Source organism: Chroicocephalus ridibundus, chromosome 2 (genome assembly GCF_963924245.1).
Source record: "Chroicocephalus ridibundus chromosome 2, bChrRid1.1, whole genome shotgun sequence".
Lineage (NCBI taxonomy): Eukaryota > Metazoa > Chordata > Aves > Charadriiformes > Laridae > Chroicocephalus > Chroicocephalus ridibundus.
The window spans coordinates 13522528-13666706 of NC_086285.1; the positions used below are offsets into that span (position 1 = coordinate 13522528).

The 144179-nt window shown below is 38.4% G+C and overlaps 2 protein-coding genes across 4 annotated transcripts; one reads left to right on the forward strand and one right to left on the reverse strand.

Annotated features, from left to right (window-relative positions):
- Positions 1 to 21194: 21194 nt before the first annotated feature.
- Positions 21195 to 69235, forward strand: PFKP (phosphofructokinase, platelet). 3 transcript variants are annotated; one of them, XM_063324455.1, is made up of 23 exons: positions 21195 to 21754; positions 30529 to 30602; positions 37437 to 37514; positions 39696 to 39885; positions 42407 to 42572; positions 43277 to 43321; positions 43423 to 43531; positions 43969 to 44064; positions 45518 to 45610; positions 45983 to 46108; positions 46705 to 46769; positions 47472 to 47541; positions 50948 to 51094; positions 51940 to 52010; positions 52448 to 52535; positions 53487 to 53639; positions 59359 to 59511; positions 63289 to 63453; positions 64575 to 64636; positions 65660 to 65771; positions 67235 to 67334; positions 67998 to 68103; positions 68694 to 69235. In XM_063324455.1, the coding sequence occupies exons 1-23, from the start codon at positions 21670 to 21672 to the stop codon at positions 68845 to 68847; spliced, it is 2508 nt and encodes an 835-aa protein (XP_063180525.1). In that variant the 5' UTR covers positions 21195 to 21669; the 3' UTR covers positions 68848 to 69235. The 3 variants fall into 3 exon arrangements, with proteins under 3 accessions (XP_063180525.1, XP_063180524.1, XP_063180523.1); XM_063324454.1 differs by lacking the exon at positions 53487 to 53639; XM_063324453.1 differs by lacking the exon at positions 59359 to 59511 and having other exon boundaries at positions 21200 to 21754.
- Positions 69236 to 69753: 518 nt separating this feature from the next.
- PITRM1 (pitrilysin metallopeptidase 1) lies at positions 69754 to 99804 on the reverse strand. The gene is made up of 27 exons (XM_063324452.1): positions 99666 to 99804; positions 99203 to 99305; positions 98264 to 98370; positions 97151 to 97302; positions 96601 to 96715; positions 96385 to 96481; positions 95815 to 95975; positions 94410 to 94536; positions 93587 to 93675; positions 92880 to 93008; positions 91019 to 91132; positions 90483 to 90579; positions 85452 to 85586; positions 83364 to 83502; positions 82114 to 82230; positions 80840 to 80972; positions 79856 to 79976; positions 78964 to 79040; positions 78495 to 78660; positions 78270 to 78370; positions 77203 to 77323; positions 76330 to 76401; positions 74926 to 75038; positions 74116 to 74241; positions 72651 to 72796; positions 70940 to 71042; positions 69754 to 70340 (listed from the first exon to the last, which is right to left on the reverse strand). Exons 1-27 carry the CDS (start codon positions 99710 to 99712, stop codon positions 70247 to 70249), a joined length of 3102 nt encoding a protein of 1033 aa, XP_063180522.1. The 5' UTR covers positions 99713 to 99804; the 3' UTR covers positions 69754 to 70246.
- Positions 99805 to 144179: the final 44375 nt, after the last annotated feature.

A 144179-nucleotide genomic window follows, 5' to 3' on the forward strand; every position in this document is an offset into this window, starting at 1 on the left:
CACAGAAGTCACATATTTTAGAGTACAGAGTCATCTGCGATTCCTGCTAATTGGCATCAACTGAAACTACAACACCACAAATTACTTTATCATGACATAATCCCACTCAAAGAGAAGGGCAACCACAGTCACAAAGTTTTTGGTACAAATACTCTCTGAAGGTGTTTTTGGAAATCAGCTATATGGAAAGCATGCTTCCTTTCACAATGTGGCTTCTTTTGTGGCCTGCCCTCTTTCCTCAACACCATACAGACTGAGCTCCCTGGAACATTTGAGAAAAGGTGAAATAGGTAACAAGCAGCTATTTCTAACTTTTTAAATAGGCTTGGGAATATATAATCAAATGAATCTTCTTCACACAACCTCATGAGATATATAGTGTCCTCTATTGCCGTAGTCATTCATGGACTTCATTGTTATGAGACCAACTGATTAGTGAACTCTTCTATGAATTGTTTCCATAATAAACCTGGTTTTGCACATGCTTAAAATTTCTACGCTTATATTTTCTTTAAGAATGAAAGAGGCTTTTCTTTGGAGTGTGAAGAAGTGAGCAGCGATGATCTGTGTTTCCCTAAGCAGATGCTAAAAGCAGTAAGTAGAAAAAGATATGTACTTGACATTATCTCATTGTAACAGCTCTACCTCACACAATCTATGCACCTTGTCATGAGACTTTTACATTAGAATTATGGTATACTAAATTACAGGTTTTTAATCTGACTGTTGACTTTTCAGTCCAAATTTTTCTCCCTAAGAGGTTACTTATGGAAATTGCCATTTTTTTTGCTTTTCTATTATTTAAGTTACAAGAAACAGGTTAGATGCTTTTCTGTTAGTCCTGCTGTTTAAAGTGGAAAATTAATTGGAATCAGTCTGGTAGCCTGGAAACTACCAGAACCACATGCCAACTTCAGTTTCAGTCAGAAGCAGACCCCATGAAAGCAGTGCAGGGGTAATTTTATGTACTACTCAGCACATCCATGCACTTCATGCGCATAGTTCGCTTTCAGTCCAGGTCTGCAATGCCACAAAACAGGAAGGTACCAGTCTGAGAGTGTGCTACCACACCAAAGCAATTAATTCAGCCCACTTTCAGCTCATCTTTTCGATGGAGCTTCCAAATTGCAACCAGGGAACAAAAGTGACAGACAGCATTATCAGCCTTTCTTGCATTTCCATCTTCTCTGAGACAGAGGGAGCTCCCCTTCATCAGTTATGTACTGTGCTTGTAAGGAAAGAGCTGCACATTCTTAGGCTATTGTCTTGGGTCTGAATTCAAAAGACCTGCTTTTGACTCCTGTCCTCTTATTGACTCTTACGTTGTAATACATCCAAGAGTATCAAAGCAGGCCAAAAAAGCAAGATATATTTACATTACAAAATAGGAGTCCACCTTATGAAAGCAAAAATTGCAACTGGAAATTGCACATACAATTCCCAATTTTAAAATAAAACTTTGCAATGTATGTTACTTTCTATATTTTTTGTACCAGAAATTTAGAAGAGCACAAGAAAGCGGTGAAAATTTTTTAAGAACTTATAACTGGACACAGGCAGTTGAAAAATGTACCATTAACTGAAACTTAAGTTCAGACACCAAATTTGTCTGTATTTGGTTTTTGTCATCACAGGTTAATTATGATAATGCAGCCATTGTCCACATAGTGCATGAAATTGCTGAGTTTTTCAAGAGAGGAGACACTCCTTTTCAAAATAAGAACATGTTTCTAAGAAGAATGTATGAAGCTCATGCTCAGCTCATGACTTGCGTAAGTACAATTTTTTTTTCTACACTGCATGATATTCAAGTCAGATATTCATGGCGAATAAAACTGGTAATATGTATGCTGAAAATGTGATAGAAAAATTTTAAGAGTACGTTTTCAAATAATGGCACCTAAAACATCTGTATGCAAGTAATGACCGGCATCTTTCAGCACTTTTACTGACTCGTATGATACAGGCAGTTTTAAACTCCCACATGTATATCTGTGAGCTTATTTTGAGATGTGATGCCTAAAAATGTGGCTAAAGCGAGTATTTAACTTGCTTCTCCTTAAAGACTGCACTAGTTCTATGAAGAAGTACTTAACTATTCTCCCTAAATATCAATTTCATGTGCTTTTCTTAAACTACTTATGAGATCTGTCAAGACAAGCTAACGTAAAGAATTAAATGCAAATTGTATGCAAAACACTTCAGGAAAATATTTAGATCTGCATTCAGCCTATTTCAGCTGAGTAAACTACTTAAATATATGCACAAACAGTTCATTCAGTTGGGGTAAGTTTAAGAACTATTCACAGAGGATGAAGCCTCTTTGATATATTCATTTCCTGATCTCTTTGTAGACATAGCAAGCGTGTGCTACGCTACCTCTAACATTAACACATCCAGCAGGCTTGCATATGACAGAAGCATTACAATGCTCTCAGTCATGACCAGGCCTGGCAGAGAGTACTGTTTTACTGAGTCATGTTGAACTTCTATTTACTTCTCACTGTTCAAACTAAGTTTCTTTCCCATTAAAATAACAGCTGAAGCCCAGACTTAACATTATCCATGAATCTACAGTGAGAGACTGCTTCAAGAAAATGGATACATTTGTGGCCAGGGTAAGTAGACTGTTGCTTTACTTCCAGCTCGCTTTAATGAACTTTAAAGATACAGAAGAGCTTCTTATACAAGGAGTCCCACTGCTGATCAAAGCTGTACAAATCTGTGGGACTGTGCCACATAACCGAGAACTAAGGATTTTTTCACTCACACAAAATCTTTTGGCCCACAACCATTTCAAGGGCAATGTCTCATCACAGGCTTTTAAAAAACTTTTAATTTTAATTCAGCACCAAAACCCATAGCAGTCTGTGCCTTTTTAGAAACACTTTACATCACATGGGTCAGGACTAGCCATGCACCTGATGATATCTATTTCATCTGGAAAAGCAATGCTTTTATCTTAACTATTGAATCTTAACTAGACTTCCTAAAATTATTCTTTATTTTTTCTTAAACTTCTTTTGAATAAATTATTATATGCTTGTTCTCAATTCACATTTTGCTAACACTTCTTAATAAACTTTTCTTCACAGTCCAATGATAGCTGCACTTGGCAAGAGATCCATGCACAATCCAGAGAGATACTACAAAGAATCGAAAACTACTCCTTCAAGAGAAGAGCAACACATTAGCAAAGTCCGTTTCCATCAAATACTTTGAGGATCTACTAACATGACAAGATAAATTATCCTATTTTTCTAAAAATTAAAGGATGTAGTATGCATATAGTTCCTATTTAAAACTATAAATTGCTTAACTTATTTTTGTCAAGATATTTTTTCTAAACTACTATAATAACTGTAGCCTTAATAAAAAGGATGCAAAAGAGCACGTAAATATATTTGTGTTTATTTCTTTTACAAAAAAAAGGGGACATTTTTCATAAAATAAGTATCATAGGTACGGCCCTCCAAATCTTGCGTTCAGGCTAAAAAGTGAGCATATCAATTACGCTACTTGATTTCACAGCACATTCATGAAGTTATGGGAATATGAACTTATGACAGCCTAATGCTTTTCCAATGCACATCTCAGAGCACACATTTTCACTGCTGCCCTTTTACCACCGCAGTTAGAACGCCACCTAGCCATTCATGTGTGAAAAGATATGCCTGTTTCCACAATGCCATGCTGCCAGGCTTCCAGAATCATTCATGAAGAATTCTGAAATTTTGGTTTGATCATCCAGATGTAAATTTTATATATATATATAGATATATATATATACAGATATATATATAGATATGAGAAAAGCAACAACAAACCAACCAAGCAAAATCCTTTGCATTCCATGATATAGACAAGACCCTAAATAGCAAAACACCTTTAAATGCTCACATAGTATCTAATAGGCACTGGCAGAGCTGCATACTGCACATTTTTCCAAACAGCTCACTGATAATTTGAAAGCCTGTAAAAGAAGATAACATCTATGAAACTGACAGTTTTGAAAAAGAGAAAGGAAGGGCTACTGTGAATGAACAGTGTTTCATAACATCTTTTGGCAGTAAGATAAGCTTTATTCCAGTGGTTCCAGATTTCTAGGCACTGGTTTTCAACCTGCCTCTTCAGAGAAACACAGATGTTAAATCAGTAGACTTTGCTAAAGATTCTAATATTTATACTTACTTTAGATTGCACAAGGATGAATACAGTAAAAATATTTGTAATACCATATCTGTCTCATTTCCTTACCATTCTTGAACCTTTTTTGTCTTTTTAAAGCTGGTTCAAGTTTTCACCAGCAGCCTAGCACCTAACTTCAGTATGAATTTCCCAAATCCCCAAGATCCCATCAGCTCTCCTTTCAAAAATGGCTTGGGAGAAAGACCTTACTTTTTACAAAATCCCATGAGAGTAACCAGGTAATCAATACTAACCCTTAACAAACACAGTTTTGATGTTTTGATCGCCTTTCGTGGCATATTCATTACACTGCCCGTTCATGCATCACCTGAATTGGAAGCTGTTCACTCAGCTGAAACCTGTGTCACACAGATCATTGTGCAAACAGAATGTGGTGTTCCAGCAGAAAAAATAACCCCTTGAAGTCACACACTAATCAATACAAGAATCAAATTTCTTCAATGAATAAATTCAACTAAGACAAATAATAAATGAAAATAATGAACAAAATGCCCACATCTTTGAACTGAGGAGGTGCTTTTGCATCTACTGCATTCTAAAGCAGATGCTGATGTATGTCACAGAAGTTTGGATGTGGATCCCACCTTTCCATCATAAAAGGTATATTGCTTACAGCATGTTATGTATACTGATGGCATTAAATATCTAAAAACAAGTACACAAATTCTAAACATTGTCTTACCTTTACCTTTCCAATGTGCTCCCTTGAATATAGTTTAAAAAAAAATAAAAAATATATATAGTTTTATTCTTTAACATGTAGACATTTGTAAACTGAGTTAGGGTAGGATTATTATGCTAATACATCTGTCTGAGTATTTATTTTAACAACAGTCATAACCTATTTTAATCAGATTATAAAGGACACCAATTATTTAAAATATTCAATGCAGAAAATATAAGCACACAAAAACAACTTTGCAAAAATAACAGAGCAAAGAGATGCACTGGGCTTTAAAGTCTCAGCCAATGAATCATTTCATGAAGGCACTATTTTTACAATATCTATCCCTATATCCTACCATAGAGGAAGATACATTAGGATTAGGAAATCTTTAAGCATCTAGCAGTAATACTGTGCATTTCAAGTAGGAGCCAAAGACAGACGCTTTAATTCCTGCTGGAAAAGTTGGCAACTTCTAACCTTCTTACATGTCCACTGAATAAAACAACCTGTGTTCTCTTCATAGGAACATATTTTTCTGTGTATTCACAGATATGTGGGCAAGTTAAAGCAATATATGAAACTAAGAAGCCTCTATCTTCTATCTGGGGGAAAACAATCACACGCCATGGCCACAATACACTGTGTATGCCACATAGAGACAAGAAGTTTGGACTACAATGTATAGGGTCCCCATTAAGGACCATTCTGAGGACATCTCTCTACAGCACAGGGTAGTAAAAAAAATATCTGAGCTAGCTTGAAAACATTTGGCCATAGCATGATAAAAACTCAGGCTAGAGATAACAGCATCAGTTCTTTACTTTGTCAGTGAAGTGCAGATTGACAGCAATCCTGATTTTATACAGTAAAAACGCAACATGAATCAAAAAAATGCCAATGCATAACTCACTATCATGAGTGGTTTATTTTATTTTTTTTCCTGAAAAACAGCATTAGAATTGCTAAAGGATTTTATGCTTTGGAAGAAAACAAAAGTTATTCAGCACCTTCTAAAACACTGATTGTGTACTGAGAAAAAAAGGGGGAGGTAGGAGAAGAAAGATTTTTAAAAGGGAAAGAAATAAAAATATGAAAGAATGATCATATTAAACAGTCTATACTTTGTCTCAGAAAGCTGTACATACAGGATTATATATACATTGTCTTATTTAGCATGTCTTTACAAAGTATTTCAACATGAAAATATTCCAGAATATAAATAAAACAAGCAGACGGTATACACTATGAAACAGCACTTTTGGAATAGACTAGATTTATTTTTTCCTCCATTTGAAGTCACTAGTATGCACAAGCTTAGAAGTACTGTTTTCTATCACAGCCAGCAAACGTGATTTTATCTGCCACGAGGAATTCATAATAGCAACATTTAAGAATAGTTTCTTGCACCAGTTGAGTATTCACACTCTAAATTTCACCTTAAAAGCATCTATGTAAAATCTCATTCTTATGAAGTAGCCATGATAAATATAAGAAGCGTGTACATTCTCAGATGTAGTAAACACAATCTTTTAGACAAAGAACGTATTTCAAGGGACAATATTGAGTCACAAGTTATATTAAATAACATTTTTACTGAGACTAAATTTATTAATGAGTCTTCAATTCCAACCTGTGGAAGAGACAAGAGAGCTGTCACTCCAATATGCATGTAGGTCCACAATGACTTTGAAGATTTGTATGCCTGTGTTCTTATTATTGTTCTCCATTCTAAATCAGATAACCAACACAACATTAAAAGTCTAGTGATACCCTCCTTATAGCCTGAACTAATTAATTTAATGAAGCACATTACATCATTGGGTTTGTCACTCAGATTCAGCGTGTATATTTTAGTGGATCCAATATACTAAGAGCTCGTAGCTGTCCTTGACCTAGCTATTACTCAGGAGAAAAGGACCTGGTGGCATACAGGAATAGCAACAATAGCAGGCACAAGTGAAAATGGAGACATTTATGTTATTATTATGACAAACAAAAGATACACTAGTTATTTGAAGTTTTCAAACATTCCATTTGCACAGTGGCATTCCAAGAGAGATGTGGAAGAACAGTATGAGACAAAGTCATGAATGGGAGGCTTTTTCCTACTGGTGATTTTACCCAGCTACAGCAACTGAGCTGTTTACGCAATATTAGGAAAACAGTAGTATATCAGCTTTTTAACATAAACATACATCTGAAAACAAGGAGAAATGAGCACTGTACACCAGTTTCTATAACATAATGAGAATGCATGGCTTTCAGTTTAAAGACCTATGTGGTGCTATAAGCATCCTGAGCTAATCACAGCATCAGAAGAAAGAAGCCCTGCACTGCCATTTTATGTGATCTTTACTCTGAGACACACACACAAGAGGAAAAAAACCTGGTATAGCAAGGACTCTCACAAACTAGGGAAGCTATTTGTAGCTAACAAGAAAAAAATAGCTGCTCTGAATTATACTTCAGGGAACCCTCCTTCTCTGCTGATCATAATAGAGAGCTTGCCATTTAGCTTAAGGAGCTTAAGCTTGTATGAGTCAGAATCCCCGTTGTGTATCAAAACTCTATGGTGCTTTGATGAAGGGATAATTTCGTATTGTTTTATTGGACTTCGTTAACCATACACGTTTCATGTGACAACCTTATTGCCATAATCATCCTAAAACAAGGTGTTTAATTTACTTTAGATAATTCTAAAACATATAGAGACAATTCTGAAACATGTTGCTCCTTCCAATTTACTACTTCACTCACTGTGATACTACAACAATATTAAATTTCTACTTCTTGAAACACCGCTCAAGTTCAGTACAAGTTAATAGCCCCACTGTCTGTAGCTAGTTTGGAATATCAGTTTCTTTATAATGAAAACTGTTCATAGACAACGCCATTTCTGACAAACCGATCAGCAGTTCTGCAGTAAAGAGGCTGTACTTTATCGTAAAAGCTCTTTCCTGTCTGGTTGTATTTTTATGTTCTCACTCCATCTTTCTTCCTGCTTCACATGTATTTTCCCTGCATATACTACAACTGTACATCAGAAAAACCTAGAAAAGTCTGGCTTAGATACCAAATCCTTTTCCAAGTAAGACTTCTCTTGTAGCACGGAATCTTGAAAAAAATTCTATCATCTGAGTTCATAAGACAGTTTGACCAGAAATACTGAGTTTACCTGGAACTCCAGCCTTCCCCTCTGGAATGGTGGGGTCTAACACAGAAGACCACTTTAGCTTTTGTCCAGCACAGCAGATTCCAGAAACTTTCTAGACTAAGCCTTGAAACTCTCATGGTAATAGGACACCTGGCTCTCAATGTCTATACTGCTAAAATCACAAAGATATGACTTTCTTTTGTCATAGAGCTGTTAATGTGGCTGGCTAGAATGAAAGCATTACCTCAGATACTCCTCACAATGTTTAACCACTGTCCATGTTTTTGTTTTGTGGGTCGCTGCTGCCTCTTAAGAAACAATATAGATAATCCAGGTAAAATTGCCAGTGAATATTATACATTAAAGATAAATAATGGAAATACTAATTATTTACACTTAATATAAGCAACAGCCTGCTCTAAATTTCTAGTAGGTTAACATTCAAATATAGACCTGTAAATGTGAAGAGAAGGAAAAGTTTAATTGTGTTCAATGCCTCCATTATTTGAATAAGCAAACTTAGCTCCAAAATGTGAATTATTCATAAAACAAAACACTGTACAACTTTTTTTTTTTTTTTTTTTTTACTGCACTGTCATATGATACCTTCTCACATCTGAATTCTTGATTTCTGGTCAAAGAAATTTTCTTCCTAAACTCTCAAGTCCTTGAAAGAGAAAATAAAGTGCAGTTTTTATTTTTAAGTATAGTGTCTACATGGCAAAATTATTTACATTTAATTTGGAAACTATTTCATGCCCGTCTGTTAAAGCTGTGGCATACAGAAATTTTAGAACATGTATGTGCATGTCATGGATTATTACTGGAAAGGGCAATCACAATCAGAACACAGAAGGCAAAGCAAATAAAACTTGTCTATGTGATACTATTATCCTATTTCCATGTTTACATTTATATCTTACAGAGGAAGTAGTGTACTTTTTGTCACACTTCTATACAATCAACACTACAAATGAACAAGATGACTTGAAAATGAACCTATCGGAGTGATCACACAGGGTCAAGAACATGGACGGTGGTCCATGTCACTGACACAAAAATTATAGAACAGTGGTGGACAAGTGTACTAAAAATAGTGCTTAAAATGCTTAAGGAGCTTCCAGTGAAAGAGTAATGAAGACTGAAGACAGCTGAATCTTTTAGATGAATATAAATGATTTTATAGCTTTAGATCCAAGAAGAAGTAAGCATCAGTAACACAGAACCTAAACTTACATATTCAAGTCACTGAGAAAAACAGCCTTTCTTTAAAAACAATAATTTTTAAAAAGGCCCAGCTACCAGCTACTTAGCACTGGTTAACAGCACTGTTACTATTCACGCACATCTCAAAGTAACAGTAACTGTGGGGATGCAAGATTACTATCAGTCAGTTTTAACAGTTATGTTTGTTAATGAAATACTAAGTTACTAGAAAGTAAAGTATGGAAAATAATTTTGTAGCATGGTATCAGATAGGTTGCTTAGCCAACTGTTTCTACCTCAAACTTCTATGATCTTATTTAAACTGCACTTCCATTAGGAGTGGCATAGGGAAAAAGGAAATGAGAAATATTTCGTAACTTCCAAGTAACTGTCTGTTATCTCAGGCAAATGAAGTTAAACTTGAAGACCTAACCCACACCAGAGCGGAGCCTGTGCTGCAAACATGACCATGCCAACTCATTACAAGGCTGGAATGGCTGTAAAACTGAATTAGCTCCGTTATAAAGGAACAGAGTACAAATTTCCCCACCACCACGACCACCACATGTCCCCTTAGTGTGATCTTTGTGCTGGACAGGTGCTCAGCTGTCACTCCCAACACCCATACTACGTCTTTCCCGTTAAGGGCAGTTCTTACACTTTGCCCAAGTGTTGCCAACTGACAGCTGCTCATGTAAGGCACTGCTGCTCCAGACTTGGCTGCCTACTGTCAGACCAACTCAAAAGTTATCTTCACTTTCATTTTCACTACTGCCCTGACTCCATAGCAACATCGCATAACCTGGTCACATCATCTACAGCAGCACAGACTGTGGCCTCTTGCCAGTGTGCACAGCTTTCAGGGAAATTTTGGCCCTAACAATTACAAAGAAAATGCCTGCAATTTCATTTATTTTGGCCTCTCAATGCTTCTAACAATTCTTTACCCTAGACATCTAGGTACCCCACTGGGTTTTACGCTCTTCAAACTATAAAGTTCTCCCTCATTAATCACAATCTTACACTGACTCACGCTACTCACCCTGTTGGGTGCACAGTAGGAGTTCCCCCTCAAGATACCAAGTTTCTAAAACTACAGTGGTTCTTTCTTAAAACAAAAATATTTTCAGAGCAGCTGCAACTTGGCTGTCAATCTAATCATGTGTGTAACCTCCTTCAGGTGTTTTTAGCCTGTAATTGACACTCTTCCCTTCATGCAAGACAGTATACCATACCCCAAAGTACTGCCACATCCTACACTGGGACACAGGGGAAGATGTCAGTCATATGGACTTTCCAATTCCCTGGGGGGAAAAAAAAAAAAAAAAAAAAGTTGAAGGTGGATACACCATAACACTTGTGAAAGCAATCTTGTGAGAGTTGTGCCAACCTTCCCTCATCAGAAAAAAATTTAAAAGAAATCAGAGCTTCACTACCCCAAATCTCTGACACTGGTAGGGGAGCAACCTCCTTCTGTGTTGTCCTAGAGGAGGTTTCTCTGTGCTACAGGGTTGTGGCACAGAACCTGATCCATGGCACTGGACATTACTGTTAAGGAAGTACTAGAACCATGTTTTCAACTTTTACAGACAGAAAGCAGTACTTAGTCATCCTGCGTATAGGACCAGGGACTTTATTTATTTGCTTCTGACAATAAATTTCCATTTATTTTTTTCTGTGAAAGCACTGAGTCCAGTGACAGTTACAGACTGAAGTCCAGTGAAACAATAATAAAACTATTTTCTGAGGGAAAGTACAAATGACAAGAAGCATAAAGAATACAACTATGAGCAGTAGTTTTCTGGTTGTTTTGGAAAAAATTTTCTGCACCACTGTTTTTTACAGCTACTTCTTCATACTAGCACTTAGATATAATGAACTTCGGAAACAAGAAGAAAACAATAGCTTCTTCAAAAGTCTTGAAAAATTCTGAACACTTTTATTAATCAAAGCTTTTATCTTTCTAATTATTTGTAAATGCTCGCAAAGATACATGAATACTTGCCTTCTAATCCATACAACTAAAAAGCTATTACGCACATTCATCCTCTTAGTAATTTACAAGTAAAATTTGTGTTTTTATGAGTAAAATTTAGAATTACAGAATCATCAAATAATTTATGTTGAAAAGGACCTCACAAGACCTAAATTCAACCTCCTGCTCAAAGCAGGGTCAATGCTGAATTCTGGGCTTTGTCTAGTCAAGTCTTGAAAAATTCCAAGGTAGAAGTTGTAAGAAAAGTGAATATTCCTCATAGCTGTTCACATTATTTTGTAATTCTTGATAAATTATTTTTATTGGTGGTAATATGAAGGTCAAGAAGGCATTAAAATGTTTTCCCTATCAGACATTATCTCTCCTGTCTTTGTTCCTGTCATACTTACCCTTATGTGATTAATTTTGTCCTCTGTTCTGCTTATTTAACTTTCAGTAATCCACCCTAGCCTGGCCCTACATACTGGAAAGTACCAGGGTTACCTAAGACAGCCACTTGCTTTATTTATATGGTACATCCTCAAGGACTTGTGGATCCCAAGATAAGGACAATGGCATTGCAGCAGAATTGTTTCAGGAATAGGATGGGAATTCCTATCCCTCTCAGCAACCTAGCAAAACGGAAGCGCTTTCCCACAGGCATCTGGTTTGGGCTTGGTAAGCATCACCTTGTGCCACTAAAATGGAATGAAGCTTCACAGGAGCCAATCTTGACCTCATGGAGAAATTAGACTGGCTATGGACAAGTGTATCAGAGAGAAAGACTTGAAGATCTAGACCAAGACCATAGCTTCCCAGAAGTAGCTAAAATACTACTAACTCTTTGTGTGGCTTATCCTGCCCTGGAATTCAGTTGATCCCCTTCTAGTCCACCACACATTATTTCCCAAACTCCCACTGACCTCTCCTTCTCCTGTCTACTCCTTTAGAATCCATTACAGCATGCCACAAAACTGAGCGAGCTAGCTGCTGCTGCAACCTAACTTGCCTTTTTGATTTTGATAGTAAAATTTAATTTGATCAAGTTCTGAACTCACAAAAGCAATAATGAAGAGTAAATATCATGACAGATAACCTATCATGTTAATTAATGAGGCAATTTTTCATCTATGTAGAATATTAATTTTTCTTTGCAGTAAGGGTTTTCTTTTTAATGCCTCCAGTGAGCTGTTGTTATTGTGCCTGTTCTTTCAGCAGTTGTTTACTTTTTTTTTTTTTTAAAAAAGCAATTCTTTAATATACATCATTCACATTTTAAGGACAAGACATTGTGTGAGACATGCAGTCTCAGCAGCAGATAGAGACACTGCTTTCCTGGAAGGGAAGGGAAGGGAAATTACGAGCCTAAGATAACTGACGGTAAACATTAAACATACTCCACCTATATCTGATGACAACAGTCATCATTCAATTTACTCATAATATACTAATTATTTCCACATAATGATCCTAATGGTATTATTCAAACATATCATAAAAGGACTTTGGTCACTTGCATAAACAATCAAAGAAATCAATTTTTTCTTTATTAGAATTCTAAGGAATTCCAAGGAATCGTAAGATAAGGAAAAAAAAAAAAAAAAAAGAAGCCATACTCTTAAATGCTACACTCCATGCTCCATGTAAGTTTACAACATTATTAACTTTGTAAATAAAAGGAAAAACAATCTTTATAAATAAAAGAAAAAACAATCTGGTTTTTTTCTCAGCTCTGTTCCACAGATTAAACATACTACTTAACTTCTCAGCTATGCCTGTCAAAGTATTTCTTAACTGTAGGTTCTGGTATATGCAATGTGGTTTTTGTTTGAGTTTGGTTGGGAGGGAGGGGGTTGTGCTACAGAATGTGAGATGAGACTTTTTCTGGTGTCACTCTGAGTAAAAGATGCATACAAATGCATTTTTAGAAGAAATTAATATAAAATACATCTCTGCTATTTAAATTTCACAGACAAGGAGCAATGAGAAGATGTTATTAATTCCCTTCACAGGAAGAAAACTGACCAGGTTGCATAAGGCATCCAGACTGGCATCCTGCAAATGAAAATGACTCTGCTAGTCATTAAAGGCTGGGTTTTTTTATTCCACAAATGGAAACATTACATACTTTTCATCATCACTTATGATCCCAAATCAGTGTCATAAAAAATATTTAGAAGCAAGAATATGAAATTTTCACCAGTTAACTACTATACTAAAACTATCAACAGCAGTGAAAAAACTCCTGATATTCTTCCTATCTTCAGTGTTAAGAAGAAAGGAAGAAAGAGATAGAAAGAAAGTTGCAAGCAGTGAAATCAAGGAGGAACAAAGGAAAATAGATGGTAGAAAAATAAATGAAAGGAAGAAAAGGAAGGCTGGAGCGGGGAGCAGAAAGAGTGACAGAGGACGCACATGCTAGGAAATAAGAGGTATTGGCTGACCAGGAAACAGCATACGTAAAAATAAATATGTCCTCTTGAAGAAACAATCCTTGCTGTTATATATTATTCACAACACCATAACAGAATAAAACAACAACAAAAAAATCAAAGGTAAAGATTGCTTCTTGAAGTGCAAATTATTCAGACCAAATACCTAACTTTATTGCTTTCTCTAAATACTTGTAATCTCTCTCAGAAACTGCTGGCTGCTAACACACAAACTCTAATGATGGCCCCACTATCTGCTTTACTACTGAAATTGCTTTTCTAGTCTCTTCAGTCCTGCAGAAAGACAACTTTGTGGCACTGTACACCCCCCAGATAGTTTGTGGAGGAGACAATGATGGCCTGTACACGCTGGAATACGTTCCATTTTGACCAGTTATGCTCTCCCCCATCTCACAATCCCCCAAATTAATGTTTCCATTAGGTTCAGGCTTTTTGAATACTGAACCCACTTTCAATCCAATAGTAACACACGACACAATAACAAGAGCCTTTGAAGGACGAGGGTCATAGCAGCTACAATAAAAGGTGCAGTCATATATCTTTCTATCTGAGCACTCTCTCGCTAATGGCTGCCTGAAGTCTCCACAACCACCTAGATTATTTTAAACCTTGCTGGAGCTTTCACTGTCAGGCAAGCCACAAAACTGCAAAGAAAAAATGCATAACCTCTATTGTAAAGGGTGAAATCTATCTTCAAAGGGAAAAGAATTCCATGAGAAGTATATATCAAATCCATTGTTGATCAGTACTAATAAAATTAATATAAATACCATATATTATGCAAAAAAATACAGTAACTAGGAAGTTGAGTATTTACAATGTAACAGAGAACAAGTTCACTTGTTTATTTTTCATGTATTATAAAGCATAAATATGGCAAATCATAAACCACAGTTTCAACCAGTTTAATTTTAGATAAACTAAAATCCTCCAGTATCGTGTGAACTTCTGCATATTTGGGGGAACTGCTGCACATACAAATATTGGGGGGACTGCATTTCATCTTATCAGTAACTGTGTAATTTCATTTATGTTACTTTACTTATACAGTCATGTTAATTTTGGATTACAAAATTCAAGTCTTTGTGGAAGGGAACAACCACTATGATGTTTGTAGAACATCAGAGCTTACATTAAGAAATGAAGTTACACTTTACCAAACCAATTGAATTATATTAGAATAGATCATTAGTAACGGTACCATTTCTTGAAGTATAATTAAGGGTACGCAATTTTAAGTAGAAAAACATTTTTGTGTTTTTTTGGTTGTTTTTCTTTTTGACATAGAAATGATCCCCAAGGTCATAAAATAGAGGAAGAGGTTACTCTTTCCTTAAGCAACCCTAAGTTACACAAATCTTATGAATTTTTCTTTATCTTTCCTTGTTCTTTCAGATTTTTTCCCTTGCAGTTATTTCCATCAGTTCTGCTGAGGGAAGAAATCAGAGAGAGCTTCAGGCCAAATTGTTCATTTGGCCCAAATCCATAGAAGCACTTAGTTGATGTGTCCTGTATTTGTGCCTTTTTGGAAACAAAAGACTAAGCATTATTCCAACCAGACTGTGCTGAGGAATATGATATAAGAAATCTTCAGAGAACTCCTTAATATCATCCACTCTGTAACAGAAGTGACCTGCACATAAAACTCCCCAGTGCTCACCTTTTATATAACATAGCCTAATAATTACAGCATATAACCAGAAAGTGACGCTCCTGAGATCAGTTTTGCCTCCCTCCCATTGAAGCCTCCCTCCACAACTTGCTCTATCAGTCAGGAGGACATTTTTCTGGATGAGGACACTCCAACTCTCCTGCTGAAGCTGTTACAAGGATTCACCAATCCAGAAGTAGTGTACAAAGGATAATACCACCTAATAGCCAAGTAGTTAGGGCACTCAACTACAAGAAAGAAGTTCTGCATTCTAGACAATGTTCTAAGGTTAGCGTTCATGCTTTTATGTTGAGCATTAAACAAACATGTAATTCACATCCCATAAATAGTAAGAATTCTCCTCAAAACCTTGAGATCATTTCCACTACTTAAGAGAAAGCTGCAGAAGTACCACATTCTGAGAATATCATGATTAGTCTATATCCTTTAACAAGGACTATGAACATGTATACTTGGCTCTACCCATTTCCCAAACAGACATAAACCTTTTGTGGATCATAGTAGGGCAAGCTTACAAATTATCCTGTGGCGCCAAATGATGGCTCACTCTGGAAGTTTTCTAGGTGAGAATGAAAGGCTTAAATATTCTTTTCCCTCAAACCAGGAGAAATAACTTAGTCAATTGTATGATTCATTAACCGTTTAATTAGCACAGTGTTTCCTTTTAATTAAGTGTCTTAGGCAGTTTTTTTATGTTTCTGAGCTTTTTAAACCTCTGAGCAATTACGATACACGTATGACTAGAATGGCTCAATTATTCCAAACCTAGTGTATCTGACACAACATATCTTTCACAATAACACAAATCCTCTTTGATCTGCAATATTTTTGGGTGATGCTCAGTCATGAATTTTTCTACCCAATGAAACAAGAAAAATATACTTTTAAATTAAGAAGTGGACTCCAGGTCATGTCAAACCACAAAAAGACGCATTTTTAGGGGCTTAGAACTTATTTTTTTTCAAGAATCAAAGTTTGAAAGTTAGACAATCCAGAAATGGATAGCATCAATAATATTTGTTTGATGGTAGAACGGAACAGTGAATTTAGCAGCTGACAGCAGGAGGAAGAAAAAACAATGCCACATAATAAACCTGCTGAGCACAAATTAGAAATTTTAGTACACGTCATTTAAGAAAAAATACATGAGTTTACCATGGAATGTGTGGCATTTTGTGACACATTTTCCATATGACTATTTATAGAACATTTTTCATAAAAAAAATGGAGGCTTCAAAGCTAGTAAGAGCTGAACAATACTTCTTGGTTTTGAAGTTACATAACATTCCCCGTCAAAATAATTTTGATAGGAATTAAAGTGCTACTGCTTTATCATGATTTACATTTAGATTCTGAGATAAACAAAAACATCGTGGAGGAGATAACTTCTAGAAAAATACTGCTCAATCATTGTCTTTTTTTTTTAACAAACACCTATAGTTAAGTACACTTAAGAGATTAGATTTGTGCTCTTCTTTTGCAGATGGCCTGATTCAAGTACCATTAAAAAGTCTTGCCATTTGATTTCAGTGGGAATTTCATTGATGCCTTAGACGAGTACCTAAACTCTCAATTGAAGAGTCAGGTACAGCAAATTCAAAGCCACAGACATTTGACATCCAAGAAAAAGTTGTAGCTGACGTTCAGTAAGTGATTTTCTTTCATGATGAACATGGTGCCACTTTACACTATCATCCCTCACAGAATATAATAAAACATCCTTTATAGTTGACATATTTCCCTTTTCCCATGTCTCGCGCTGACTTGGGCAGTTTAAATAGCTTATACTTGCTATAGTACATTACTAAGTATTTTTGTCCCTGTGTAAAATAGGCATATTCATAGACTAGTGATACAACTCCCTCTCTTTTAAATGCCTATATTACAGTGACTCAGGATATTATCTATCTTTACAGTGAAAATTATTTCGATGCATTTGATACAACTACTGGGAAGCAACAGATTAATATTCTGATTACCTTTTCCATAATGTCTGTATTGGTCAGAGTTTTAAATAAATTCCTGTTGAAGGCTGTGTTAATTGCTGCTCTGTCCTTAACAAAATCAGTACCAACTAGAGATAAGAACAAGAAAAATATATTAGAAAATCTTGTTTGAATATTTATTAAAAGACTTACCCATTCTGGATACAATCATGTTCCCGTCTCAAATCTGTATTAGCTTTCCATTGCCCTCATCTCCCTTCCTTCCTCATCCAACCCTAATAGTAAGTCCCTTCTTCAAATCTCTTGGATATTTTCCTATATCTCTTGTTTCATACTAGTTCTATGTTTCCTCTTATTTACACCCTATATTTCTAGCATAAAGAAAGCCTTGTGTACGTTAGTGTCACGAGGACTGTCATTATGAAAGAGTGAAATGAAAAAAGAAAACACAACCTAGAATCCAGCCCCTGTACTACAGAGTTTATACTGTTAGAATGACAGAATTGAAGGGTAAAAACAAATAGGAAAGAGACTAAGTAGTTCAAGAGTTTATATGCAACATGTAGGGTCAGGGAATATTGTAGTATTAATGGAAGAATGCAGTCAGTTCTCTTAAAGAAATCACTGTCACCATCTGCCCAGAAATGATACCTCGATGACATCCTCTTTCCTTCTTTTTGTGCTAATCTTTGCGTTCCATGACCAGCTTGCTTCATTTTAAAATGCTGGAATTTCTGTAAATCCTTCAATCTCATTATCTGTTCTCAGCCTGTTTTTTAATTATATTAAAAATTTCAATATGCAAAAGTTAATTGTCTTTATGATTCATAAGTCTCATGAAAAAAACGACAGCTGGGCAGAAGAGACAGCTCCTATAAGCGCCTCAGACAAACTTGAAATGTGGGCCAGAGAATCCATACAGGAAAGAAAGGTCTAGCTGTAGAAAATTATTTCAGTTGGCTGGAAGTCCATTCATTCAGCTCTGTTACTCATGCAGTAGTCTGTTTCTTTTTGGACTTGACTTCTCTTTCCTAATTCAACTTAATTTCAATGGAAGATGTTGCACCAAACGAAGTACTGGATGCACCTATGATATGAACTGTTTTACAAAGGCAGCATGTGTAATGATACTGGCACAGTAAGCTGAGGTGGGTAGCACTCCAATGTATTTTTAAAGGGTCAATTTCTTAGGTATTGGTAAGATTTAAAGATGGGCAGACAGGCTTGATCTAGATGGCACAGGGAACAAAGAGGCAATGGGAAAAGGATGCAGCAGAGCATATGCAATGGTCAGCATCAGGGAAGAATCAAAGCCACCTGTCCTCTCCCTATCCCATACCATACAAACTGATTCTATTTAGTATTACAGTAAGAGGACAATTAGAGCACCTAATGTTGTGTGCAAATTACCTGCTGAGGTTTTATTCAGACATGCAGTTTCATTATTATCAGTTTGCATATCTCAAAAGAGCCTATTCTCTTAACGTCAGTATGATTTATACATGTGTACCTAGCTGCACTGCAACTATATGCCACAAGGTTAAATAAGACCTAAATAAGGTTGTTTCCCCCAACAATCTTCAATACTTAAGCCAAGAATTCACTCCTTTTAAGATTATAGGCAACTGTAGTGCTGGAAGATATTTAAGTGTATCAAGACAGCCTCAGGAACAAATAGTTCCACATCCTTTCCTCTCCTCCCACCTCAACTTTAATGACTTGACACAGACAAAATGCAATTCTTTCCCGAGAGCTTTGCTGAAGAACAATGAGTAGCTCTAATGATGAAAACAGTGAAATCATAAGCAGCTTCCCAGTTACACAAGGGAGGGAAAAATACATCACTTGTAAGTTCAGTATGTACCATAAGGCAATTGGAGAAAACACACTTTCAGAAAATCATAGCTCCTTAGCATCAAGGCTGTATTTGGAATCAAGAGAGACAAGTCTACTTTCAGAAAAAAACATGAATGCTTTAGCTATAGTGAATAAAACAAAGTAAGCCAGTTCTAAAGAATGTCTGACTATCTGCACCAAACCAAACCAAACTAATGCAAAGCTTCCTCAATGTGTTGTTCGCATGACAAACTATCACTGCTTCATGATCTTCAAGTAGTCATAATAGTTTACATAAGCCAAAGACCTTCCTACTGATTTTACAGGCTTTGGATCAAGCCCTGACTCACTCAAAGACCTCAATTTAACTTTTTGCAGAGCTACTCTCCAAGAAAGTAATGTGATTTCGACTCAAAGCAGAACCCTTTGAACAGAGTGGGACTTTATGGGGGTTTATATATTTCTATAACAGAAGTTCACCTTTATTATAATCAATGACTCAGAGCTCTCTTCAGATTCAGGAAAGAATATAGTAAATTCCCTGTAGAATCACTGTTGTTCATGGTATGCAAACTGTTTGGCAATGTGTCTTTTCCGTTGTCAAATCACATATTCATTTTAGCCTCTGAGTAAATTCGCAAACATGAGCTGCCCACATACTAGGTATAGGAATCTATTTGCAGGTATGGTTTCTTCAAACATTTATCTATGAGTAATTTTGACTGAACTACTCAAATGACTGTACTTCTGCATATGTCTGTGTGAAAGTTGACAGGATGAGCACATGTATTATTACAATGTGAGTTAAGTCTAAGATGTGATGAAGATGTTGAATAAAAACAGTAATTATTACAGCAATTAAAATATAAAACTTGAGTCAGCATTTTGATGCTGTTCCTGACTCTCCCTGACTTGCTTTATTATTTTGGGCAAATAACTTAGCCCCTGATTCTGCAAATACTTTTACTTAGCTATGTACCACAAAGACCTGTATATGGGATAACACAGCTTTATTTGCTTAAATTAACAAAATTGGGGTCTTAAGCTGTTACTGTGACTACACACATTGCTATGATCAACAGAATTGTTCTGTTGTACTCCAATGCGGCGTATTACAGTACAGTGAGTTTAGTACTCTACCAGTACTAAGCACTCAGTGCACAACAGAAGGGAAGGCAGAAAGACTGTGATTCCTACCTACAGTAATTTCTCCCAACTGCTTTACCTTTGTTGCTCCCTTAAACTCAACCTTTGTAACTTCCTTTTCCTACCTGCCCCTGAACATCTGGCATGGTTTTCGGATGCCACAGCAGCAAGATATATCCAGGAAGGGATGAGAGAAGCAAGAAGAGAATGAACTGAGCTCTAGGCCTTTGGGGTTCCCTGTCTGAGAAGGCAGACGTGGACCAGACCCTGTGACACAAACGTGCGAGACGATGGCAGAAGTAACTCTATTCGCTTATTCTGCATTCACAGACGGTGCTGCGTTTCTCACCCACTTCAGCCTTTTGAGCAACAGCTGAGCGTGACAGGGCAGGCCAAGCCGCCTCCCGAGAACCGGGCGGTGAGACACCGGCACCCTGGAGGCAGATTCCCCACTGCAGCCTCTGTCAGAGACGGGTGGGCGCTCCCACCCGCGCATGCCCAGCCCCCCGCCGGGCATGCGGCGGGGCTCACACGCGCCGGCCGGGCCGGGCGCCCCCTACCAGCGCAAGGCACACCCCGACTCACCCCGCAGAGACCAGCCCCGCAACGCGGGACCCTGCCGGTAGCCCCAGCAAGGCTCCGGCCGCCGGAGATCTCCCGCGGAAAGGGCTGACCGGGGCAACCGCAGCTCCACATGCGGTGTTACTCCGCCGCTACGGCGGATGAGTTAACTCTTCGCGGCAGAACTCCCTCCCCCCTCCGCTGCCGCCCAGCCGAGACGCCCGCCATGTTCCCCGCATCGCCCCCGCCTCAGGCGCCGCCGGGGGCAGGGCGCCGAGGGGCCGCCCGCCCACTCAGCCTCGCGCCGCCTCGCACCACCTCCCCCCGCCCCACCTGCCAACCGCCTCCGAACACAACCGCCCTGCCCGCCGCAACGGCCGCCGCTCGCGGCGGCAGCTCGCCTCCTCGTTGGCCCTTCGGCCTGCCCGTCAGCCGCCGCTCGTGCAGGGGCGTTGGAGGGCGGCGCCGGGCGGTGCCGCGCAGCCCTGTCAGCGGGAGCGGGGAGAGGAAGCGGCGGCGGGGGGAGCGGCGCGGCGGGCGGTGATGTGAACACTGCATTTCTCCTCCGCTCTCTCCTCACCGTTGAATTTTTTTTTCCCGGGCTTTTTCACGCGGCCGCCCACTCCCCTCATTTTTTCTTTTCTTTCCTATAGAAATATACCCGTCTGTAAATACACGCCTACACCGGTTTGGGGTTTTTTTTCGAGTTCTTTTTTTTTCCGCAGAGGCCAAATAGTCGATCCGGCGGAGCGCGTACCTCGAGTAGCCGGGCAGAGCCCCGCGGCCAGGGGCTCCCGCAGCCACCTCGCTCCGTCTCGCCCGCCGGTGCCGCCCCCACAACAGCATGGATCACCAACCCAAGTTCTTCGAGAACCTGTCGGGCACCGGGAAGGCCATCGGGGTGCTGACCAGCGGCGGCGATGCCCAAGGTAGCCGCTCACGCCGTTCCCTCCGGGAGCGTGTGGGGAGGAGGAGGAGGGGAAGGAGAGGCAGAAGATGAGGGAGTGTGTGGGGGGGAGGAAACTGCGGGCGCGGTGGGGAATGGGGACAGCGGAGGGGGAGGGTGAGGAGCCCCTCGGGGGATGGTATGAGGGAGGCAGGAGCTCGAAGGGCCTCCCAGGCGGGCAGGGCGCCCATGCTGGGGAAGGAGCCGGTGGGTGTAGCAGCGCCTGCCAGAAGGGAGCAGGAAGCATGGGCCGCCCCGGGGCGGCTGCGGGAAGCCGTGCCGGCACGGGGCACATGGTAGTGGAGAGAGGAGGGGTGTCTGGGAGTGGGGCACAGCACATTGCCGTGGTTCTCGGGATCCTCTTTCCGTGCTGGCCTTCGAGCTGCCTCTCTTACTATGATAATTTAAAAGAGAAATGATTTTTGCGCGGCCTGGGCGCCTGAGCTGCGAACATACCCTCATCCTCCTTCCCTGTCTCATCACACTTCCTCTCAGCCTGCCTTGGCAGGGAAGAGGGTAGAAACGCTCCAATAACTTTTTACCACCAAAATGTCTTCGCTCCTCGGGAGATGGTGGGGAGAGGCGAGTGAGGAGGGAGGGCGGATGGCAGCTGTGAGCGGGGGAGGAGGTCGTGCTGCCTTGCACGGCGGGTGGGAGGCTGGCTGCACTGCTGGGGCTCTGCTAGCCCTCGCCTCGTCTGCTTTTCGCTTCGTTTTGGCACCGGGAACGCTTTTGTGTTCCTACCCATGATTTAGAAAGCTCACATGGTAGTTTACTCCCTAGCTCCGTAGGAGTATGCTGGAAACGTGTTTCACCTCCTTAAGTCTCTTCAGCGTAGAGGGAGTCCTGGCTACCGGACAGAGTGAACAAAAGACCTATAGACATTAAGATTAGGAGGAAATAAAAGAGTTTTGATCGCAGTAGACTTAGTCGTGCAGTCATGTTTTCCTACACTTTTGTTTCCCCTTTTATACCAGAAAATCTCATATATATTAATAGCTGGAAGTTTCAGTTAATTAAGATTTCAAATATGCAATGCTCCATGCTATTTGAGTGGACTTTTGCTCTGCTTTTGCCAGGAGAGTTGTGTAGTGATGATTAATTTTTAGCTCCTTCCCTTAAATTACGATTTTTTTTTTTTTTTTTTTGCCGCGAGTCTCTCTAAAGTACTATCACTTAAAGAAGAAACGGCACTCATTCGCTTTTGTGACGAGAATGCGGGGGGAAGCCCCTCTTCCGTGGTTGTACGGGCTCGGTAGTTTCATGACCATTTTCACCAGCTTTTTACGTGGGCCCCCACGGGTGGGGCGTTCCGCCCGGGGTGCGAGGGGGTGCCTGCGGCCGCCTCTCCCTCCTCCCCTGACTCTCCGTGGGGTGGAGGCGTGCGTGGACCGGTGTCTCCGCGCTCCCTCCCGCCGCCGCTGTGTACGTGATCCGCTGCGAGTCGCTGCAGATTCCGCCTCTTTGCGTCATCCGGGCCGGGAGAAGCATCCTCCCTCCGCCCGCTGGAATAACGGGGAGCCCCGGGGTTTACCTGGGATTATCTGAAACTCTTTCTAGTCAGGGGCGGGAGGGATTTGATACCAATCGGAGAGGAAAACGTTGCAGTTTCGGAGAAAATGCAAGTTGATGCCCGTAAATGGCTTATCTTTTTGCTTCTGGGTAGGGTTACACTTGTTCAAGTTTTATCCACAGTTTGCCCTCAGTGTCACCAGTTCCACTCTTAAGTGATCCTGGGAGGGACCGTGAATCAAGGCATCTCTGTTTTAATGGTCTCGGCGCCAAATAGCCATTTTAATTTTAAAGTGTGACAGGGCACTGCCTCAAGCGTGTTCAGCAAGAGGCTGAGCCCTGCTGCCCGCTTCCGCGTGGCTGGACATTATATAATGCCGCAGCAGATGTATCTCTTTTCATAAAGTATTAATCTGCTCTTGCCACTATGTGAATGAAAGCATTTAAAGGACTTGCAGTATCCACGGGCAACATCTAGACTTCATTATCTGTCAGACTGCAACTGCAGCATGTTTGCATGGAGGGATAAAAAGTAACAGCCTGTGAAGGTTGCTGTCTGAGGAGTGAGGTTGTCACAAAGACCAAGCAAAGTAAACTGGATGCCTTCCAAGTCGTTTTGTAGGCAGCATTGTCCTAACTCAGAAGAACAAGGAAAAAAAAGAAAAACACATTTTAGAACTTGATCGTTTCACCTGCATTACACAACACATTTGAGGTTCATAACCCTTACTATCTCGGTAACAGTATAGATGTGTAAAACATGCAACCTCAGGTCTGTTTGCATGTTAGCTTAGGAGTTAAACAAGGGACAGAATGAGTCATGCCCTGTCAAGGTCATTTGCCCTCTGTAGGGCAAATATGCGAGAGAAGTGAAGTTGTGAAGTATAAGCAGAAGGAAATATGCTATTATTGCAGAGGTCTTTGAAAATGTTCAAGCAAACTGTAAGTGAGGCAAAACTACTAACTCTGAAGTAGGCAAAAAAAAAAAAACTTATAGTCTCCTGTTTTGGTTTGGGGTTTTGTTTGTTTGGTATTGGGTTTGGTTGTTGTTTTTTTTCTATTTGATTAGTTAGATACTAAAAAACTTCAGAATATCTGTAATGCAAACTAAACTTAAAGGAAATTGAGTGGAAAGAACACCCATTAGTGCTCCAGTAAACATGGAATCTTTGTATCAATAGGTGCCTTGATTTAGATTGGGCTGTAAATCTTAGCCTACAACAAAATATGCTTGAAATTACTTTAAAACAGTGCCTTTGCTCTTATAGTACTTTTTAATAATTTAGAAGTAGCATTATGTAAATTCTACAAGCCTTTCTATTTATAGGACATACTAAGTTTTAAATTGCTTCCTCAAGATTGTGGTATTTCCTTGCAAGGTTGGTTGGTTGTTTTTGTTATGTTTGTAGTTTTTCTTTTTTTTTCCTTTTTACTACCTGTGCAATATTAAAGACTATAGAATGTGTGTATGTCAATACTGGAACTATTATGGTTTTAGTCACCATATTTTTAAGCACAGGTATATTCTTTTGTTTAGTGGAGTTAAAGAATTTAGCAGTGATTTATTTCACAGGAGAAAATATTTATATTTTGTGCACTTAATGTATGTAGGTATTAAACTTGGCAGTCCATCCCTTTAGCTAGCCAGCTCTTAAATCGTTAAGTAAAACAAGCACTTTCCACCATAATCGCAAGTACCTTGAGAAGCAAAAGAAGTTTTGACAATTGATTCTCAAGACTTACGGGTTAGCTCAGTTTCTGGACTATTTGTAAATTGTAGTGGTTGCAGCTCAGAAAGGTGGACTAAACAAATGGGTTTTAAGTCATGCTTCTGTCTGCACTTTGTGGGACTCTCTGGCCATGGTCTGCTTCAGGTAGTGAAATACGCTGATTATATTTTACGCTGGTTGCCAGTGGCTGCCACAGACAATTTTGGTTGCCGTAGGTCACTTATCTTCATACAGCCTCCAATCAGACTGCTTATTCTAGGACCATGATAGGTATGGCTCAACAGCAGGAACAATGTCATCTGAAAGCTTCTGACAGAAGACGATTGTGTACTGTTAGGGAACGATGTGTTTGTGGCTACTTCGAGCTGTTGCCCAATTTACTGGCTGAAGATTATTGTCTTTGAATGTGGCAACATTATTTTTGAGATAAACTCAAAGATTTAGTGTTGTGGAAGACAGCATAAGTAAGAGACTTAGGAATTACGTGGTAATAGTCTGGAATATCATAGTCCATGACTGATGAAGTAAAGATCTACATATCTCTACGTTTGAAACATTGCAGGCTTCCCAGCATTTCAAGGCATGTACTGCTCTTGTCCTGGTATCTTACACTGGAAGAAGAAATTTTGCTAACTGAACAAAAAAACCCCAACTTCGACAACTTGCAAATCAAGCAAATATTGATCTTGGAAATAGCTAAAAAGAACCGTATAGCCTTTTGGATTCAATAGTTTTGGAATACTACAGACCATGACTCTGTAAGCAAAGATCTAAACACTTGTGATGTTCCTTGGAAGCATTACAGGCTTCTGAGGAACATCACAAGACGTATGTAATATGGTAGCACAGATGTACTGATCTTTTCCTGGTAGGGTATTATGAAAAAAGAAATTTTGCCACTGAAGGAACAAAATAAAATAAATAAATACCCCCCAAAAGACAGCCACCCACCCACCCCTCCAAAAAAAAAAACACTTAGCCCAAACCAAAACAACCCACACTCCTTTTATGTCATCCAAATTACAGTTTGTTAACTTTTATGTAATTTGCAGATCATCACAAGGAATTTTTGAGTTCTAGCCCTCCAAAAAGGCACCTTTTCTAGCCAATAATAGTGTTTATGTGTATAATCATATATATAAAATACATATATAGGTGTCCATATATATATTATAATATAATTTGTATGTAAAATTAAGGAATGGAATTATTAATGAATGAGTGTAACTGTTTCAATGTATTTAATATTTTGGAGGAACTGCTTCTATAATTAGCGTATTCTATGATTGAAACTAGTCCCTTAAGATATTTTTTTAAATTTTGAAGAAGGAGATATATACTTAGTCTAGATAGTGTAATATATTGTATACATTTGTGCAGTAGAATGTTCTGATCTAATAGTGTTACTGTTTAGAAAAATTGTATAGTATTTTCTTCAGTTATCTAGAATCATTATTGTGATTATATGCAATAAAATCTGTTATGTAACTAAAACTAAATGGAACAAACCCAAAATGTTTTCTTAATGATTTGGTCAGTTCTTGTATTTGACTGCTTCTCATCTTTCCTTTTGAAGATTGTATGCTCTTACATCATTACTGATATATCCATTTACATACTTGAATAAAGTCTTTCTGTTTGGTAATATTTAGACATTTTCCTTAGTTTGTGTGTCTTGTTATATAGTCTTTTAAGTCTGAATCTTTGTTCAGGGTAGCGCTTAAACATATCTGCTAAGTCATTAAGCATGCATTAAAGCCAATGTTTATCTTTAAAATTGGTGGTACTTAAGTATTTCTTGATGCTTGTCCAACGTGCATAGTTTTGATTTTTTCTTTTATATGGTTAGCATTACAGTTATTTATTTAAAGGCCTGTCTAGCTGACTAATATGAGTAAAACTTGGCTTAAACACAAAGTAGAGTTTTAATTTTATTCAAACTCATCTGTTGTAGTGGTGCATAGTGGAACAGGATGTAGGCATGGGAGAGGAATACTATTTTGGGGAAGGGAGTGCCTTTAAAATAATTTAAAGATTTCTGCAGTACTGTTTGTAACCCTGATATGAAAATTATTGCTTTCAAAGACAATTGAATAGACAATATGAAGAAGGACAGTAAATTACCAACTCTTAAATTAATTTCAGACATTATGTAAAGCCATGTAAATAGTTGCAAATTACTTAATCTTTGCTGAGTCCAAAAGCACAAAATATATCTTTTCCTCTGTCAAAGGCAAAAGGAAGTGGTAACTCAGAAAGATTTTAAATAATTCCTACATTATTAAAAAATACTGGTTTTACTCGTGGCTTTCTTTTGAAGCTGCTATTCTAATCCTATACGTTTATCAGGCTATATTTATTATTCAGGACTAAATCCACAGTTAACCTGGTAAATCTCTTTTTCAGTAATAAGCATATAATTACATTTCATAGTTATTATGGTAATTCACAAATACCATTGTAAGACTCCACAAAAAATCAAATACAACATTTTGTTAGACAAGTTCCACAGAGACTTCATGAAATTCTCTGTATTTACATACTTTAATCACTGCAAGCAGTGTAATGAGATTTAGACAGCCAACATGTATAAATCTAAAGCTTTAGTGTTTTAACTGTATTTTGTAGATATCAAATTATAACACCTTTCAGTCTTCAGCCCTTCTGAAAAGTAAGCCACTTCTTTGGGAGTTTGCCAATAAACACCCAAGTCCCTTTTCTATATTAAGAGATAAAATATACATCACCAAATAATAACAAAATGTATGTTGCATAAACTTATTAAGTTACAATAGTGGTATGGAGAAGGTGCTTTCTGTCTGTAATTTGTGGGGGTTTTCCTGGGCTTTTGCTCTTTCTTACAGGTAACTTATAAACTTTACCAATTTTTCATGTAAGACACATGGAAACTGGAAAGTATTCACTAAGAAAGTATGTGGCTGTAATATGAATATATTCACATGTAAAGAATTAATGGATTTGTCATTTTGATAAATAAATGCTGATATTTTACACTGGTTTAGAAGAAGTATGAACATTAAGCCAAATCAGCATTTGTAGGCTAATATATACATAACAAAGGTATGGCAGATCTGGAGAATCTGTAATGAGAGCAGAGTAACTACCCTCCTTTAAAATACATGGATGCATGACCAATAAAGCAGAAATGTGAGCAAGAAGCAGATAAGACAAGTATGTGTCTTTGGTGGACATACGAATGTTTATTTGTAATGTTTTCCTATTTTATTATATATTTATTTTTGCTAACAAAGTATTCTGCTTTAGCCTGTTCGGATCACAGATACTTCTTCTTTATTCTAATTAGATGTTTGGAGTACAGAGACCTAGTGCTGAATGAGACACCGGAGTCTTTATAACCGAACTTACATTAGATCCCTGAAACAGTCTTTAGTGTTTTTTTCCTCAGGTGCCAAATGGGAGAGGTGACAAAGCTGAACTTAAAAAACAGAAGGTTCTTAAAAGGACAGTTCTGAGTAGTCCTCACCTGGTGAGGATGAACTTTTTCCCTTCAGAAAATGAACCTTTTAGCTGTTCTTCTAGAAATCCACAGCCAAATGGATAATATAAAAAATTGTTTTTATCTCTTTATTTTAGAGATAAAAACACAAACAAACTCTACAAACAATGACAACATCCCCCCCAAAAAACAGACCAAAACCCAAATTACCAAAAAACCTCTCTACCCTCCAACCAACAACGAAAAACCAAACCCCCCCCACGTGTTGAGCATTAATAGAAGCAAGCTGTGGACTTTGATGAAAGGAGTAGCTTGTGCTTGTGTCTTCCCCGTTTAAGGAAAATGGCAGTGCCGTGAAGAGCTGTCAGTTTTATAAAGTCAAAGGTCTTTGTCTCAGCTTTCCAGGGGATGATGTGTGGGAGGCTGGTGGGCGGGGGTGTTCTTTTTGTTATGAAAATCACTGTTTCGCTGAGGAGATAACTGTGTAGTAGATGTGTTTTAATCTGAGATTTAGCATGTTAACTTTCTTTTCAGTACAGCCTGTCAGATGAGAGCAGAGAAATCTCTCTTTGGCATCACCCCATTCCAAAGCTGTGCTTTTAGCTGTCTTGGCATTTGAGAACTTTTTCCAGCTCTGCCACAAGGCAAGGCTGACTCTGGCTGAGAGAATTCTTGCTTTTATTTCCTAATACAGAACTGATGTGAAAACACTGTTACTCATAATTTAAACCGTAAGGCTAAGGGACATCTATACAAAAAACAAAGCAACTTTTGATTTTGTCAGACTTTAATTTTTTGTTTCGTGTTGGGCAATTTCAGGGACTTTCTGGTATGTTCCTAGTTAATAAATCTTTGAGAAGATTTGTTTAGTCTCATTCTTTATTCAGACAGGTAAGCTGTTATAGCTTAGTATTTTTTCCAGTAGTGGTGGATAGTGTAGAAATAGATCCTTATGGCTCACTGTGTTGCGGGTCTACTCACAAGTTACTGACTTTTTACATCTCCGGACAGGTAAACACTTAACTAGAATTATGTCAAACAGCAGAGCTGACACAGTACTTTGCTAGTTTGATATTAAGTGCAACAGATTTAAAGATTTGGTGCCCAATATTTTGTATCGTCATGTTTCTGGCATCCTTTTTCAACTGATGTGCCGAGGCTATTTCTTTCAGCGTAGCCTAATAACTTTTTCTGTCCTCATGCTTTGCATAATCTCTTGTGACTGTTTAAGTGGTATGGAAGCAATTAGTTTATTACTTTTGGGAACTCCCCGAGTAATGAGGAAGGTAACACAGTATCTGAAGGAATGGGTTATAACAGAAATTCGTTTGATCCATATAGAGGTGCCATTTGCTCAGGAGGTTAAGTGGTTGACCATTGGACTTAATTGTAAGATTTTACACTAGTATGAATTGTCAGATGTCTGTGAGCAGAGAATTCCAATGCGAGATTGCAGTTCTGGGAAGCAAAGTGGCATTTAGGCACTCTTCTGTCAAATGAGTCCGTGCAGCATTTCTTGTGTTAATTTACTGCTACTTCTATCTTTTTAAGTGGGCATCCGTCCATGTCAGGAGCCTTGGCTGTGATCCCCACAAAATACTGTGTATACGTTACTGTGGAAAGCTCTAGAAAAAGAACTGTTACAGTATAATTTCTCCTTTGGAGAAGCTAAATTTTAACTGGCTGAATGTTTTACATTTCAAATAGAAAACTAAACATTGTTGTGAAATGAATTTACTTTGTTTTAGTGGCTGTTACTTTTACAATGCTGTTTTACAATCAGCAGCAATTTAATCTCTGCTTAACACACATACTGGCATCCACATAATTATTGTAGCAAAGCAAATAGTCTACACCCTTCATATTCATGGGCTGATTGCACTGTCATTAAGCAAATTTCTGTTTTAATAGATGCTAATCATTGTCTTTGTTTAGGAATGAATTCATGTTTCCTTTTTATTAAAGACACTGAAAATTTATAGTATACAAAAAATATTGGATAACCTATGACAACGTGACTTTGCTTTTTCTTCCCAGGTATGAATGCTGCTGTGCGCGCAGTAGTACGCATGGGGATCTATGTAAAAGCCAAAGTGTATTTTGTTTATGAGGTTAGTTTTTGTTTTATTCATTCTGTATTTGTCTTCTGACGATACTTGAGTTTTTGTGGAAACCTCATGTAGATTGAATAGTATAAATTAAAAAATGCTGTAGATGTCATTACCTTTCATCATATCAACGTTTTATTTCATATTTTTTGTTTTTGTGAAAAGCACTTTTTACCAGGTATGTGCTAAAACTATTTAATTTAAAAGTAATTGTTTTAATATATGGAATTCTTCATGTGAAGCTTGAAAGAAGCTTAAAAATACTGAGAAAACAAAACCAAAGGTGGTTGTCACCCTGCAGTGAGCTATGCATTTGTGTAGATGTTAGATTTTTGGCCCAAAATATTGTACTTTATAAATACCTTCCTAAACCTAGTTAAATTACTAATTCTTAACCCTTTGACTTTCTCCCAGTTCATTTTCCTAGGGTATGATAAGGATGTGCCATTGTCCTCATATCACAGATCATCCAACTTGTTTTTGATAAGAGTACTGTCAGGCTGGTGCCAGCTTTCCTGGCTTATAGGTAGAAGGTTGTAAGCGAAAATACTCCAATCAACAAACTTGTAAAAAAAGACCCCACCAAAAAAACTTTGTCATCAGTGGTGTGTCCAATGATCAGAATTTTGTGGTTGAAGCTTATGACTGCATGTGCATGAGGATTCTTAACTTCTGTAACAACTATTTGATTTGAAAAAATGATGAGACAAGTTTAATGTAAATGCCAAAATAATACTATCTGTGTATGTCTTACTGGAAGATGAAGTTATATTTAGACTTCTGCCTGAAGGACAGTTTCCGTTTTTATAAGATTTGTGAATTAAACAATACAGTAAATATATTTAGCAAGAAGTCATTCTGTTCACGCTGGAATTCCTGTACAACTCCTTAGAAGTTTCAGGTGATTACAAATCATAATAAGCATTTGATATGGGGCAAAGCTTGGTAGGCAATATTCCTAGCAAAATGTATTTTTAATATTTAATATAAAAATATGGAATAGTAGAATTCATAGAAGTGCTAGGAAAGTACTTTGTTTTTAGTTTTGTGCATGCAAAATATACAGTTTAGCTTTGAAAGGTAGCTATTTATCTATTTTCTTTCTGTGTCTGCTTATTCCTATAGTTCATTTAGTAGAGAGATGTGAAGTACATTGAAATGCAAATAAGCAGAGCACTGTGCTCCAAAATTCTTTTGTACTACAGTGCTACAGCAAGTAGCTCTGAATACTTACTGTGTGCCAATTACATGGCCAATCTCTAGAATTCCTTCAGTGTTCAGCTGTTTTGCAGGCTTGCTGAAATGGGTCAGATACTTTTCTGGAAATAAGGAGGGGTTTTGGTCTGTCTTTAAAGGCCAGAACTTGGATTACTTTATTTTACTTTATTTTACTTTAATTTACTTTATTTTACTAATTATGTATAACTTAAGAATTACCATCTTTGTAGTTCATCTTACAGTATGTTTACTTTTGTCATCTTTTAGAAGCTGTTTTATATCATAAAGTGTATTCAATGATAAATTTTCAGAGGAATTTGGATATTTCTGTTTTTCTGAACTAAGCAAAAATGCACTATTTAAGTTGTCATGTTCCTCTGTTAATTGCTAGTGTTCCTCTCTCAATTGCTAGTTTGCCATTGTGAAGTCACAGATATTTCTGAATGAAAATTGATTGTAAATATCAAGTCAGTGTTGGAGTTTTGAGTTTCCATTATGTATTGTCTTTCTATCTTCATTGTAACAGTGTAGTTTGAGAGAAAAATACTCATTTCACTGAAAGAATGGGTAATAGCTTTGAAAGAGATCTTTGCTTCTAGATTAGTCGGTACAGTTTTATGTTTCAGGAAGGACTGAATGCTAAACTTTTTTCCTCTCTGACTGTGTTAATTAAAATATGAAGTCACTTTTCTTTCACAATGCATGTAAGTACTTCAGAAAAACACTGTTGCAAGCCTTGAAATGAAGCTACTATTTAATTTCAGAACTTTGAAAAAGGAAACAGATACAGGGACGAATGTCATGGAAGGTAAAAATCTTAGGATAAAGCTTGTCACTAATGATCCCTATTATGAGCCTCTGCATGATGTGTGCATAGGAGATGTATTTTTGTATATACTTGGAAGTTATTTTATTTAATACTTTTAATAAGGTCCTTCTAAATTAGAGATTATTAAATGCAGACTTCAGTGTGTTAAGCAATGAGAACAGTATATTTTTAGCCTTCATTTTGAGTAGGCATTTTAACTAGACACACGTATGTCAAGGTAAAGTGATATTTGTATTGAAGCTGCTCAGAAAAAGTGAAGAAAAAACCTGAAATGGCAATGTCTGAAAGGTGAAAAGTGTTTTCTTATTTGGAGCCAAAAATGGAGTTACAGGTCTCAGCCTTTTCAAGCCTACTTTGCTCTAATTGTCATATGCTCTTTTTCTCCTGTAACTTTCTCTGTCATAAGAACTTCTTTTGCACTGTAAAACCATCTGTCTTCTGCAGTTGTGGCCAAAAGTAGCTCCATATTCTAAGTAAAACAATAACTCTTATTTACCTTTTGTTTGCTATCTCCATTATGCTTCATTTTGTGATGAGAGAGAGATTACCAAGATAAATAAATAAAGATTGACAACGAACTATATATAAGTAATTTTCTAGACTTTTTTAACTTAGGTTTGCCAAAGACCAAAGAATGAAACAGTTAGATATTGGAATTCATGGGCTATTTGGACATACTCTGTTTCCCAAAAGGGGGGGAGGGGGAAACAAACCCATCTGAAAACTAAATCTATGAAATAGTTTATATAAAACCTATAATTTATTATAGTTATATATTAATATAGACTTCATATATAAAACTAAATTCTATAGCTATAAAATTTAAAGAAAAACTTGTATCTTAATGCATTGAAATTAGCACATTTTAAAATTTTGCTATTAATCTTACTCTGTACAGTTGCCCATTTTCATATTTCATTCAGGTTAACATCTTTTGGTATTTAATTTTAGTATATAAACAGTCTGTAGTCACCCTCACTGACTAGCATCACATTATTCCTCAGATCTACCCCAATCTGAATTAAAATTTGCATACTGGTGAATTTATTTCACTCATGCTGTGGAAATCTAGGAGATGGAAGTAAATGTAAAAGTACGAGGCTGCTCTATTTAGGAGGCTAGTTTAAATTTTTTCACTTATCAGAAGTGATTTAAGAGTTATTCTTCGTTTCAGGTTTTGGTTGTTTGTTTTTTGGGTTTTTTTTTTTTGTTTTTTTTTTTTTTTTAAATTGAGAATGAGAAGAAAAAGTGATGCCTGTCATTTATGGCAATTCATTTTAGAAACTGAGGACTTAAATATAATATAATACAAATAACCTGCCCTTTTTCCAGGATTGAAGCACATAGTTCCCAGTGGATGCGTGCTCTTACTACTAAGCTATGGGACTTTTAGATTCTTCATCTTGATTAAGAATCTTTTTCTCAAGAGGCCAGCATTGGAAATGCAATCGTACGGCAGTCACGGATTTCTGTGAGGAAAACTTCATGTCTTTTATGTGGTGGTTTGTGCACTCAGTGATGCTAGTATTTTACACGGTTGAGCAATAGCTAAAAAACCTCAGTAAGTAAACTTAAATAACTGTTAAAGCCCCCAATGTCTCATGTGTAACATATCAGAAGATGGCTTGTTCTTTTTTGAGAGCTTTTGTTTGTAGATTTAAGACTGGAAGCAAGGTTTGCTGTCTCTGCCACTCCCTCCAGGAGTTACAGTGTATACGTATGTACCCTGTGAACATAGGACCCGCAGAGATTTCCTCTTGTTCATCTTTGAAAATTCAGATTTTGGGTAGAGGAAGGAATAAGCACAAAATGGGGTTGATCTTCAAGTATAGTGCTTGCTGTATTTTTGACAATTTTCTTTTTTCCATTCTTCCCCTGTAGTTTTAGTAGCTTAGTACCCAAGCTGCTATTTTTAGAGTCTAAGTGAGATTTTCTTTTAAAATGTAAATTGACAGGTCCTCTTTTTTTAAGGTCTGTATTCACATCTGCCAGTAATTTTCAGTAACCAAACAATTGTAACAGTGTTGAACTATTTGATAAAATATTTCAAGTTAACTTCCACCTTTAAAATGGATTGCTCAGTCTCCAAGTTAGAAGCAGTGTTTAAATAACTAAAATGATAAATGGAAATAATAATAATTATTAATACTTCAATTATAATCAGTCATCTTTTTTTCCCTATAGATGTCTAGAAAGCTATTTTAATTCTATGGCTTTTGTATCTCTTAATGTTGTGGAAGAACAGCATGTAAATTTCAGCTACGTTTTTCAGAGCTAGCTTACATACATTACTTGGCAAGCAGAACTGAGTTAGGAAAAGCTAATGTAACAGCCAAAATAGATCAGGCCTGTTCCAAAAGCTCCTTGTCCTTACCTTGTAGTGGGAGGAGTCGTTAATATTCTCGCTTGTCGACACAGAGAAAGTAGAACCAATGTGGAGTCCTGACCTGAATGCATGAGTTCTTTCTGCTGTAAAGATGCAGGGTGCAGCGGTCTGTCATAGCTCATCCTTAGCCTAGCTGTAAGGTGTTTCAAATCTTACAATTTCAAATAGTAGTTCATCCATTTGCTATTCCCTGTGTTTTAGATTTGTTAATAAAATACAAATGGGGAATTTTCATCCATGAGTCTCACAATGCATATATAATTATGTATATATTTACTTTATATAATACTTTCTTGGATCCACTTTGTCTAGTTTTCTTCTCAAGTGAAAATGGAAGGTGAATGGTTGGAGCAAATATGTGAACTATGTATATTTTTGTCAGCTTGTGGTACAGCTTACCATAGGCAGTGTTACAAACTGAGTTAGGATGCAACATCACACTATTCTTTCAGGATTTGTTGCCTATCAATCTTGTGTTGTAGTTGCCAATAGGAACGCCGATAGGAGAAGCTTTCAGTCTATTACTGAATGATACAAGGAACATCATCTTCTTTGCTTTAAAAACAAAAAAACAAGCAAAGTTGTGATAAGTGAAATTACTAATTTATTAGCTTTCATCAAGCTCAGTTGGATCCTCTGTAATGTTTCTGTCTAGAGGTTTGCACTTTATCTGAGAAAGAATTTTTTTTTTTATTTTATTTTAAGTTGACATGTAGATTAAGCATTATTTCTTTTCTAACTTGGTCTAATTTTGAATGCATTGTGCAAATAATGTCTTAGCTTCAAGTCATTATGTGTATACATTAGTATACAAGACAGTATATGCATACATTAGATAAATATCAAAGTCATCTAGAGAGTGTACATAATATTGAAAAGATCTGCTGAATGATAGAAATCAGAGACATAGGTTGTTTTCCACTTAGCTGTTTCTTTACTGTTACTTGATGATCTTATATGTAAATTCATTCACTGTGCAGAAACTGTTAAACTTTCCTCTTGGAATCTGTACTAGAATCCTAGAAAACTTAATCTGAGTAATTTGTATTCTTGCTGAGTCCAAGTATGATTCATTTTAAGCCAGCGTAGGCCTAGTACATTTCCAAGTTATTGCTTACTGGATAAAATCTACATATAGTCTAGATTGTGCCAAAGTAGTGTCTCCAGCTTATAATGTCAGTTTAGCTGTCTTCTAAACTCTCTAATATTTCTAGTTCCACCTCATTTATGACTGAGAACTGTGAAACTAAATATGTGCAGTCTTGCAAGAACTGCATACAGAAGAAAGATGAACTAATTGTTCCTCACTATGATTATCCACATGTACACATAGTCTAAAAATGGAGACTTAACCATAGTCATGTTTATTTTTGTTCAGTGGTTTTTGATTTTTTTTGGCTGGGTTTTGATTGTGGTGTTTTGTTTTGTTTTGTTTTTTCGTTAAACTAGCATGTTTTTTTCCCTTTGGATTTAAATAAATGTCAAAAAGTTGAATGGTAACTCCAGTTTTATTATAGTGTCTGTATCAGTTAGGTTTTTGCAGGTGAGACATTTGCTGTATTTTCTTATTTTTTAAAAAATCGGTGTTCACCATATTACCTAATGGAAAAGAATCTGTAATTGTCACTATCTTTCTGCTAATGTTTATGCATAGCGTTAATGAAGCCGGGCATAACAAACCTGTTCAGCTGCTCATTGGGTAGTTTTCCTTCTTTCAACCAAGTGTAGTTCTTTATATACTACTGCATGCATAGCTTTCTGAAGACCATTTGAGTTAAGATTTTAAGCATTTCTTAAATGTATCACTAAAAGTTGTATTTTTCTACTAAATTTCTTTCATCTTTTATTGTGTAACTGCCTGCAAAAAAGAACAGAGATCATGTGACCTGATTTCTTCCTCCTTTATGAAAAATTTTTCATTGTTGCTCTTTGTTTTGTTTTGCTTATACCTACCTTGAGGGAAAAAGTGTACAAAGTGTTACAAAGTTAGATATTTTTCAAAGATCATGACCTCAGGCTGAGGTTATGTTTTTAGGAAGCACATTTTATAATGCTTTTCAAAGTTCTCCTGTCTTTGTAGTTTTTAAAAAATAACTGTATATTTATTCCAAGAAAGGAGAAATATGTTGCCATTCTAGTTTATAAGCTCTGTAATCCGTGTGAAGTATTACTTTATCTTGAAGTTGTCTTTGGAACTGATGTTTTAGGAAGAGGATTTGTTTGGCTTTTTTTTCCCCTGTTGTTATACCTGCCAGAATATTGTTTTATTTAAATCGAGTATTTTTGTTATTCGGTGTTTTTAATTACTTAAAGTTGCATTAAAATGTACACGGTGAGTATTACTGCAGTGGAAAAGTTACACAGCTTTTCAAATCAGACCTCTGAAATACTTTTTCTCTTTCAGGGTTACCAGGGAATGGTTGATGGAGGTGATAATATTGTAGAAGTTTCATGGGAAAGTGTTTCAAGTATCCTGCAAGTGGTAAGTGTTAGGGGGTGGGAGTGGGACCCAAACCCTCTCTCTTTAAACAGGGAAACAAAATTCTAGATTCAGGCAATTACTGTAATTATGCATTCAAATTCTGTGATGACTGAGTGACTGGCACAACCACTTTTAGCAGAGCTTGATTTCCACAGTATGGATGTTTGACACTTCCCAAAGATCTTTGTGTGGTCTTGTATTTGGTGAACAGAAATAATCTTGAAAACCTTTGTCCTCCATATTGACACGCCTATATTTAATAAAAAAGACATTATAGAGCCAAAATATGAAACAACCGTGTTTTGTAAGGCAAGTGTTTTCTTACGAAACCCTGTTGCTTCCTCTGTAAGTGGATTTAGAATTATAGTAATGGGTGTAATTACAGTATAGTTCTCCAGAGCTCAGATAATAGCAGTGACTTTGACTGTACGTTTATATTAGTGTGTTCTGCAAGGTGGCCATTTGGATCTCCTTATACTTTTCGTCAGCATGGTAATGTTGCCTCTTCCAGAGCAGATGCTATGTTTGGCGAAGAGGCCATAGTGCTTGCCAAGCTTTCTGTAAACTACCTCCAGGTGAAGCGTGTGTTTCTTTGGAGCTTTCTGTGAAGCTAATATAATAGACATAAAGTAGTTAGCAGAGAGAAAAATAGATTATTTTTTTTTTTTTAAACAAACAAATGCCCTGGAATACTGTCACATATGTTTTGATTTTTAGTTGTAATTTTCAATCCCCTGTCTTGTAGAATCTGTGATCTTATAATTAAGAGAAAATTGAGACGTCATGGCCAAGCCACACAGGAGCATAGGCAGGAGCAGGAAGTAGGCATCCTATGTATGTATATGGCATACATTCTGTAAGAATAACACCATTCTCAGCCTGATTGATAGGAATTCAACAGACCAACAGTGAAGCTGAGGATGTGTCTTGAAGAATGTGTTTAGTTGTTTTGATAAAAGATTTTTTCAGCCTGACCTATATTTCTGTTTAATCAGAACAAGTTGTAGTACATTGTCTCAAATACATAGTCCCTTTTCCACTTACAACTGTGTTTTTTTTAAGTATGAAAATACCTAGTTTAGATACGTTTTTTTAGTCACGATTGTTGTTTTTAGAACATCTCCATGTGTACACTTGTACTTTTTTGTCTGTGGAGAAAGCTGAACTGCTTCTGTTCCACTTCTTGTTTTTCTTCCACTGGCAGCTCTTGTGTAGTGTGACATAGACAGTAAAACAGTGCCTAGGACTGGCTTGAGAGCTGAAACACCTACTCATATGGCATATCATACCAGTACAGCCTCTACAGATTTGAGCTTAAAATTAGATTGGCATGACTGATATAAGTTGAAGTGAAGGAAATGTTTGTGCAAAAGTGAAGTAATCATCTCCAGATTTGTTTGCAGGAAAATAAAGTTTTTGCAGTCCTAATTAATTTAATTTTTTACTGTGACAATAAATAGGGCAAAATCTAGACTTTTCTGAACAACATAAACATAGAAGATTTATAAATAACTTTTTTTCAGCAAGTTGCTCAGCAACTTTCAGTGACACGGTGCTTCAGTCTTTTTTGAAAAGAATAACTTCCATTTTTGGAGGAAGGTCTTTAAATCATATTAATGAATACAGGAGAAAAAATAATAAAACAGAAAATTTAACATTAATCTGATCCATATGGCACTAAATGTGGATGCAGTTCTTTCCGCAATTTTGTGGAATAACAATAAATACTAATTTTAGGGTTTAGGGATACATTTTTCCGTTATTGTTTATATATTTCACGATATTAGGGGAAAAACATCATGCCTTGAAGCAAATTCATCTAAATTCTTAACTACTTAGTATCATATCACCTTTACTATTGTCATAACATATAAATAATAATTAGATAATTAATTGGAATGCAACTGAAATTAATCCCAAATCATTTAACATTTTCTTTCAAGAGTAGCTCTCTATCAATCATTTTTGAGTGTTTTTTTTTCCCTTTTCCCTGGTGTGTGTATCCGCATCATTTTCTACAGGTTTGATAATTCTTTGTTTTTCATTACTTTTTACTCACCGTAAAACTGAATATGGAGGTTATGCTGCGAAATAACCATTCATCATTAATCCATCTTAAAAAAAAAACAACACAGTAAAATACGGATTGTAAATTAAAACCGTTACACTTTCTTTTTCTAGGGAGGCACAGTTATTGGTAGTGCACGCTGCAAATCCTTTCGTACCCGGGAAGGCCGCCTGCAAGCAGCCTACAACTTGGTTCAGAGAGGAATCACTAATCTTTGTGTGATTGGCGGAGATGGTAGTTTAACTGGTGCCAATCTGTTCCGTGAGGAGTGGAGTGGACTTCTAGAAGAACTGGCACAGAAAGGTAAGTTTGCATTTAGACCCTCTAAACTTCTAGTCCAGTCTCCAGGGAAGTCATGTACCCTAACTATACATACACAAATTATATCCAGAGGATATTTCTTAAGTTCAAAAATCAAATGCATACATTCTAGGAAATTACATGGTTCTTCATAAAGTAATAGGTTTTGATTTCTGTTTGTCCTCTCTTTATATATCATAAAGGTTCAAAAAGGCCAAATAAGTTACTGGGTAACTGTCTGTGTGGCTTTTTTCCCCCCATTATGACTAATTTTCAGGGCCTGAACTTTGAACGTTCTGCTTGAAAAGCCCTTTGCCGTCAAATGCAAACTGAGATGGTAATTCCTTTCCTACAAGAAGCTACACACTTGGTTGTTAGTAAATCATGATGCTTTCCTGCCTATATATCACTGTTTAAGATCAGAACATTAAGTGGCTGTTGCTAAAAGTGCATCCAGCTCAGTAGTTATCTTTGATAGCATCCAAGAGAATGTATAGGGAAGAATAGAAGAACAGAACAAGCCTAAATAATGCTGTGTGGATGCTATATGTTATTCATAATATATAAATACTCTGATAGGTTCCATCCATTTCTGTCTTCAGGGCTTCCTGAACCAGATGCTGTTAGCAGTCCTTAATGAATTTCTCTTCCATGAATGTATAGAGTCTCCTTGAAAGCATAAAGATTTTTGCTGAAAACATTGTGTAGCAAGGAGTTATACACCTTCACTGAATGATGAAGATTGTGAAGAATCTTCTTCTGTTTATTTTGATCCTGATGGCTTCTAGTTTCATATGATGTCCTATAATTTTTGTGTTAGAATAGTGAATGGTCAATCCTGCTTCCTCTCTGCATGCCACTTGAGATTTTACAGCTGTCTTATTTTCCCTTCATCATCTCTTTTTTTCCTAGATGGAAGAGTCCTAGTTTGCTTAGGTGTTCCTTGTATAAGTTCTGTACCTTTGATCATCTTTGTTGCCCTTCTCTGAACCTTTTCCAGTTCTACCATGTCCTTTTTGAGGTGGGGAGGACCACAACTGCGCCCAGTATTCAAGATGAGGGCAAACCATGGATCTACACAGTAGTATAATGAACTTTGTTTTGTTCTCTATTCTTTTCCTAATATTTTCTAATGTTTTGATTTTTTTTTTGACTGCTATCGAGCACTGAAGCTGATTGATTAATGAAAACAGCATTATTGTATTATTATGCTGAAAATAGCACTATTTTGTTTGTGATGTTAGGGTACATTTTTCATGTGTGTTGGTTTACGTTTATCTACAGTGAATTCCATCTGATACTTTACTGCTCACTGTGTCTTGCTAGTTGTCTTCATTTCTTCTCAGACACTCCACACCTTTAGAACGAAATAATTCAGTTTGATCAGTAAGCTCTGGCACCTTACTGCTCATTCCCTTTTCTAGGTTATTGCTGAGTATGTTGAACAGCGCAGATTCCTGTAGAACTCTATTGGTTACCTTCCTCAGATACAAGAACTTGCATTTACTACTGCCCTCTGTTTCGTATTTTTTATCCTCTGTTTCACATTATTTATTCTATGCAAAAGCCTTCTCTGTTATACTATGACTACTTAGTTTCCTCAAAATCCTTTGAGGACAGACCTTGTCAATGGCTTTTTGGAAATCTAAGTAGAATATGTCAACCAGATATCCCTTATTCATGTGATTATTAAGCCACCTTTGGAACTCTAGAAAAGGTTTGTAATGCATGGTATACGTTCATAGAAAACATTTTCATTCTTCTTCAGAATGCTGTATTTATGGACATTAGTTACGTTTTTCATTATGGTTTCTACTATTTTCTCTAGTATAGACATTAAACACACTGATACATAGTTCTTGAATCCCATATTAAAAATTTGGCATTATGTTTATTACCATCACATCCACAGATACTAAGGTAGTTTTAAGCACTTAAGTGCTAAGGTATTTCATCCTTGAGATCCTTTAGACCTCTTGGATGATTCAGTATTTTCACTGATGTCTTGGGAGACACAGACTAAGTCTTTGAATAGGAGCTTTTTCATTCTGTCTGCTTATTAATAATGAAATCAGAGCCTTTCAGTGTTGCAGAAAAGAAGTCTTCAAAAGTTTAATGCTGGTTGTTTGGTTGTTTACATGTGCCCATAAACACATCCAGTTTGCATCCTTTTACTTCTTCATTTCATGTCATACACTGGGACTACAATTTGAATGCTATTACTTAAGTCCAAACCATCAATTTTAAGGTTGGTTATAAAACCTGGTAATCTTTTGACACTGAAATGGACTGAAAAGCTCTTGTTTCCTTCCTTACTGTAAGGAGTTCTATGCAGGATTCTTCTGTTTGGTTGTTTGATTGGCTTTTGTTTGTAGTTTTGACTAACCTTGTTACCTAAAATATCTAAGCATAATTTAATTTTTGGATATGTTTAATTTACAAAAGTAGAGCACCGAAACAATATGTCTAAAATGTTTTTTAACAAAAGAAAATCTTACTACTCTCTCTGGGTACTTCTTTACAGGAAAGATTGATGAAGATGCTGTTAAGAAATATGCTTACCTTAACATTGTGGGAATGGTTGGATCCATAGACAATGACTTCTGTGGCACTGATATGACCATAGGTACTGACTCAGCCTTGCACAGGATCATTGAAGTTGTGGATGCCATCATGACCACTGCTCAAAGGTAAATTGTGCATATTATAGAAAACTATAACAAATACATAGTTTTTAATGCTTCAAATCTTAAGTTTCCTATTGCCATACAATAGTGGAGGATATAAGTTAATTTTAAATAGAAGTTAGGTGGTAGTATTTCTAGAGTGAGAATAAAAGCTCTTTTTGGCTGCATCTTTCACATGTCTCGGTTTCTTTTTTTCTTTCATTCCTGTCATGGCTGCACTTCAAGCATCTGATTGTAGAGGCTGCATCAGCTTTACGGGCAGGCTTTGGCTTTTTAATATGTTTTTAGTCTTTCCCAGACATACTCTCCTAAAGAAGATCCAGACACTCTTTGAATAGTAAAAAGTACCTTCTGTTTGTATATAAACTTTCCCTAGGTAAAATTTAAGTGATTAAATGATTTTTTAAATTATTTTTTTAATATAGCTGTATCATTACAATTCTTATCTCTGAGTCTGCATCATTTACATTTCTAGTAAATGTTCGCCTCTTGTTTCCTAACTGCCCTTACATGTTATAGAAGAATTATGGGTTGGAAGATACATAATTTTAAATATGTTGTTTAATATGGCCTTCTATTTTGCTAATGAAATCTGTGTTTGGTAAGCATGGAGAGCACAGGCTATTTCCTGATGCCACGTTCTTGTTTGAAGAATTTGGACTGGACTTTTGAGTTCCAGCGTTAAAGTTAATTTGTTTCTTTTACAGTCATCAGAGGACATTCGTTCTGGAGGTTATGGGGAGACACTGTGGGTATGTATGACACTTCAGCAGTTTATGTCTCAAACAGATATAATTACGAAAGATCAAAAAATCTGAACCATAAATGTCTAATCATTTGTTATGTTTATTAGGTATCTGGCTCTTGTTAGTGCCTTAGCCTGTGGTGCAGATTGGGTATTTATTCCTGAATACCCACCAGAAGAAGGATGGGAAGATTCAATGTGTGTTAAGCTTTCAGAGGTAATCTGTTACTATGTTTGGGATTTCTTGACATCTTTGCAGATGTTTGTTTGAAAACAGTGATTTAAACGCGTGATCAGGACTTTCAGCAAGTCTTTGCTTCTGGTGTCATAGATAAGACTATTTGATTTTAAACAATTATTTTCCTGCATTCTCTGATTGCTTTGAAGAAATGACTTACTCTAGGGATTAAATAAAACTATTCCTATATAAGCAGTGTGTGTACCTTTCCCCATTATTTTGATATAAAACATTTGACTTGATCAATAAAAAGACCTCTATGAAGATAAAATGCGTGAGAATTCTGAAGTGATCAAGTATAATAAATATTTCATCAAATCCTAGCAGGTTAATGTATGGTAATTGATTATAAAATCGTGCTGTAAATGTCTTTCATTTTTTCTTATTATTTGGATGTGCTTTTATTTTTATTATAGAATCGTGCACGAAAGAAAAGGCTGAATATTATTATTGTAGCTGAAGGAGCTATTGATTGCCATAACAAGCCTATAACGTCAGAGAAGGTTAAGGATGTAAGTGTCAATATCCTTATGATGCATTTTATGTTTTGTTCTTAAGATAGGGCTTTTTACTATCAATAACATTTCTGTAAAGTAAATCTGTTCCTCTAAAGTAGCTTATCACACAGCTTGCCAGTTGTATTACATATTTGTGCTTTATTATCTGAATCCCTAGTCCACTTAAGGGGGAATGATTTCAGTGGCTGCTAATTAGAACCTTTTCTCCTTTTAAAATAACAGTTCAAAACACCTATTTCATGGGTAGAGAGTCTGAAATCAGCTCAAATCAGTAATTATAATCCTATTTTACTTTGTATTTCATGTAAAATTTTAATAATAGTCTGTCCCACAGTGAAATAATACTGTCTACTTTGGACAAAGTTTTGTCACTTTTTTCTTAATGGTTGCTTTGCCAAAAATTTCATTGGTGTCTAAGAAAAACTTTTGAGCTGAAATCATTCTGCTTTTCTTGGAAAGGGTTCCTTAAGAAGTTGAAAAATAGTCATTGGCAGGAAGGAGCTATGACACTTTGACTTTATACCAGGGGTTTATCTGTGACTGTGAAGTTTTGTTTTCCATAGCTGTCAGTTTGAGAGTAATCTTTGACTCTTAATGCAGAATTGCACTTTTACTTTGCAAAATTTAGTGCCGAGTGGTGTTAAGCGTACATACAGCAGATAGCTATTATGCATTTATGGAAGAAACATTACTTGCTTGCTACAAATTTCAGACAGTTAAAACATTCAAAAACTATAAATACCAGGGACAGAAGATTTTGTAAAAACTAAAATTTTGTATAAACTAAGATTTTGTATATTTTTTTTTCCCGCGTTACGGTATTCATTGCTTATTCCTAACCTTACGTGCTCACTGAAGCATGTAATTAATAAAATATGTCTTTCTGTGGCTTAATATTTGATACATAACGGAGGATACGGAAAGAAAGTATGACTGAATTAAATACTTTTATTATTTTATTTTTTACTGCAAGTTTTAAAAGCCTCATCTATTAAAGCTAAAAGTCATCTTCACTAAAGTTTTGCTCAGAATCTTTTGGGATGCGTAATCCTGCACGTTGATGAAACACGGAGTGAATAAAACACTGTAATTGAATGTCTTTCAAGTATTCTAATTATAATGTTTAGACCTGTTTTTATAAGGCTGAGGACTGTGCATAATGAAGCCAGTATAACTGCAGTTAAAAGCATTGCAATCTGAGCCACTGTTTTGCCATTAGTAACTAAAATGTTCCTTTGAATTAGGAACGTGGAGTTTAGTTCTAGGTTCGGAATAAGCTGAAGACTGGCTTAACTTTTTGTAGTGTTTTCATTGCTATTGACATACTGATGTATAGTATGTGTAGAATTTTATTATTCCAATAGCATGTAAAGCAGAGTAATGCTAACACGTATATATATAAAATAATGATGATGGTAAACCCACTGTATTTTGAAATTCTTTGCAGCTTGTGGTTCAGCGTCTCGGTTTTGACACCCGAGTAACTATCTTGGGTCATGTGCAAAGAGGAGGAACGCCTTCAGCTTTTGACAGAATTTTGGTGAGTGAACCTAAAGTAATCATTCGTGGCACGCCATGGTACAAGTACATTTTGATTATTTATTTGGGGGTGGAGTAGTTCTTTACCTGATTAACTTGACAAATCTAATTACTATCTCACATTAACTGCCTGAATAGCTGAAATTCAGAATAGTGAAGGACTTTGTGTAAAAGAATCTGTATTTGGAATAAAAAACAAAGCTGCAAGAACAATTGTCCATACTTAGGAGTATTAAACAGCCTGCGACATTTCCACCTACCAAGGAATAATTGGTTTTACCTTGATTTACAGAGAAATCATGGCCATTTCTGTAATGTGCAGCCTTGTGCTTTTAAGTGCTTGATGGAACATTCAAACAATGTCTATTTTCAGGCAAGTCGTATGGGTGTGGAAGCTGTGCTTGCCCTTTTAGAAGCTACTCCAGCTACCCCTGCCTGTGTCGTGTCCCTGTCTGGAAACCAGGCTGTCCGTCTGCCTTTGATGGAGTGTGTGCAGATGGTGAGTTTCTGGCAAAATGCCAATTTATAGTTATTCATTAACTACAACAGACCACTGTGTACAGTAATTGTCTGTTGTCATTAAAATACTAGTGGGAATGTGTGCAGAAATTTCCCACATTTGGGAATAATGAACTTCATGTGTGTTCTCTGGGTTTTATTACTTATTTGCTAACTACCAACAAAGAGGAAATACGTATATATTTTAATTTGTTTTAAAATTCATCTCAGATCTTCTCTTTTTATTGCTACAACAAATTCTTCAGATGCTTGCATACATTTACATGTCATTCACAACAGTCGGTTTTCTGCTGGAACACTGTTCAGCTTAAACTGAAAAAAGAAAGCGCAAAATAGATACTTTGTTTGTTTGTTTGTTTTCCCAGGAAGGCTTTACATATCAGCTTCTACTTTGTTCTTCTCCTGTCCACTGTAATTTGTGCTGTGATAAGAGGTAGCTCATAAATTAATGAAGTGTCAGTATTTCTTTTTTCACTTTGGAAAGCTATTTCAGAATGATGTATTTACTGGAATATATTCAATAATCAACTTCATGTGTTTTTTAAACATATTGAGTAATCGACTTGTTTTTTCAAGACTCAAGAAGTCCAGAAAGCCATGGATGAGGGAAGATTTGTTGAAGCTGTGAGGCTTCGTGGAAGGTATGGCCAATGACTTGTATCAGCTCTAGAAAAGCTGAATTGCTTTGCTGTTCTGCTGGCAATTGACGCTTTATTTTAAATAGTTTAATATCCATATAGGTTTATGTATTTGAGACTAATAGAGGAGACAGAAGAAGAGTTGCTTAAATAGAATAATTGAAATTCTTATCTGCATAAAAACATGCAAAGCAAAGAAAACTGTAGTTCAGTACTGTGTCAGGCTAGTGACTGATACTAGGATAACTAGTCATAAAGTTAAGAGCTGCTGCGTTGTATGAGCTGCCTGGTAGCAACTATATGTTTGTTTATTAAAAATTTTAAGGCCAATCCTGTGAGCTTGTTTGTAAGTAGCTGGTAGTCTTCCAACAGTCACATTGGAGGGAGACATTCCGCACTCTTATGTGTCAACAGAGTATTTTCTGTTTTAAGTCATTTGATAATAAAATGCTTTATCACCAATCTATGAAACTCACTTGGCAGTTATATAGTTATTTTATACTCTTTCACTATTATCTTACAGGATTGAGTATTTTCCAGTTCTCTTATTTCCAGTTTTTGTTATGTTTTGCATTTGTGATAATTTGGTTCCAAATATTACGTACCTGTTTCTGAAAAAGTCAAGTATTTCCTTAAAATAACTATGAGTTGAAAAACTTACATTTTTAATTTATCTTATTTATTTTATCTTACTTATTTATTTAGGAGCTTTGAAAACAACCTTAACACCTACAAATTACTGTCGCACAAAAAACCAGATGCCGAGCTTCCAAAGGTAGGGCGTTTTTTTGAGTGTGCAATGCATGTTTGCTTTTGGGGTATCTCAATAAGTAGTGGTTTTATTCTTCTCTCCCCCTCATGTCGCCTTAATGCTCTTTTTAAACCTATGCCATAGGATATTTTATAAAATTAGCTAAATATAATGGCAGAAAGATGCTTGCAACACACAACTTTACTCTAATAATACTTTTTTTTTTAAAAAGTGAAATACCATTCTAAGTAGAAAGTTTTGTGCTAGACAGTTTCTTTCTGTCTTGGATATATGTCTGGTCCCAATTGCTATAGTGTTTGTTCCTAATAGTTACTGTTATGCTCTCTGTTCCTTAACACGGAGAGAAGGAAAGGTGATGTAATCATGATTAAGAGTCTAAAAATCTTGGGATAAAGAAGGAAGATTCAATATAAAAGACTTCTGGCCCTTCCTTTTGAAGGCCAAAACTGCTCAAGAACATGGGTAAATCTAAGAATTCATGGGGTGGAATAGTGAAGACAGATAAATTACGTTTACCTGATCTAATAAGTCACTGTGCGTGAGACAGTGGTGGGCACTTAGTTCTTTTCTTTGTAGTTTGTAAGTTGTGTATAAGGAAATTTGGATTTATTAGGAAATAGACACTAAATGTTGTGTGCAAACAAATTTCAGACAGGATTTTTTTGTTCTCGTTAATGGTTTACTGAATGATTCTGGGTTTGACCATAGTTGGTGAGTATGTCATCGCACTGGTTAATTCCTTCCTCTTAATTGTGGTTTGTGATGATTTGTTACCTTATTTGCATGATTATGTTACTTTTATGGTTTGGGGAATTTTTTATTCCAATTAAATATTTGAATAACGATTAATAGTATCTTCTCAATATTATTAAGGAGTAAAATTGCATTGAAAATAGGAAGAGTTAATTTGAATAGATGACATCTGTTCAGAAATTCTGCGGATATAAAGTAACATAATCATAGCTTTCCATTTTAGTTGACAAAAATTACTGTGTAATGTGTCATGGAAATCTTCACAGAGTGAAGGAAACTTGGTTACAAATGAAAAGTCACAGTAGAAGCTTTCAACTAGACTACGATAAAATAACTCTAGTTTAAATTATGCTTTTACTTTAGCCTAAACATAAGTAAAAGTAAGTATATAGACCAAAGCTATTTCAAATATATCTGCCAAAAAGGTAAGTTTCTTCAAAAACAAAAAAAAAAGGGGGGGACCTAAGTTTGACCTTCAAGAGATTAGAGAATTCAACGTTTGCTTTGCCAGATCAGGGGTGTGTGTTTTTTGTTTTTGTTTTTTTTTATATATATACCAATGCAAATTTAGCATTGTTGGCATTGGACTTCTGTATTTTGTTTTAAAACAGCTTTGCCATAGCTTTTTGTGATGGATGACATTAGAAGGAAATGCAGGTCTCTTGTATTTATTAACTACTTGGATTTGACCACGCTAGCTAAATCTGTGTGCTTGAATAAAAGGGGTTGGATGGGAATTAAAAAGTAGATGAAATGTGCATGTCACAGGAATTTAGGAAAAGGCTAAGCTGATCAGATCAGTGGAGCCTTCCGAATGCTCTGCTTCAGCATTGTTGCTGCACACAGATATTTTGCTGCTTGTTTTGTGTTTTTGCATTTCTACAATCCTTTGATTGTACAAGAGCTAAAAACAACACCACGTGTTCTGGTTTGGGTCTTTTTTTTTTCTTTTTTTTTTTTTTTTAATTGAAAGGTTCCATGATCATTACCTAATTGTTACAATTAATTCTGTCGTGTCAATAGTTATAAACAATTTAAGGTCATCCAGCTGACCTAAAGCATGATGAATTTTAGTGTATAAGCTTAGGCTGTCAAGTTTTCTTGCATTTTGCTTACATAGTTTGCTATTGTTTAAATTCTATTTGCTAAATTCATACAGAGTGGTTAAACTTTCCCAAAGGTCAGGCATGTAAAGTTTTAATTATTTATATTTTGCTCTCACTATTAATTTCAAAGCTATAAAAATAAAACAAAATTAATAAATTGCAATGCCTTTGTCATTTTTTGGTAATGGATTATATTTTTATCTGTTGTAAATCAGCACTTATTGTTGACAATGAAACTAGTGATTTATACTAGCTAACCGTTTCTTAATCAAAAACAGTGGCCTGTGATTTATCTGGAAACCAGCCTTCCATTTCAAGGAATATTTCATGTACAGAAGATCTGCATTTCATGCTTTGCAGTTAAAATTTAATCCAAAGGTGCTTACTAGCATTTTACACACAGTAGCATTCTTGCTTTGTTTACCCCTACAGTGCACATTTATGAGTAATTTTTCTGTTATATTTTTCTTTTTAATGCAAGTATTGAAGTTTTTTTCCTCTGGGGAAGAATCCATGATCTAAATGATTATCGGTATAAAGTAGTAATTCCATTGAAGAAAGCGTTCTTAGTTTGAACACTGTTGTGATTTTAGAGTTGGGTCTGTTGTAACAAGACAGACGTTTTTAATAGTATTTTGTAGCTAGATTGTGTGATTTTGGCCACTTGTGTTGTTCAGTCTGTAATGCTTACATCCATTTAGACGTAGTTGTTTTTTCTAGAGTACAATTGGTAACAAAGCAATATAAATGCTAAATGACTAAATGCATAGGTATGGAATACACATTATGTATTAATTTTTAATTTTTTTTTTTAAACAGAACCTTCTCTTGTACATTGCCTGTGGTTTAAATTACAAATGTATATTTGATACCTCAGACTTTTCCATTTAAGTAGATTAGCCATTTACGTGGGATATGCATTACGCTTGGAGCAACACTGTATATAAGCACAGTTACTTTGAGTCATTAGGAGATGTTTTAAAAACTGCCATAATCTGAAAATGTATGGTATTGTGAAAGATGCTAAGTGCTCCTGTTTACTGCTATATTGCCAGCTGCTCTAAAAACCTGGCCGATATTTTATTTAGAAGTTGTCATCTGTTCCACTTTGCGTGGTACTGATGATATACACCTAACTGCTATGGTGCTAGAATCAGTTCCTACTCTTTTCTTGGCTATTCTGGGTGGTTTTGCAAGCAACTACTGCTTTGATAACATGAAACTGGTTGAATAATGCAGGGTGTTTTACGTTTCTTGAATGTAGCTGAGCTAGAATATAAAACCCTGAATAACTTAACCTGCAAACCAAATGAAAATGTCATAAAGTCTTATTTAAAAACATTCTTTTTTAAAACTGTTTGTTTCCATGTGATATTCTGCAAATGGTGAAACATGTATGTATCTTTTAGTTAACTTTAAATTTTGGATGGATTTAGGGGCTTTGAAATTTCCTTTCCTACATTCCAATATTTAGCAACTGTGTACAATGGACAAATTAACCATGGTGTAGAAATTAAAAGTGCTTATTAAATATTATTTTTCTCTTGCAGACTAATTTTAATGTGGCAGTTTTAAATGTTGGTGCTCCTGCAGCTGGAATGAATGCTGCAGTGAGGGCTGCAGTGAGAGTTGGCATAACTGAAGGCCATAAGATGTTTGCTGTCATTGATGGATTTGAAGGTTTTGCTAGAGGGAAGGTCAGTATTACACAGTAGTATGTACCCCATCCCACCACCCTTGTTTATGTTCTTAGAAGGTATGTTCTGTCATAACTGTTGTGACAACCGATTCTATAAGTTCTTTTCTTTCTTAAAGATATATAAAACCCAAATTGTAACTGTATTTTTCAACTATTCAAGTCTATAGAATAATTTATCATAAGTATTGCTAATCACCTACAAAAGTAGGTCAGATGAATCCTACCTTCAAATTTTGGTCAATGTTTAACATACGGTAGGTTTTCCACAGAATGACAGAAGAATCACTGTTCCTGTGCAATGAGTTGTTACATCTGTGCTCCTTTGCTAAAAGAAACTTTGCAGTGGTGCTTGTTGAGGGAGGTAGCTTTTTTCCCCCCCTTCCAGGTGAGTTAGATTCTTCTGTTACCCTGTTTTAAATGTTAAGCATCAGTTGGTATACTGAAGAGAAACTGGATACAAGACTTAATGATTTCTACGCCTAGCTGGAGCCATAGGTCCCAAAACTAATTTCAGAGATCTAGTTTTAGATTGTTGTGTTTCACGATTGAGTAGGAGAGGAAGTGAAAATAGGATCACGATGTGAAACAAGGAGGGGAGGGTTCGTCATGGTCTGGAGGAAGAAAAAACAAATAGATAGAATTGGATTGGTAAGAATTCAAGAGAAATTAAGTTAACTTCTTGATGCTGTTTTCTTTCCTTGCCAAATTCATTTTTCGTGCTGTCTGTGACAAACAACTTGTTCCAACAGCTTTACATTAAGTAATACCTGGTGTTTGCTGCATGTAAAGAGAAGTAATTGGGTAATTACTTAACAGAATCTCCTTTTTTACTTTTATTCAAAGATAAAGGAAATTAGCTGGGGATATGTTGGAGGCTGGACTGGTCAAGGAGGATCAATTCTTGGTACAAAACGGTAAAGTCAATATTTTGCCAATTGATATGATGAATTCTAGTGTTTTATGTAACCAGTGTACTATTCCATGCTCTTTTCCTTCCATAGAATGTTTTAAGTCTTCAATTATTATTTTTTTAAAGAAATTGTTATGTTCCAACTTGAGTATTTTTATAGTACTGTACCAACTGTGAAGAGAGAATGAAAATGGTAGTCGGGACCTCAACTTAAAAATTTCCTGGGGTTCTTACACTTCTAAAAGGATTGCAAATCTGTAGTTTCTTTACAGTTGACATGATTCCTTACTGGTTGTCAGGAAGAACTATTTGTATGGATAAATATGTAAATTAGAATATTGCATTGCCTCCTCAGTTTACTGTTTCAGCTTAGTAATTAGTTCTTATTGCTGCAGAGTCAGTAAATTGTTTTTATTTTTCTTTTGGTTTAATAATTTTTAGTACTCTTCCTGCAAAATATTTGGAGAAGATTGCTGACCAGATGCGCACTAACAACATTAACGCCCTTATGGTTATCGGTGGATTTGAGGTACACTGAAATGTCTAATTATGTCTACGTAGAGTAGAATTCCTAACAAAAGGAATAGACCGTTTTAATTTTTACCCAATCTTCATGTAAAGTGCCTTTGGTTGTAACCATATTTGATAGGATAACAACAAATAGTGTTTAGGAGCAGAAGTATTGTCAAGCACGGATTCTGTGGAAAGCTGACATTCAAGACAGTGACTAGTAACTGTGAAACAGGGATGTGCTAGATAGATAAATAAGGTGAGATAGTATGATAGTATTTTTGTGTTAAAAAATATTAAAAAAATTATTTCATTAGTACAAGTTACAGTCTATACTGTATCAATACTTAGAACATGTGAGAAGCTCTTGATGTTTAATAATAATTGTACTGTGGTCCTTTATTTAAGTCACTCTTTCTCACACAGTGCATTTCAAAATCAGTAATTGATCTAGAAATATATTTTTCTTTTTTTTTTTCTGTATTTGACATTCATTTCATTTTACTAAAATAATACGTTTTTGAAATCTTGATTCAGGAAAGTATTTTGCCAGCTCTTCCCAGAGAAGAATATGCCTTCTGCTTCTTGATAAAGAATGAATCATCCATTATTTCCAACCTGTTAGGCATGGACATAGTTCAGGAATATTAAGATTTTAAATGAGGAGTAACACTACCTGAAGATTGGGGAACTAGTTTGCAGTATGTTTGTGTTGTACAAAGCACTTTGTTATGTCTAAATTATATATTCCCTTGAAAAATGTTCTATTTATTGTTTGTTTTTTGTATTCCTGGTTTTAATCCTTTCTTTTTTTTGTGTGTATTAGATTTTAGTGGTTCCTTAATGCTTTGACTTGCTGAAGTGTGCTGTGGTAGAAATGGCTCCCCCTGTGGCCCTTTCCATTTTATCGTTCCAATTTTGCCCTTATTTTATTCATCCTAACTTTTCACCCAATGCCTGTGCCCAACAGGCGTACCTCGGACTTCTGGAATTGTCAGCTGCCCGAGAGAAATATGACGAATTCTGTGTTCCAATGGTTATGGTTCCTGCAACTGTATCCAACAATGTACCGGGTTCAGATTTCAGCATTGGTGCAGATACTGCTCTGAACACTATAACTGATGTAAGTCTATTCTGGTGTGTGCGCTTACTAACAAAGCAGTTCTGGTTAAAACTGACTAAATTGGCTAGAACTGGATATTTTTATAGACCAGAACTTTGGAAATGTAATCTGGAAAATGATGAAGTTACTTGATATAGCCACATTCATGATACCTGTTTAAAAAAGAGAAGGTTTAGGATCCCAAATGCTTCCATTAGGTTTCCTCTGAAAATACAATGACCTGTACATTTGTAAACTACAAAATAAGATGGCATATATCTATTGTATATGGAAGAGAGAAACCTGATGACCATTAGGTGCACTGTAGAGGAAAAAATATCCCTGTTATATGTAGAGTATCAGTATACCTAGCTGTAACAAATGCTGAGAGAATGTCGTTCTGTTCAGAAAGAGATCCTTGTTTATGTAACATCTTTATTCCTGTAATAGAGATCTATATTTCTCTAATAGGGATTAAATGTAATCTACGAGTAACAGATTTAAGTAAAACAGTTGAGATGTATTCTGAAGTATTTTAAAAAAAACAAAATCCAGTAGTATGATATAAATTAAAAATGGATTGATTAACACTAAACTCAGAGAGAAGGCATTGTCAAACACCGTACAAACTGAATTGTCAGGCATGCGCATTTACAGTTCATCTGAATCACTTAAGCAGCATTAATCCATCACACCTCTGCTAAGAAGATCAATTATGTTTCTATATATTTTGACATAATTTTGTCTTTGAAACAATATTAGTAATATTACACTTCCTTCAATTTTCTGTTTTTCTTTTCAGCATAATCTGTGGACACATACGTATTGCAAATCCAGTTGCAGAGTGTCCATAGTTTTTTTGAAACACAGCAAAGACCTAATAAGGCATTTGTCTTCAAAATTGAATGCCACTTTCTGATTTTTGTCTCCAGCTATGTTGGAGCCCGAATGTAGAATTTTTCACTGATTGTACGTATTGAACTGCATTTTTAAAAATAAAAAATAACAAGTATAGCACTTATGTAAAATAAGAAAAGTTGCTTTTGAAAATTAAATGTCAGTTCTTCTGTTGCTTAGATGTATTTGAAGATTTTAATCATGATATTATTTCCAGAAATTTGAAGGATTCCTCAAATGCTGTTAACTTCAAAAGCACTATCATAATTTTCACCTGTTTTGCTTCTCTTTTGTTTTGGTTTTTTACCATGCCAACTTAAATATTTTTATCTTCAGTGAAATAAACTCTTCAGTTAGGAAGCTTCAGTTTCCTGAACTATTGCCTTGAATAAGACTGCAAGCTAACTAAAATTTATCTTTAACGTAGTCTTTGTAGACAACTTAGGTTATAAGGGTTGATGTTGTTTCCAGTTCTGGTAAATAAAAATATCTCTCCAAAATGATTGATCACAAATTAAGGTGAGTAAAATGATTGTGCATAACACCTACTTTTCTTCTTTTCTTTTCTTCATAAGCTTTGTTTAACTAACTGACTTCTTTTTATAGGTTGTTTCATGTAAGGGGATATATCGTAGTCAGTCAGTCTCTCTCTCTTTGTTGCGTTTTGCATTATTTTTAGGTTTCTAGATGTCATCTGCCTTCATTAGATGATAAAATGTCAGTATTGTCCATATTTTCAATGCAGTAGTTGAAAACTTTTCAAAATGTTGTGGGGGTTTTTTTTGTTTATTTTTTTTTATTTTTTTTTTTTTTACGAATAGCTTTTGTCATGTTTTTGCATTTTATTTTCCCAAGATTTTTCTCTGAAATGAATATGAAATGCAACGGCTTTACAAGATTTAGATTCAGTCCAATGGAAAATTAAATTTTGTCCTTTTTTTTTGTGAAGGGGCAGACTTTGGTGTTGGGGAAACATTTCTGCTTGATATCTTGTCAGTGTTCTGCTCTGATTGTTTGAACATGGTTCACCAAAACTGATAATGAAAAATGGATCGTTTCATTCCTGTGTTGTATGTTCAGATCAGGTTCAATAGTGATGATGCCCTCTATTAAATGTGACTGATAGGCTCAATCCAAGTCATACAACTGACTGTGGTAAACGAGAGTAGCATATGGACATGAATGTCCATTCGATCTAGTTTATAGCATCTTTATTCCTGTTGCCACTATTAGGTCAATAAATGCATCATAGTTTTCAGTGCTCTGAGAAAAGCATCTCTTATGAACACCAAAATGTCATCACACAGTTTTTCTGTGGTACTGCTCTTACTTCTATGTTCTTGACAACTTTTAGTAAGGTAAGTACATTTCTGATGGGTAATGAGGCCTTGTTAGTGTTTGGCACTACTAGACACTTGTCAGTTGTTTGAAACTTGTCAAGGCATGTAAATGGTACCTTGAGACGTTTGAGATAAAATGTGTTAAGATGCTGCATTTAAAAAGAAAAACAATAAAAACCTGGCCAACAAATACATAACATCTGAATGCGAGATTAGGCAAGAGTGTGAATTTCCCTAAGTCATAGACAGTGGATGGTACATTTCTCAATAATTAGAATTTAATTCTATAACAGAATCTATGGCCATCTTAAAATGCTCCATTTTTTCCATTTTTTATTTTAAAGTACAGGCTTGTAATCAGCGGAATAGTAGAATTTGGTTTGTCTTTTGAAGAGTGTTTCAAATTTATCTTATGCTGTATTTTTCACAGTTTTCAGAATATTAGTGAGAACAATTGTCAAGGAAAACAATATAAAATGCCTGGGGAAAGCTGGAGGTTTCTGTTCCTGAAAATGGGATGCTTAAGGCCTCTGTATCTACGTAAACAAAATAAATGGTTTAGGATTGCAGGATAAGAACATGAACTTTGACTTTTCTCTGAAAAGAAGCATCAGTAAAATAACTACCATAATAAAAATATCTATATTCTCAACTTCACGTTGCTAATCCAGTGAAATTAATAGAATAATATTTCAGATAGCAGACCTCTGGAATATGACAACAAAGAAATGTTCGGTTTTTTCCTCCATAATCATGAAGGATAGAAATTTCTTCTTAAATGAAAGTTGGATTACTTAATACTGATCAAAAAGAAGCATTAGCAATACATTTTGCAGGTGGAACTAAAAAGCAGAAACCTATTCTGTAATTAAGCTGAATGAATAAAAAGTTAGACTCTTTAAGGTACAGAACATGGAAAGGTGACAACTTAATTTGAAAAGAAAGCCTACTGATGGGCTAGCAGAAACTGATGGAAAGATGAATAAACCAGAAGGTATGGAAGAATATTCATTTGATTTAGGAGATGTAGAAGTAAATGGGGAAATGAAAAGAAAAGGTATCAACTTGTTATCGAGAAAAATAGAACGTGAACAAGGAAGATGCTGAAACTCTCTAATATGTTTCTTTGAGAATCCACCTTTTCCTTTCATCAAAGGGAAAGGGGATACAGGGTGATCAATTGGTTTTGCGAGAAAAAGAATAGTAAACAGCAACAAGAAAACACGTTCTCACTGAGGAGTGAATAAAGCTACAGTTAGATTGCCTTAATGCAGTCTCCATGCAGTTTCCTTGAAAAACACAGGCTCCTGTACCCAAACAGTGCTGGTACTAGCATATGGCTCCACATTAGTCTGTTAGGAAGCTGAAAATTAGGCTGGCCAAGCTAGGTAACCAGTTCAGTTATCATCCAGTTCAGTCCTGGCAACAGCTGGATGTGAAGGTAGGGCAGTAAATGCATCCCTTTGCAACAAACCACAGTCTGTCTTAACTGCATGTATTTTAATTGAGCATCCTTGGTTATGGCAATACCCTTTTTAATTAAACAAATGTAATAAAAGGGTGTGAAATGATTAAATCATTTTATTGACATAGTACAGTATCCTTATATGATCTGACTGTGGTACTTAATTTCAAAAAATAATCGTGAAGCAATTATTAAATCCACTGATCACTTGTTTACCCTTTTATAATTATTAAGTGACCCTTTATTGAAAGCGTTTTCATATTTTGCTGCAGTGATGTGAAGATGTTGCATATAATTATCTAATGCTCATGCTTGGTGAAGGTACGGTCTTTGGATATGTTTGCTGAGATCACTTGCATCAAATAAAATGGCAATATTTAATGCAAGTAAAACATATCTTACCTGAATCTTAACATATCATAAATGCAGACTAACCAGTTGTGTTAGTTATTGCTCTAAATCTCCCTTCAACTTGGTTTCCCAAAATTCTCAGTATAAAACTTTTTTAGAGAAACTCATGCTTTGCAGATCTCCGGGAAGTCATGTAGTTTTACCAAACCACTGTGACTCCGTGTACATCTTCATTTTCCAGTACGAAGAAAAATTCAAAGCAGCCTGACTGAGCTGAGTTGGGCTGGGTAATTACTGACATTTTATCAGTGAAGTCTCATCCACTCAAAAAAAAATAATAAAAAAAAAAAATATCCATTTGTTGCTCTTTTGGCTATACTGCTTCTCAGAGCTACGGGACTGAAAGCACAATCTTTTAGATTGGGTTTTAGACTTAAACTGGAAATGCATCCTAGAACTGAGCTAAATTGAAAGTTGCACTTACAAAATACATGAGAGATAGACTTTGGCGAGTCAGTTTGCACTTATGCACCTATCGCCGTGTATCCTGTCCTCCCATTGAACAGGATCTGCTTTATCTAGGAAAAAAAATCTATGGAGCAGAACTCTCACAGGTGAATTTTTTTCCCATCGTTTTCTCCTAAGTTATTGCTTAAATCAGTCACTGTATAGATATTTGTGGAGATAGCTATCTAATTTTGATCTGCAATAGTTTGCTTCTCTGAACTGATTTAAGAAATCGAAAATACGAGACTTCTGTGAACATTAGTCTTTACTGGGAGAAAGAGATTAAGAAAAAAGTAACGTACTATGTAATCAGGCTTTCTTCTGGAGAGTCGTTACGTAGGTAGTTTGAAAAATTGCCAAATATCATGAGAGATGCTGATTAGTTTAGTTTAGGAAGAATTGGAACAACGTAACTAAAAATATGTTTACTGACTTAAAACAGATGCAAAATCTTAACCTTTGGCATATGTTAGGAACATCTAATCCTTTTCATATGATGATTTATTTTGTAGTGTTTGGAATCTTCCCAAGGACCTACAGCTGCTTTTCAAAGAATCCTTGAACTGTACTTGCAGACTTTATTAACTCATCCATGTGCACATGTTCCTGGATTTTTCTGGGCCTATGTCCATACTGTGTGCATAGAGGCAGATTGTGATACTGGTAGAATCTTGGAAGACGTAGGCAAAGCTTTTTTTCCTTTTTCTTGGTGGAAGTAGATGCGTGTCTTGACTTTATAGGATAACATAGTTTTTAAAAAAGCATCTTTCTTTAAGCATTTCCTTCAAGGGGTAGGTGTTTTACTAGTTAACTTTCTAAACTCCTTAACATGTATCAAACTTTGTTCTTTAAGTGGTTTCTTGTGGAATGATTTCCAGTTACCTTTATGCTGTCTTTTTCTGCCCAACTGCTTCAGACCTCTATGCTCTGCACACTTCACGTTCACTCTGTATTAACTCGCACTAATCTTCTGCGTTTCTTCAAAGAGCATTGTGCCAATGCAACCCCAGTGCACTGTTGTGGTATGTACAGGATAACCCCCCCCTGCCCCCAAATAATCTCACCAATTGTATTTAGATGGGCCAATGGACAGCCAAATTTACCATCACATGCAAGGAGTCATTAGCAGAGCAACCCAAAGACAAGGAATGTATCACTCATACTTGTACCACTGCTTCAGGCCTATGAAAGTTGTCTGCAGCTACACGAGGCACGTTCCCGCTTTGAGGAGTTTTGCGTACCTATCTGTGTGTTGCCTGCTACTATTAGCAACAATGTGCCAGGCACAGACTTTAGCATTGGTGCTGACACTGCCCTGAATGCTATTGTGGAGGTAAGACTGCATATCTTTTAAAAGTTAAGATGATAAAGTGCATAAGATGAGCATACCTAAAGACGTTCAAATGTCTAGTTTTATAAAATAATTCAGTTACTGTTGGTTTTTTTATGTTTTATACTTAAAAAATTTTCCGAGACTGATTAAAAATTAACCTAATAAAAAATTAATTATGTTGGATTTTTAACTCTTGGGGACACTGTTTTGTTATACAAGACTGCTGCATTAGTGCTTAGGACATTTGCTTTTACTGAAAATAAAATATTTTGCTCGCTTGGATTTTGTTTTTTATCTTACATAGCTCCTCAGCATTACTTAGATGAAAGAAGAAAGCACGTGTTTTAAAAATAAATGCCACCTTTACTGCATGGGCTAATGACTGAGCTCAGTGCAGTAGAGCATTTTAAGTACATGGTTAACACTAAATACATGAATAATCCCATTGACTGCATTAGGCTTAACATATATTAAGTGCATATAAATACATGCATAGTATAAGCAGTTAAGTCTGTCACTGATGCTAACAAAGCAGTTAGAGGCCAGAACTTGCTATGAATGAGTTTGCCATCTCAGGCAGAACAATCAGTTTTTCTAGTTTTGGTCTGCCGTAGCTTTCTCCCTTGGGCATAAGTGCAGTGTGAACTCTTTAAGTTCTTTACTATCCTATTGAGTCTGCTGGAGCCGCAGCAAAGGGAACCGAGTTGAAGCCTAACGCAAACAGATCAGTAAACCTCTGAGCAGCTCTGGGTCTTATCAAACGTGATGTTATCAATCTATATAACTAATTACGAAGTAATTGGCCAAGAAAATCAGAATACAGATCCAGGGGTTTGAGAAATGCAGGTTTGTTTTCCTGCTCTGATACAGCGATATTTATGTAGAAAGAGTGAAAAAACTCTGGTAGATGATTAAAAGAGCTGTGTCAGAATATATTTTGGCCTGGTCTTTGACAGATGCAGTACAGCATGTCTGAGATGGAGTGTGGGTGAATTGTAGCTGTATGTTCGTAGGCAGACACAGGTACTTTTACCACTCCATTAGCTGCTTACCCCTTACCTACTTCTATAAATGTCAGGCTAAGTCTGTTGATTATGACTGATATCACTTCTAACAGCGATGCACATGTAAAAGTGAAAATGTGAAAACAACATGAGGAAAAAAGTGATTGCATGTATTGCTGCTTCCTCTTATTTCAATATTTTTATTATTAATTTTAATTGGAATTTGTACAGCTTTCAGTAATGTTCTCAGTAAAAAATAAAATAATAGTGATTGTATCTATTGAATTTCATTATGGTTAGAATGTTTAGTTTATGCTAAAAATAGAACACTGTTGATCTGGTGAAGTTTTGAATATCAGATTTTTCATGAAGTTGTTCAGTTCATATGAAAGCTCAACTAGCGGTGGAATTCCAGAGAGTCCTCTGCAGAGAGCCACCATGCCTCCATGTTCAACTTCTGAAACCTGCATCGGGTGTTGAGATTTGGCCTTTCCAGCCTATGGAGTAGTATATGAATTAATGAATCTGTGACATTTCTGAGTTCGGGTATTTCTGTCACAGTCATTCTGGGAGAGCAAGAATAGTGGAAAGTTTCTACTATGTCTCTTCTGTAGTTGGGAATAGGAATCATTTAAAATAAATCTAGACTAATCCCAAAATCAACTGATGATTTACATCCTTGCTTAGAAATTCTCAAAAAGGCAGAAAACTTCATTCTACGACCAGCAGCTGGAAAAGTTTTTAGAAAGTTTGGCATTTACGGATCTTTCAAGTCTCTCAAAAAGAAGTAAATCTTCTCATGTGTATTTATTTCTTCAGTGTCTAAAGCCAAGATTTTTTTTTTTATATCATAAGCTTAAACACATAGTATCCAACCAGTTCCAAGAAGCTTTTTTAAAATGAGTTAAAATCAGTACAGTACTGCATCTGCCACTGTTAAAAGTAATGGGGACTTTTATAAGTATGTTACTGTTTACATGGCCAGATGCCAGTATTGTGCAGAGATTTTTATGAAACCACATCTGGAAGGGGGAAGTAAAGTGCTTGAGGACGCTGCAAAATCCAAGACAGGTAAAAGAAAGTGTCATTTTGAAAAAAAAGAAGTTCAGCGTAGGCGTTTGTGATGTAGTTTGTTATGGGGATACTTCCTGCTTACGGTAACAGAATGTCAGTCCATATTCTAAATAAATTCATGTAAATTCTGTGCTTGTGTGTGTATATATGCGTGTTCTGTGTATACATACACACACAAATGCACATATGCAAATATATAAATAAAAGTATCTATAAAGTAAATTACATGTATCTTTTGGTAGCTGGACCTAAATAAAGGCATAAACTGTTTGTAGTCCTTCAGTGCATTAAACTTTATGATATGAGAAGTTCTAGACTTCTATTATTTTAACTTTTCTCACATATCAATTCATCATTTGTTCTGCGGTCTGTTAGGTATATTTTTAAAGACCGTACTGCTCACAAGCTTTATTTCAGCTTGAAGTATTGTTTTCAGTTAGCTGAATGAAGGTTCTGGTTGGAAATACCTGTGAAACAGAAATACCTCAAATATTACAGCATCTGCAGTTACTCATTCAGAAAATCAGTAAGGCATGGGGATTTTTTAACGTTATCGTAATTCAGGTTTCATGATGATGAACTTCACAGGTTCATTTTTACTAAACAGAACTAGTGTAGGGACAGTACATCAGTTTCACAGAATTATTCTTGTCACCAAGTCTAGTATAACCTATTTATTTATTTTTAAGACAAAGAAGGAAATAGTATCTTTTTCTTTCTATTACTTGCTTTCTGAAAGGAAGATGTATTATGTGATGACTTTAAAATGACCTTGAAGGGTAGAAGAACTCATTTGAGGAAGTGAGAGTTTGTCAGATAGCTTTTTGAGTATTATTAAAACCTGGAGATACATAATAACCTAGTTCCTAGTTCTATGTTTTCCTAAGTTTCTACGTTTTCCTAAGTTCCGTAGGTCCTACCACACCGGAGATTTTCTGTTATTTCCTAAGTCTCTTAGGCAGCTCTAATAAATATTGGTGTTAATTGGTGGCACGTAAACAACAGATCTCTTTGTAGAGAACATTTCTTATGCTGGTCAGAGTAAGATGCAAGTGGAGATGGCAGTCGTCTTATAGTAAGTATGGACCTATTAATAAAAAACCAAAAACATTTTTAAAAAAAAGCTCTGGTAGTGCTTCAAAGAATTATATTTGTGTGGATATCGTTATTGGAAAGCAAACAATAGGGCAACACATGCTCAGGACTTACATTTCAGAAACTGTAACTGTTAGGTATGGTTGGGAACGCAGTGAATTTTAAAATCAATACAAAGAAGAAATAAACTCTTCAGTAATGAATAGAGTTAAAGCAAGGAAGAGGAACTTACACCAGAGCTGATTAAAAAGCTCCTTTATACCTATTTGTACCTCTGTTAGAAGACTATCACAACTTTTAATTCCATACACAAACCAAAATTAATTCTTGTTTCAGTATTTGCAGGAAGCAAATAAGACTTGATAGTAGCAAAACATTTTATTTTGATTGTGGTGTTCAGTGTATGATAGGTAAGAGTTACTTTATCTGGTAATTACTATAGTTAAACGGGTTATGCTATGTTGGAATTTTTAAAGTTATATTTTTTTGTAAGTAAGTCCTTTAAACTCTCTTACCAATAAGTGACGTAAAATTGCATGATGTATAAAAATGTAGAAATTAAGACTTTTAAAATTTAAACTTTAAATATCTTGTCTTTGATTAGACGTGTGATCGCATCAAACAGTCGGCCAGTGGTACCAAGCGTCGTGTGTTCATCATTGAGACCATGGGCGGTTATTGTGGTTATCTGGCCAATATGGGGGCCCTTGCGGCAGGAGCTGATGCTGCTTATATCTTTGAAGAACAGTTTGATATTCGAGAGCTCCAGGTATACAGCATTAGAAAAGTTTTCCTGATTTTTAAGTAGATCCTAAAATTGTACATATATAGCATAAAGTGTATATTTGAATTAGATGGCTCATGTTACCAAAAAACCCAAATGTTTAGATTGTATGTAAAAGCTACACTTGTGGGTATCGCTTTCATATAATGCCAGTTCTTATGCCATGTTACATGCAGGAGCTTATACCAGTTATTCTTGGCATTCAGTTATTGGCATATTCAGTTAACTGAAAAAATTGTTGTATTAGTAATTAAACACTCCTAGGTGAATTGTTTAATTTTTATTCTTCTGACTGAATTTCAAATTACATGTAAATGAACAGACCTGAGCAGTTCTAAAAGAAAAAACAAACATGGGGGGAAAAAAAGAAATACCTTTTCTATTGTATTAGACAGCTATTCGCATCAGGAGTTGAATAGTGCGTAAGGTGTATTAGATGCTGACTTTGATACCACAACTACTCGGGACGTGTTTGGAGGTGTTACTGAAATAAAGATCTCAGGCTTTAAGGATTACAGATTAGGGTGTAAACTGATACGGAACTTGTCTACTGTGACGCTTTGACACTTGGGAGGTAACTGCTGCTAACTGCAGTCATGGGCAAATACAAAGCTAGGCAGATAGAAATGTCCTGAAAGGGAGAGAGGTGTGAAATGAATTGTAATTCCTCCCCACTCGTTTCTCAGTGGCCTGTGCTCCTCATGTCATGTACCGTAGTACCCGCACAGCAGTACATCCCTGTATTCATAAAAGGACTTCTGCAAGGACAGGGAGTAAGGGCAAGATACCGTCTTTTGTGGCAATTCCTGTATTTTTATGTATATTGACGTGATCCAACTTGGTGCTATACCAGTGTAGCGTACAAACAACTTTGTGTTGCTATTAAAGTCAGTCATCTGTGACATGGAGGAAGAGGTTATTTTTAACCCACGATGAATAACCATACACAATGTATTATCCTGGATCTCCAAAAACCTGCTGATTATTTGAATTTGCGCATAGTATTTGATGTGGAATACTTTACAGAAGTTCTCAGGATATGTAGGCTCAGTAAAGTTGGTTTAGAGTTCTGTACAGCTTCTTAAAAATACTTTTGTTGTTTCTAGGCCAATGTGGAACACTTGACTGAAAAAATGAAAACCAGTATCCAGCGTGGTCTGGTGCTGAGGTAAGCAGAAGTAGTTTTAATAGACGTCATCAGTGATGCTCAGCACTTCCAGCCAAGTAGGCTGTTTGGCCGCTTGCAAAGACACTCTAAGTCTGTATTCTTTGATTATTCCTTTAGCATGAGATCCTTACTAAAGTTGTAGCTCCAGGAGGCGAGTCTCGGAGCTGTCTGGATGCTCAGGTCCAAAGCTTCCTTCTTTCTATGTAAATATATTTGCTTTATAATCTAATATTTTATCCTCTTTCCAGCTTATTTTCTCATCGGCTTTGCCTTTTATTGTAGATTCTTTCTTACTATATATAGTGTCAAAACTAGCATGCATTTGTACACATACAGTATTTTTATTATAAAAATTCTACTTGGATTTTAAGAGCTAACACAATAAAATATCTTTCAAAAATCAAAACATTTAAAATATGTTGACTAGCATGTTTAAAATTATACCTTCTTAGGCAGCATGAATCAGGCTGTATAGCTTCTCTCTTGAGCATTTATTTTCAGTATGCCAAGTAACAAAGAAAGAGCTGAAAAACTAATCCCACAGTAAATTGCATGAGGATACCATTATATTTATTCGAGTTCTACTGGTTATATGACTAGGGTGAGAAAATATCCTACATTTACCATATTGGTAGTGACCAACCTAAGGTACTATTCATTATCCTGGCTTTTTATAAAGGGAAAAATGATGGCATTGGATGTTTTTCGATTGGATTTTTGTTTTAATGCAGTTTTTCCTCTGCATAATGAACTTGTCAGACCTAAAATGATATTTTTCACTACCTTTATTCAACAATGGGTTCCAAGTGACCTGCCAGTGGTGTCAGTGTAGTAAAAGTAATGCAGACTTCAGAATCATGAGTGTGTTATGTGAAAGTGTGAACGTATGCGGTGAGATGAAAATATCCAAGCCGTGATTACTGGTATCAAGAAAACAGGAAAACATTTGTCATTCAGTAGCTGTAAAGACATCCACTACTTAACAGTAAATTTGCTAACTGTATTTGGCCTTAATTGTTACAGAAATGAGAACTGCAATGAGAACTACACAACTGACTTCATTTATCAGCTGTATTCTGAAGAAGGAAAAGGAGTGTTTGACTGTCGAAAAAATGTATTGGGCCACATGCAGCAGGTAAAAATGACCTTAAAATTACAGTCAGGCTTAACTTTGTATGAACAAAGCTTATGCTATTCAAGCATTTCAAGGAACTCTGACTTGGGATTAAAGCTAAAAAAAATGTGTGGATTTTTGTTTGTAGGTAACTCAGAAGTTCTTGCTAGGATTATATTTTATTGCAATTCCTTCTTAGAAATCTAGGGAAAAAAGCACATTAGATTCTTAATGACTTTCATTTTTATTCCTCCATATTAAGAAACAATTAAACTTTAAAAATAGATAATACAGCTAATTTACTACTATTGTAATACATCCCTAGAACACGCTTATCTGCCCATCCATACTGTGTCTGGCCTCTGGACCCTGGAAGAGATGAGATTTTGTTAAGGAAGTATGTGTAGATAGATTGTTCTTGTAGAAGAGACAGTAGTGAGCTGCTCCGTGTGGTCTTTGTACCGCGCATCTCTTTGTCTCACTGTACGGCTCCTTAATGGACAAATGGCGCGTTTCTACCACCAAGACTGAGGTAGAGTGAAAAACAGAGGCAGGGCCAAATTTCTCAAGTGCTACTAATGAAACAACTGTCTTTACTTTTAAGTCATTTCAAGTTGTATGTATATTCCCCTTACTCATATACGTTTTTAAATTATTCAACATTTGGCACTTTCTGCATGAAATTTCACAAAGTGTATTTTGAAGGTCAAGTCCAGCATTAGTCAAACAATCTGGAACTATTTGGAACTACTTCAGGAATGATTTCAGTCCCATCTGCTGCATTGAAAAATGGACAAAAAAGTCTGACTTCATATAACACAGACAGAGGGTTTAAAAAAAACCAAACCAAACAACACTTTTATTCCCAGAACTATATAAAGGCCTTGGAATGAAAGCAGCCAAAAAAAAACCAAACCCAAAACCAAACAAACAAAAAAAAAAAAAAGGAAAAGAAATAACGTGATTTCTAGTCTAGGAAGTCCCAATGCCAGTTGTTTTACCCTAGGATTACACGTGCAGCATTATGGCCTTCCTCATTCTAGCTGCAGCGGGGAGCTGGGCTTCCCAGACTCCTCAGACTAGAGAGAGTCAGCACGTGGCATTTCTGTGGCTCCCTCCGACACCCCTCCCTCAGCTGCTTCCTGCTCCGTATGAGGCTGGATCCAGGTTTCCCTGTGTCAGTGGGGGAGCTGGGCAGAGCGGAAGGATCAGCTCCCAGGGGAAGCGGAAGAAAGGGAAAACAGTGCCCTCCAGTTATCGAAGTGAAAATACTATCGATTCACTGAGAATTCTACAGGTGCTTAACACAAACGTTAGATGTTTTACCTTGGTTGGCGTGGAGGGGTTTTTGGTTTGTTTGTTTTTCGAAGCGGGGGGAATGGAAAGAAGAGGTAAAGCAGGCCATTGTCAGAGATGACTGATAAATAAATAGACACAAATACTGGTCCGAGAACTAGACTAACACACAGTTGCATTTCACACAGGGTGGTGCACCTTCACCATTTGATAGGAACTTCGGGACAAAAATTTCTGCAAAAGCTATGCAGTGGATCTCCAAAAAACTGAAAGAAACCTACCGAAAAGGTGCAGAAATGTTTGGTGCTCTCTCTTGTTACGGTAACCTTTGGTTAGCTCTCAGTCCGTAAGACTGCTCTACTACACAGACATATGAACGTATATTACTTTGTTTGTTAGTCAGCGTACTTCTTTCCCTCTTGATTATGTTTTTATTATTCAGTAGCGCCTTGCTGTGCTTCCTACTGTAAGATTTCCCCTCAAGTGAGGTCAATAATTCAGATATAGCCGTTTTCTTACCTGTCTTTAAAAAATGCTAGTGTGATTGCAGTTTTTCATGCATGAAGGAATTGATGGTTATATAGTTACATCTGTTCTTCCTTTTTGTTTCATGGTGGCTACATGGGAGACAGAAGAAGGTAATATGTCTTCTTTGGGCATTTTTGCGAAGCATTATTTACTAAAATCTAATTTAAAACTTGATGTTAAAAATTCAGTCCTATTGTTGCTTAATTACACTGTATTTTCATTGCTAATCACCAAAGCTAAATTAAAAAAGAGAAGATCTCCTAACCCTATTAAAGTACTAATTGATGTTTTATCATTACATTAAATATTCAGTAATTGGAATTAAGCTACTGTAAGCTTCCTATGCAATTTAATTACAGAAAAAAGGTATTTGCCCTTAAAAGTGTGAGTAAGAAGGATTCTGAATTATTTCATTTTTTTTAGGAAAAGTATTTGCCAATACGGATGACTCGGTCTGTTTGCTGGGAATGCGTAGACGCAACCTTGTTTTCCAACCTGTGGCTGAGCTCAAGAATGAAACAGACTTTGTGTACGTATACGCTGCTGACGTTTTAAACGTCTCAACACTGGCTTCCTTTCACCACATCAGACAACATCTTCTCCGCAGTGCTGACACCCAGCGCTTGCCGACCGTTTCGTTCCACTCCTGTCTTTGGCCTACATTCAGCCAGTGACTCACTTTGATTGTTCACTTTTCTAACCGCTCCCTTCACGCTTTCTCTTCAGCCTTATACTTGCAGAATTAACTCCTGTTAAGAATTCTGGGACTCCTCTGTCCTTTTAAATAACGTTCTCATAATTGGCTTTGCTCTAATGCCTAGAGTTACTTTACTTCTGGTCCAGTTTAGTGGGGCAGCATTTTTGCACCCAGTTTGGTATTATACTTACCTATAAAGAACATCTTTCTAATAAGATCTATTAGTTTCTCCAGTATTCTGTCCTTATTTCTCCCAACGTTGGGTCAGCGTTTCCATCCCACCGCAAATGTCAGTATCTGATCCTATTTATAAGGAAGGCCATTGCCCTTAGTGTTGTCAAATGACCTACACACTGTGTTTGTCATAGTAAATAACGCAAGTAAATAACTATCTTTTCTTCCCCACCACACCTCTCCCACAGACACAGGATTCCCAAGGAGCAATGGTGGCTGAAGCTGCGACCACTGATGAAAATCCTGGCCAAGTACAAGACCAGTTACGATGTTTCCGATTCAGGACAGCTGGAGCATGTTGCTATGCACAGCCCAAAGGAAGCAGAAACCGGAGCCATCTAAAGACATCACGTTTAGATTCTTGTAATAGATGCACATTGTGAGTAACAATGCTTTAGAATCGTTACAGCTTTGTTTTGTAACATTTAAATTATTGTACCAGCACTTTATGTGAAACAAGACATTCAGATGTCACAGATTTTGTCCTGTACTTGTGTTATGTTTGAAACAAACCCCAGCATCTAATAGGTGAGCACCATTTACTGATCCTGCCCTTTAACAGAAAGTGCAACACCCGTCGTTCTATGCACTCTGTAAGTTACTCATCTGCTGCACTTTGTTCCGGAGTACTTACACCCAAAAATAAGTGTAGATGGCTAGCTTTGTGTTGAGTTACAGGATGTGCTTAATGTATCTGAAGTGAAATAAAGTACTGTTGCAAACATCGCAATTGACTTGTCACAAGTTGTATTCACCTGCTTTTAAATCACTGGGGGAACATCCCTTCATGAAGGATTCTCTATACGCTCCAGTGAAGGAAACAAAGCCACTGCCCTTTTCTTTCCCAAACCGTGCAGGAAATATTCAGAGCAGGGGAGGCTGGTTTGTGTTGCTTCTTCAGGATTGGGCTAGAACTCTGAGTCCGCTCCTTGTACAGGGATGATAAAACTATTTTTCGGGGGGGTGGGGGGAAAGAGGTTTAACAACTTGAGATTCAGAAGGGTAGAGCCTGCTCCTTGTTTCATGTTTCCTTTCTCTCAGCTTCTTCAAGACTATTAAAAAAAACCACCCCATAACGATGAAAAATGGTAAAATTGATATTAGGCTGACAAACACCATAATGATGTTTCCTCATGCCAGCTTATCTGTTAACTGGACCTTGACAAAAAGTTAAAACTGGGACTGTCAGATCAAAATGGGACTGAATGTTGCCCAAATGGGCAAGATAAGTTGAACTTCAAAGTTACCTGCAAACTTGGCTTGATGGGAGGAGGAAGGGCCTGTCACAAAGCTCTGCCTGGAGGTGGCTTACGCAAAGGAAGCTGGAATTATCACACCAGAGAATGAAATCTGTCAGTAGGAGAGACAGTTTTTATATATCCAACAGCAGACACCATTTCAAACAAACGCCATTTAGAAATCTAGAGTTTTACATATAAAAAAATATTTAATTTATATAGTATTCATAGGTGATTGGAGGAGTGAGTCTTCAGTAAAATATTAAGGTCTGTCTTTGCCATAACAGAGCAAATCATTCTTGCTCTTAAATATGGTATGGTTAGAAATTTTTTCACCCTATTTGAAGAAGGAAGGCTTTTAACTGGTTTGTTGGACACTGTTATAAGCGGCAATGAACATTTAAGTTGGACCATAGCACAGTTAAAATTTACTACAAAAAAACCTCATGATATAGTCACACAGATGGGCTTGGTTTGTGTTAGCTTGGATGTTCAGCAGCAATTCATCGTTTGACCCAGGAGGGATCTTTGGTGATATCTGCGTTTTCTGGGCCAAGTACAGCTTGACCACGAGTGCTCTTCCCAACTGCAAGATACCTGTGAGAAAAAAAACAGAAACAAATGAGAAGCCGCTGCATTCCGTTATCCATAACTCTGCGATACAAGTTAAAACTATTCCCATCTCAGGAACAAGAGCTGTTTGATGCGCACCCATTGTCTGCTTTTACAGCATCTGTTGGATTTAGTGTTTTTTCCCAGTCATCAGAAATACAACAGAGCAGAGCCCTAACTAGCCTATCTCCTCCTGTTCTTCAGTAATGGAATTCTTAAGTGGAATTCGGAAGCCTGAAGAAACACAAAATGTTACGCGTCTAGAAGAACCAGCTGATAGCGCCAGGAGCTGGATCTCTGAGCCTACTCTTTCTCCAGACAGTTTGTGGACCCTTCAAAAGTAAAACAATCTTCCCACAAACTCGGAATGTAGGAGGGAGTTAATCTGCTAAAATGCAAGCAGCAGGATGTAATTAACATCTCTGTCTCTACGTTACAAAAGCACATAGTGAAAGCAGTACAAAAGGCCAGGGAAGAAATCCAAGGACTTTATTATGACAACTTTCACAAACTGTTTTCTTCTTCAAATTAGGTTTGATTTTATTTTTCAATTAAACATTTTCCTAAGTTGAGCACAGACTTACTTGTTTGATACATCAACCAGGTTATCACTGTTGACAGCAAAAAGTTGTTCTCTGTGTGACTGCTTCATTTCATCTGAAATGCCATATAAGAAATGATCCATTCCTAGGAGAAAAAGCAAACAAAACCGTGTACCGCATTGGTGTACTGGAATCTCAGTTACAGCCCAGTGCATGAACGAGTGCAAGTAACTGTACATCAAATATCAAAGGTTAGAACTGGACAAATTCATTTTCTGAGGTAGTGAGAGTTCCCTATTTCAGAAAAAAAGCCCAAACAAATGATTCATATTCTATCCTGGCAACTGAGTAAGTTTGTCAAAAATCTAAACATAATGGTGGTCCAGAAAACCTAAAATACCCTAAACATCCTTCATGCTAAAGAGTCTCAGTACTTTCTAACATTGTAGCTGAACTGCATTTCATGAAGCTTGTATTTTTATTGTGGTTTATAACAACAAACTCCTAAAATTTGCAATGAGTTGTAGTATACGTGCAAGACAAAGGTTTGATCACCTTTTTATTGGAATATTTGCCGACAGTATTTCAATGATAATATTAATTTTAATATTATAGGTCCATGTACAACCAGAGAACTCCAAAATAACTATAGGAAAATAAAAAATACATTTAATAAAAGTGACTTGGGAGGACATCTGTCAACTAGTCCAAGCTCCTGCCCGAGGCAGGGCTGACTTCAGAGTTAGGTCAAGTAGCTCAAGTCCTTATGTGGGGCCAACGATCAAAACGCCAGTAGTGAAGGGACAGGGATTCTCTCTGCTACAGCTTCCAAGCCTGGTGAACAGTCGTCTTCTATTCTGCGTTTCACTAGATTTGCCACAGCTCCATTAAGATGCGTGTTCAAATATCAAAGAATGTAAATCATTACTCTCACAAATACCAACATTCAATATGCAAACATTTCACTCATATGCACCTAAAATAGATCACTTCTTTTTTTTAATTGCCCAGACCAAAACCAAGCTGAAAGTCAGCTGCATTTTAAGTTTTCTTGTTTAATAAGCTAGTGTTAAGACAAGTACATATTAAAATAATGTTAATTTTAACACAATTCCTTTATGTGTAGGAAAGGAATGTATTCTAACTTAGCAAATTTTGCATTGAAATTAAGCTGAGAATGGGGGAGGGAGGGAAAAGCCAGAAAAGCAAAGCCATGGTTGAGCAAACTGAAAAGCTGTGAAGGTACTACCAGGCATCATTAAATATGCAGATATGTAAAGAAGATAACACCCTCCACCGCAGCAGACAGGCTTTCATGCTTTAACTTCTTCAAAAAAGAGTAATGCACAAAAAGTTAGTGACATGCATAGTCACTATGCATACTTGTGTCAGAAAAATAATCCTTCAATTCTTTTTCAATCAGAAGACCAATATTTCTTCTTATTTCCTTGCATTAAATGCCCTTTCCAAGTCTAAAATTGTTTCTTTAATCTACCTCCATCTCCCAGCTGTGTTCACCTGCCGTCACGGAGCAGTGCGAGTACAAACGCTTCAGCTGAGAGACTGAACGCGTGGGGCATTTATGAATGGGAGCAACAGGACTTGACCGCTTCGTTGAAACTGCCATTGTCTTACATCTGCCAAGTACAAATCTTATCATCTGATACAGTTTAGCAAACTATTTTCTTCCCTTTAAACTGAAATAAAAAAATAAATAAATACTGGCAGCGCTGGGAGGCCGGTGAGGATATACCTTTATCTGAAGGAGCTATTGGTGCATCTACAGCAGCAAATACCGCCAGCTTAGCTTCATCGATATCTTCTTGTGTGAATTCTCCAGACTTGGCCCATTCGACCGCTTTTTCAAATGTTTTCAAGGTGTCTAGTGAATTGGGGTCTCTTAGAAAGAAAAAAAAGAAAAAAAAAGAAAAATTAATTACTTTAGTCTTACAAAATGAAATACTGCAATTGCTTTGTTCTCATTTCATTCATCGTTTACTATGCATCACACAAACATACACACATGGGGATTAAACCAAATGATAAACTTCCTTTTTTGATTACAAAAAGAGGTTTGGGGTTTGTTTTTTGTTTTGTTTTTTTTTTTTGTTGTTTTTTTTTTTTTTTTTTCTCCAGAAGAAAGAAGTGTTACAAACCCCGGCATATTTTGAATTTTAGATACAAAAATGCAGCAAGTTCAGTTGCCTAAAAGCATTCCCAAGGCAGTGCGTAGAGAACTGGTATTTAAAAAGATGGTAAACCAGCACTGTTTACAATGCACTATCAATTCGCTGCAACAGCTTAGTAAGCATAACTGCCATTCATATCAACAGCAGTAATACGTACGATACGCCGTATCTTCTCTCAGTTCTGGTTCCTGCTACACCTGTTCCTGCTCTCTGTTAAACAGGTGCAACAGGTTCACAACTAGTGAAATATGAACCAGGACAAGTCCCACCATGTTGAAGCTTCACAGAGAGGCAAGGCTGCTCAAATTTTAGCTAGGAATCCCGACCGAGTGGTGTGCTGCGCTGCCTTCAGCCCAGCGAAACGACTTCAGCCAGGACTCCACCCGTGGAACATTTCTAGTGGGGATTAAAACTAGTCTTTAATACCTCCAGTTCAAATTTCATCTGAAAGTGCTTTGGTAACACCAATGGAAGGTAACTGTTCTGGACCGGCAAAAAAGGGGAAAAGAAAAGAAAGAGAAAGCAGCTGTAGCTCTTCACCAGCAATGCTTTCTCCCAAACCTCTGATGATTGCAGCCACAGTCACCAAAGGAAGCTGCGCATTTTCAAACCTTAGGGAACAACACCATTCTACTCCTGGTTTCAAATTCAGAATAGTCGTGAATTCCCTTTTTTAGGGCCTCCTCAACCCAGCAGGAAACAAGACAGTGCCAGTTTTACAAAAATGTGGTACCGAGAGAGTAAACACCTAAGTACAGAGAGGCAACAACGGTTGCTACCAGCAGCAATAAGTTAGGCTTTCCCAAGGACAGAAACCAGAGACAGCAAGGACGTGTTAATCAACAAAACTCTGATGCCTTAAGCAACTAATCTGAACATCATCAGCACTGAATCACTCCTTGTGATTCAACATTCCTTTTATTTCACTTGATCGTGAAAGAGAGCTACAACTAAGTCAAAAAAAGATACATGTAAGTGCAGTCAGCAGCCCCTCAAGACATGAACAGGAAAGAATGACCCCACTGTTACCTGTAGGAGTAGAAAGTGAATATGCCGTTGTGGCTAAGTTTAGCACCTCCGCCATAAGCCCCTCCTTTCTCTCTGATTTCTCTATGGAGGAATTTAGCTGTCATCAACCGTGCAAGAATTCGAAGGCTGTAATGAGAGAAATATCAACAGCAAAGACGTTAAATGAATTGGACAATCGTAATATTCTCAGCTTCCTCTAAAGTTCCCAAAGATCCCCGTTTGCAATGCATTGCTTCTTGTAAGCTACAACAGTAACAATAACAATACTCAGTATTTAATAACAGCGGAATAACGCGACATCATTGTAAGAGTGACACTGCTTTGGAACGTTCCTTGGCTATTTCCATTTATTTCACTTTAACGAAATACGAGAGCAGCCTCCTAAGCTTTGTTACCTGAAATAGGATTGTCAACTCGGACCCATCCAAGCAGGCAGGGCTGTTTATTTGGAAGTTAGAGGACGGCAGCCCCTCATTACTTCATCTCAGCATTTACTAACACAGGGCGTTTCTGGACCTAGCCATGCAAAGCTTGCTCCGTAAAGAATTTGTGACAAATGCACTGCAAAGCATTTTCTATCGATACTCCATTTTCTGCGGTCAGCCTAACACTTTCCATTTGTTCCACTTTTCCAGGCTGGACGTGGCTTTGAGCATCCTGGTCTAGCGGGAAGTGTCCCTGCCGAGGGCAGGGGGGTTGATACTTGATGACCTTTAAGGTCCCTTCCAACCCAAACCACTCTGTGATTCTATGATTTTGTTTTGTGCTACACAGCATACAGAGAAGCTCCCTGCTGATGCTGTTTCCCACCTTGCGTAGTCTGCAGTGGCGTAGGGGACTGTTCGAATGCATTCCCCAATATAGTTCACTGGGAAGGGAAGTACAAAATGGGTCTTCATCTGGCATGGTTTGAAAGTAGGATCCTAAGAGAAAAACGTATTATTGTCACAGTTAGCACAGATGAAACAATTTATCCATTTGAGAACTCAGGGGTTTTTGAGAACTATGAAATTCTGCCAAACACACAAATGCTAAAGCTGCCGCTTGTCCTACACTGCAATCACTGACATTTCGCTTGTGCCCATATTAGCAATCCAGTCCACAGGATTGCCCTGGGAAACTGAAGCACACGGACTATCTGCACCAGCTACCCACCCTCGCACACCGGCTTCTCGACTGTGCAGGCCTGGCGTTATTACCAGAGCTGACTGGCATGCCTCCGCTACCGTGGCTTTACTCTGGCTGAACCAAGTGTTCGTAACTCTCCACTTCTACGTCTGTCCACATACGCGCACGGTCAACACACCATACATACAGTCCACCTACACAATTTTAGATATTGAAACCAGATACAGAAACTGAAACCCATAAAAAAATGCAAACTATTATCAACAGCAGCAGCTATATGAATTTCTGCTCAAACACCTCCGGCAATAAACTTGATTCTTCCTTACATCCCTGCTTGAAAACTTCCAGTCCTCTTCATGTCTCCAGGCCTCCGTGGCACTCACTTCTTGGCCTCTTTCGCACATAGACCTGCTTGTGTGCTTACTCAAGCAAGAGCAGAGCCTTACACACCTCCAAGAGCTTTTATGACCCCATTTCAATATGCCCAAGCTGCTCTCAACTTCAGAGACACGATCCCCAGCCCCTCACACATCTCTGGCTGGTTGGCCCAAGCCCAGCAGCACATACATCCCTGGTGAGCAAGCAAAAGCGTGGGCTAAGATCTCTCTGCCGCCTTCTCAAAGGAGAGCTCATGGAATGCTAAACTCTTTTTCTCTCCTGTAGCCAAATACAGACTTTCGTTTTTACTTAATTGTCACTGATGCTCTTGCGTCGGGTGCAATTCACATTCAGAATCCTTTAGGAAGGGAGAGGAAGAAAAGGAAGGGACTAACCAGGAATGACACTGCACAAGCCTGGTTCTGAAAGAAACCAGGTTAAAAATAAAGTGAGCATCACTTACAAGAGACAGCACCGGCAGATATTTGCCTGCATGCACGACGTGGAGTTAGCTAAATGATCACACCAGAGCCAAAGGGATGATGACAAAGAGGATGACACAGAGGGATTAAGGCAGTCAGAGGGTGGAACTGAAGGGCACACTGTTTGGTGTGTTGGAGCTTCTAAACAGCGAGAGAATCTGTAACAGCTTAAGAGAGACCATTGCAGCCCTGTAATACCAATATCCCCAACCAATGATGTACTTACATTTACTAGTTTCCTTGTGATCTGCAAACCAGTAAGCATTTCACTTCCCATGGGTTTGACTTCCGAAGATTTCTACAAGAGACCCAGCCCTCATATTAAAAAATGATTCAACAATTTAGACTAATAATACTACAGATGCAACGCCCTACCCGTCAAACCTCTTTGAAACCACCATCAGACCTTGTGTTCACAAACATAAGCAAGTTACTCGATTACTTCTTTATATCCGAATCTCTAAGCAAATGCCAAATACATTTCCTTTCAAGAGTAATTTGGCACGGAAAGACACCAAGACAGAGATTACATGAGGCACAGAAAATTTCAAACTCATTTCCCTCATGGGCAGGGAACTGGGAGCTTATTCCAGTCTCATGAGAAATTAAGAGAGATCTGCATATTGACAGCAGATTCTTTGTCAACTCCATTGAGCCAAGCACATTTTGTGCCAAATGTCCTGAACACCAGATAACCGCTCAAATTCCTACGCAGCTGAGGAACTGCACATCGTGCCCTATTTTCTTTTGGCCAACATTTCAAGTAAAGCTTAGCTAAAAAATTACAGTTTTATGTGACAGAGAAAGTAAGAATTTCTTTTTCCACATCCCACGCAAAAGCAGTAACCTCAGGGCGAGGCTTAACAGCTGATCTACAGGATTACTATGGCCTATTTTACCGAGGTGAAGACAGCCTCTGTAGCAAAATACACAGACAGCAGCTCAGCACAGAGCTGACTGGAGCAAATTTCTCCAGACATCTTTGTATGGATACAGTATCCAAGTTCAAACGACCTGCTCCCGATTACGCAGTGCTCTTTATACAAGATCAAATCCCAGTGCATTTGATGCCCCAGTCACAAATGAAGGAATTTCTTACCTCAATCACATGGGGACGAATAGGTTTTCTCTCTTTTTTACTTCTAGCTATGCCCTTCAAAAATTTCTCTACTTCTTTAGATGCTTCTGGTATCTGTTGAGGTGCTGCATTCACTGAACATCTGTTAAAAACACATATCAAGTTTTTAAGTACATTTTTGTGTTTTTGGACAGCCCTTTATGATTTGCACCACTTTGTCTTCCTAAACATTTTCTATAAAATCACGAGAATATTAGATCTGCAGTCACTGATAATCATTATCACAGCAAAAAGCAAAATACTCATAAATCCATCATTTGATATGCCAAAAAAAAAAGTCACAGTCCAATTGCTTTTCTTTTGCTTGTTCAAAAACACCCTCAGACCCAGACTTTAGCAGTAGCTGTCGCAGGACACTTCTGCGCACAGGACAGGACTACATCAGTTTTGCAAAATGTAAGTGTCTCATAAATAAACTAATTTCCTCTATATTCTCTCTTTACAGGCAGACCTACCACAGTTTTGAGCAGTATAGATACTTCTACAATTTTATGTATCGGTTCATGCTTTGCAAAATAAAACTTTGCAACTTCTGTCACTTCATATGGACTTATTTTTGGAAGTAACATGCCTGACACTAAACATCTTAAAGTGCTCTCTTACTTTTTCCATTATATGCATAAAGTAGACTTCAGAATGTCACTCTTTTCCTTTTAGGATAAAAAAAATCCCGCACAAATTGCACTCTACTGTTACAATACAATGTAACAGTATTTGTCTCCTGGGCACCTTTAAGGAAAAATAAAAAAGCAGAATTTTGAGTATTTCTCTAAAATCCTATAGGCCATTTACACACTTTTCGTACAATAGTTACACATGAAATTTGCCCTAAGTTTCTCAGATCTGTTAAAAAATGAACAAAATAAGCCAGAGCTACCACTTCGTAAGCAAGCAGAATTTAAACTAACAACATTTTTGTAGTTTTTCCACAGACCCCAGCACTCGACAAAGCACCCTGAGAAACACACGCTCACAGGCCGTGGCCTCTCTTTATCAAAACACCCCTTTTGTTTTTATCTGGAACTCACCTGATGTTGTCACTATTTAATAAATACTTCTTAATGCGTGGTAGTTTGCGTAGTATTGGTTTAATATCGGACATTTCTGCAATTCTCTTCATCAACTTCACCTGCGCAGGAAAGGAAGGCAGAGAGACAACACATTAATCCAATAGAAAGAACTGGCAAAAAGGAGCGCTGTAATTCCAAAGTGGAGGATTTGGGCCTCGCTGAAGGATGCCATTAGTGTTTCACCTGATCCATCCCGCTGAACATTTCTTGCAGTTCTCCCAAAGGCGTAAGGTTTTTGCTGGCTCTAATAGAGGCATATAAATGCCCGCAATCTGGAATCCCGTTTGACAGCTCCTGGGCAGTCTTCTTAACCAGCACTCTGAAATGTTCTTCCTCCTCAAACCGGGGGCTGAAAAAGCGTAGAAGCGGGTCTCTAGGTCTCATATAAAAGCACACTGATGGAATTTATACTGAATCATTCATCATCCCAAGTTCAACAAAGAGCTTTTAGACTGTTGCTCCATTTAATCCACTATCTATTTATGCAAATGATGGAATACTTAGGTTAGAAACTGGGAGCCATTCAAATATACAGTTATAAAAAGAAATCCCAAAGTAGGATCTCCAAGAAGAGAATGTTTGGAGGAAGAGGGAAAAGAGAACCTCGAGACACATGCAAAAACACAAACAAATGAAACACAATGTACTGTACTTGTTAAATATTTCACTCCACAAATGCATCATGTCTGGCAGATTTCTATCCAAGCATAGAGATGAAAAGAGCACACCCTGAAGGAAAAAACAAAACACAAAAAAAACCCCTTCACACAAGACAACCAAAACAATGGCCTGAGAAATGCACAGTAACTTTTTATGAAAGTGATGCAATGATGCCAACCTAATGCTACACATCACAAAACCACTTTAATGCAGTCTGCGCTACTAAAATCAGAGCAGACATGAAATGTGGTTGTTCTTTACACAAAGCAAGCCTGTCAATCCCTCCTTCTCAACAGTAAGCAGCAGTTCAGAAACAGAATTTCTGATTTTCCACATGATGTACAAATAAAACTGTTCTGACGCAGCACCTTTTCTGCTAAGGAGTCTCCCTAATTCAACTCCAGGATCCACAGAAAGCAAACCACAGCAGCAGATACCAGCAAGTCTGAAAAAAATCTTAAGAGGATATTGCTAGGACTGCTGCGACCAATAAAAAGATCTAATGATCCTGCAAACCTTCCATGGTTCTGAACCACGTTAACAGTGACGCACGCAGGTCAACAGCCATCTCAGTGTATAACACTGTACCATTCTGTCCTCTACCCTCTGCTTCCAAAGTCTTTTTGCAGCGCTCAAAAACATGGCGACAGATGCTAGTGAAGGATTGCCTCAAAATGGATAACCACATGAAGCACTCCCCTTAAAACAAAACACTAAGTTACTGTAACTGTCAAATGTATATCTTACGCAAAAAGGCACAAGTCCTTTTATACGCTAAATTTTCAATGCCTGTGAGCTGACCCTCTACCTGGAAGCCCTGACTGACCCGTAACTACAGAGCTGTTATTACAAATGTAACGTCTTGAAGTTTATGATGAATTTACCTGCTCATACACATCCAAGTGTGAATCATCTGGAATGATATGTGGGCTGACAGACATACCACCTGTTTTTAGCTCTATTTTCTGGGCTTGTTCCCTGTAATCAAGGGCTCCACATCCCATTCTGCGAAAAACAATAGAGATTTATTTCCATCTGCAATGTACGCCAAAACCAGGATCCATTGCAAGGGAGACTGTTTAGGCCAATACTACTCTCACAACCAAATAATTTGGGGCGTTAGGAAGCAAACATAATACTTCACACCTTATGAAGGAAAAAATTAATATGCCAAGCTTTTCAATTGAAGCAACCTGTTAATTCAAAATGGTGTATTACAAAGCGTGCTTTCTGTACAGGCTTGCTACCATATGAAACTACAGTAATAACATCACATAAACTGTTATCACCAATAAAAAGAATAGATTCCTCCCATCCCAGTGACTTGTTCTGCCCTGTGCCACTCTCTCCCCTGGGATGGGGTCAGTGTTCCTGTGACCCCATGGTGAAATCAGACCAAAAATCTATCCAAGTGAAAATTTTAATTTCTGCTAGGCTTTTTTTCATTTATACCAATTTCCTAATCTGTTCAGGGAACGCTTATGTTGATGGAACAGGCTGCCCAGAGAGGTGACGGAGGCGCCATCTCTGGAGACATTCAAGGCCAGGCTTGATGAGGCTCTGAGCAACCTGATCTAGTTGAAGATGTCCCTGCTCACTGCAGGGGGGTTGGACTAGATGGCCTTTAAAGGTCCCTTCCAACCCAACACATTCTGTGATTCTATGACACTGGGGAACAAGGCAATGCAGAGGCTGCTGGAGAAGGGGAAAGCTGCAGGGAAGAGGGAAGACCATCATTTCTGCAGGACACTAACTTATCAGCATTTCCCTTCTATAAGAACAGTTGCTGAAGTTATTAAAACCAGTATTATTTCAGTGAGCTGCATTACATCTTATTGCTTTAGCTTCTAAGAAAGTAAACCTCTCACTTTGTAATGACACTGCAGAAAAGCGGCACGTATGGTTTGAGCTCCTCAGGAAGCGTGTTCAAGCTGGAAACAGCTCTGAAATAAACCACCCCGTTGGTTGGCTGAGCACAGTACTGGACAGGAACTTCGTCAGCTAGGGACAAAAAAAATATATAAAAAAAAAAGGGAAAGAACAACCAACAGCTTCCTACTATAAACACACAAAACGAAAACAATTTCTTACAAGAACTTAATATTAAGAGTTATTTTCTTTTGGCACTTCAGAGCCACTTCTTGTTTAAACTTTGCACATTGAACCGAACACTGGACTGAAGGGGTTTTATTGTTTCTCTCTACGGTAGGTAGGATACCTGGGCAATTTGATGAGAGAATTCTGTTGACAGGGGCCACATTTTAGAGGTAACATTCAAATAAAGGAATGGTAATTTGTTTCTGAACAACTTAAGAAGTTCTTCTTCCTTATTTTTTGCCTTCACCACCTCAAAAGTTGAGGAAAGTAGGTTCCTGCACTATACCTTCTCTTCTACACCAGGGCATCAGAATATAAACATTAGACTTTTCACAAAACCAGGTCATTTTATTATCAAAATTATACAGTACTTGACACTTGCTGGCAATTCTTGCAGGAAAGCATCTGTTAGAAATACACAGCAGAGCAGTAATACCTGCAAGATTTTGACAGAATTGTATCAAAATTGAGAACTACCATTTCTTCTTTCCTGTCAATCCATGGGAGAGAAATTTGCACTGAAGTTATGAAGGATGACTTTTTTTTTTTTCTATGGCTCCTGTACATCGCATTCCATAAAAACCAGGTAGGAAGGGAGGGCAGCAAGGAAGGCTCTCTGCACAAGCTGCCCAGAGTGCTGCACCCTGGATAAGCCTTTGCAAAGCGGGGAGATTGCTCAAGAGCAGTGGAGCTCGGCACCCAGAGACTCCTCTGACGGCAGGGCAGCGCAGGCGGTGAGTGAGCTGGCAGCAGGGAGCCCGCACCAGGAGCGCTGCTCCAGAGCTCCGGGAAGGGCGGGTGGCTGGTTCCACCTCACAACAGCCCCACATCGCCCCTCTGAGGCGGTGGCAAGAAGCATCTGCAGATCCACTGCAAACTGTCTACAGCAGAGGTGGTAGATGGTGGACTAGAGGCAAAGAACCAAAACTACTGACAACAGAGTACATACACTTTGTAAAGAACAAAAAAGAGCAACAGCTGGGCAAGCAGCTAGATAATAATCCAAGTGTTACTCTTTTGAGGACGAAATAGTGGTTACACCAACCTGCGAGTGTTGTCTCCAACACAGTGAACGGGATTTTGGGCTCAATGTCAGACACTTTTAGAGCTGGGAGACAAGAGGTATCCTGAGGTTTGCTTTGAAGAGCAATTAATTCCAAACCTAGTAGGGAGAGCAGAATACCAGTTTGTCATTTCCAGCTTTTAGTGAAAGTACTGTTTAAACCTGTTGAGGTGACACAGATCAGAAAAACACAAGCATTTAAGTTTAGCATTTTCTATTAACCGTTCTTTCAAATATTTTACTGAAACAAATTCTGCAGATTATCACGTGGCAACGACAAACAGAACACTGTGTCTTTGTAAATTCTCTTTCCAATCCCCCCTTCACATCCTGTTTACAGTAACATGCAATTTAAACCCTGACAAAGTGGCATCTGCCAGCCTGTCCCGTCACCCAGCTCCGCGAACACCAACTCAGGCAACCCAGACCTTGCAGGTAAGACACTTCTTTCGAACCCATTCCCCCCCCCAGTTCTTACTCAAGTTCTCTGTCAGTACACTGATGCAGCTAAGTTGTTGTGTTTAATTTTACGTTTCAGCCTCTTTGAGATTCTAGCTGGTCGCCTCTAAGTACTCTCCAGTTTATCTCTGCAAGTAGAAAGCCTCATCTGATTTTCTGCTCCCCTATCCCCTGCCTAGTACTAAAGCTTCAGAAGATTAACTCCACTCTTTTGGAGGATTTCTGTGACTAGATCACTGTTTTCACAAATTTCGACGACTGCACAGGGCTTCCAAGCTTAAACTATTGCCCAGAATAAATTGAACACAAGATTATTTTTATAGTTGGCTGTTTAAGTAGAAAAGATAAGAAATAAAATTACAAAATAAGTTTTATAGGAGCATGGACCAGACCTCATATGCTCAAAAATAAACAGCTTCAAGGTAAATAGTGGAATTTATCTTATACTTAGTACAAGTTAACATGGGAAGGAATAAGAAGAACAATATTTTAAGACAATTTCCTTTATTCTGCCCTACTGGAGACATTGATCATTCTGTTTTTGAGTGTTAAAACTAATAGAATGTACCAATCATACACTGCAGTGTAAACACTACACTGCATGGCCCCATTACACATATACATGAGCTTCCAATAAAAAAAAAAAAAAAATCATCCCTTTCAGAGCAAATACTGGAGAGTGCCTGAGAATTTAAGATATTCTTCAGAACACCAGTTAAAAAACTGTGGTTTTAAGCAGTTACTGAAATAAGAATATGAAAAGGCAAGTTAACCTTTTTCAAAGATTTGGGATTTTTCTTCTTCAGAAAGAGCATTGACCTTTTTTTCCAGCTTTTCTGCTTCCCTTTTTGCTTGTTTATTATGGTAGTCTTCCTCTGGACTCATTGACAGAGTCAATCTATGCGGATTATCCTGCAGAAATATATCCCAAAACAAAGCATTATTAATTTTGAGGGCAACTTTGTCCTGTTTTGCCTCAGATTATTCCTTCATCAGCAGTAGACAGAAGCAGTTTGCGCACTATTTGCCCAGCATATTATCGAAAGTATCACAAACAGGCAATTTAAATTCTTTATTTCATACAAAACAGTCTGCTACAAGGGTGGGGAAGAGAGGCAGCTCTCCACAAGCACCAGCATGAACAACCTTCTGTGAAATTTTAGTATAGAGTCAGAATCCCTCAACAGCACACAGTACTCGTTAGTTCAATTAAATCAAGCTTAAAGAACTGTACATAACGCTATATAGCAGCATGCCACAAGTTTTATCTGGATAATGTTCTAAGATAGGGAAGCTGGTTAAATGCAAGAGGGTTTCATTAAACACCTCTTTCAACCTGTCCAAGCTTGAGTGCACAGAGATCCCATATGATGTAAAATATGCATGCCTTATCCTGCTCGGAAATGCTTTACATCAGCCTTGCTGCCAGAGAACTCCATGCATTATGCAAGTGTCACAACTGCTGTTGAATTTCTCTATGTTTATACCGGACTGTGGAATTTTAATAACAAAATTACTCAAGCAGCTTCCATTTTATATAATACTGGGAGGCTATTCAAAAGATAGCGACCTCAAAAATTGCCCATTTCAAAGTAGAAGTCAAAAAGCAACATCTGTCACTGACAGATACTGCCAATAATTTGGAACAATGTAATCAGATTCTGTTTTATGAGTTTATCTCTATTGTGCTTATGTGGAAATAATACAGAAACCTAATTGACTACAGAGTTGAAGAAGGAACTGCAAAATTAACTAGGCATAGTAAAATGGACAGGATGAACAGCATTCTCTCCTTTGCTCCTGGCCTTCCCTCTTTATTAATCTCTAGGCACAATGTACAATGTAATAATCTTGATATAAAAAACATCCAACTATTCTCATTACTTCCTACTGAGTCATGTTTTTGCCTGAGCGCCCTCAGCAGAACTGCGTACTAAAGGACTTTCTCAAAAATACTGCATCTGTATTTCTTCCCTACAAAAGCCAAAACCTTAACAGCCCCCTACTACTTCCAGATGCTAATAATGCCTTTAGGAAAACAGATTTCAATTGATGCTACTGTATTTTGTTGCCTTAAGTATATGATAACTAACATTTACTCACTATTAAATCAGCTTGGCAGTTACTTACAATAGATCTGCCCTTCAAAACGACTTCAACAATTTGGGGGGAAAAAACTTCAAACAAAACCAAAAACCCACCAACAAAACAAAACCACCAAAAAATAACCCCAAACTCAAACCCACTTTTGCACTGCTATCACTGGATTTTTTTTTCTTTCTGGCATTAGCTAATTCAGGGCTTCAGAACTATTCAATGCCTTTATTGTTTTTATTTCTTCAAGAACTCCAGTAGAACATACGGAGAGGAAACCAAGAAAAAGAGCAGAAAGCAATTAGCGCTGACAGCAAAATTCAGACAGCAGTTCAGCGAACATGAGGGGCACCAGAACAATCTTACTTATAACCAACGTCTTTTCAAGGAAGAAGAGATACATCTTGCTATGCCAACACTAAGGAACACAGAACTAGGTCTGTAGTTGTCTACGTTTGAGCTTCTCATTAGGAAATACCTATGTGCTCTTTTATAGCTTCAGGCATCACAGTTCATAAAGCATTAGCATTTTATCAATGTTCTAATATGCATGTTTCCAAATGTCTAACCAGCTGATTTTTCCAGTTCTGAAAAGTTTTCACTTCAACCACTTAAAATTAACACGCTTCATTCAAAAACGCTGCTGTTCACCTACACCTAAAAATAGACAGTACGGTTATGAAAAAATAGCATTCAGTTTAATTTTTAATACAAAAATCATAATTTAAAAATTAGTACTGCAGATATTTTTCTGTAAGTTTTCCTACCTTAAAATATGTTTTAACTTTTTCCTGAAGAAATGTGGGATTTTCTTTAAGGCACTGCCTGAACCGAGAGACTTTATCTGCAACCTTCAGAAGCTCCACGGGATCCCCATCTTGATTCCAGCAGGAGGCAATATACTGAATGGGAAAGAATAATTAGGTAAGCAGGACAACCCATCTGAATTTTTATAACTGACAGCATCTAAGTTCCATAACCATCTTATCATTTATATTTGAATAGCAGACATAATGAGTAGTTCTAATATATTTGGAGCAGAAAAAAAAAGCTGAAATATTTGTTCAGATTAAAAGAGTATTCTTGTCATCATCTGTCCCCTGTTCTCTCCCTTCTCTCATTTTATCAGACCAAATCACTTTTTTTTTTTCTTTCTTTTGCAGAAGTGCATGTATCTATATTCTAGAAATCTATTGTAATATTCTTTCCCTTCTCCCATTTAAAATAAATTCATTTTTCAGACCAAGAAAGAAGAAAAAGAGGCACAGGCAGTAGAGACAAAGTAGTACATAAATATTACAGTCTATCCATTTATTGTATATGTCAGATGAAATTATTTGTAATGAAGTAACTCAAACGTATAACATAGACATGACTTTGGGGAAAAGAAAATACTAAATAACCAGAAATATCCCCAGGATATTTCTTTTGGAAGGATTTTTATCCTAATTTTATTCTCTTGTTTGAGACTATTAAGTTTGCTTGATTCGCTGTTGAAAGTTCTTCAAATACACCACAAGGCAAAATATCAAAACCTTCTCATTTTTACTCTGTGTGAATGGGGGAAAAATGAAACAAAGCAAAACAAAAAAAATCCCAAGACATTTGAAATAAAAAGCCTTAAAAGCACATAGAAAACAAATGCATCAGAACTGTCAAAACCACCTTCTCTTTCCTTACCTCTTTAATTACATGCAGTATTACAAGCCTTCCAGACTTTTTCAGTCATATCTATTATCATCTATTCTGTGGAAATTCCCTGATGTGTTTTCAAGAATACTATTCTTTTATAATATGCTCCAGTTAACTCTCCTGAAATAAGTCACTCCTTATTTGAGGCTTCCATGGGGTCATTACAACCCAGTGCTGGTTCTCAGTAAGCAATCTAAAAGTTTAACCACATATCTAAGACCGTTGTCCAAACGCTTCTTGAACTGACAGGCTTGGGGCCATGACCACTTCCTTGGTGTCATGGTCTAATCCCAGCCAGCTGCTCGCTCATTGCCCTCACAGTGGGATGGAGGGAAAAATCAGAAGGGTAAAAGTAAAAACTCATGGGTTAAGATAAAGACAGTTTAATAGGTAAGGCAAAAGCTGTGAATGCTAGCAAAGCAAAACAAGGAATTCATTCACTGCTTCCCATCAGCAGGCAGGTGTTCAGCCATCTCCAGGAAAGCAGGGCTCCATCCCACGTAATGATTACTTGCGAAGACAAACACCCTAACTCCAAACATCTCCCCTTCCTTCTTCTTCAACCAGCTTTTATTGCTGAGCACGGCATCATATGGTATGGGACATCCCTTTGGTCAGTTGGGGTCAGCTGTCCCAGCTGTGTCCCCTCCAAACTTCTTGTGCTCCCCCAGCCACCTCGTTGGAGGAGTGAGAAGCAGAGGTCTTGGCCCTGTGTACACACTGCTCAGCAACAGCTAACACATTCCTGTGTAATCAGCACGAATCCAAAAGAGAGCCCCATACAAGCTACTATGAACAGATTTTCCTCTATCCCAGCCAAAACCAGAACATCTGTGGAGCTTGTTCCAGTGCTTGGCCACTCTCTCCATGAAGCACTTTTTCCTAATACCCAACCTGGACTTCCCTGACGCAGCTTGAAGCCATTTCCTCATGTCCTATTACCAGACACCAGAGAGAAGAGACCAGCACCCCCTGCTCCGCTCCCCATCACGAGGGAGTTCTAGATAGCAATGAAGTCACCCCTCAGCCTCCTCTTTTCTAAGCTGAACAAACCTAATACCCTCAGCAGCTCCTCATAAATCATGCCCTCTAGTCCTTTCAGTATCTTTGCTGCCCTCCTTTGGACATGTTCTAATATTTTTATGTCCTTCTTATATCATGGAGCTCAAAACTGCACACAATACTCAAGGTGAGGCCACACCAATGCTGAGTGTAGTGGGACAATAGCCTCCTTTGACCAGTCAGCTATACTGTCCTTCATGCAAGTTGCCTTTTTTTGACTTTATGTGACTTGTGTTGAGCTTACACTCCCAGACCCCTTTCTTGCAGGGCTGCACTCCAGCCTCATCCCGCAGTCTTTATGTACATCCAGGATTATACTGTCCCAGGTCAGAATCCACATTTGTCCTTGTTAAATTTCATACAGTCTGTGATTGCCCAGTGCTCCAATCTATCAAGATCTCTCTGTAAGTCTTCTTTACCCTTCAAGGCAATTGACAACTCCTCCTGATTTAGTATCATCAGCAAATGTCCTTTGCGCGTACTCAACTCCTGCGTCCAGGTCATTGATAAAAACATTGAAAAGAACTGGCCCTAAAATTGAGCCCTGGGGAACACCACTAGCGCCTGGCCACCAGCCAGACGTTACATCATTTGCTAGAACTCTTTGAGCCCCAGCCTTCAGCCAACGGTTCACCTGTCATACATCACACAGAGGAAAGTCCTTCTAATTGGTAAAGCTAGCACAGCACTGGAATACAGCATGGAAGTTAGAGAATTCTTACCACACAGTGTTTAAAATTACATGGTGTCATCTGTGATAGCCAACACGGCTTCACAAAAGGCAAATCGTCCCTGACTAATCTGGTGGCATTCTACAATGGAGCGATTGCACTGGTGGATAAGGGAAGAGAAACTGATGTCCTGTATCTTGACTTCTGTAAGATCTTTGACACAATCCCACATAACACCCTTCTTGCTAAATTGGAGACATATGTGTTTGACAGATGGACTATTTGACAGATAAGGAACTGGTGGGATGGCCGCGTCCAAACCGTTGCGGTCAATGGCTCAACATCCAAATGGAAAACAGTAACAAGTAGTGTCTGTCCCTCAGGGGTCTGTATTGAGACTGATACTGTTCAATACCTTTGTTAATGACACAGACAGTGGGACAGAATGCACTCTCAGCAAGTTTGCAGATGACACCAGGCTGAGCGGTGCAGTTGATACAGTTGAGGGATGGGATGCCATCCAGAGGAACTATGACAGGCTTGAGGAACAAGCCCATGTGAACCTCCTGAAGTTCAACAAAGCCAAGTGCAAAGTCCTGTACCTATGCTTGGGCAACGACGAAGTAATCAGTACAAGCTGGATGATGAATGGTTTGAAAGCAGCCCTGCAGAAAAACGCTTAGGGATATTGGTAGATGAAAAATTGGGTATGAAGCCGCATTGTACGCTTGCAGCCCAGAAAGCCAATTGTATCTAGACCGCATCAAAAGAAGCGTGCCAGCACACTGAGGGAAGCGATTCCCCCCTGTTACTCCATTCTCATGAGACCCCACCTGAAGTCTGAGTGAGGTGGGGTTGTTCAGCCTGGAGAACAGAAGGTTTCGGGGAGACATTGTGTCCTTTCAGTATATGAAGGGGACTTGTAAGAGAGTCTTTCTACCAAGGCCTGTACTGACAGAACAACGAACAACGGTTTTAAAACAAAAGAGGGTAGATTTAGATTGGACATAAAAAAGAAATTCTTTACTCTGAGGGTGGTGAGACACTGGAACAAAGTTGTGGATGCCCCATCATTGGAAGTGTTCAAGGCCAGGTTGGATAGGGCTTGGAGCAACCTGGTCTAGTGAAGATGGCTCTGCTCACGGCAGGGAGGTTAGAACTAGATGACATTTAAAGGTCCCTTCCAATCCAAACCATTCTACGATTACTTTAGTTATATCTAGATCCCTTTCAGCCCTTTTCAAGGTCAACTTCTAAAACATGACCTCAGGGAAACGAACTGAAATATAACCCTCCTCTAGGGGAGCATTAACAACGAACACTGGATGACTGGTCTGCAAAAGCAAGAATTAAGAGCATTCTGTTCTAGAATTGAGTCCTAACAGCTTAATCAACTTCAAGACTTAAAACTATTCAAAAATAAAGTATATGCATAAATATTTCACCAGAGAGATTTACGCACACAATCTGAAAACATGCTAGAAAGCATTGGCTACCAAAATCAGGCACATTTTTCCAGATTCTACTACAACACATGACAGGAAATTAAATATCCACAATTTGTCCGTTTCACTCTACGGCAATCTGATTTGAAACAGCTCTTGGTTGTGCTCTCCCATTTACAAGTCTCATGTTAATCCAGGGCTCCGCTTCTTTACCTAACTTTGTAAGCCAACGGAATGAACTGTTCATGCTGAAGAATATAGAACACTTGAAAGACACAAAGCAGAAGAACTGCTAAGTAACTGAATTTGCTGCAGAACAGAAAGAAACAGAGGACACCGGAGAATGAGTGGCAGCAGGAGGCCCTGATCTCCAAAGTGACTGCAAATACCGCAGCTAACTTGTTCCCAAATTTATGACTTGCGGACTTTTTAGACACCACATTCTGCTGTGGAAAACATCTTCCGTAACAGCTTTGGTATCAAAATTATAAGCCAAGAATTGAATTAGTGTAAATTCTCACTTGTGAATCTTGAAATTAAGTTACAGCAGTACAACCCTACATAGTTCTTCTGCTTGACTTCTAAAGTTACATAGGCATCTGGACAAAACATACAGCTCCACGAGGCAGTACGGCATGCCTATCTTACAGAATTAATCAGTGCTACTGCAATCAAAGCTAGTATTCAGGTGAAGACAACAGGCTCACTGCCTGATTCTTTCATACAGTGTGGAGTCCAGTAATAGTTTGAAGGTGACTGAAAAGAAGAAAGAAAGATGTACATGAGACGACAAAAGAAAAGCCTTTCAGTGAAAAGTTTTGCATATCAAGAGTCTACAAAATGACCTCATATTTCATAAAGATGTAGAAAGTAGGTTGCTCATCCATACCTAAAAAAGCACCACACACGTGCACGCATACAGACTTACAGATGTCAGGGCAAGTCCAAAACTCGTGGACTGGTGCTTCAGCTGGATTTCAATTTTGTGAAGAAGAGCTTCAATCCTGTCTTCCTCAAATCCTTTCCTTTGGGAAGGGGTGATGAGAGAAGGAAATCATATCCATTAACACTAATCACTTTAAGTGAAGTTATGAAAATGAATTATAACATCGATAAAGGAAGCATTACAACATAATGTCTTCCACACCGAATTAAAATTGATATGAAATAATGTTATCATACTGTGTCATTTAGTGAAACTGCACTAATATAATTAAACTCCTGAAGGTTATGCTGATGGATATGCAACAACAGAGGAAGTAGCAGATACAAGTTTTAAGAGTATTGAACAATATTACTGCTTCTTTGGTGCATTTATTTTAACATAACTCAATTTTTAAAGCATGTTATTATATATATGCCCGTTATTATTACATGCATATTTATTACCATATTATTAATATCTAATTGTAAAAGACTGTATGAAAGAACTAACAGTATTCTCAAAAATTCAGCATTACTCACTCAATAACTTCATCAACTGTTCTAGCGATTATCTGTTTCACAGTATCAATGTCTCTTTCAGCAATACCCTGTAGACCCACACTGAAATAAGCTTCTCTTGTTGAGCCATTAAACCTAGAATAAAACACATTCAAGTCAGTGACAAAGTACTAAAACTTGAGCATTAAACGTGCCAGAAAAGGCAGAAGGAGGGGAAAAAACACCTGTCATTTCCACATATACACGCAGGATTTTAAAAGCTAGATAGAAAGAAAAATAATTACCAAAGAGGCAAGAGAACTTAAAAGCATTTTTTTGTTCTATTGCAGTAGTAGTGCACTGTTAAGAAAACATACAGCATATGATATTAGAGAAAGAAAAACAGTTACAGAAGAAAAGTTGGTCTTTTCTTTTTATCTTCCCATTAATCTGTAAGTTCTTTCCAGTAAAGAAGTCTTTTTTTTTAAGGTCAAAATTTTAGCTGCCTGTAATGCCAAACACGTATATTCTACTTAAGCAGGTGAGTGGAATGGTACTTCTAAATGTGTACTTTTAAAGTAGCATTTGTTAAGTAAGTGGTGAAGGTGAAGTGTGCCATATTTGTTGCCATTATTTTCAATGGTACTTAAAAAAAGTAAAGATAGTTTTGTCCGAGCTGTCAGGCAGCATTAGCCGTAAGAACTCATCTTCAGAGAGACAAATTGACACTAGCAGTTCAAACCAAAGCCAACAAACAAGAAGCAATAGGTGCTCATCAACTCTATAAATATCCACTATTCCATGTCTAAAAACCACCGAAGGAACTCAATGGCAGACTCAGGTGCTGAATACCAATCTCTGGACTCAAACTTATTCTTCTAGACTGCTTTATCAGCACAGTCACTAAGGCAAATTAAAGCCAACTCACTTCATGGTTCAACACCATATTAATATAGTCAACCTAGAAAAGGCTCAGCAGACAAAACACAAAACACTACTTCGGTGTCTAAACGTGGATTTTCTGCCACGATACTGCCATGCCCTGTGAGATTAAGATGTCTCCATGGCACTGGCATGCATAACACAGGACTCGTAGGAAGCCCGTCACTTCATGCAGAGACAGTTCAAGCCAGCAGAGTACCCTAAAGCATTAAAAATCATAGATGAGCATATTAAGGTTTCCCACTCAAGCATCCGAGACAGCCACTGGAGACGAAGGCATGACTTTTGTAATCCTCAAGTCTAAAAATCAGTCAGATGAACCATGCCCTGAAAGCACTTCTTTCTTTCTGCTGACAATAAAAGCAAACTATGATGAGCAGCTGAGTGAAGACACTTCAACAACCCTCAGTCTGCAGCGCTGAGCGAGCTCAGAAGACTGGCTGCAAGAGCTACGGTTTGAGTAAGTGTTGGCAGAAATATCCTTTTGTACTGAGATGACAGCAAGTTAATGGTACCTAACTGCACAAAAGCACATTTGTGCCAAACATACCTACTACTAAATCACAGAATTAACGCAAAAAAGCAAAGGTAACATAGTACAGAGAAGAGATAGCAAGTTATTCTGAGTAATAATAAATGGTCAAGATGAAAATCCCTAGTAGATCAGGGCACGGAAGGTATACTATGTTTTTATCTACACATTTTTCTTGTTCATAAGCTCTAAATAGTACAACTTTGTTTAAACTAATGTAGCTTCTATAGAATTATTTTCAGAAGCCAAAAATTACAGTTGAGAATGCTTTATAGTTCATCAGTACAAACCCTTAAGATGTTTTAACATTAAAGTAAAATTATTCTGGCATAAATTGCCTGTGTAAGAGATGACTTCTCCCAACTTAATAGTGGTTTGTAACTTTTCTAATATTGCTTATAGCGATGAAATATAAATTGCAACACTTACCCAACATCAGGAGAAAAATCTGTACCAACACCAGACTCAATTAAGGCTTTGTAAAAAGGAGAATTCGGCCCATCAACCAACAGTGAAGACAACAGGCTTAGTGTAAATGTTTCAAAAGTGTCTGTAATACTGAAGAAAAATGAATAGCTCTTAAAGAAACATCAACCTATGGATATGGGACACACAGTTTCATCACTATGTTAATTTCAGAAGAATTACTTCTATAAAACAATGTAGAGGGAGCAAGGGAGAAATAATTGTCAGTTATGAAAACTGCACCAAACCATAAGGAACTAAGGGAGTTCCATGTCTTTCACTTCCTATAACTAGCAGTAAAGCAAGTTAAATTAGGCTGCAAAGGTAGTTAAAGTTAGTAGTAGGGTCATGCAGAAAAGCTTGCACATGGCAGGAAGTTGAAAGAGAGGAAGCCAGCATTCCCAAAAATCTAATCCACTGAAGAGTTCTGTAAGATAATGGCTGATTTTCTTTATGTCCATTTGCTAAAGAAAAAGACAGGACAAATTCTGCTTAGTAATTAAACTTTCATTTACTATATACAAACTTTCTTTTGTCTATCTTTCCCATGGCATTCTTTAACTGAAAGGTGACATTTATGAAGAGGGATTGAGGGAAATGAAATATGCCTGCATCTTGCTTAAAGTTCTAAGATAAGCTTTTGATTCAGAATTTCATTTGGATACACTTACTCTGTCAACAAGTAGCTGACGCTGACAGTTGTCTGCTTGGAAGGATCGGAAGCAAATGAGTCTAAGCCACATGTTACACTGTCTTCTCTCTGTAAAGTATAATAAATACCTTAGATGCAGACTAAACTCAGAGCAGAAGTTACAAATTAAAAATGACTGCTTGCACTTTCATAGCATCTTCCTTCCAAAGATTCAAAATTCAGTTAAGTTCAATATTCACGAGTAAATACACAAACACAGGATATCTTGAAAAATATGAGTGGTATCTCAATTTTTTTTACAAGCGGAGAATAGAGGAGAGGATCTAGAAAATCTGGCCATAATTAACACTCTGAGCTTACGCTTCTGGACAAGCCAGAGAGGAAAAGGGGGAGGGGGAGGGAGAGAATAGAATATGTGGGTTTTGACACCAATGTTTGGAAGTTTAGGTACCATTAGCGGGGATATTTCCTGACACTAAGTATCAATATTTCTAACAGTAGCACTAAAAGCTTTCCAATAATAAATGGTTCAGTGCTCCAAATGCTGAGGGACTTGAAAACTGGAAATAAGAAAAACAACTGCATGCAATCATAACATTACTGAAGCTCAAAAGTAAATGTATTTTTTCCCTGATGTAAACAAACGTAAAAATACTTCAGCTTATTTAAAAACACACTTTGAAACAAAACAAAAAAATCCCCAACAAACAACAAAAAAACTCCAGCAGGCTGGGCTAAAATGTTAACCTATTATATTCAGTTTCTGCAATTCCAAGATTGGATGTGCACTGTTTCTTTTCGTTTGTTTAAGGTTTTTGTTTTGTTTTGTTTTGTTTACTTACAGGCTTTTCCCAGAGTTTCTGTTTCGGGATATCAGTTCTTGATTCAATTCTTCCAAATTTTATCAATGCTTCCTCATGTATTTGTTTCAAATGTTGCTCCAGTGGAAAATTACCATACGTGAAAAATCTGCATTTCACATATGAAAGACTGGGATTAAGCATCACATTTTACTTAAAGTTTACAGTAACAGCTTTTATTATATTATGAATTTCATGTATTTTCCAGTCATTCAGTCACATCCGGAATGGAATATGCTTTGTAAGGTCCCTAGGTTAAAAAACCACCTAGGTTAAAGACACCATATACATAAAATTCACATATTGCCCGGTAAAATCCCACATTTTTCAGCTTCTGTTTTATGCTTCAGAGGCCACAAAAAATTAGACTTCATTTAGTTGCAGCAATATACAACGTTCCAAGAAAAAATATTAGTAACTGAAGCCAGAATCCTAGTGCTCTGAAGTTTCAGAATACAAAATTCTTATGGTCTTCGCACATAATGTATAAAACATGATGATCCACATCTCAACTGATGTATAAAACACAGCTGGGTCAGTCTACCGATACAGAAACACTGATGACTTCCGCTGGATTAAATATAAGGACGAGGTATGTAGGCATGTCACAGATAAATGTTATTCCCCCATTAAAATCTAAGCACAAGTACAGTAGAACACTTGGGACGATGAGAAAAACAAAGGATGGTAAATTCACTATCATGACACAAGCTTATGTCCTATAAATGAATTAATCAGACTAACACATTGACCACAAATTTCGTACAGAAGAAACAGAGGTACTATAGATTTCCCTCCATATCACTTTCAAATTTACTTTTAGCCTAAATACCTTATTAGTACCAACAGAATTAGTATCCGACTCAAAAGAATACCCACTATTTAGAACTTGATACAGTAACATGTGATTCAGGAGCAGATGAGTATCCATTCATTTGTAACTTCTTTTCATAACTTTTAATCTGGGTTGACTTCAAGGAGGATAGGAACCCCTAGACTCATCTGCACTACTTGTATTTTAACTCCCTAAAATTATCACCAAATACTTACTGGTATGTTCCATTTCCCCACAAATCCATTTGAGTTCAAGGTGAAACATCTGTAAACAAAAATCCCCAAACCAAATCCTCCAGGCAGATGTACTAAAAGAAAAATAAAAATCAGCCATCTCTCTTGCAGTAACCCCTGCTTCCAATTCACCCTTCGCTTCTCTCCCTGGAGCAAATTCCTTGCTTCAGTGCTGTCCTAGCTGCTGGAGGCCACAGGTTATCTGAGCTGCTGGCCATGTGAATGGAAACGCTGTATTGCTGGTTTTCCCTCACAAAAAATATGAGCGCAGTGCTAACAAACTGTATAACCTAGTAAATTAGTCACAAATTTCAGATACCTGGAATTGCTTGGATGATAATGCGTGGCGTGGAACTGTTTAAGCTGCTCCCATGTAAGATCAGGAATACATAATGGATCTCCACCAGATACTACACCGTAAGTGTGATCAGGAAGGATTTTATTCTGCAAGTGCTGTGCAAATATCCTCTCATTATCTGTCTTAAGAGGAAAACACCACATTTCAGTAAAAGTCATCAAACCACATTTTAAAAATTAAAGGTGATCAATAAGATGACCTCAGAACTCTTAACTTACAAAAGAGCGCCTTCTCGCATAAGTATTTTGTTCTGTAGTCCCACGTACTTGGATAAAACTAGCTATGTTATCATGTCAATTTAAAAGAAAATTTGACACTAAAATCAATTAGCATGGTGCTCTTTTATATGCAAATAAACTTTCAACAGGCTAACTTTAAGAATAGCCATGTAACAGACTGCTGACTTTACTGAGGACTTAAATTTCACAAAGGAGGAATGGAAATCTCTGGTGCAATAATGCCATTGATAACCCACCGCTTAACCCACTTCACCACATATAAGATCTGAAAACAAAAATTCACAAAACTTACAAACGCCCCTTTCATTTCATTAAAAACAACTCCTTTGAAAACTAGAGGTGTCTCAGGATCAGTTGGGTTCTCATGTTCTAACCTCCAACCTTCTTGCCTGAAAAAATTAATAACAGGAAGTAGTGTGAGTTTGAGGGGGGTTTTGGGGGGTTTTTTTTGGTTTTTTTTGTTTTTTAATTTAAGGTTTACATACATCTCAAGCTGTCCACATCTTACCAGAAATCTAGTTGCCGCAAACACGGAAAGAAAGCTGCATCCAGGTACACTGACAGAAGATTTTGAAAATCCTTGGGATTTTGTGTTGAAAACGGATAGAGTGTGTAATCGCTAGCTGCGTATAAACAAACATAAAAAGATCAGAATTTTAGGAAGTCTGAGATGCATTTTTCCCTCATTTCTTTTTAATGTCCCCTCTACATAAATAACTGGAAGAGAAAAAAATTACTAAATGACACATATTTTTCCTGAAGAATACAAAGAAGTTTAACACTGCAATTATTTTACCATGAAAACTTGGCTTTTGCCATATATAAAAATAATTAAATGCATGGCTGTATACTATAAAGATCCACCTCTATTGGGACTTTGTAACTGCCAAATGAACAAGATCTATTTTGTTGTCTTGCCTTGTTAGCTTTTTAATTTCTCACAACTTTCACACTTAATAATAATGGCTCTCTAAAGGGAAATTAAGGAGAGCCAACAGACAGCTCTACTGCAGTAAAAACTCAGGCATTTCAAGTGGCATTATTTTCTTTGGGCTCACCTGTGAATGCGTTCATGAAAGTGGACAGTGACCTATTTAACATTTTGAAGAACGGATCTCTGCAAGGATACTTCTGAGAACCACATAACACAGTGTGCTCGAGGATATGCGGGACCCCAGTGCTGTCCATTGGAGTGGTTCGGAATTGTATACTGCAAGAGAGAGCACAGAGAGGCGTGCAGTTATTTGTGATGAGAAGTCCACCCATCTCCTACCTGCAATTGAGACTTACGGGAACATTAACACTGCCTAGTAACTAACACGGCATACAGCAGGATGCAGAGTTACTGAGTTCTTAAGAAAGACTCTTGAGTCTCAGCCACCTCTTCTAGAAGGTGTATAACCTCTGCACTTCTACTTCTGGATGTGGTACAGAAGCTTTCAGCACATAACCACACACTCTTCTTTTTTAGCCAAAAACCCCAGAAAAAAATTCATGGAAGGTTATGGTAAAAAGAACTGGTTTACATCTTGCAACTATAAGGCAATTTATTGGAAGGTCCAGTTTTCATCTCACCAATAAAGAGATGATAACAAACTTGAAGTAGTTTAGTGGAAAGCCACAAAAACGGTCAGAGGCTGGAGCACATGACCTGTGAAAAGAGGCTGAGGAAACCGGCAGAAGGAAGGGCCTCAAGGGTACTCAACAGCTGCCTTCCAATACCTACAAGGAGGTTACAATGATGACAGGTTCTTTGCATAGATATGCATGACAGAAGGACAAGAGACAATGTTCATAAACTGAAGCAAGGAAGGTTCCAACTTGATATTAAAGAAAAAAGAATAAAAACCCCCAAAACACCATACAGACAGTAAAACATTGCGAACAGGTTGCCCAAAGAGATTGTAGAATCTCTGGTTTTGGAAATTTTCACCTGGATAAATGCCTAAGGAACTACACCTGAATTAAGCGCTGACCCTGTTTTGACCAGCAGACTGAACAACAGGCCTCACGACATCTGTTCTGACCTGAAAAACTCTAAGGAAATCCCACAATGGAAGTACTATCCTCTTTGTTATCACAGAAAAATCCAGTTATGAAACTGGATTACAATTTAGAAACAACAAGGTGATGCTGAGATGGAATGTGCTATACATATATTAATATTTTACCTGAACAGATTATTGGAGTCCTCTCGAGCCACATGTAGATACCTGGCTCCTGTACTGTCATGACTAAGCTTCACTGCAGTGAGGAACAGCTCAGGAACAGCTGTCACCTGCATTGGAAGAAAACATCTGTATTACAGTGTGACTGCAACTAGGTCAAGTATATCATGGATGATATAGCAATGATCAGTTTGTTGATCCTGTATATAATTGTGCAATATACAGTATTAAATAAATTCTTTGTTCCTATGGTTTGTGGGAGGAAAAAAAGAAGTATGCAAGCAGAAAATAAAGTTTTAAAAAACCCTAAAATACACTACAACTAAAGAACTATACTCTTCTGGTATAGATATTAAGACCAGAACAATTCAACCAGAAATACAAAGAAAAGGTATATATTCAAATGTCAATGGTTAGAGCAGCAAAAGAAAAATCAAGGAATACAGTTCTACCACTCTGTCACTAGCAATCACGTTTTGCAAGTTACCTTTACTCTCTGCTTCTGCTTTTTGCTTTAAAAAAGTGAAAAGAAATTCGACATTATTTCTGTTGCAGGTTCTCAACAAAGGTATTAAAAGTGGCTTAGGAGACAAAATATTACTTGAATGTATTTCAGAAAACAGCACATGGTAAAGTTCAGTTATCTGTCAGGACTTTTAGAAGACCATACTGAATGCTCAACATCTGTAGCAGACACACAAACCCCCAGGGTACATTATTTACTCTAGAAGAGTCAGGTCCCTACAAGAACATGTGTTAATGCCCCTAAAGGATTTGGTTGTAGAGATGTAACTGAAAGTAATTACTGTATCATTTTTAACCGATCGCCCAAAGCATCTACGCCAATATTCAGTGTGCAGCCTCCTGGCCCCACTTAGGCGCTTTCCAACCAAAGGAAAACGTCTCTATACAAACACAGGGGACCTGCAGGGCGATGCTTACCTGCTCCACAGTGAACCCATGGATTCGCTCCCCGACCCTGTACTGCAGCGCCCTTTCGTTAGCAGAAACGCCCTTCCACCTCCACGACTTCTGATTCAAGCACCTGAAACAACACTTCCCTTGAAACCAAACACGCTCCCACCAGGGACACGGTGCCTCATCCCCACCCTGGGGGCCCAGGAGCCCGCAACCGCCCGGCCCCGGGTCCCGCCGGCTCCTCGGGAGGGGGGACAGCCCCAGCCCGCACCGGGGTCGCCCGGGCCCGGCCGCAGCACCTCGCTCCCCCTCCTTCGGAAGCGCCCGAAGGAGGCGGCTGCGGCGCGGAGCCCGCCCAGGCCGGCGGCGGGGCCCGGGGCAGCTGAGGACGGGCCGCCTCCCCCGCGGAGCGTCGGCAGAGAGACCGGCCGGGGAAGGCACCGGTGGGGCCCCCGCTCGCTGCCCCCAGCTCCCTCCCCGTCCTCACCGGCCACGGCTCAGCAGCCTCCCGGCCGCCCGGTAACGGCTCCACATGGCTAAGCGCCTCGGCAGCGGGTCGGGCCGGGCCGCAGAGCCGGGCCGGCGCAGGCGCCGCGGCTCCCGCCCGCATTGGCGGCGGCGGGAGGCTCCGCCCGCCCCACCGCGTCCCGCCCTCCGCTGCGGCGGCCGGCCCGGGGAGCGTGGCGGCGGAGGGGCTGCTCTGTACCGCCCCAGGGCGGGCCGGGCGGCGGCGGAACCCGCTGCAGGGCCCTGGGGGGCGGCTGTGCGGTGGCGGAGGGTGCTGGGCCCTCGGCAGGGAGAGGCCTTAGCGGCGGCGGGGCCCTCAGCGGGACGGCAGAGCCTTGAGGGGGACACACAACCCCAAAATATTCGCCTTTTTGGGGAGGGTTGACCTTGGCGGGGGGGAGGAATCTGTTGGAAGTGTCTGTGCCTGTTCAGGAAGTTCTGAGGGAAATGAAAAGCCATGTTGGTTCTGAAGGGAGCGACCTTTGAGCAGCGCCTGTTGTTTGTTTTTCAAATTGAAAAAAAGAAAGCACAAACCACGCAACGCCAAGATAAATGTGTCTCGGGGGCTGTGTCTCTCCTTGCCCACATCTTGCCGACATATCTGAGTATTTTTATGCGAAGGTTGCGTGAGGAAAATGAGCAAAGTGAGCAGGCTCAAGTGGGAAATCACACCGGGCTGTAGCCGCGCAGTGGTGTCCGTGTGTGGAGCCTCCGTCTGCCGCGCGAGGCCTGTCACGGCGGGCGGGAGAAACCCACTGAGGGAGACGTGCTTCTCCCGGCCAGGGTCGCAACGGGGACCTCGGGCGGGGATTTGAAGGACGTCGTCATACCCACCAGGAAAGTGCTAGTACATGCCTTGGCTTTTATTCCTTCCATTTTGCAAACTAATCTAATCTTTAGATACTAACTTGATTTCACATCACACGTTCATGAGGTTTCCCAGAAGGCCAGCACCTCTGTGGAGTACAGCCACCAAATTACCAGTCCCTCCTTCCTGAACACAAGAGACCAATTATCTATTTAGACATAAAAGGCCTGATGCCAAAAGAGGCAACTACGTGGGATTTTAAACAACACCAGAGTGAACAGGTGCTCGGCACATCCGACGCCGCTTGTCTTCAGTTCTTTGGCTACGATGTTAACTGAAAAAAATTGAATTTAAAGTATCCTGGGAATTTTTGTCTCTACTGTCTCTGACCTCTTGGTCCTCTTCGCTGGCCAGCGTGCAGCTGTCTGCCTTCCGCTGCTGCCCATGAACGGTCACCAGAGGGGTTTTGTCATCCTTGGGGGACTCGCCTGCCCTCCTGCCCTCCTGCCCCTGCTGCCGGTGCCCTAAAGCACACCCTCGACCTCCCCGCTGGCTGCATGGCTCCTCAGCGCTCCCGCGCCTTCCCTTTCCTCTGCTTTTCTCATTTGTGTTTTCCATGCAATTCTCCCATTTCATTAATTTTTAAATTAAATAAAAAAGCCAATAACTTGCTGCAGTTAAAGTCGGGATGTTGTGCATTAACCTATATAACCTGTCGTCTATCTTAATTACCTATCTTTCTCATTCCTTTTTAAGGCTAGTGAAAAGGTCCGGTAACTTTCAAGTAAAGCTTAGATGCTGTGTATTCGCAAATGCAATTTGTTTGCTTCCTGTTTTCATTATACCTGATTTCCTCCCTGCCTTCTACCATTTCACCTCCTGTGGTTTTTGTCCTTTTTTCTCCTGTGTTTTCAGATTAGAATCAAGTCACACCACTTTTATAGGAGCTGCTTCCAGTATATGCTTCTTTTCAGTGTATGTTCCAGTGTATGTTTCTGTAAAATATGTTTCTAACGCCATGAAGAACCAGTCCTGATGGGAACTTTATGTTTTTTTCAAGCTAAAACCAAACAATGACATAAACATAAAATGTACAATGTTCTCAAAAGAATAAGCATGTTAAAAGAAGTACTTCTGAGACTCACATAGAACCATGAGTTTACAACTGCATGGTTCAATTTTCAAATATTTCTAAATGGTTTATTATTAGTCCCAACAAGATTAACTTGCAGCAATTTTTATTTTAAGAGACTATACTGTTTTTTCTGTTGACTGTTCAGTTCCTTAGTTTTACTAACAGTTTCCTGATTTGACCATAGGCTACCATCTCTTTTTACAGGTTTCTTGTCATCAATATTTAGTTTGCTTCATGGTTTACAACATTCATCTTAATGGAACATCAGGCTGGCATTCTGCTGCAGACATTTATTTATTTTTAGTTGATGTTTATATCGGAAGCATGATTTACTGGCTGTCTGTTTTCATAGTGCTGACATAGCGTTTGACAGGCAACCTTTCACAAACTTAACCAATCTGAGTGGGCAAAATTTCAAAATACATCAAACATCATTCCCAAACTTAAATTTAATCACAAAATGGAGGTCTTTTGTACTACCCCTTAGACAACTTTAAAATATTTTTTTCTTTATCCTGCTATTGTCTTTGATGTATTTTGTACATCAGAGCTTTTCTTCTGGGAAACGGAATAGAAAGTGATCTGTTACAGTATTTTTTCATCATTTTCTTACTGTGTAAGTTTACTGCTGCTCTGGTATTGTAAGACTAGTGCATTATATTATTTGAGAATGTACAGGCACACACAGGTGTGTATATATATAATTTCGTAAACATGACTTTTGGATCTTAAGCATAATTCAGAAAAACCTCACTACCATGTAAATAGCATAACAGGTATAAAATGATCTTGGTCAGCTTGTCTGCATAAGTGACATAAACCTGTTTGGACTATCATGACCAAATTTTCCTTACAGTTATTTAGTGACAATTTCTATGTAACTGCAGTCACTTCAAAGAGCATTTCCATTAATGAAAGTGAGATGACAGTTGAATCCTCAGTGTCTGACTAGAGAAATACCTTTACTTAGTGTTATTTTCCTTCAAAAGATTTTGTTTTCAATCAGTTACCAGTTTATCTAAATTAAATATTTGGGCTAAAGAGTCCCATGCCAGCACAAACTGTTTATTTCAAAAAATTCAACTAAAACTGTTCGGGATGAAAATGCTATTTTGTGTTTAACTAAGTTTCATTCCTTATCCTCTGGAGCAGAAGGTGGTCCCCTCCGGCTTCTCAAGTGCGTCTTTTCTTATCTTCATGGACAATAAGGCCCTGATTTTGCCAAGTTAAAATCTCTGAAAAAATACTTGGTAGATTCTTGTTACAGCTGGAAAACTATATTTTCCTTGGTGTCCCCTACCAAGCATGCCTGGAGCTCAACATTTCTCCCTGCACAGACCATAGACTGTCCCTGCACCTGCAGCTTTCTTCTAGGGTTTTCTCAGGGATAAAGTTAATAACGATTGTTTCCTCTGTGACTGCCTCACCCTCCCAGGGGAGAGACCGGTGATTTTCTGCACAGCCCTGTACTACGTGTTGTCGGAAGAAAAATAAAATTCCTTATGAAAGTCAGCAGAAGTTAAAGAAAAAAAGGCTATGCTCAAGGTCTACTGAAAGATAGGTATTTAAAGGGGATACTGTTGTTAGGTCAGAAATTGTGCTTTGTCAGTGGACAGGATAACGAGGAGACTATCTGCCTGTCAACCCTTTTCTGAAGGCCATGAGTAAAGTGTCTGTGAAGGGAGTTGATGACACTGGTGTGGCAGTCAGTGGGTTGAGAAGAATGAGCTTTCGTGTCCCAGATCCCTCCTCTTCCTCCGTTCCCTGCCATCACCATCCGTTGACCCCCCTGAGAGAGGGTCTGGTGAGAACAGGTCTTTGAGGGGACATGAACACGACCCCAGCTTCAGCTGGATCTTGAACATCACTGAACCTTACTAGTTCTAATTGACACTACACACTAATTGATACTTGTGTACCAATTTTGTTTTCAAAATTATTTATGTGCATTTCTGGTTTTGAGTGTATTCTCTTCAATAACAAAACATAGGCGAGCTGAGGGTTTTGCCCCATGGGTGCCAGCAGGGCGCCGAAATCAGTATTTTACAAAGCCATGTGGAGAGAAAAGCTTCTCAGGCCTCAGCACACCCCCTCGTTTACTCTGCCCATGTTTTCTTCCAGACAAGATGGCAAATAAGAGGCAGAGCCAGACGCTGATGGTTGTGCTGCTGCTGTTTGTCTGCTTCCTTCCTACCTTCACAAACGTCTCTTTAGCCTGAAGAGGCGACTTGGGGGTATCCCAGACACTGTCTGCCCGTTAGCAGGACTCCTGTCTGTGGCAGGCGGAAGATTATTAAACGAGGACGTGGTAGTGTGAAAGAGAGGGGAATGTTTCCCACAAAGATTTTACAGTAGAAAAAGGAATGAAAACCAAGCACAATGTTCAGTGTGGTGAATTTTGGACAATTTATCTCAAAGAGATCCCACAAGGTGGAAATAGGCTCTCCACCGGGCTCTGGGACCCCACGCAGGACTGAGGCTGGCACGCGCAGACCCTGCTTTGTACCGTACTGTCAGAGAACAGGATACCTCCCATTGCAACAGTGCTAGGAGCGGGTTTGTTCCCAACCAATGCTTTGAGAGAAGGAAAAAAGGAAAGTCACGTGTTTTGCCGAAAGCCTGGAGTGATGTAGTGTGTCAGAAGTGCTTGTGTGTCTTAGGTTCATCTCAAATAGATCAGAGTACATGGTTACAGCCAAGATGAAAACCTTGCTTAATTTCAAATAATTTTACTACCCTCCTTCACATCTTTTCCTGCATCTTTATTAAAAGATTTAAATATTTTGATTGCTTCCCCTTCTAACAGATACTGTGACAGTGAGGAATTCAGGGACAGGACGAGAGAGGAAGGTAAAGGGGAGATAGAAGTTGGGTCAAGGTTGACAAAAATCATGTGGTTCTATAATATTATGCATACATATAAGTGAGGAAAGCTAAAGTCATGTCAATATTATTTGTAGAAAACAGGATATTACACAGGATTATCACTAACTGAAAAGTGTTGCTACAGAATATTGGAAATGTAGGAGTGGAAAGTTGCTCAACACCTCAGTTTCTCAGGGGTTATGCGGAACTTCATGCACAACTTCTTGTGCCCTGCTTCCAAATTGCAATTTAATGCTATATTCAAACTCTGTGCAAGTCACTTGTTAATGATGACAGCCAAAAGAGTACGAATCTCAGGGATAACAAATACCGTGAATTAGCAAAGTGGCAGCATTTTATTCCATAGAACATGGCTGAAAAAATTGCAACTTATTTTCTAAGGCAGTTCTGTTTGGAAGGATCTTCCTTTGCTGGTTGCTTGCAGCACCCAGAAGTATTCACTTGTGTGGCTTACATATTCTTACCAGTCTTTTCATTCATCCTTTTACAAACACTTTGGGAACATATCCACTTTAAGCGTTACTAATGTTACGTGCTATAGGAAGATAGCCGTAACATAGGTAATCATGAGTTACATCAGAGTCTACTTTTGCCAACAGAAGAAAAACAAAAGCCTCACTGCTGAGAAATCCCACTGTTGTTTCAGACCCATTCATAAACTGTAGTCCGCAAGAGGACTCTTACCAAGAAGAGGATAAACAAATTCTTGATACTGCAGAGTGATCCAGGTTTTATGAATTTTCTTTTAGCTTTTCTTTTCTTTTAGCCTTAGTTGGGTTGTATTTCATGTCTTAACTTCTTTGTTGCACCAGAGTGAGCCAAGCCAGACTAGAGATGGATGCTGTGCAGATGTGCTCTCTCACGTAGCTCTAACAAGGTACCGCAGTCTTGCTCCTGTCACCCTGTTGACAGAGAGGCTTTATTAAGTCCTTAACAGTGCAGATACACGTATAGCACAGATAGAGGCCAAAGCCTGCTCTTTGTGTGTGGGAAGAACGACGTCTGCATAAAGGAGTTGTGGAATTTATGTAGAGTTAAAGATTTCATTTAAGTGAGCTCACTGCCCATATCTGCAAAACCACATGCTAGATCCTGTGGAGCTGCAGTAATGGAAAAAGCCATGAAATTTATGCCTCAGTTTAGTGCAAGTGAAATGTATTTTGAAAAGAGGTGGGATCTAATCCATGTCTGATGCTATCTGGAATAGTTAGACAATCGCTCTGCATCTGTTTATGTTTCAGCTGCCACACACTGGAAAGAATAGTTTCTTGTTATCTCTTACCTTTTGTGTTGGGGGGGAGGAGGGAAGGAAAAGAAAAAATCTTTAACCCTTAGATTTCTTGCATTTTTTTTCATACTTAAGTGTCAGGGTTGCAGGGCATCCCCATGATAAAAAGCATCTTCTAACTGCAAAGCCAGAGAAAAGGTTCCTAAAAATTAAGGTACATACTTGGCGCTTCGTCTCCTTCGGTCCCTGTGTGGCCCTAAGACATAGCTGAGGGGAGGGGAACTTCAGTTTAAATTACCTGAAGTAGCGAGAGAGCTGTAATACAGCTTACTGGGGCAGTGATTTTATGATATGAAACTGTGCAGCATCCCCCCATGTGCGGGAAAAGAAATCTGAGGGTGCAAAGCCCCAGGTTGTGTAAGGCGATGGGAGCCTAACCAGGTAAAGTCTTGATCCAGTTGCCTTTTAGAAGTGCTCTTTGAGCAAACTGTCTCCATAATCATACCAGGTTTTGTTTCAGGACTAAAGAGAGACTGTTTCACTCCAAAAGAAAGCTGGATAGTGAATTAATGTTTACGTGATCTGAACCAACAGGGAATGGTGTTGCCAGGGTCTGTACTCCATACTCCAATCGCCAGAGGAGCAATTCTTTACTAATCTTCAACCTCCCTCATTTGAATGCTTGTTTGAACACTCAGTGTACTCAGCGGGATGTATTCTGACATGATGAAGTAGCAGTGGCAGTAAAAATGGCATATTTGCATCTGTGACTACTTTTGGTATCAGAAGTTTGTTATGTCAAGATGTAGGTGTTTAGACAAGTTCTTCCGTGACCAGCAGGTAAAACCAAATGTTGTTTCTTGTTGGCTATGTCTGTTACATTGAAGTAAAGCGATTCCCCATTATCTGTCCCTGAATTGCAATGCCCCCAGGAGCCTCTCGTCCCTACTATGATTTTACATTGCCTGTGCCAGCAGGGCTGAGGCTGTGCTGGGGCTGATTTGGAGTGATGCACGGACAGATTGCTCAGCAAACTGAACATATAATGGATGGGCTCTTCCTGCTTTTCCCTCATCTGAGCACTTAAGTTTTCCTGCTGCTCATCTGTCTCTTTTAACAAAACATGGAATTTAATATCCCTGGAACTTCTGTTCTCATCAGGTTCCATTGCAATTAGTCAGTTGGCGGAGGAGAGGGGAAGTCAGTGACAGACAGGAAAAGCGTGAGCTGCAAGTCTAATTTTCGTAGAAAACCAAGATGTACAAATGATATCAAGTTAAAGTAATCAAAACATTCTCCAGTTCACTGACTGTTTTTGAGAAAAGCAAAGCAGCGTTTTATTTTAAGTCGTACTTGGTTTCAGATTTTGTACTGGCTCTTACACAGCTGTTTAAAATGCAGCTCAAAATGCAACTTGACTTACACTTTATTATTACAAACAAATGCTAAGCAGAAACCGTCTGTGTCTTCCACTGTTAATGTCTGCGTGGCGCTGCAGTTGGCCAACTCTTATAATCACATTCTAGACATGAGACACCATTGTAAGCCTTGTTAAATATCTGTATTTTGTGCCATCATTTTGTACCGTTGAAGTTAAACTTTAAAATGTGGGTCATTGTTCTGAAGATTCAGAGTCAAAACACTTCAGGAATGTTCAAGAGGCTGCATAATTTTTAAATTTGCTCAACAGCCTTGTTTCCAGTCAGTCTTTCAGTCTCGTGGGTCAGACAATGCCTGCTAACTTCCATATGGTGTAGTCAGTCACACTGAAGTAAGTAGCATTTCACGAAGTAAACACCAGTGAAGTGTTGCCCCATGGCTTTCGGTCTTTAGGGCACTTTCTGCTTCTCTGTAGCTGTAGTGCTGGCCATCTGGAACGGGGGGTGCACCAGTGCCGTTACCACCACTCTGCCCCCGCGGAAGGGCAGAAAAGGAGGTGGGCTGACGGGCAGCTGCAGCTTGTGTGACCCTGGCATTTCGGCCAGGGTACACGCAGCTCTCGTTCCCACGGCCGTGGCTTTCTGCTGTGTGTCACTGGGACATTTACCTCAGTAAGTTTGCAGAACTGAGCATATTTTAATTTTACTTACAGTTTTCAGGACATGTAAGTCTCTTTCCTTTGAATAATCCATAGTCTTCAAACAGGCAGTGTGACCTAATCTACGGAATGATCTCATGCTTTGTCAGACGTAAAATATTATCCGAAGTGAATGAAATGAGATGGTTTGAAGTTTTGAAAAGATGTCTTTGGAATGTATGAACATATTTGTTTCATCTTCCACATGTAACCCAAATAAAGAGCCCATTATGATGTACTCCACATAGTATACAGTTCATTATGTTCAGCAACATGTCTCTCCCTTCTTGTATTAAAGCAAAGTATTCTCTTTCATCTCTGTTCCTGATAAAGACCTGTCACCTTTTACTGCTTAATAATTGAAGGCAACCTACTACAGAAGCTTAGTGTTGGCTGGCTGCCTGCACCAATAATATGAAAAAGAATCGAGTTGTTATTTTTGATGGCTTTAGTAGTTATTAAAACTGAAGACTGTATGTCATGACTCCAGGAATCTTTTAACTCTGCCACTGACTTACAAAAAGAAACCCTGGCCTTGCTAAAGGTGAATAGTGGCTGCTGCATCACTATAATCTCTACTTCAGTCATTGAGCCTCCGAGTTTCACAGTTTCTCAAGGAAATCATGAGTTAATATTTCTATTATCATCTATTTTACAGATAAACTAATCAAATTTCATTAATTAATTGATTTGACTCTGGAAGAAGATTTGTTTCTTTGTCGGAATCACATAGCACCTATGTGTTGACATATATGGGTGAAACTTCCTCTGGAGTTCCTGTAGAATTGGCACGCTTTTTACAGATATGCAAATTTACTTGTATATATTTGAAATTCAAATATGTGTTTATCTTAATCCTTCATTATGAATTTCAAAACAAGGTAATTTTCAGAAATATTTGTTTTGCATAAATGGATTTTCTGAACAAATGGATCTAGTTTGAACAAAGACTTCTCAGTCACCTCTGTGGTGGTTTTACACATTTTGATAATTTTTCTTTTAAAGTTACTTTTCTTGGGAGCATGATAACTAATTCAGATGTGAATCTTTCACAGGACTAGCAAATTCTCTAAAGCTTGCTTTTGCTCATTTTGACCAAAATCATAGCAAAACCAGGGTAAAAAGAACACTGTAGCATGGTAGCTTCAGTTTTCTACCTTGTTTAAAAACAAACAGACAAATAAATATATGTGGAATTTGTGTTGGTCAGCTTTTTATCTGTTTGGAAGGTCATTTCACATGTCTTTCACAATCAAACGGAGAATGAAGAGGGTGTGAAAATTGCTGATCAAATCAAGGACCACTCTGCAAATAGGATCGGCCCAGCAAGGTTTCATATGCTGGCTTTTCTTTTCATTTCACCAGGAGAAATGATACCCAGAACTGGACTGCGCTATGACTGTGGGGTATGTAATCACAAATAGAAAAATTCCAGCATGTAGTTGTGAGGCTACGACAAAAGGGAATTAAAAAGATATTGGAAGAGTCTAATTGAAAATGGGTAGCTATGAATAGTGAGTGAATCCTTGAAGCCTCCCACACCTATTGTTTTTCATTTTACCCATACTATATATTTCACATTTCTGTATTTAGCAAGTCTGAAAGAGGCACTCTGTTTCTGGAGCATCAAATATTATTTTCCAATTCACCCTATAAAATGACTACCTAATAAAAAAACTAAAGCCAGGCAGCATGTAAGTGTCAGAAGTCTGTATCCCTAGAGCAACAGCTGAGCATAAAAGTGAGCATGATAATAACTTTGACTTATTCAACTGTTAAACATAACTTAGGGTGCAATTGCATTCGAATGAGACAATGTCTAACCTTGGCATACGGAAGCGCTGCTGTGGGCCAGAGCTTTTGCCCTCTTGCAGTTTGTGTGCCATTATTATGATAAGCTTTTCCACTGGGATAACTCAAGCATATGCAGTTTGCCATTCAAAACAGAACCAACAAAGCTTTCAATAAAAGGAATAATGTATCCGCTGAATGTCAGATACAACATCAGTCATTAGAAAAATTACCATACATGCAAAAATCACATGCCCCAGGCCTGCTTACAGATATCTTTATTTCAGCAGTTTATCTATTGATAATAGAGCTCACCAAACACACATTTCGGCTTCAGATAACAGTGTTTGGCTAAGATAAAATATTTACTTTTGTGCTACATAGTGTATCAAGTACCCATGTATATATCATACAAGTGCCAACAGTTTAAATATAATACCAAACATGCAAAGAACGCATCCAGTTCTAGATTCCTAATGTCCTAATGTTGGCCCCAAACCTTCTTCTGGTACTTCCGCAGTTTTCAGATGGAGGTTTGATGTAATTAAATCACAAGAAGGGCTGCATTTATTTGCCAAACTTGACAGTTACATTTTCTGACCCTGCTTAACACATTGTTCAAAATAGAAGATACTAACTCCAGCTACGAAATCAAATATATTTTTATTTTCAAAAATAACAATTTTACACAAATCGGCTTTGGAATAATATCTCATGGGTAAACTTCTTTTGAGAGAAGATTAATTGGAGAATTACATAATGTTGTTAATAAGCAATTAAAATTCAACTGAGCCTTAAAATTTAGGCCTCAGGGAGCCCTGGTCGAATTTACACATATTTCAAAAATAAAAGTACACACTGCTTCCAAAGTGCCATTACATGCCATGCATATGTAAGAGTTTTCTCTTAAATGATCAGTTTAGTCTTGCCTAAAGGATCTTGGGAACACTCTTTTAGGTTACTGACTTTGGAACTATCAAAAAATGCATTGTCCTCCACGACCAGCCTTAGCTTTTATTATATCCAGCACATTCCTTGGATGGCAAATTTTGCTTTCTTCACACCTATTGATGGCTTGGTTTTTAGGGAACTGGTATTGGTAGTGGAGAATTTTAGGTCACAGTGATGATAGGTGTTGGATTAGTGAAAAGTTACAAAACTCCCCCATCTTCAGGCCTTTTGAGACTGTAGAGAAGGTAGAAGGAAGACTATAGAGCACAACAGAAAGTAGGTGGAGACTTGTGCCACCTGTGGAGAACTTAAAGCTGGCCAGGGAAGGGACAAGAGAAGAAGAGGCAAGCTGAGGCTATGCCATGGGAAAGGGTGACAACGCCAGTTTTAAATGAGATTGAGGAGCACGGTAGAGTTGTTGCTCAAGAAGTGGTATTGGAAAGTGCTCTGATTTGTTCCAGGAAAGTCACAATCTGCAAGTTTATAGTTCCAGAAATGTCTGAATCGTCTTCCAGATAGCTTTAGTGTTTAGACCAATAGTAGTTTTTCCTATGACAGCATCTGGGAAAGCGCGCCGTGTTCAGCCGCCTCCTCTCCGGTTTCTCCAGAGCCCGTGACGCTCAGCAGGGCTGAGGCCAGGGAGGAAGAAGGGCCGCAGGGGGAATTTCAGGAACTTGAACCGTTTCGCACCATTCACAAGCTGCAATAAGGGATCTGTGAGTTTGAAAGAGCAAGAGCTGGCTGTTGGTCACTAATCCTCTAGAGGGCGAGTGCTCCCTGTTGTATCTTAAAGCCTCCTCGAAGCAGGATTTTGTCCCGTTACTGTATTGCTTCTACCCTTGTCTCATTTAAAACTGATGTTATCACCCTTTCTTATGGCAAAGCCTCAGCTTAACCCTTGCTTTCTGGCCGGTCACACTGCTGGCTTTAGCGTCCTTCCTTTTTCCACTCCGATCGCCTTATTGATTGTGCCGCCGGCCAAAAGGAGCTTGCTGTTGACACAGTTGGCAGTGAGACAAGCCGTGCACTTAGAGCTCATTAGGTAGGGGGGATTATATTCTAAAGCCAAAGTCTGACACTTGCTGCAAAATGATAGAAGTCCTCCAATGCCATTCACCCTCTTCTCTGAAAACTGAGTGCAGTTATTGCATGTGCAATTTATAATTTGCTTTTTAAAGGGTTTGGGCTGAGGCATGGATTTCCACTGAAATCATGCAAAATTCGTAACGTGGTCTAGGCTGGGTTTTTGTTGTTTACCTGTCCACAAAACTGGCCATGACAGGGCTTTGACATGAGATTATTTTAGCTTGAAACTGAAAGCAAAATCTGGCAGGATTGCAAATGGAGCCAAAAGGAACTCTGCGCTAAAGTGCCATAAAAATGCTGAGTGCTCTGAAACATCAGGCTGAAGATATTTCAAGATAGGAGCAAAAATGGATAATCTTTTTCCTAAAACGGGAAGAAAAATACCTACTTGCTCACAGCATAGTGAAGATAAGTCCATGTTTGTGTGATACAAGACAACACTGTGTTCCAGATTCCTCTGCTGGCTTCAAGTAGTTTGGTATGGCTGAACAGCGAAGTGCCTTCCCATGCGGAGACACTAGGACAAGATGCCATGTGACACTGATGCATTTACAATGCTTCTAGTTTTGTGAGTAGCTTGTCCAGCACTCCACTGCTTGGTGCGGACAGACCATGCGGACAGACCATGCGGACATGCGGTTAATGCGTATTTGTGAAAAACTGCGCTATGACTGTGAAGAATAGCATGCAAAGGCCCAGGAAGAGATGAAGAATCAGATGTACCCTTACGGCTTTAAACGGCACACAGCAAATAAAATCACAATGCTGAGCGGCCTGAGGATTTCTAGGAATAACAGTTTACTGTGTACTATCCATTCTTGGCACTAAACAACACTGTGGAGAAAGTAATATGTGATCAAAGACAGTATTCATTAATTAATAATTAGCTAACAATCTTCAGTCTCATATTTTCTGTGTGCCTGGTTTTGTATACAATCTCTTAAATTAGTTTTGTGAAATATAATGCAAAGATGGGTATCTAGTGAGTATTTCTGTAAAGGAGCCAGGACCTATGAGAAATGCCCTACTCGGCAGTCTGGGAGGGGGGTAATTCAGAAGGAAAATGACCAAGTTTGGCGAAACAACCTGAAGAGTCAAAGCCAAAACTGCGGAGGCATTGTAAAGCTGCCTGTTTTGGCTGTTACAAGTCCAAAGGGAATGACAAACCAGAAGAGATCAGAGGGCACTCAGCTTCAGATGTAAGAAGACGAAGTTTGATCATTGATCGGTGAATACTGCCCAGTGCAAAAAATCGCTTTAATTAAAACTCTTCCTGTCTGCCAAGGGAGAGGGCACCATGTGGTTGAGCTGGCAGCTAACTTTAACAAATAGATGTAGGATTCTCTATGTGCAATATTTTCTTGAAGAACTGGAACATTGTGGTTGAAAGGAATCAATGTTTCTGCCCTTTGTACCCTTCAACAGAGGGAAACACTAATTGTCCTACGAGGCAACAGCCAGCTGGGTTTTCCCATGTGCATTCAAGCTCTTGCACATCTGCATAGAATCAAAAGTTACAATTTACAGTTAAAATATATATATATGTATGTAAACTATGTATTTATTAATCGTAGTTGTGTTTAAAGGCCGTGATTAAAGATCAGAATCTTCTTGCCTGAAGGACTTCACATGAAAATGAAAGGACAGTCTTTGTCCTCAGACTGGCTGAGTGAAATCCAATTAAAATATTTCCCCATCATGAACTATAAGTATGATTAAGCAATGCCTTGAAATAAACATAATGAAAACATTATCCATCATTTTCAATTGTGGTTTTCCAATTAAATCAGGGCATAACCTATTTGACAATTAGCGTGCGATGATGTCTGTCCCTAGTGGTAAATAAATATCAGTTTGACTTTGGTATGATGAAAGCTTTTTATTTTTTCACTGTTGAGGCATGCGCGTGTTTGGAACCAGGCTGACACCAAATACTTCTTGCTGGAATATATATCCCACTCACTGAATGGAAATGTAGTGTGGGGTGTTTTCTGTGGGCGAAATTCGATACAGAGGAAAGGGAAACGGGGCCAATATTGTAAGGGATTTTGAGTTGCACAGAAAATACTCCATGTGTTAGCAGCTGCAATCGCAAGGCAGTGCTGAAGGACACAGGGGGGCAGCACAGATCAGCAATACTGGCTTCTCCCCATTGAAAGGATAATAAACCCCCTGTGTCCTCCTTGCAGAAATTTGTGATTTTTATTGTGGCTATTTTCTTCATGCCTTATTGTCACCATGCGATCGTTCTCCTTAAAGGTCGTTCACCTGAAATTGGATTGAAGTCAAGCTAATCTGCTATGGCTGGGTCTAGCTCTAAATGAAATCATTAGTGGGTGAAGAAGCAGGCTCCCAGAGAATGCTTGCTCTGGAGTGGGTAAAGTTAGACATCCCAGGAGAAATCCTGATGTTGAAATCAAATGTTTGTTATTGACTTTAATGGGACCAGGATTTCAATGCCAGGCTAGGATTTTCAGTAGATCAAAGGAAAGGACAGTAAGATTCAGGCATTTAAATCATTTTGTAACTTAGATTTGAAGGCGGTATTACAAAGGAGTGGTCTAACTTGTTTGAAAATCCTAATCCCAAATCCACATTCAGTCACTTGCCCAACTGACCTGGTTGGTAGGGGTTTTGCATGTGTGCACTCCCTGTTGATTTAATGCAAATAGCTTGAGGAAGTGTGTAATGTTACCTTTAGGCAAAATTATTACTGGAATTTCTATACTTTAAAGGGTTTAAGTTTGTAAATTTAATAGATTGTTTTCCCCTCCTTGTATTGTTGTTGTGTAATGATATCCACAAGGTAAAATTAAGCTGTCATTTCCAGCAGAAGTAAATTTAATATTTATTTTTCCATAGCTAAATTCAGGTTAATTTCTCTGTTCATATCAGCTGCCTTGTGTGTCTGGGTTTCCATTCCACAAAGGCTCGTGTGGCTTCTTAACTTTAAGCATGCCACTTTTTCCATTACAGACACATGAAATTCCATGTTTAAAGTGCATGTTAGCAGGATCAAGGACCTTAGGTAATACACTGTGAGATAGTTCGTGTTCTCTAAATTCTGTGGCATATAGTGGGGTGTGATAAATGCACAATGACCTTGCATTAATGACCTTGCATTTTCTTGTCCCAATATCAGCATTGCTTTAATTTAATCCACTGTATTTATTTTCTCAGGAACAAAAATCTCATTTAACAGTAATCTTGAAAAAGAAAAAAAATGGGGTTTTCTTTCGTTCACTTACTCATTTGTTCTTCTTTTATGTGCATTCAGCTCTTGTCCATCCTGAAAGACTCTATGGTAACTGGAGATACAATGAAATTATGATATCTCAAGAGAAAAGAAGCTGAAATCTGAACAAATGAGAGAAGAAAGGATTTTTAGCCACTGTTCACAACTCTTTTCACTCGTTTTGACTGACATCTCCTGAGCGGCAGTGTCTACTAAACATTATATGAGAAAATAGGCTTTATTTTCTTGATATAGCTAGCAGTGAAAATAGGTGCTTTTTTACACATTTTATTTCTTGTCTTCTGAATTAAAAAACAAAACACTTCGCCCGTCCTTTAAATGCTGCAGTGAAGATAAAGGTCAAATGCTTTATCTTCATATAAAGATGATTACAATAATCTCCTTACACATTCCATTCAAAAAGCTGACTTTTCTGTGCCCTCCATATCTTTCTTGCAGTCCTTCTTTGCTTCTGGACATCCTTGTTTCATTCCCATTTACTGGGAATGCGTATAAGCACACTGCTTTGGTCCAAATGACTGCACATTGCACCCGCTATCATTCGATGCAGTGAAGATAAATGAAAAAGAAGTTAGCTGTAAGCAGGAAGAATTCTGCGCCGAGTTGAGACAATCTGTGTCAATGTCAAGAGGAGGAAGGACATTTGCAGAGCATACATTATGCAGCTCTAAACACTTTCTTGGATATACATTCTGAGCACATAGTCCCTATGATAGAGGTTGTAAGGGGATTTTTAACTTTTATTCCTCAGGGCTCCATCCTGCAATGTGGTGTTGAAAGGCTGCAATTCCTTCTGAAATCATGAAAGTGGGGGCAAAATATTAGCCGATTTAAATTACCATAGATCCACTGAAGGCTCTCTGTTTATTTCAGTGGCAGTTTACTCCAGCAAAAATCCCAGTCCTTAGAAGGAAGAACTTAACACTTCCAGAAACTGTTCAATCAGATCAGACCAGCAGACGTCAACAGCACTATGAAACGTATTCCCAAGGGACAGCTGGGATTTCATACATCTTGGCTAGCTGTAGGAATTTGGTGCTAAGAAGGCAAACTGCATAATTCAAAGTGGGAGAGAAACCTCAGCAGTAACTACTTTGCTAGTAATAATAAGGTGGCAATAATATTTGAAGGTCTGATCCTGTCATATTCTGATGTTCTCAGGTTAGACAGTAAATGAATTTTTAAAATAGCCAAGATGGCTGGGGATATTTACAACCAAATTGTCCTCAGCATTTTTTTTTTAAAGAATGGTTGGTCATTAAAAATTTGCCCAAAATAGGTCCAGCTATATTATCTCACCTCCAAGTAGAAGTACCCAAGATGATTCCCACAGCACATCTGAGCACTGAGAATTTATATGGAGATGTGAGGTATAATGGATAATCTGACAAGTGTAACTATTATGGCTTGAGCACACCACCAAAATAGATCCCTGCCTTCTGGAAAGTAACAGTACGTTTTAGAATAGCCCAGACTCAATTCATATTGATCCACATAAAGAATAATGACCAACCACACTGTTTCAGTAGAATTAATCCAATCTCTTTCCCTACTTCCCTTGTTGAACCCTCAAGAGAGAATTATAGATTTCTTGTACTGTTATGCTCATTCACTTACTATGTGGCAATGACCTACTTTCTGTTTAACACAGTGAACACGGGACTCTGAACATACAGCATTAGGCTTATGCATATAGTGTTGTGATTGTCAGAGATAAAATCTGACATCCAATAAATCTTTGATCTTGAAAGGAAATGGTCCTTATTTGCATCTAAGTACTTGCAAGCAATTGCAGGTAATCCAAATGGAGAATCAAAGCCGGAGAAGCTTTTTGTAGGTAATTCACATTTAAAAATTCTAGGCAAAAAGCAGTTTGGGTTTGGTTTGCTCAGAGAAGCGTGGGCACTGAATTTGCACAAGTTTACAAAAACGGCTTCTTTCCAACTGCCTGTGACCTTGCCTTGGGTCATTGCAAAAGAAATGCTAATTAATGGAGCATAAAGTGGTATTTATTTGTTCCTTGTAAGTCGCTTACTTGAGAAGGATGCAACCTGGAGGGGATGTTGATATTGGTTATTATAAACAGCAAATAACACGTCTCCTCAAATGCTACAACTTTGCACATGTACTGGAAAGGACGGAAAGCCAGGTAATGAATAACAGAAAGGGTTTTGGCTCAAAGGCTTGTGAGCTGCAATGTAAACATCATACCTCAGTATTACAGGCACATAAGCGATATGGTTGACACATGGTGTGCTGGGCTGTATGTCATGACTGCTTTGGTACAGGGCAAAGATGGGGTAATCTTGCATGTTTTTCTGCCAAAAAGAAAATTGATTTGCTTGAAGTGTGGAAAATTAGATGATCCCACTGTCACTGAGTGAAGTCTGTCCTGTGAAGGCAGGAAGCATCAAAACATCAAAAACGGATTTTTGAGATTTGAAAATTTGGCTTGAATAGAAGATACCCAGCTGCAAAAATTCTCTGCAAATGGAATTTTCAGCGGAAAATTTTAAAATTTTTTTTTTTTTTTTTAAGTGATGGTCTGGCTTTTTATAGGAAGGTAATTTTAAAATAAAAATCCGCATTTTGCTCACAAGCAATACTTTGTGATACGGATAGGACTTTCTTTCAGTTTTCTTCTAATATGGATTCCTCAAAATTAATACAGACTCTGGCACATACACATTTTGATTGAATTCATATTGCAAGGCAGATTTTCATATTTTTCTTTTGAGCCAGTGTTCCTCCAGTGTCTTCATAACCTTTCTGGTGTAGCTGGGTGTTGCTCACTATAGATAAAGTTATCAGGCTGGCTCTAGGTGAGTAATTAGGACTTATCTACATGAGAACATTTAGCCAAAGATAGAGTTTAGCTACTTGCCCTAGTGTGCATGTCCTAGTTTTCTACTATTGTAAGCTTGTGAATCATGGCTGCTCAATAGTGGATGTATATAAAAAATGTGTAAGTAAGTCAGACGTTCCTTTATTTTCTGCTGTAATTGTTTGAGAAATGTAACTTATTTTCACCTACACAAAAAAAAGGGAACTATGAAAATAAAAAAAAAAATCACTTTTTTTTATATAGTCTTATGATAAACTGTCAACAAAAACTTGCATTTCTACAATTTCTGGAACCTTTTAAAAAGAAATTTTATTTTATTTAAGTTGCTTCCTTTCTCATGTTTAACAAAAACGAAGTTTTCTCTTGAAAATGAAAAAGCTCCATAATAAATGACAAGCAATACTACGAAAAGGCATTTTCGGTGTCAGATCCTTAGATTTACTTTTAATGTGCATATATGACAACACATTTTTAAAATTTCAGAGCTATGCTTCCATAGCTGCTACTTGCCCTGTATTATTTGACAACCAAATCTTTTACAGTGCATCAAAGACCGTGATCGCTAGTCATTACTGACATGCCAAGTTTCAAATACAAGTTTATCTGGTTTTTGAATGATCTCTCTGGGGCGAAAGATGCTCAGATCACTATTTTTCACAGGTCAGAAGTAGTATGTTTTTTCACCTTCTCATAATTCAGAATACCTGACCAACTTTACTCATGCTGTAAAAGTTAATTAGCAGCTATTATAACATTCCTTTTACTTTCTGACAAGGCGTATGTATATAATTATAGTTTTACATCCTTTCATTCAGTGCATTGCATCATCTGAACCTGCATGGTAAATGAGAATTATTGTCTCTGTGTTTTCTAGCGATATTAATGTTCAAAGTCACAGTGAAATGTCCTTCATATAAAGAAGTTTAATCCTAGAGTAATTAGGTTCTTCTTTCATCTTCACTCACAAGATGGAAAAGGGAAAAAAAAAATCCAAACCACTAAAAACATACAGTCATTGAATAAGTCTTTCCATGATGACTGCAAGCAAACAGATAGACCGCAAACTTTTTGAAACAGTCAAAAGAAATCCTTTCATGTGGTCTGGATCTCAGAAACCATGTTTGAAAATATGTCATGTATGAAATGAATAAAGTTGGAAGTGAGACTGCTTCACTCCAGCAGCTTTGTTCGCCGTGCTTTCTAGGTTGATTGAAAACAATCAGCTGGAAAGACCTGCGTACACAGGGAAATGACACAAGTGGCCCTTACTAAGATGTGTAATTTCCCTCTTATTATGGTAATTAAAGAAAATTGCCTTCAATAATACAAAGTGATATATCTATATTGGTTCAATTTAACTAATGTTCCATAGCTGCATAGGCAATCCCTGAAAGCAAATAAAAAGATATTCAGCTAGAATTTATGGAGAGTGTTCAAGCAACTCTCCAAAAGGAGGGCTGAGGTTTGCAGTTTCCCCACTACACGTCCCACTTTACACTGTTCAAGAGATTTTCTACTTTATTTTTGTAATTTTATGACAATTACTGACTCTCCTGATAAATCTGATTCGTTGGAGAGAATATGGCAAAGTGACAAATGCTATCTTTCTCCTTTGATAAGAGAAAGACCATATTTTTTGTAAGAATTAGGTAATTTCACTTCCAAAGAACAAGTAAAAATAAAAATAAAATCTCTTTTAGGTTTGTTGCAAGCCACTCAAGATTCAATGGGTATCTTTTAAGTTAACATTAATAGAATTTCAATGTAAGCTGCCTTAACCCTGATTTAAAGTGAGTAAAATAAGCTAAGCTGCAGCTACATTATGCAATGTGGAAAATATAATGGCTGTGGTCAGAACCATGGTTTTATGTTTCCTGATTCATTTCCAAACTCTTATTATATCTGTGATATATTTTCATGTAATTTCCATTTGTTTTAGGAGGCTAGAAAACAGAAAGAAATGTATGGTTATTGAAGTGTTCCCATTTATTTTGAGCATAGAATCATTCTTTAAATCAAATGTAACTTCATTGATTGCAACGATCACAGTTTATGTTCCAGCGGTAACGATGAGAAATCAACGTTTTCCAAGTGCTACTGCAGAATACTACCCTTTTTTTTTCTAAATGTGTGGGATTGTGAACTTATATAAAAAATGGTGCAGTAGCAAGCTTGTTGGTGCTATATGGTGACCTGGTAACTGTTGCAGTGTAATTTGGCTATCTATGGGTGTGTTAAGTATAGGTGTGTTAAGTTTGGCAACCATAAAGCCTATACCATTTGAGGGAGGATCCATTTCTTTACTACATGTGTTTTCCTAGCACTATGTGCAGGAGCCTTAAAACACACCTATCGCCAGCTAATGAACTACAGCGATAAAGTAATGACACTACTGGTGTTAATAGTCCCAGAGCGGCTGCTGAGAAAAGTTAAACTTTAACTTGTGAACTGTGGGAAGTGGAAGGACTCCCAGCGATTCCAGCCTGGGAGCTGAGCCTGTCGTCTACAGCAGCAGGTGGACCTTCTGCACTTTTCGACATTTGGAAAAGATTCAGTTTCCAATCCTCTTAAATCTTAACTTGTTCTGCTTACATTGCCAACAGGTCTGCCAGTAAATGCCAGTGACAAAGTGGTTTCCTGTTCAAGGAATGAGGTGTGAGGTGTCAATGAATTTCATAACCAGCCCTTGAGAGGTCACACTTTGATTAGGTTTTAAATGGTAATCAAAGTTGAAAGATTCTGCCCACCTCTGAGCTAAACTCATCATCAGCAACTTGTATTTTAAGTTAAACAAATATTTGGAAATTTAATTTAAAGCAAAGTGGCACCAGGATGAATGAATTAATTTATTTTGTAGTGTTGGCAGAAAAAAGGAAACTGGACAGAGTGAAACATTTCAGCTTTGCTAGCAAGAGATTCGTAAAGGAAGACTGTGTTTTCAAGTAGTCTGGCTTTTAAATAATGCATGTAAACTGTACATTGGGTTCCAGTCAGTTCATCTGATTTTTCAAGTGACAAGGTTTTTTGCAAAATCTCCTACTTCTCAGAAGTAGCTGGAATTCACACTTTGTCTTCTGACTGTACTCTCATTAAAGCTTTATCTGTCTACATTTCTGTACCAGCATTTATGGGGGTTTTGTGACCATAGTATTGAAACACCTCACGAGATTTAATTTTACACTTAGAGCACTCCTATTAGGATATTTTTTTTTTTCAGAATTTTGCAAATATATTATCTTAATACAGAATAAAAATTCTCCAAGGTCACCCATGTTGTGAAAACATAAATTTCAAGGAGATTATATCACCTGCCACTCCCTGCCTATGTCATTCCAACATCAAATCATTTATGGATTGTGATTCTTCTTTTTTTCTTTTTCCTGTGCAACATTAAAAACTTTTTAGAAATGGGTAATGGAACAACAGCTTCCTTTTCCTGCTCTGTTTACTTATAAGCAGAAGAGAGAAGACAGCAGAAGAGCCAAATATCAGAACAAAGACGATTGCTGGCAAATCCCAAGAGTGGGTCCAAACTGCTATTATGAATATATGCTGTGTCCAGTCAACTCTACATACTGGTGATAGATGCTGTTCTCTTTTGGGAACAAATCACTATGCTATTCTGTCTGCTCATGGCTTGGATGGCTGTACGCTTTGCTGGGTAAAAAGCTGGCTGGAGGGCTGGGCCCAAAGACTTGTGGTGAATGAAGTTAAATCCAGTTGGCGGCCAGTCACAAGTGGTGTTCCCCAGGGCTCGGTATTTGGGCCTGTTCTTCTTAATATCTTTATCAACGATCTGGATGAGGGGATTCAGTGCACCCTCAGTAAGTTTGCAGATGAGACCAAGTTGAGCAGGAGTGTTGAGAGGGATCTGGACAGGCTGGATTGATGGGCCGATACCAGTGGTATGAGATTCAACAAGGCCAAGTGCTGGGTCCTGCTCTTGGGTCACAACAACCCCACGCAGTGCTACAGGCTTGGGGAAGAGTGGCTGGAAAGATGTCCATCAGAAAAGGACCTGGGGGACTTGGTCGACTGCTGGCTGAATGTCAGCCAGCAGTGTGCCCAGGTAGCCGAGAAGACCAACAGCATCCTGGCTTGTATCAGAAATAGTGTGGCCAGCAGGACTAGGGAAGTGATTGTCCCCCTGTACTTGGCATTGGTGAGGTCTCACCTTGTGTACTGTGTCCAGTTTTGGGCCCCTCACTACAAGAAAGACATTGAGGTGCTGTAACATGTTCAGAGAAGAACAACGAAGCTGGTGAGGGGTCTGGAGCAAGAGTCTTATGAGGAGCGGCTGAGGGAGCTGGGGTTGTTGAGCCTGGAGAAAAGGAAGCTGAGGGGAGACCTTATCGCTCTCTACAGCTACCTGAAAGGAGGTTGTAGTGAGGTGGGGGTCAGTCTCTTTTGCCAAGTAAGAAGTGATAGGATGAGGAAACGGCCTCAAGTTGCACCTGGAGAGGTTTAGATCGGATATTAGGAAAAATTTATTCACAGAAAGGGTTATCAAGCGTTGGAACAGGCTGCCCTGGGAAGTGGTTGAGTCACCATCCCTGGAGGTATTTAAAAGATGCGTAGATGTAGTGTTGAGGGACATGGTTTAGTGGTTAACTTGACAGTGTTAGGTTAATGGTTGTACTTGATGATCTTAAAGGTATCTTCCAACCAACATGATTCTATGGTTCTGTGATTCTCCAATTTCTCGAGCTTGCTCAGCCCCATCTCTGCCTGATCCATTCAGACTGCCTGAGGGAAATATTTTGCACCGCGTGTATCCGTGCTTTCCCCTTTTGCAGCACACTATGCATCCAATTAAGCTCGTGCATTGATATGTAGTGAACAGGTGAATCGGGGTCTGCTGTTGGGTTGAGGCCATGCTCATCTGACCATATAGATGGGTAAGGAGGGAGAGAAGGGAGGAGGCATAAACTGTAGCCACTGAACTGCTGTGTAGTTCTTTGGGAGAAAAAGCTAAGCCCTGGGAGCAGGTGGAACAAGCACAGTTCTGCAAAGCCTCAAAAGGGGGTGCGCTTGTATGTATTTGTCTTGGTTTTTGCACATGGTCACGCCTGTAAGGCACAAACAGACCTAAGGATCTGCACAAGACCGTGAGTGTACAGACTGAAGGGAATCTGTGAGAAAAAAATCAGAGTCACAAGATACAGCATAGTAATACCATTTATCCGTAGTCTGTGGAGTTGATTCTGCTTCTCATATTGTAAATTCTGCCAAAAATAATCCGCTCCAATGAGAGAAAAAAAAAGAAAAGGATACAGAAATTAAAAGCAAGGCATCGAAGATTTTGAAGAGGTCATTTTATGCTGAGAGAAGTAAATGATCTTATAGTGCCTTTTAGGTCAAATTGTGCAAGCTTACCAATGTTTCCCTCAGAAGAGAACCACCTATTCTCTTACAAAGTCTATTTTTCAGATTTCTCTGGGTTGTCTTTCTTTAACTTCATTTGGTGTAAAAACTAGTTCTGATAGATACCATGAAGACAAAGAGATATCAAGAGAGGAAAACCTGTGCTCTTCAGCAAGACGATAGAAATTCATTATTCACAGCTGCATACACACATGATTTTGAGTTCGAACAGCCAGCAATTAGTTTAAACAGTAATACCACCAAGGGAAGCATAACTTAGTTAAAATTTACATTTAAATGAGATCATTTGGAGAAATCAAATGCAGAACAATCTGTTATTTTTATATAACATTTCATAGTAGATTTTCTTAGTAAGGTATTCCTCACAATATAGTTTTATTACTTGCTGGTCTGAAATTACCATGATACATTTGTATGAGTAGGGAAAAAAAATTCTCACTTACCATTTGTTCATTAACAACCTGATGCAGAAAATTATCTCTGTTCAGGAAAGCATATTAACCAAATTTAACTTAAAACTCGTGCTTGGCCCTGCTGAAAGCTAAGCACGTACTTAAGTGTTTTTCTGAACATGAATTGAAATTCTAAATGCATTTACTTGCTGTCTTCAATCATGTTGTCAACCTGCAGTGATAGAAACTGTTTCTGTTATGAAGCTCTTTGAATTTGTCAGCTATTTTTAATTCTTGTAAGCAGTTAAAAAGCAATGATATGTGATCCTGTAGTAAGAGATTGCGGAGACTGTTATGCCAGATAGAAACCTCTTGAGATTTAATTGTGAACTTTGAAATTAGAACAAAATGAAAATTAGATCATCCTCCTTCTGGGAAACTCCTGCATTTCATCCTTTTTTTTAAATCTGATTTTTTGGCCATTATTATGGTTAAATTTTTCCACAGAATAAAAAGGTTCTAAATAGAAATTCTTCACATTCCAGAGTGAAAATAAGTTCATTCAGTTTTGTTTTGATGTTAAGCATTAAACTGCATCTGCCTATGAAGGGGAAGTATTTTATAGGGTTTCTGGAATCTCTTTTTTCCCACTTGCCTCCATAGCTGGGCTTCCTGTCTGGATTTTGTAACACAGAATATGTAATTTTTAAGGACTCTGGAGAGTAACTGGCTCTCCTCTGTGACGAAACAAAATTTCCAGCTGTTAGCTTAAATAGGATCCAGGCAAGGAGCAGCGGAAAGCTTTCGGCGCATAGCACTGTGGAAAAATACCTTCCACAAAGACTGGCAGAATAGGAGCCTTAACTCCTGGGGAGCTAGTGGGGAGCGCTGCCGCCCGCCTGGGGAGAGCAGCAGGTCTCTGCCCTGGGGACTGGTCGTGGGAGAGCCTGGGGGATGCTGCAGACAGCGTGCGCGGGCACCGACAGCAAGGTGGCTTGAGCAGTTCATTGTCGAAAATACGGGCAGCCAGGACTGCGTCTCCTACTGGAAGAATGTCACATCTACGTTCGCAAGCCACTTTTCTGCTAAATAAACTGAGTAACTCTATGACAGAGTGGACCAGAAGCCCATAATGGATGACTTCATTATCCATTCAGCGCCTAGAATGAGAGTGTGTTTTCATACAGGACACAGAGTACGACAGGTCCGTGACAGAAAGCGTTTATGTAAAGGCATGACGGTAACAGCTAATAAGGAAAAGCAGTTGCATACGCAGAATAAGAAGATACAGAACACAAAGGGATCTGAACTGAATTTATATTAATAGTGAAGAGCTCTGTGATCTATTAATTATGGAAGAACCTCCTCTTTCATTTCTTGTTTTTATCACTATTATTTCTTATTTCCCTCCCTTTTTGTTCCATTGACTTACTGCAGTGGTTTTTAATACATCAGCGGCAAGGCATTCTCTGACTAAAGACTAAACGGGGCTCTTTGAGCTTTCCTCTCACCACTAGACAATGCTAATAAAACCTCCCTTGAAGAGCATGAGGTAAACCTATTTTGAGATGGGTAGTTGGATGGGGATCAATCAGGACTGTGCCAGCAAAAAAGTTAAAAAACATAACAGTGAATGGTCAAGGCCAAAAATGATGTAAATTAATGAAAACTTGGCCATCCTCAAACCCGAAACCCAGACTCATCACTCATTCCAGATCACTGCTGCAAGCTCCAGTGTAATAAAACAGAGTTTTAAACAGTCTTATTTTGACATGTTTATGCATTTGTGATGCACTCTTGTCTCTATCTGAAAATGACCCTCTGGCAATGTCAGCAGACAGAGAGACCAGGAATGGGATGGGCATGGAGGCTCTCATCCCTAATGGTCATCTGTCTGCCCTGGTCAAGAGGGAGCAGAGCATCAGAGGGAGCCGGCCGTGATACCGCCTGTGCTGGCCTCCTGCTTCGGTCTCCTCCATATGCAGCCGTGCCACTTACAGAAAGCACTAAAACTCATGGTTAAAAATGTCCCTCTGAGGAATTTTAACAGCTGGCAACAAAGCTCAAAGTGATATCATTTGTTGAATTGAGAAATTTCTTTTAATTACCAAGTCAGTCTTTGTTGCAACCTCTTAAATAGTTTCAGTGTTTGTTTTCTTTCTTTTGGACAGGTCCTTGTGTAGAACCACAGCTTTTCTCTCTCCGTTTTAGGCAGAGTGGCATCTTGTCGGGTTTTATTATAACAGTTGCCAACAGTTTTAGCTCAGAGTTAGTGGAAACCTGAATTTGAATAACTTCTCAGGCTTTAGCATTTTCTTTATGCAGCACAGACATATTATGGAACCAGGCGATCAGGCTGGGTGGAGTTACAGCAAGATAAATATTTGGCTACTTGTTCTTGATCAGTTGATACCAACTGAGCAAACTCATAAGTGTGAAAATGCTGCAGGATGGATGGATTCATTCTGTTTTGGGGCCTGACAGCCTCCTGGCTTTAGCGGGGTTTGGATCAGGCTCTGATCTTCCAGCAGACCTTCAGATAGCCCTTCTGCTGAGCATCTGTGGCAGGGAGTGGGTGAGTTAAATTAGAATTAACTCCTTGCAATGAGGGAATTTTACTGCAGATTGTTCATGTGAAGAAAGTCATCTGAAATGGCTACATGAATACTGGCTTTTTGGAGTAGAGCTTTCTTTGTTATGTCATATATGCAAAAAAAAGGCTTTCTGCTGCACTGTTGCTGTCCCTCACCAGTGGATCCAAACAGAACTTGAATTTTCAGTCCCCAAATCTGCAAGGAAGGGTACATCTGACTGTCCTCAACGTCTTCTGTACTGAAGTATGTTGACACAACCTGTCTTCGAGAGAAAACTGATCTTTGCAGGATGTGCATGCACTGTTTCCTTGCATACACCACCTGCCTTCCTTGCACAAGCAGAACTATTTGGCCTTATAAGAGCAGTAGGTGAGGTAAATATAGTCTAGACTGCTAGTTTCAAGAATTCATATCCATCAAAGTTGACACGATGCAAACATATATTTGAAACATTGCACTTGATTTCGATAATATGACCATTGTTGCCTGTAAGGGATGAATCAGTCTTCCCATCTCCAGAACTGGACTTGAATTTTTCAGCATTTTTAAAAAAACTAAAACTGAAACTGCATAAGGAATCACTTTTAGGATATTTCCCATTCTGAATAGCTTTCAAAAATAGAAGTATGCTACAGTAATATTTTTAAAACAGAATGAAACAAACTGTCTTCAGTTGTTTAAGTGGAGAATGAAATTTGTGCAGCTGTTTGATTCTTAAAAGTTGCCAAAATTTTGACTTTTTATTCTGTAATGGAAAGGAAATCTTCAGAATTCATATAGCGTTGACTTGTTTTTTTTCTTTCAGCACTCTCACTTCTTAGATCTACAATCATGGAGCAAAATTCAGTACGCACTACATCAGACTTTGGAAAATGAGCTATATATGTTGGGGAAATGCCATTGCAATGCAGAAAGGTATCAGTTTTCCACTATTATTCACTAGCAGTTTTAAGAAGCTGGCCCTAACTCCACTGTCATTGGGCATGAAAAGTTGTTGTTTGTCTTTTCCCAGTCAAAGCTATTTTACTGCATTACTGCCCGGACAGACACTGGGTAGATACTGCTAACTAATCCAACTGTGCTGACTGTAGTGCAGGTGAACAGAGGAGGAAGGAAAAGATTTTTCCTTCTGTGGGAAATGATGCCCTGACTTCAGCAGATTACAAGAGTATTCATGCCCAGATCAAGATGGGGATGCCCAAATGGCTCAGAAGTGAGCACAGATTGGTGGAAGCCATTGATCTGTCTTTTGGTTTAGACAAGATGGTGAATAAATGCAAATACAGTCTTCACTTGTCTTTTTTAAGGGAGCTTTGTTCTACCTGAACTCTCGGAGGGTTGTGTGGAAGCACCAGGATCGATGCCAGGCTGTGTGCTCACGGCGGCTCCTGAGCTCATTTCTGCTTCAGCAAATAAGAACTTGGTGCAACGCAGTGGATGATCTGACATGGAGTGTGTTGCTGAATGGTAATTGAAACAGATTAACTCGTGTGAGATTGTGTTTCTCACTCCCCGTTTTGCGTCTATCTATTTGAAGTGTAAAATAAACCAGATGATAGATATGTTCATAAAAAGTTTCAGCAAACGCTTGTTATATCGTGGCTCTCGATTTTTGTGTGTGTTGATCAAATATAGACAGATGGAAGCTACTGGTGATTTAAGACATTAATGCGGCCAAGGATTGTGCTATCACTGTAAACCATATTATAATCCATGTTTCATATGGAAGCTGAGATTCTAGACTGAATTACAGTTTTTCTGTTCAAATACAGTGCATTCACTGTCATTTATAATGTAAAAGGACAACTGCAGAGTAAGAAAATAAATAAATATATGGCATTACTTGTAGGAAACTAGAATATTTATCTATTTCAGCTCGAAAAAGGTGTCTCAGGCTGTGATTTAAGAGGGAAATGATTGCAATAAATCAAATGAAGCAGGGGCCTAGATTAAAGATGAGAAAGCTAGCATAGCCAAGACAAATGCATTTGAGTAAAGTTACTTATTTGTGATATTTGCAAGACTGGGTTCACCAGCTGGTGTAAGACCCATCCTTAATTTCCCTGGTAACGGAACAGACTTATAGGCACCATCTTGCTTGCTCTGTAGTATCACAAACGTTTTATTTTAACTAGAATTCTGTCATATTAATGTTTATTCTATTAAAGCAATATGGAAAATCAGTGTCACTGCCTGCAGCATGCTGAGGTGTAGCATGAACCTGCAAATCTTTGTAGCCACAATTCAAACTCAACTGTTTCATTGACCTATGGCCATAGGACACATAATGCTGACAGGTAAGTCAAATGTATTGTAAGTGCACATTTATATATTTAGATCTGTATATGTTTAGATCTGTGTGTAAGTGGTATTGTATATTTATCTGTATTTATATATGTAGAATAAGAATAATATGATTTTAACCTATTCATTTTCTTTACTCAGGCCTTCGTCTCAAAGAACATATTGTGTTACTAATATTTTCTGTCCTTAGTCTCACTGAGGAGATTTAAAAAAAAAACACACAAGTTTATCATTTTATTTTTTTGTAAGCTTCAGCCATTTTATCTGATTTAAGTACTCTAAAATTATTTCATTTTTCATCTTTAGGTATACAATGAATAGAGCAGTGGAGAAACTCATAACAAAAATTGAAAACACTTGGATAAAAAAGACAAGTAAGGGAATGTGATAAAAATATGCAAAATAATAAACAGTATAGAAGAGGTAAATCAGGAGCATCTGTTCTCCCTGTCTCATAACACAAGAATATGGGGACTTTCATGAAATTAAAAGGTGGTAAATTCAAAATAGATAAAAAGAAATATATTGTTGTACAGAGCAGGTAAATATTAAAATTTCTGCCAAAGAATGCTGTTAAGGCTGAAGACTTGGTAAAATTAAAAGGTAGCTGGACGTTTATATAGTTCCCAAGAATATCCCCATTTACAATAGTGAATGATAATATAAATACTGAAAGATTTAATAAGCTTCATGCCAAGGGTTTATAACAATCTCTATCTGTCACGACTCTAGACTCTGTCTGGCAGGGATTATGATGTTTCTCATATGTTCACCTGCTTTTGGTGATTCCCCGGGAAAGGGCTGCAAATGAGGCTCATGTTCCTGTGAGAAGAAATGCTCTTTCCTTGCAGTACTGATATTCAAAGTTATTCCTCATATTCCTCGGAGGAGCTTAGTATATAAATGTAAGGTTTTATAGAACTCATGGGCTGTGACTACAGGTGGGTTGAGAGTCCAAGAGGAGTCCTTATCTCTACACCTAATGGTCATTCCTCGCCATTGAGGACCTGGGTGGGTAGTGAACTAGAAAGGGCTGAGCCTTCACTCGTCCCTGCTCCCAGGGAGGTGATTGTATATGATATAACCTGACTCATGATGATGAGTCTTGTGGTGCATCTGAGATCATGGGGACTTGTGGTACAGCAGAAGGACAGATTTACTTCAGCACCTTTGAAAGAGAAAGAGTGATATGTGGAGTATAGACTGTGATAAGTCACAGAAATATTCTGAAATACACAGATCATGAATCATGTATTTTCAAGGATATGACCAAATAAAAAAATCTAGCCTCTGTGGATTAAAAAAAAATAATCAAAGAAGATGGTTTATAGATTTCTAAAATCATAATAATTTAACAGTGGGAGGAAATGGAGGTTTGGATTTGCAAAAAAGTGCACAGGGATTAGTCAGATCCTATTCATTTTAATTAGCAGATGAATTATTTCCCTCTCTTATCAGCACTAAGACTTACATGACATTTTAAATGGACAGTCTATACTATTCCAGCCCTGGCAGCGTTCTCCTTGCCTCTGGGCACTTGACTGTCGGCTGTGCTTGGGCCTCACACACTTGGCTTACATGGATTAAGCACCTTGGATGGGATTCATCTAATTAGATGTAAGCATCTACCTTGGACATAAACAGTATGGATATTGACAAGCAGAGGACATAAAGCCTTGCTTGTCAGTCTGAGTCTGCTCCTGTACTAATGGGACTTTTTGACACACATATTTGGGAAGTGCTCATTGTCTGCTATTTCTTCACTAGAAACAAGCATCATTCCCAAACCAGTCGTTCATAACTTTTGCCTAGAGCAATAAAACACTTCTAAGCATTTTCTTGCCTTGTTGCCCAGAATTTTCTTTAAGCTGTGGAACAATAGATGGAGAGACCTTCAGGAGCTCATGAATCACTTCTAAATATGCGTGTTCTCCACACCATGCTCACTTCCTCTTTGTCCCTCCCTCTTTACTGAACTACCAACTTCCCTTCCGCAATGTTTCTTTTTTCCTTCCCTCTCCTCTCCTCTCCTCTCCTCTCCTCTCCTCTCCTCTCCTCTCCTCTCCTCTCCTCTCCTCTCCTCTCCTCTCCTCTCCTCTCCTCTCCTCTCCTCTCCTCTCCTCTCCTCTCCTCTCCTCTCCTCTCCTCTCCTCTCCTCTCCTCTCCTCTCCTCTCCTCTCCTCTCCCCTCCTCTCCTCTCCCCTCCTCTCCCCTCCCCTCCCCTCCCCTCCCTGCCCAAGCATACCTTAAAATACCTTACCACTCACTTTGTCACAGTGATTTCCTAAGCAGTAGATATCACCACTTGTTAATCTAAGCCAAGTCTTCAGACTTGAAATATTGGCTCATCCTGGTCTGTAGGCATTGCTTTGTCCCATAGTGTTTATTATAAACAGATGATAATTAAGATTCAGATGATAATTAAGGTTTAATGACCATTCATTATTATCCATGTGCCAGATGCAAATTTACTTCCAGTGGAGTGAAGTCAATATAGAGTGAAAGGCAGCAGGGATGGTAAACAAGCGTCACATTTATCATGACATAGTGAAAAATCCCCAGTATCAAATTGTACAGAGTGAGGTTCTTCAAACGCACACAGTTGGTCATGAGTCACATTATAGGTATGGATTAGTCGTCATTTATTACTCCCTTATTTGACTAACATGTAAGCAAACAAGTGCAGGTCTGACATTATACATAGACTAATAATTATTTGAAACCTTTCATCAGTTCTCTGTGTTCACGATTTTTCTCAACTTTTCTTGGTTTTGAAAAGCCATTGTTATCTACCAAATAGACCCAATTCAACAATTCAACTTGAGAACCAAGCAAAAACCTTCTTGACTTCTAAAGGGATGGTCTATCTAAAGGAGATATTTCTTACGAATATCAAAATTAGTCTTCAAACCTTTCATTCCTCCCACACTAATGTATTCTTAAACACATGCAGAATCCTGGCTAAGCCTTTCAGTTCAGTGCCTGAGATTTAACCAGGGAGCTTCCCTTAATTATTCAAATAAATTAACTCCTTGTTTAACCAAAATTCTTGGAGATCAAGTCTCCAGATAGAGTTTACATGTGGAGCTGTGGTGCTTCAGCCGATTATATCCTTTAAGACTGGGTGAAATTCTGTCCCAGAGACGATAAAATAAGTTCAGCATATATTTTGTGAAATCTAAATCCAAGAATGATACCCCAAAGGCTAAAAGCATTTGTCCTACAAATCAAACAAAACTGTTGACTACAAAAAAAACCCCGAATTCAGCCTGAGAGAAAATGGGAAAAATCAAATGGGACTGAATAACCTAGCACCAAGGAACATAAAAGAGACGGAAATATTTGTAAAAAAAATAGCATCGGCCTTTGTAGGAGGATAAATATTTATATGGGTGCTGGGTGCTTGCTTAAATCACTGCAAGAATTCCTTTCCCACAGCATCTAGAATCAACAACCTGAATGAAAAGGGAGAATTAAAAGGGGCATTTGGTTTCAGAAAACATGTCTGTCCTGGGAAAATATACCGTGCCTACAAATGTGGCAACACATTTCAAGTAAAATGGTAATAAGCATAAGGATAATCCTGTGTTAGTGAACAACCTTTGCATTTTTAACCCTACATATACTCCTGGATTTAACAGCAGTCTGCTACATTACAGCTATAGATGCTAGAAGCTCAGATGTACTTCGCAGGAAATTAGTTAAAAGATGTTTATGATTTTTCTAATGTGAAACAATTTCCTATCATAACAAGGTCAAGGGGCTTTGGAGTGGAAGAACTTGACGTTTTTCTCTGAATGAGGAGCTAAGAACATAACTATGACTTTAATAGAATATAAATCTTCAACAAGGGAATGTTTTTTATATAACCATCATGCGCCTTCTGGTTTATTCCAGTCTGTCTTACAAGTTTGCATTGAAATGAATCAGTTCCAAGTTACTGTAGTTTTCCTCAGGTGTTTTACAGCAACGAGGCTATTTCTTGTTCATTAGCATGCAATGGCCATGTTATAAATTATAATAAAAGTGATAAAATAATTATTCCATTTTACAAGCTTAGGTTCACCTTAATGAATATTTTAAAATAGTCAGAGAATGAGATAACATTTGGTTACCATCCAGACAATCTCTCTTGCCCTTCAGAATAAGGCCAAATGTTGTTATACTGGTCATGAGTCAGAACCAAAAGGTATTTTTATAGCTTTTAAATGCACGTGAAAGGCCATAATCTTTCCATAGTCTTTCTCTTTTTAACATCAATCTTTACCTGGTTTTGGTTTGATTTTAAAGAAGGCAAACATGTATGTTTGAGTAATGATTGTAATACATTCAGAAAGACATTGCCTTTCCTCTTTGTAAGTGGAAGGTGGATGAGGGTTTAGTCAGCGCCTCAGATGAGCTGACCTAGGAAACAGGGACTGGTCTGTGCAATTATACTTAGTGGACACGTTCCAAGTTTGAGGAAATCTGGCAGTAGGAGGCAGACAGACTTTTATGCTGATGATCAAACATGGCAAAGGTTCTGGTACTCGTAAATTCCAGTCACATTATCTCTCCCTGAAAAACGATGACTTGTTTTGACAGCGTGTCACTAAATACATGCCTCCTAAATTAGGAGCCTGAACTCTGGAGGAGGGAATACGGGACGGGGTTTTGAGGAATGTTAAAGTCTAAAGCCTGCTCTGCTACTGACCTGTTCTGTGGCCAGAGGCAAGGTCCTCAGCTTTCAGCCTCAGTTTCCCCCATTTCAAATGTTCCGTAATGGTCTCAATTAAACATTACAGATAACAAAACTTCTCTCACAATAGCAGGGCATTGTGAGAATGGTTTCAGAGCTCTTTCACTGTGCAAAAAGAAACACTTGGTACCAAATAGTCATTTACTCCTGCCTTCTTTGAAGTCAGCGAGTCTCAATTTCTGTTTATTTGTGTATTTACATCAGAATAAAAAAACCAATTTTTTTGGTATTTGCATACCAAATCTTTGACAGCAGTTAAATAGTTAAACAGCCTGTTGAATGTATAAAGTGCCCAAATATGATTTGTGATACATCAGTCATTCCTGTTGTATCAAATTCTAGCTTCCTCTGTATTTTTCAGAGGTTTTATGAGATTTCTGGGTCAGATGCTCAGCTGGTTTCAACTGTCATGGCTCCAATGAAGTCAGTGACAATGTCTTTTAAATTAGACCTGCAGGGCCTGAGGATGACTGCAGCCAACTGCATCAAACTGTCACACTTCCCATCACTCTGTATCAAAGCCAAATGCAAATGCTGCTCTTACACATGATACAGTGCACGGAAGTCAATCAAACCCAGCCAATTTACATCAGCAGATTAGCTTGCCTGCTTCGTATAACCAAACACCCACCGCTCGTGAAAACCTCCAAGAAAGAAAAGAAATAAAATAAACGGGTGGGACAGGGAGAGCACGGAGCAGGAGCAGAGGCTGGACCTGCATTCGGCGGCCGTGTTTTGAGCAGTGGGGCAAGAGGGATTGCTGGGGTTTAGCTCTGTCGCTGTCACTGATTTATTGTGTGACCTTGGGAATGTCTTTGTGCCTTAGTGACCATCTGTAGCACCACTTAAATACCTTGCAAGCTTAATTGCTGCTTCTAAAGCATTGTAAGACCCTTTGGTAACAGACACCGTGTCTGTTTAATGTCACATTGTTTTATTTGAAACCCGGAAACATTCAGAATATGAAATGCCGAATATAAAGCTGTTCAAAACCATATGTCTTATGTCAGTAATTCACTGTAAGTTCCTAGGGGAAATACTATGCAATAAAATCCCATGTTACCCTTCCTCAGATACTGTAGTTGTAAGTTATCCCAGACGTCTGTAGATTTCAATCTGAGGGCTTGTCTCAAATTCCAGCTGCTTTCGTAATTTTTAAATTAAGGATCTCATCCAACTCCCACTGAAATCAAAGGAAGGACTTCCACTGGCTTTACAGGATGCTGGAACTGGTCTAAAAAGGATATTTGGGAACCACAGACATTAAGAGGCATTCATGCAGCGCCGTCGTGTTTCACAACAGAGCAGGGATGCCCAATCTCTCCTGAGTCAGTGATACTCAGTTTTTAATGGCAATTAAAAGGTGTTCTGTGTAGAAGGGCTAAAGGTAGAGTGAAATAAAATAAAATTATATGCAGTATGTTGTGAAAAGAGACGCACAGTTAATTTTCATGTGGAACGATACAGCATATGATGGCGTAATTCAGCTGGTTGCAATAGGAAACCTTCAGGTCCCAATGGCTAATTTGTTACAGTGAGTCAGTATGAGTGTGGATCCGATTCATTTTTTCGTTTAAGTACAAAGAAACCTAATCAGCCTCTCACAAAGTGCCCCTGTCAAATGTCAGAGTGAAATCCTGCTTTTTACAGTGTGTTTTATTTATACTTGGGGGCATGTTCCTAATTACAGTTGAGGGAGTAATTTGTAGAGGGTATGTGATTTGAAAAATAGAGCTTTTTCTGCTGTTGACAGAAATATTTGCAAGTGGATGACGATGTCCTCCAGTGTCTGCCCTGAAGTTTGTTTGGTGAATCTCTCTTCCAGGCACTTCCAGGCTCCATCTGGGGGTTCTCTGAATGGAAACGTACCTAGTTAGCAGTGTACAAATGATAACTCTCTGTTTCTGTCCAGCAACAAAATGCTCAGGGACACATACTCTCTCCATTAACCTAGTACAACCCCGGCCCCCAGATGATCATGATGTTACAAGGAGATGGTGGAAACCCACCATTAACTCCTCCTGTCTTTCGAATTTAGTGATCTGGTACGTAAGATGCAGAAACTACTTTGGACTCCAGGATAAAAGGTATCATTACCTACCGATCCCTTGTTAGGGTCTTGCTGCATCCTGAAAGAATAAGAGGAAAACCTTGGCTGTGGCACACACCAAGGCGAAACTTATGCAACACGGCATAATTTGAAGATTTGCGAATTTATGGCACTTGACCCTTTGTATCCCTTAATTTTGTTTAGCCTCATTCTTCCAGGAAAAAAAATATGTTCAGCTTCTCCATGCTATGGCTGAGCTGTTGCTAAGAGCCTAGTGCTGTCACATTTGCCTAAACAATTGCAATAAACAGCATTATTAATCACTGCTTTATAAAGCATTTATAAAACACGAAAAACAGTCTATACAATTCTGCTCTGTTGTATTTGCAATATATTGCCCTTTCTCAGTGCCTGAATTTCTGACGTGCTGTGGAGGAATTGCACCTAGCAGACTCCAGAAGATACAGAGCGACCCAGTGCTCCGCTGTTCAGGTTGTGTCCAAAGGACCTCAGCGTAGACTGACAAAGGGCAAAGAACAAGTCATAACAAAGCTTCTTTTTGCCACCCGTAAAGTATAAAAGGGCTTTAAAGAAGTCAGAAGTGGTCCCAGAGGATACTTTATGAGAGGTTGGGCACAAACAGTCCTACAGCCTGGCTGAGCACTTAAGGAGATTTTAGGGTGTTCAGGGAACGCTGAACATTGCGACTCATCTGTGCTCTTTGGGGATCAAAGAAAGCAAACCTCTCTTTGACTAGGAGCTGGGCGGACTCTTGAACAGCCCCTGCATTTGGGCAGCCAAAATAAAGGCTCAGCCTGTCCTTCCTGCCCCCGCCCCTTCCACAAGTAGCAGAGATCCAACTCAAGAAATGTGCAACAAAGGAACCAAGTAGGTCCATTGCCAGCTCTGTAACTAGACAAGTATTGGAAAGTCTGGTCCAAAGTACAGTATGTCCTAATCTTGCTGATGATTATTCTTGTTGCTGATTTATTAAATCAGAGGTTATTTTAGGCAAATCCATCTTGTAATCCCAGATCTGTCAGAAGGCTCCTGTCTGGAAGAAGCAGAGGCTAGAAGTAAGTGCTACTTAAGACTACTGGTAGGAGTAATTTCCCTTTTAATATCATATTATAAATCAGGTGCCTGCTATGCTTCAATAATATAAAAGCTGGAGTAATCAAATTTAAAATAGGATGAAAGGAAAACATGTTACTTTGCTCTGTCACATGCTGTTTCTATACTATATACAACGGAAGCAGGCAGCGAAACTAGGAGTACACTACATTAAATTTTATTTAACATTTGCCTGCAGTGGATTTTCATTTAGAGATCTAGAGATAGTCTCCTATCCATTCATGCATATAGCTCTTATTTACAGTGCTGTGCGTGACACAAGTCCCTGCACAAGAGAACCTATTTTCCAAACAGATCTATAGGAGCGATGCTTTCGGTTGCCTAGAGATAACAACAGCAACGGATACTCCCGGAGTTTTCCTACTGGCTTTCTTCAGCTTTTTTTTTTTTTTTTTTTTTTTTTTTTGATTTGGAAAAGCCAGCACAAGCATAGCAGCAGGGACTAAGGCAGCCGGGCGTCGAGCCGGCTGCAGCAGCGTTCCGCTAGGTGCCAGTGTGGGCTTCGGAATCCGCGCCGCCGCCGGTGACATGATGGGAGGCATTGAACCTTGTTAGGACTGTAATCAGCGTTTGAAGAAAAATGTCCCCCAGAATAATAACTAGGAAAACTGCATACAAATTACGTTTTCTTTTCAGGAAAAAAAAATAGAAAATATCCCCTATGAGTTTAAAATGTGCTAAAAATAGAACTTGGATACATATAAGGAACGTGCTGGTTATTATGTCCTCACCTCAGGAGATCCATGCAGTTAACTGAGGCTAGGAACTGAATTCAGATTAGAGAAGAGTATTAAAAGAAAACTGGATTTCTCTAGTTTTTTTTTTTTAAGGATAAATTGCTTGAAATTAAGGGGGAGGGGTGGGGAGAAAATCCTTCCACCCTTGCTGGTGAAAGAAGCAGAAGATCAAACAAAATGTAAATCCATCTGTCTTGGGGAGTATCAGAAGATGGCTATAGGGAGAGATGCACCCCTCTGCTGTCCCCCAAAACGGGTCAGACAGACCGGGGGGTAGCAAAGGGTATTGGGGAGTTGCAGGTTCTGAGAGATTTCCCTTCCGTTGTTGTGAAATTAGTTGTCAAAATTAGTTGTGAAATTAGCCTGTCATTCAGCACAATTCTCCAGCCTTCTTCTGCAAATCAGAAGGAAGCCAAGATTTAAAACGAGCAAGCTGAGCACGCAAACCCCGTAGAAGGAAGCAGTGTCATGTGCTTGAGCATCAAGGTATAGGAAAATAAAACAATGTGACTCCGAATCCGGCAGGCATTTTCACACTGAAGTGTTGATGGAGCTGAGTTGTGCTTTTGCTTTCAGCAAGACCACATGGTGTCTTTCCACTGCATGCACCGAAATACCTGACTGAATTAGAGCGAGTGACAGAAGTAAGGTAACAGGGTAGAGAGCAGCCTGACATCCTGCAGCCTCCTGGAGCTTGCAGATCTCTGGAAGCTATTCATCACAGTCAGTGTCATAAAAATAGCCTTTCTTTACAGTAGTCTGCAGGATAATTTCTTCTAAGGTGACTTCATAACATTACTAACATTTCAAATCATCCTGTGGCTTCATCAACATCAGCATTTTCTCATCAGTAAATTTAGTCATAGCTTTTTATGCCGATTTTTGTTTTCCCGTCCCCTTTTTTGGCTGCTGATATGAGTATTCTGGGTATGGATGCAATATTCGGGAAGTTGTGCATGTGCAGTGTGAGTGCTGATATCAAGTGTGCTTCCCAAAAGCACCAGATGTGGTTTTAAATCAAGCTGAGCCTCCAAGCTTTGGGAAGTGGCTGATATCACAGAGCCTCAGGAAGACTGTAAAGAAGGATGTTGCCAAATGGCACGCATCCAATTAGCTTCCTCAGTGGCATATTTAGGACAATTAGGGGAGACTTGTGGGTATGGGAGACTTGTGGATGTGGATTCTTTTTTTTTTTTTTTCTTTTCGTTTTTCTTTTTTTGCATCCAAGAAAGTGTACAACAATGTACATGTTCTCGTAAAGTTATATGTTCCGATAGCCATTGCGCCTCAAATTTCATACTGTTGACTCTATGTAAGAGTGGTGCTACATTCTTAAAAATCAAAGGCACAATATAATTAGCAGAGGTATTATTTTGTGTTTAGCAGAGCACTAAATTAATGATATATGGGCATGATTCCGCTGGTGCACATCCCTGTTACTATGGCAACAATATTATGTCATGTGAGTCTGTCCTTGGTGTTACTTAGAGCAGCAAGGTCTCAGCAAGCTCCTCATTTATTTCAGAGACCAAAATAGACGCTTTCTCTGTGTGTGGAATGAAATCAGTTTTATTATAGCTACAAATGTTATATATTCCATTAATTGCTTCTCTTATGTTATCATGTTAATTTACTTTACTTACATGGAGCATTAGCATTAACATAAAACAGATAATTAGTGAACTGCAAATGACTAATGCACCCATATTGTGCAAATTCCTCTTTTCATATTCAAAGCACTACCATGTGCTCCAACTTCTTCAACCCCAACCATTAACCTCAAGGGTTTGCGGACCAAAAAAGGAGATGGAGTCGGTCCAAGAGGAAACATTCCCATCTCCAGAAGCGCTATCTGCTGATTCACAAAGAAAGAATTTCAGAAATCCGGCCTTCCTCCTTCCCCCATCATTTCTCCTCCCAGCTTCTAAATAAAAAGAAGAAACAGTTTTTAGGATTCCTGCTTGGGGCACGTGGTGTCAGGTTCAGTCCTCTGTTTTCCTGCAAGTAAACCAAAGTTCTTTGATCAGGATGACCGAGACTACCATAAGTCTGACAAGGAATTGCGGTGTGGATAGGGACATCTCCTGAAGACTGTATCCAGATTAGATTTTTGATCATTTTGATTTATTGTTCTGTTTTTCCAAGCGTACTTTGATTTGCAGTGGTAACCTCTGAAATGCCTGAATCAATGTCACCGTACCGCACGCTTCTCGCAGGTTAATGCAATTGCCGGAGCTAATGAGATCATTGCGGGGCGCAGCAGCCAGCAGATGGCGGACTGCCTGGGACTGCCTCACATAATGCGTTTTTTGTAAAATATGGGAAAGTAAACCAAAGGTACATCTACTGTGAGTGTGCCGGGGGGGGGGGGAAGAGGAGAGGAAATGTTTTGTAAGTCAGAATCTACAATTCAAGGAAAATGCTTTTTTTTGCCTTTTTTTTTTTTTGCATAACCTAGATGTAGTAATTAGATTTGTTCTGTGATCAGTCCTTTTTTTACTAAGTAATGCTGAATCCTGGTTAAAACAAAATGATTTTCCCTTCCCCCTCCCCCACTTCAAGCTTTGGATACTTTAGAGAAATACTGTATCTCCAAAGTACCAGCTGGCCAATCAATTTATCTTGACATTTACAGCTGGGAAATTCATCTATTAATAAGAGATGCACCGTGTACCAAAAGACGATTAATGATAACCATATATCAATATACAGACTGTACGTAAAGCCATACTCCTCCTTCTAAGAAAATAGAATAGAACTACAATACAAGAACTGTAATACAAAATTTTGAATCATCCACTGTTTGTTAATTCCTGGAAATACGGGGCAAGATCCTCAGCCTGTGTAAATCATGGTATGTCTGATGAAGGCAGCTGGAACGACAATGATTTAGTTCAACAGAAAATGTGACTCAAAGGCTTATCTGCAGTTTTTCTTACTGTTACATCTCTCTCCCTGGAGTCCTTTGCTTTCCAAAAATTTCAGTATCACCCGCTGTGAAAATGGATCATGAAAGGCAAAATAAGGTAAAGAAAAGGTTTCTTTATAGACAATAAAGAGTGACATTTATAATTTCTGAGAATACCCATTGCCTTGCTTAGTCATTTCCCCATTTTGGGTCACATACCGCGGAGCTGTCTTTCATTGCAGGAAACTGGAGATCACTGAGGTCAGAAGATTTGATCACTGTGACTAAATGCTTGTTTTACCTATGTCCTTTCACCGTGCCTACCTCAGGTACTATAATGATAGTCAAAAAAACCACACACAGAAATCAACATTATTCTGAGAAAGAGGCCCGCTTACCCCTCCCGCATCCCTTCTCATCCTTCAATCATCCTTCAGCCTGATCTGATGCTAAGGTAAATTGCAAAACACTGTTGATTTATGGCTGAAAATCGGGACCTAAAAGAATGTTCTGTCCCAGCTCCTTTTCCTCCTTCCTCCTTAGTTCTTCCCTACTACCATATCCTCTGGTATTCCATGATAGTAGCCACCGAGACTATCTCCACGTTACTGTTGATTGAGTATCCCTTATTCTTCAACCATTAATTTATACCAAGGAAGGAGATTACTTACATGAAGAACGTACAGCTGTGTACAGTGTCTGTGCCACATAACATAAACTTAATTCATACAAATGGTCCCACTGATTTTATTTTGGTTGCTCAAGCTTTTGTGGTCCAGGCTTTCCAGTGCTAATGTAATAAAGGCTGTATGGCCAATAAACCATTACATTGCTCGTCTCTAGTTGAACCTCCTTTCTTCTGTCAGATCTCTCCTTAAAACTTTTCTTAGCCTGATGTCCGTTGAATGCCCCCTGACAGAAACTAATGTTGTCACATTGGTTCCATCTTTCCATTCCCATTTGTCTGATAGAAAGTGAAATATCTGTTCTGGCTGCGAACATAGCGTGAAAGGACCATGCTCTTCGTAAACAAACAGAAAAATAAGGAGGTCTGTATTCCTATCCCCCCTTTATTTGTTCCCCCCTCCAAATAAAATAGCTTGTTATGCGATTTGGTAAAAGTGTTAAAGGGCAAATTACCAATCCCATAGGTAATACTAAGAATAAAGAATAAATAACAATAAAAAACAATCATGTTCCCTTGAGCAAGCTTTTTAAAATTAAATCTTTAGCATGTCTGCTTTTCTGCTTTCCTCTTCTCACTAAGGAAAGTTAAACATTGTATTATTTAGTTAAATCATTTTAGTTAGGTCATTACTGCAGGCTACATAGGTTAGATGGTTATTAGTTTCCTTTTGTAGATTTGCCGTTCCTTTTTAGTTACTACTGACAGTTTCACCATTACCACAGGGCACATTCTCATTGGAAGGTTGGTTGTGCAGCAGATTTTATTAATGGTCTTAATCTGCTGTTGTGTCAGTTAATGCATTCACCAAGTGGTGTGACAAGGGTTGACTGAATCTTACAGTGAATATGAGAGTGAGAAATATATGTGCGAGGTAACCATCCCCCCATAAAGACTGTTTTCTGGAGAGAAATATTAGGAAAACCCCACGAAGAATGGCAAGCAGTGGGGGCCTATATGAATTCCCCTGAACTCTTTAAACCTGTGAACTTTGAGAGCCTCTTTCGGTTGATATTGTTGTTAATAAGCTGTTTCCCATAAATTTTATTATCCTTGTTTTAAAAGTAACCTAAGACGGAAAAGGCCTAATCCAGCAGAGCAGGTACTTTTTTGATGAAAAGTTAATAGGAGAGACACTTTAAAATTTAATGAGATACCTAACTTGGCATTAGTTGACTAATACCTCTTAAAATACTCACCCTATATAAAACTTCCCATAGAGTTTCTATAAAATAGCAAGATTTCGACTTTGACTTCCTAAGGGCCAAAGCAGTTCTTTAGCTTTGAGACCATTCTATGCTGATTTTTCTATTTAAATAAAACATAAATCCTGATTGTTAAGAGGGAAAATGCTGGTCAGATTACATTACTGTGCCTCAGAAACACTGTATGCAACCTGGTCTTCTCACATATGTAATTCTATTGACTTCAGAGTTTCAAAGGCCAAAAAGAAATGCCTGTTTGAAAAAGGTAGGACACAGGACAGGTAATTCTAGGGCAGGTCCATGTGATTTTTTGGAAGCCAATATGAAGAATATTTGAGACTATAAAGCAAATTCTTAACTGGAAGCTGTCTACCTCTGCAGAGCTGTGCTTGGCTAGGAAGCTGTTAGGAAGCTGTTAACATGCGTCCTCATAAACCTTTGCTACAAAAGATTGGTTGCCCTCGATTTCCTCAAAGGAATCATATGTTCTCCAAAATATTTTGTCAACTTCTTTGTTAAAAAAAAGTACTCCTTATGTAACTCCAAACAAAGCAATGGGTCACAAATGAATTGCAGCATTTTAGACTGAAGTTGGGAGCTGTTTATGTGTATTTCAGCTGAGATTTACGGTTGAAGGGGCTAGACATCAGCAAAAAAAAATAAAAAAAATTAGAATTGGAGTAGAGAATGATATCAACCCTCCTACTGTGAAAACAGAGCAAAAGTAATTAAAAGCAAGATTATGAATTCTTAAAGTCCAGAAAATTCCTGATTTGTGGGATGGGGACCTTTGTCCTCTAAGTGAAAGCACAGGTATTTTATGCTCAGTCAGATGTTGACATCTACTGAAACATCAAAAAAGAGGATGCAATATGACTGTGAACATAGCTGTTTCAGCAGGAACACCTCTCTTGTACGAACCGGTGCCAGGACACCAAATTCATTGCTGGATGGCCACCCTGACAGTAACAAAATACTTTCTTTGTCAGCAAGCGCTAACTCTCACTGCTGGATGCAGCAGAATCTCCAAGATATTTTTTAAGCAATCTGGTCACTTAGTGTTTTATTGTTCTTCATAATCATTTAAATTCCATTGGTTTTGAGTCCTTATTATTCCTTTGCCAGAGAGTCTCCCTTGCTGCTCTGCCAAAGGCTCAAGAGGTTTCTGGACTGTTGTACAGCAGGCATGACAGAAGGTTAATAATAAAAATAACCCACCTTGGCAAAGCGTCAAATTAGATGAAAGGAACCGCCTAAATCCATGCATTTGCCAAGTAACCTGGCGCAGAACCAGGATGAATGGTTACAACTTGTATTGGTGTTTCTTGAAGAGAATAGCTCAGCCGAAGCTTCAGAGCTGCTTTGAGCCCTGGGAAGACATGTTTAGGATTTACAATCCATTTCAAAAGGCAAATGAAGGAGATTTCACTGATGAGGAACAGGATTAAAACAGCAAATCTGGGAAAATCTTGAATTTACCAAGTCCTGCTTCCTTGCACCAAAGACACCGCAAGTTGTTGTGACTGCTCAAGTAGATGTTCCTCCACCATTCTTTTCAATGCCTAAGAAAAGGGCAAACTTTCTTTGTCTCCTGTTGGCACTGGTGTTAGCAGTCACAGTGTGATACTCGCATCAGAGAAGTCTGAACCGGAGCCTGAGACTCCAGTACCTCTCATACTTGACGCTATTCACACTTTATGTTGGACCTTGGTTTTCATTTGAAGCCAGAGAATGATCACTCACAATCTGAAAGGTTTCCAGGTTCAAGCCACCCAGTATTTACTGTAGTGATTCTGAGTAGAAATAGTCTTGGCCACACCTTAGGCAACCTCGATATTTGTGTAAATTATAGTAGCCTCTGAAGGCTATCAGTGGATTATTATAGAATCATAGAATCATTTAGGTTGGAAAAGACCCTTGGGATCATCGAGTCCAACCATCAACTCCACTCTACAAAGTTCTCCCTTACACCATATCCCCCAACACCACATCTAAATGACTCTTAAACACATCCAGGGATGGTGACTCCACCACCTCCCTGGTCAGCCTATTCCAGTGTCTGACCACGCTTTCTGTGAAGAATTTTTTGCCAATGTCCAGCCTAAACCTACCCTGTTGCAGCTTGAACCCATTCCCTCTCGTTCTATCGCTAATTACCTGTGAGAAGAGACCAGCACCAACCTCTCTACAATGTCCTTTCAAGTAGTTGCAGAGAGTGATGAGGTCTCCCCTCAGCCTCCTCTTCCTCAAAATAAACAGTCCCAGCTCCTTCAATCGCTCCTCATAAGATTTATTCCCC

What these genes read in the sequence shown, in the direction of transcription:
- PITRM1 (XM_063324452.1), bottom strand. Translation starts at nt 99,712, where the DNA reads ATGTGGAGCCGTTACCGGGCGGCCGGGAGGCTGCTGAGCCGTGGCCG. An exon ending in ATCCCAAATCTTTGAAAAAG is followed by an intron (nt 82,231 to 83,363) that starts GTTAACTTGCCT and finishes TCTCCCTACTAG; the next exon opens with GTTTGGAATTAATTGCTCTT. An exon ending in GTTGGAGACAACACTCGCAG is followed by an intron (nt 80,973 to 82,113) that starts GTTGGTGTAACC and finishes TTTTGTCCCTAG; the next exon opens with CTGACGAAGTTCCTGTCCAG.
- PFKP (XM_063324455.1), top strand. Translation starts at nt 21,670, where the DNA reads ATGGATCACCAACCCAAGTTCTTCGAGAACCTGTCGGGCACCGGGAAG. An exon ending in ATCATGACCACTGCTCAAAG is followed by an intron (nt 42,573 to 43,276) that starts GTAAATTGTGCA and finishes TTTCTTTTACAG; the next exon opens with TCATCAGAGGACATTCGTTC. An exon ending in CGTCAGAGAAGGTTAAGGAT is followed by an intron (nt 44,065 to 45,517) that starts GTAAGTGTCAAT and finishes AATTCTTTGCAG; the next exon opens with CTTGTGGTTCAGCGTCTCGG.